We start from the raw sequence: 144179 nt of genomic DNA, 5'->3' as shown, positions 1-144179 counted from the left end.
TTGTCGTAATACCATATGCTAACACGTATATATGGAATTTAAGAAAAAAAAATGTCATGAAGAACCTAGGGGTAAGACAGGAATAAAGCCACAGACTTACTAGAGAATGGGCTTGAGGATATGGGGAGGGGGAAGGGTAAGCTGGGACGCAGTGAGAGAGTGGCATGGGCATATATACACTACCAAATGTAAAATAGATAGCTAGTGGGAAGCAGCCGCATAGCACAGGGAGATCAGCTCGGTGGTTTGTGACCACCTAGAGGGGTGGGATAGGGAAGGTGGGAGGGAGAAGCAAGAGGGAGGAGATATGGGAACATATGTATATGTATAACTGATTCACTTTGTTATAAAGCAGAAACTAACACACCATTGTAAAGCAATTATACTCCAATAAAGATGTAAAAAAAAAAAAAAAAGAAACAGCTCGTCTTGCTTTTTTGTGGGAAAAAAACCAATACCTATTTTGTTAAGATAGTATAGTTTAGTACTTCATTACTTGCAGCTAAATACATTCCTAACAGGTAAAGATTATAACTACAATCTTAATTGTTACCATTTAAATTAGCTAGTGATTAAAAATATCACATTAAAGATATTTGTGGTAATCTAAATTATCTGCTCAACGTTCCCCAACCATAATCTAAATTGGTTTAATATGGGTCACATAGTAATACAAATGTGGTACATAAATGCAAGTAAACACATGCCAAATTAGGTGAGTGAAAGTTACTTACAAGCCTTGGGGAATTTATTTCAAATTTATTCTATTTTTGAAATAAAATATGCTCTGAGTTGACACTGTTCCTTCTCCCATCCCATATATATGAAAAATTATTTCACACTCATTATCTGCCTATAGGAAAGGCACATCATCACAGCGAAACCAATCCTTTATCCAGTGTCTCCGTGATCCTAGCCTAAATTTAAATGTAGCCTAAATGACACCTGACAGAAACATGCAGACGTCATGGAGTCCTTGCTTATGAGAGACATTAATCAAACAAATGTCATTTGTCTAATTCAGTAGTTTTATATCAGAAGATTTACTTTAAACCTTGTGAAAAAGGAAGACTAAGTTAAAATAGATGCAATTAGCATAAAAAGGCAAAACTCTAATGATCGGAGTTCCTAATTATCATTTCAAACATCTTGCTCTAAGCTGGACAGGTCATTTTAAGTCTCCTTCTTTTCTTGCACTGACATGTTTAGGAGAACTGTCTCCTCAGTTTTCTCTCCTTCCGTCTTTGAATATCATTACTAATAGGTTAGTAGTTCCAGTTTTTCCTGTGAATTGTTTGATGCTTCTGAGAGCACAGAATCACTTTGATAATTCTGAGAATACAAACCTTTTTGCAGCTTTCAAGGGAAAATATGTTCAACTTGTGTTTGTTTTTCACTCAGAGAAAGAAGTTAGTGGATGTGAAAGGCCGCTTTCCACAACTATTACTGCTTAGGGAATGATTTGTTATGTCCCCTCTTCAGTAATTTTTATTTCTGTTTGTTTGTTTCTCTTTCCCTTTACATACCTAGATAAAGAAAATAAATGATGTTTTAAGAGTAAAGGAAAATGAATTTTACAGAATCCAAAAACCCATCCAGGTGGCTAGATCAGGTGCCTGAATATCTAATACCATTTGCACTTAGAGCATCAAGGAAATCATCCACTTCTCTAAAGAAAAGATTTCACCTGGGATGAATTTTGCTGCTCAGGTTGTGAATAACCTTTTCTAAAGCCACATTTTCATTTTGCTAGTCCCTTGCTCATGCTGTCTTGTGTTGTTCTTTATTCAAAAAGGAGAGATAAGCAGATATTTCCCCTAATTTTTTTCTTAGAATATTTATTTTTTCAAGAATCAGGCTGGGGTTTGATACATTAAGGAACAGAAAAATATCTCCCAAGTTACCTGTTTGTCTATACCGTCAGGTGGGTGGGTTCAAGCAAATATCAGTGTGCACGGAAATGGAGTCAAGAGAGCTCCCTTACTTGGCTAAGGAAATTATCCCTAGGTTCGTGTATTAAAACGACACTGAAAAGCACTCTTTTTTTGTTTGATAGCTTCAAAAGAGTAAAACATAGTTTTCCTTATAAAATACATTTGACACTCCCACAAAGTCTTCAAGTCCCCGTGGTAAAGTCCTCACAGGTGGTTCACAGAGAATGGGGTTAGGCTTTGGGGAGCAGGGGTCGTTTGAAACCCAGATACGATGAGCAAATAGAGGCTGGGGTTTGATCAAGGGGGACATTCTGATTCTTCTCATTTAGCTCCTTATTAAACCACAAAGGACTTTCTTTCCTTCTTCCTCCCCCTCCCTCCTCCCTCCGTCCCTCCCTCCCCCCCCTCCCTCCCTTCCTTCCTTCCTTCCTTCCTCCCTTTTTATTGGAGTAGAAGTGCTTTACAATGTTGTGTCAGTTTCTGCTCTACAATGAAGTGAATCAGCTCTATGTATACATATAACCCCTCTCTCTTGGGCGTCCTTCCCCCATCCCACCCATCTAGGGGGTCGTCACAGAGCACTGAGCTGAGCTTCCTGTGCTTTATAGCAGCTTCCCACCAGCTATCTATTTTACACATGGTCGTGTAGATATGTCCATCCTCATCTCCCAATTCGTCCCCCCTCCCCTTCCCCCACCCCCCGTGTCCACATGTCTGTTCTCTGCATCTGTGTCTCTATTCCTGCCCTGCAAATAGGTTCATCTGTACTATTTTTCTAGATTCCACATATATGTGTTAATATACGATATTTGTTTTCCTCTTTCTGACTTACTTCACTCTGTATGACAGACTCTAGGTCCATCCACATCTCTACAAATGACCCTGTTTCATTCCTTTTTATGGCTGAGTAATATTCCATTGTATATATGTGCCACATCTTCCTTATCCATTCATCTGTCATTGGACATTTAGGTTGTTTCCATGTCCTGGCTATTGTAAACAGTGCTGCAGTGAGCATTGGGGTACATGTGTCCTTTTGAATTACTGCTTTCTCAGGGTATATGCCCAGTAGTGGGATTGCTGGGTCATATGGTAGTTCTATTTTTAGTTTTTTAAGGAACGTTCATACTGTTGTGAAACCACAAAAGACTATAATTCTCACTTGGTTATATCCTGTAGCCCGTGGCATAAAAAATAGAGTTTGTAGCACTCCGCAGAGAGATAACTGTGTGTGTACGTGCATGTATGTTTATGCATTGTAGGGAGGGCTGCTAGCATTATCCACCTGCCCCAGACTGAAAGATCCATCTGGAAGTCCTGGAGATTAAGTGCATTGTTTAATAACACAGAAGGCATTTCTATATTAGATCTTCCTTGATTTGCTCCTGACACTTAAATTTGAAAGTTATTAAATAGGTAAATAGACGAAAGGTCTTTTTAATATATTTAAGAATGTCCTAATTACGCACAGAGCCATTTGAAACAACAACAAAAAAAGAGTCTTGAATATGGTACTAAACCGAAAGTGTTTGACAACTCATTTTAACTACCTTTCAGATAAAGAATAAATTCAGTCACTTGTGCTTACAGAAGAGCATATGGTACATTCTGTTGGAGGACAGAGTAACCCTCTGCACACCAGCCGCATTTTAGTCAGAGTTCTGACAGCCTCTTTCTCTAAGGCTTCACGGAGTCTTCCCTTCCCAAGCGATGGGGCCGGATGAAGAGATGTTTGTGCGCCACGTGGTTTCTGATCTTCCTGAGGGAAAGACTTGATAAAACGTGGGCTCTTGTCAGGATACAGCAGCTGTGCAGGCTCCAGCGAAAGCCTGCCTGCCTGAGCGCAGACAGCCATGAATCAGGCGTTGTCACACTGCAGCAGGGCAGCTCGGCCAGCAGGGCTGGGCAGTCAGGAGAAAGGCAGTGGCAGGAGGGGCCCACAGTCTCCTGGGCCTTTTATATCAGGCATGGAGGTTGGGGCTGCGAGAAACCTGGAGCTGGAGCTGTAGTCATCCAGGTATCTCTACTTTTTAAGACTCACCCAAAATTAAAATAATAGGGTCAAAAGGCAAAAGCTTGACCCTGGTTTTGACTTCGGAAGCAGCATCCCACTCCCTGGTTGGGTTCCAGACACGCAGATGGCTCGCCATGGCTGAGATTCATCCTGAGGAGCAAAGGAATCCCAGTCAGGAAAGAAAGACCAGCACAGGGCAGTGTATAACTGGGGGCTGTACTGAGAAACACAGGCGGAGCCCTCCAGGCAGTTCATTAAGACCTTCCTTCCCTTTCAATGAGCTGCTCGCAGGGCTCAGCCTGTGTTTCTCAGTACAGCCCCCAGTTATAGTCTACCCTGTGCTGGTCCAAATGGGTCCTCAGCATCAGGGCTTATTTGGCTTTTCTTCCCCTCCAGGCGGTAGGGGAGTGGGCTCTTCTCAGTTATGTGTCTTCCTTTAGGGACACAGAGCTACCTGCCAGATTCAGGAAGTGATTGGCCTTTAGGAGGCTTCTTCAAGGTTATTCATTCCATTTATCCAGCTAGCAAGTGATCACAGAGTTCTTACCATGTTCCGTGCCCTGTGAGAGATGATACCTGAATTATTACACACAGACTTGCCCTCATGGAGCTCGCCGTCCAGGCAGAGTGAGCCCAGAGCCACGGAAAGCAAGACCGTTTCAAGCAACGTGGGGATGCAGGAACAAAAGATGTACTTGAAGAGCGTGCCAAGGAGAGCATCTCATCAACCCCAGCAGCTCTGTGTAAACATTACGCCGCTTCCTTACAGAATCTCAGGCTTGGTGTCAGCAGTTTTGAGAGCCAGCCGGAGCTGGGCAGTAGCCCACGCATCTGCTGCATTGCAGGAATAGCTGGAGATTTTTAAAGCCGTTTCTGTAAGAAGATCACAGTCCTTGACTTCTGATTTCCATGTAGGTTTGCAGTAGTTGGGAGGAAAACCCTCCTCGGGTATCAGTGAGCAGATGGGAAGTGAGACACCCCACTCCTCTCCCAGCATCTGAGGAACAACGCATTGCGAGTTTCCTTTACAAAAAAAATAAAAGGAAGAAATCAAGATGACGCTGTAGATAATGCAATGTTCCACCATTTGAAGGAGATTTGCAATATTCTCCAGGCCTAACTGCAGAATAACGAGAGTCCCTGGAAGCACGGATTCACGCGACCCACGATAGGAACAAAGAATCATGAAATTCCAATGTTGTCTTTTAAGCTAATGAAATTTTATTAACATTTGTCAGAGTCTTTAGTTTTATTTATGTTTGGAATTGAATTCTGGAGAAAGTTCTCATACTGGAGGTTGCTGTTATGGTTTTTATCAGCTAATTGTGTGTGTGTGTGGGGGGGGGCGCGTACGTGTGTTTTAATATATGTGGTAGCAATAATGAAAAAGAGGAATGGAATGTTAATACAAACCAGCTCCCAGGAGAGCAAGGAAGCACTGCAAGTATACGCAGTGGCATCAAAGCAACATTTCTTTTGAACTAAGTAATGCAAATTAGGTTTACCTCTATCCATCTCCCTTTTCGTTGAAATAATTTTCAGAAGAAGTGAAATATGGGTTGTCCTCATTTCCTTACTAAAAACTAGGCCTCACTAAACAAAACCAAGTTTTTGAGGCTGTAAACACTTTGTACAAATGACGATACGTTTTAAGCATATTAAACTAGCATAGAGAAGATGGCTCACCTGAGTCGCTTGAGCTCCTGAATGCTTGCATCGCCCCCTTTCTTTGCCAGGGAAGCAAATTCCTATCGACTCTCACACAGTCAGTTTTTATCGTCACATCAGCTGTGGGCCTCACACATGCCCTCACTTTCTCTTTGTTGTGTTGTTTTCTGCACGTCTGGCTTATTTTCCTTCCTCTTGTCTTCCTGGACGTATTCTCCACGAGCTTGTTTTCCATTTGGAATCTATTTTATCCCCTCTACAGGAGTATTGATCTTCTGTCATATAGACCACCTGCTTCCTGATGTCCCCTCTTCACTGTCACACATGCTATTATTGCATATGGGTCACTTTTGATTATTCCAATGTTGGCTGCAGATTTCCCAGCTGATGCCATAGAGCCTTCTCGTATATTATCCAGGGGGCCCCCAGATAATTCACTCGGAGGCTTGGTTCGAAAAACAAAAAGCAGCCACATTTTTTTATTAATGGAAACAGGACTTTTTGGGTAAGGGTAAGGGGATGGAGACTAGATTAACAAATAAACATGGCCTTTGCACATGACCGAAGAGGGAGAAAAAGCCTATATATTTTCAGGCTTTGATGTACAGCGATTCTTGCGGACAGGCCCACAGCGAAGACTTTAAAGAATGGCTCTCCATTCCCCCACTCCCATCCAGACTTGCACCACTTCAAGGAACTGGGCTGCTATTACTTTTCTATCAGGTCAAAAGGCCGGGCAACCACAATTGTCGTTAAAAATGTAGAGTTATTTCAGGAAGGTGTAAAGTATGCTGAATCCTATAAAATATATTTTTAGGCAGATCTAATCCAGTGGATGTTGCCTTTGATTAAGGGAACTTGGTAAAAATCAGAAGATCTTGCTGCTCAGACGAATCATTTTAGGTAAACTAAATCAAGAGCCAAAGTACTTAATGGATTAATTAGTCACTTTGAAGTCTCGGAAGCAGCTACACAAATGTACCTTCCCAAGTATAAGGGGGTGTGACATTTTCTCCTTTGTGTCCACTTTCTTTCTTGCTAGTAGCCATACTTCAATGCCAGGAGGCTCCTGACAAGATAAGGGAGGGTGAGTTAGAGATGTTACCTGGTGATTCCTCCTCGGGCTTCTTGGACCACGTTGCCTCTTTTAATGGCAAAGTGAATGTACCTACGATCACAAAATGCCCCTCCCGCTGCCGCTCACTAACTCTTCATACGTTACAAGCAGCAGCAAGCCAGTCATTATGGAGGCAGCCTGAGCCTCCTTCCACGCTCTAATCCTCCGTCCTCCATGAGAGGTGTGGAGGACAGAGAATTGTGCATGCTTTCCTTTTATCTGCCTCTTGCACTCTCAACAGAACCCTCAAATGGTGTTGAGCCGCCAAGCCATAAACCCTTGAAGTTTCTCAGGCCAGGGAAGTGCCTCATATGAGAGATGAAAAGAGCTGGTGGGAGGAAGGGTAGGAAAGCAACAAACATGTTTTCTACAGATATCCTGGAAGGAGCATCACATGCTGACTTGAAGTTGAACACACCTATTTCTTAGCTGATGGCTACATATTCTGGGGAGAATGAGGCAGCTTAGGTAGCTGTAGCATTACCAACTTCATTTCAGCCTTTCTGGAAGTGGGAATATAAGAATTATATAATTTGTGTTTTTTTTACATCTTTTTTTTTACATCTTAATTGGAGTATAATTGCTTTACAATGGTGTGTTAGTTTCTGCTTTATAACGAAGTGAATCAGTTATACATATGTTCTCATATCTCTTCCCTCTTGTGTCTCCCTCCCTATCCCACCCCTCTAGGTGGTCACAAAGCACCCAGCTGATCTCCCTGTGCTATGCGGCTGCTTCCCACTAGCTATCAATTTTACGTTTTGTAGTGTATATATGTCCATGCCACTCTCTCACTTCGTCCCGGCTTACCCCTCCCCCTCCCCATATCCTCAAGTCCATTCTCTAGTAGGTCTGTGTCTTTATTCCTGTCTTACCCCTAGGTTCTTCATGACATTTTTTTTTTCTGAAATTCCATATATATGTGTTAGCATACGGTATTTGTCTTTCTCTTTCTGACTTACTTCACGCTGTATGACAGACTCTACGTCCATCTACCTCATTACAAATAGCTCAATTTCATTTCTTTTTATGGCTGAATAATATCCCATTGTATATATGTGCCACGTCTTCTTTATCCATTCATCCAATGATGGACACTTAGGTTGCTTCCATGTCCTGGCTATTGTGAATAGAGCTGCAATGAACATTTTGGTACATGACTCTTTTTGAATTATGGTTTGCTCAGGGTATATGCCCAGTAGTGGGATTGCTGGGTCGTATGGTAGTTCTATTTGTAGTTTTTTAAGGAACCTCCATACTGTTCTCCATAGTGGCTGTATCAATTCACATTCCCACCAGCAGTGCAAGAGTGTTCCCTTTTCTCCACACACTCCCCAGCATTTATTGCTTGTAGATTTTTTGATGATGGCCATTCTGACTGGTGTGAGATGATATCTCATTGTAGTTTTGATTTGCATTTCTCTAATGATTAATGTTGTTGAGCATCCTTTCATGTGTTTGTTGGCAGTCTGTGTATCTTCTTTGGAGAAATGTCTATTTAGGTCTTCTGCCCATTTTTGGATTGGGTTGTTTGTTTTTTTGTTATTGAGCTGCATGAGCTGCTTTAATTTGTTTTTTAATGGGTAGGATATTTGGGGACAATGGAAGTAAAATAAAACCGCCCTGAAAAAAATGAATAGCAACAGAATTTTGGAGGGGAAGAGATCTGAAACTGTGCCTTTAAGAGTCTCACACATGTCTGCATTTAAAATAAAAGCCTTTAAAACCACAGGTTTTATTCCAGTTTATGGAAAGTGTTGATCCAGACCGGTATCTTCTTGATAATTCTCAGACATGAAAAATCGTTTTAAAGCTCAAGTTAAATGGTTTGTATATAATACACTGTCCCTTGAATAACTCTGCTTGAATTAATTTCAACCAAGAGCATTGCCTATTATAAACAGAACTGATGTTTTCAATACTAAAATTCTCTGGAAATATAGGTCTTTTGATAAAGCAAGAAATGACATGTCATTTCCCCTTTTAAAGGCTTACATAAATCCTCCTTTGTTATTCTGTGGATTTTCTCTTTGTCTAACATACTTGTGGAAGCTTAGACAATAACTGCAGCCTTGGAGCATAATGATTGCAGTCAAGTGTCTAATAGTTTTCCTTTGTTCTGGTTGCAAAGTAAGTCTTTGCCATGGTCCTTGTCCTTGTATTTAAATCATTGAGTTAGTAGTTATGGGACCAAAATACATGTCATTGCAAAAGGGCAAAAGACAACACCCCGTAAAACTTGAAGCTAAAGAGGTAGCTAAAGTCTTAATGTGGAGTCTTTGAAATGTTTTAACAAGAAGTAATGTGAACCGATTCGATTTTTAGAAAGATAAGGTTAGTTTCAGGGTGGATATTTCAACGGCAGGGGCAGGGCCAAGTATGGAGGGATGGATGAGAAAGGCCTTTGAAGGCCTTTGAAGGAGAGCCTGACTAGTATAAAGAGGCCGTGGAAATGATGGAGGTGAGGGGATGGCTTGGTTGCAAGAATAAGGGGTAGATTAGGAGGACTCGATAGCTGATTCGGTGTGGAAGGGGAAGGACAGGTCCAGGTTCTTGCATATGAAACTGATGGTCATTTACTGAACTGGAAAACCCAACAGGAGATAATGCTCTGAGTTTGAGACATAAGGGGTTCAAAATACTGATGGGACAATCAAAATTCTTAAGAGGACCAGGTTGGAGATGAAGATGATAGTCAATACTTGGGAGTCAATACATGGGAATTGAAAGTAATTACAGGCCTGAAAAAGGATGAGGTTGTACACAGAGGGGCCACATTAAAGTCAGAAGAGAAGGATAAAATGAGAGGACCACCAACACTGAGAAGCAGCAAGATTCCAAGACATGAGAACGCTTGACAAAGGAGGAAGTCTTTGACAGTAAATACTGCGGAGAAGATAAGAGCTGAAAATAATTGATTGGATTTTGTTGTAAGGGAAAATAGGTCAGTGGAATAGAGGGGACGGAAGTCATCTTGCCATGGGTGGGGATGAGGACGTAGAGACAAATTTCTCTATAATTTTGACAGTCGATTTGAAAGCAGTGGGTTCTTCATGCAGATTTTTCAACCTTGCCACATATGAAAATTTCATTTAGATATAGAGGTTATAACAAGTTTAATTTTTAACTTTTGCTTGACTTATGACTATGGTAGGTAGACTGGGTTGAAGAAGTAGAACCTGTTATAAGGATACTATCAGAAGAGAATGGCCAAGTCAGGTGAAAGCACTGCTATCATATGACTGTGAGCCTTTGCCTTTGTCTCTGTGTGTGCTTTGGTTTGCAGCCATTTATAGCTTGGATTCTATGAAGAGGTGGCAAAGCAGAGCGTGTCAGAGCAGCAGGCCAAAATTAAATTATAGAAACCTCGCACTTTGCATTAAAACCTTCACTCAGAGAAGGAGGCTGGTAATCACGTCCAGATTTTCCTTAAAGACAATGGCCCTCCATGCAACTGGCCACACTCAGTTAATTCATGCTGTCAGCTGCCTTTATTGGCTGTGGGGAATGCAGTATTGATTCTTGAACTCAGCATTAGCACAAAGAGCCACCAGTGCATGGTCAAAATGCTGCAATAAAGGGCTGGCAGCTTGAGAAAAGCAGCCGTTCCATTGCACAAACAAGGTCAATTAGAGGACAGTGCAGTGTAATATAAATAGCATTAGCATCCCTCTTCAACTCCGATGATATCACGCTGGCAGAATGACAGTAAAGAAAATAAGGTTTAATGCCGAATAAATATAAAGGCATTTAGTGTAATTTAATTTCAAGCTCTCTATCATTCTAAAAGTGTTAAGAGTAGCAAAATATTTAGTTTCATCATGGGTAGGAATTTATGTCTAGAAAAATGATTTTTTGATAAAACTTTGTGTGAACAAGCCAATTGGTCATGTACAGGAAAGCTAATATTATTAGTTTTATTGAGAAGTAAACAATTTCTTGTTCACAGATTCAATGCAGTGTGCATACCTGTCATTTATTATCCTTTTTAGTATTAGAATTTCAAAATCTCTGGAGTGTCGTGAAGAAGGAACAAAATATCTTGGTATTTTTAATTTAAAAGATAGAGAAGATTGAGTTTTTTCCTCTTTTTTAGTTGCTTGAAGTTACTAGGATCTTCTGTTTAAACACTTGCATTCATTACTTTTATTTATGGGAGAATTTTTCCTACCTTCTTTGTCAGTTCAAAATTAATTACGAATGTAAAACTCATCATGCTGTTAACACGTACTCTATGCGGGAAACAAATTATACTCTCAAAATAGATAATGGACAGCTTGGAGAGGTAATTGATAAACCTACACTGCCTGCAATAACTGAATAGATTTCAGAAAAATATATAATTGTTAGGAATGAAAAGAATGTGTTTGAATTCTTCTTCGTAATGTGTGTGCCCAAGGTTGACTAGGAGCAACTCATTTAAGTGTATAAACGAGTTTAAAGAAAGTTTGAATCATGGTGCCTTTGAAATGTCCATTAACCTCTGAAAGTATATATAGTCTCTCAGGCTGATGGTGTCCAATAATTGGTCAAAACCATTTTGTAAAAGAGGAATATTCCAGGTAACCTAATGTTACCGTTAGGTAATGAACCACAAACCAGTTGTGTTCATTATGAATTGGACATGAGTCCCAAGTTACTTTATGAAACTCTTGGAGTAAATGAGTTAATATATCCCGTTTTTACCTGCCCCATACCTCTTCCTCCATCAGCTAAAAGATAACATTTATTAACTCTTAACAGAGACATCGTAAAACTAAGTAAACCAATTTCTACAGATGTTAGAGTGGCAGGATCACTCAACCTTCAAGACAATAAACTAATAGAATTTTAGGTCTGGGAAGGATATCAAGAGGTGATCAAATCTCACTTCTTCCTGTTATCTGGGGAAAGGTGGGCCCAGATACACTAAGCCACATGCCCGAGATCATATAATGGCAATGCAAAACTGGATATTTCCTAAATTTTCTAATTCTTAATTGTCCACTATATTTTCCATTACAACATTTGAAAAGAAACATATCAATTGTACTAAATTAATAATGTTCAAGGGGAAAAATTTGAAAAACTGAGAGAGTCAAAGTCCTCCACTTTCCTATCTCTCAAAAACGGATTACATGTTTTTTCCAGATTCCTTCTTTGTATGTGTGTGAATGTTTTAACTGTAAATATCTATTTCTATCTCTCTATCTGCATCTGTATACAGCAACTTGCTTTTACTTCTTTTAACAATATACCATAGACAGCTTTCTTTCCAGTAGTTTTAAGTCTAGGACACATCCTTTCTAATAGATGTATAACATTCCACTTTATAGTTACAGCTCAGTTATTTAATCTTCTTTTCTACATTTCTTTTTCCAGTTACAATTACTGTGTACTGAATATCCTTATATACTTATTTTTTTATGCTGGTTGCAGTATTTTTTTTTCTTAAATGTTCTTCAGGACATTTACGGCAAAGATTTCTTTTTTAATAAGTTTATTTATTTATTTATTTTTGGCTGTGTTGGGTCTTCGTTACTGTGCACGGGCTTCCTCTAGTTGCGGTGAGCAGGGGCTACACTTCTTTGTGGTGCACGGGTTTCTCATTGTGGTGGCTTGTCTTTGTTGTGGAGCACGGGCTCTAGGCACGTGGGCTTCAGTAGTTGTGTTGCGTGGGCTTAGTAGTCGGGGCTCGCGGGCTCTAGAGCGCAGGCTCAGTAGTTGTGGTGCACGGGCTTAAGCATGTGGAATCTTCCTGCACCAGGGCTCGAACCCGTGTCCCCTGCATTGGCAGGTGGATTTTTTTTTTTTTTTTTTTTTTTTTTTTTGCGGTAAGCGGGCCTCTCACTGTTGTGGCCTCTCCCGATTCGGAGCACAGGCTCCGGACGCGCAGGCTCAGCAGCCATGGCTCACGGGCCCAGCCGCTCCGCGGCATGTGGGATCCTCCCGGACCGGGGCACGAACCCATGTCCCCTGCATCGGCAGGCGGACTCTCAACCACTGCGCCACCAGGGAAGCCCGGCAGGTGGATTCTTAACCACTGAGCCACCAGGGAAGTCCTGCTGCAGTATTTCTATAGGATACATTTCTTAGAAATGAAATTGCTGGTTAATCAAATTTTTAAATAAACTTTTAATTTTGGAGTTATTTTAGATTTACAGAAAAGTTGCAAGATAATATATACCCCTCACTCAGTTTACTCTAAAATTAACATCTTATATTAGCATGGTAATACAATAAACCATATTAGTTGTCAAAAGTAAGAAACCAGTATTTGTACATTACTATTCACTAAATTCCAGATTTCAGTGGGATGTTTCCCATTGAATTTTGTTGTCCCAGAATTTAATTTAGGATACCAATTGCATTTAGTCATTGTGTTTCCTCTTTCTTCTGGTCTGTGACTATTTCTCACTTGCTTCCCATCACCTTGATAGTTCTAAAGAGTACTGGCCAGGTCTTTTGTAGGGTGGTTGGATTGATGTTTGCACTTAAAATTTAATAGTTATTGCTAAATGACGACCAAGATGTTTTAATAATCTATACTCCAAATACTAGTAAAAATTAGTGACTATTTTTTCTAACAGCATCGACATTAGAAGATATTTACCTTATCAACCTTTGCCTACATGGACGGTGATAAATAGAATTACTTTATAGATTTAATTCACATTTACATTGAGAATATTTTCAATGATTTTTATTCATTTATTTTTCATTTCTTGTGAGTTACACATGTTCTTTGCCAGTTTTTCTCCTGGGGTTGTGGTCTTTTCTTATAAATTTGTTCCATTTTTGACATAGTTTTTCAAATATTAGAGTCTTGGCCATATTATTGCTCAAATAAGTCAACAAATATTCGTATCGTCGTGTTTTTAAAATTTTTCTTTATGGTATTTTTTTCTATAGAAAAGTTGTAAATCATTTCTTTATAGTGTCTAAACATTTCATCATGTTTAAAGGCAATACTTTTTCACCCCTAGATTACAAAATGTTTATGGATTTATTTTTATATTTTTTGACTTCGTATTTTACATATCAATCTCTGATGCACCTGAGATTTCTTTTAATATGAGGGGTGGTATAGGGATCCAGTTTAGTTGTCTTCTATTTTTCCTAAATAGTTAGCCAGTTGTCCCAAATCGCATTTGCTCTTATGCCTTGTATTGGCTTGGTGAAATGGAACTGACAACATCTAAGAGAGAAGTAGTCGTTGTTTTTGCTTTCAAAACACAGTAGAGCTTCATCTGAAGAAGAGGATGAGAAGTTATATTTCACTGTGTACCTATCTGCTGCCTTTAAAGTCCTCTGTTACATTAACTTTGCTTGATCTCTCAACAGCATCTGAAACTCGCTCCCTCTTGCTCCTTGAAACTCTACTTCTTTGGACTTTCTTATGCTACGCTTCTGCCTTTGATCTACTTCATGGTCGTATTCACTGCAGTTTGGGTTTTGTTCCGCTTATCTTCTCACCTTGAGTGTTTTTCATACATATATATATAGTTTACTGCTTGCTGTGTCAGAAACTACTCTAAGCATATTGCATATATTTCCTTATGGAATCCTCATAACAATCTTACAATATAGGTACTACCATTATCATCACCTTTCCATAGATGAGGAAATTACATGGAAGAATGGAGGCGCTCTTCCAAGTTAACCTAGATTCTAAACGATGGCGATGGAATTTGAACCCAGCCACTCTGGCTCAAAAGCTCACGCTCTCCCTCTATACGCTGTAGTGCCCCTTGAATTATGCAGCAGCTTATTGGTTCAGAGAATTCTTGTATCCCTCTCATGTTTGTTGGTATCAGTATTTGCTCAAGTGAAGAACCCTGGACTCATTCTCGACCTTACCTTCCATATATAATGAATGACCGGTATCATGATTTCTAGTTCCTATATGTTTTCAACCTATTTTCTCTCCTTCAAACCTACAGCCCCTATCCTAAATTTGGCCATTATTATCCTTTGTTTGGGCCTCCTAACTTCAGCCCCAAGCCTGTTCAGATGGATTATCAGATTCAACTATTTAAAAGGCAACTTTAGGGCTTCCGTGGTGGCGCAGTGGTTGAGAGTCCGCCTGCTGATGCGGGGGACACGGGTTCGTGCCCCGGTCCGGGATGATCCCACAGGCCGCGGAGCAGCTGGGCCCGTGAGCCATGGCCGCTGAGCCTGCGCGTCCGGAGCCTGTGCTCCACAATGGGAGAGGCCACAACAGTGAGAGGCCCGCGTATCGCAAAAAATAATAATAATAATAAAAAATAAAAGGCAACTTTAACCATGACATTCCTCTGAATAAGCTTCTCTGAAGCTCCCTGTCCATTCTAGTTTGAGCTTTAAGCTCTTTTACGTAATAGTAGCTTCCTCTGACCCCAGTCAATTTCCACTCTCTGCCCCACTCCCTCCTGGGACGCTCTACTCTGCTCCAAACTGTTTTGCTTGGCCTGTGTCACTCACTGTCTAAGACTCTTCTCATACATCACCTCTTATAAGCAGTCGCCTCTCCAGCCTCTCGCTCCCAGGATAGCTGGATCTGGTGCCCCTTCTCTATCATAACCCTTCATTTCACACGGTACTGAAGTCACCTGCTTGTTTGTCTCTGAGCTCCTTGAAGGTAAACTCTACCCTGTCTTGTTTGTTTTTATCCTCCCAGCACCCAGTGGTACCTGACTCTGCAGAGGGTGCTTGTTAAATGCTTGCAAACCTGAATACCAGAGGCAGTTTTATAATATCCTAAATACTGTTCCTGCCTTATAGTCACATCAGAGGGAATTTTCTGAGCTCTTGAACTGCTTTAAACAGACATTCAGTCACTGAAGGAATACATGTACACAAGTCAGCTATGGAAATCATTGCTTTCAAACAGCAAGTAAAGGAACATTTTCCTGGATGGATAGATGCTATTTCATTGTAAAATAAAATAAAATAAAATTATCATGTAATTAATGAGCTGCTCTGGTAGACATTCTTTGACTTGCTGTTAAATCTGTGCTCTGAATCTCCATTTCTATTCAAATGTAATCCCAGCTGATCTGTATCCCACCCGCACAACATTAAGAGCAGTGTAGAGAGTACTGTCCCTAATAATCCAGTGATGGGTCTTTCTGACATTGGTTTGTGATGCCATCAGGAATTTGGGGCCATTAAGGAAGAATGTGCAAAAAGGAGAAGTCCAGGGTGATGGGGAATAGAAATTTATAGAAAATGAAATCCATTTATTTAGCATTTCCTATATGCCAGGCACTGTATTATCTCATTTAAAATTTAGAAGAACATTTTTCAGTTTCTCATCACCACCCTCATTTATGAGGATTCGAACTCCAAATGTTACGTATTCCAGAAAGAGCTGTACATTTGGGCAGCTGGTTTGTCCGAGAATCCAGTTACCAGATTAATGGTGACTAATTAATATTCTGCATTGTGTTTTGTACTGAGGTGAATTTGTTTATACTAGAAACTTAAACACACATTTCATGGCATTTTGGAGGGATGTTATTCATTGTAAGTTTGTTCATTTATGTATCTCCTGGGCCTTTAAAGGATTCAAGTTGTGCATTTTCATTATTTGTGGTGGAGATGATTTCTCCCTGCAAACTTCCCCTCCGGGATTTGCATGGAGACTATTAAAGTGCCTTACTGCCTCAAACAGTGTTCCTCTCTCCTTGGGTTAGGCCCCAAGAGATGGAGCAATGATAAATGATAACTCCAAAATCATCTTCTTAATTTATAGACATGACTTTTGTCTTGAAATTTTGCCCCTAGATAAGCAGGAGCAGCAGAAAAAGGAACTCAGACAACTCCTCTCCCTTTACCAGAGTCAATCCTGAACAGTTAGCCCCAGCTTCTGTTCTGGGATATACTGTGTTCCTTGGAGCTCACTGCCATAGAAAGGCCTCTACCTCCTTTTCACCCAAATGTCTCAGGAGACCCAGAGACCTCAGGTCATTGAAATCCTGTCCATAAGCCCTTGAAGTTCAAACCTCTCAAGAACCCAAACATCTCCAGGGCCCCTCCAGGCTGCTTTGAAATTTCTTCACATCTACAAATATTTTATTTTGCAGGAAGTTAAAGTGGAGAAAGAGAATTTTCTATGAGGCACAGGGATATCTGTGACCATCTCTGCCAGTATTTCTGCCTCCTTGGGACTTTATCCTCTCTGTTGTGTTTGGCATTTGTTTTCCCCTCCCCCGTCTTCCTACTGAGCTCCAATGTGTTAATTTTTCTGTTCCTTAGAATTCTCCCCTGAAGAAGCTGGATGAATAAAGTAGGGGACCAGCCCTTCCTACTTCCTAGAGGAACGTCTGATTCCTGCTGTTGAGTGAAGTGTCACAGTCTTTATGTCTGACCTTCCCAGCCCTTCAAGGTTGGCTCACACTGGCATTCCAGAAATTTCAGCTGAGTTGTAGGAAATGGGTTGAACTGCCCCCTGTTGCTGTGCAACCTCCTCGGGAGCTTCCTGGTGTAATCTGAAACCAGTCTCTGAACCAAAGGGCAAGAGAGACCCAAGAAAGAGGCAGACCACTCTAGCTTGGCTGGTGGCAGGTTTAAAAAGCAAGGGAACTTACCTAGAGGCTTGTCTTGGGTGGCTGCAAGATAAGTAGATTCCAACAGCCCATTATAGAGCACAGAGCAAAAGTTCAATGACATTTTAGATGTCTGGGGGCAGGAAGAAAGGAATAATCTGAAGCAGTAGGTCCTTGAGAGCAGGGAAAGCCCAGGCAAACAGAAGGCAACGTTTCTGAGCTGACAAGCTGGAGGTGGTGGATTCCGGAGGCCCCGGGAAGAATGATCGCTGGCTGCCTTGGATCATGAGTATTAGGCTGTGTTTCTCAATCTTCTCCTCTTAGTGGTCTCACCACTCATCCTATGAGACCACAGTCCAAGACTATCTACACATGGATTGAGTGAAAATTAGTGTTAGCAAAGGGAACTTTGTGGGGAGCCCTATTTTCAGATTTCCTTGCTTCTTCTCATAGTGAAAATTTTATTTTGTTAAATGTGTGCTATGCAGTATTAAAGTTACCCTTTAAAATAGATTTCCCCTGAAAGTGTGTGTGTATTTATAAATTCATTTTATATTCGTTTGATCTTAGTTTTCTATTTTCTTTTTGTTCCTCTTGGTTATTTTAAATGTTGTCGCTAGCTCTATATTTCATCGTCTTTCTACCTTAAGGCCCTTAAATAAAAGTATCTTTTATTAACCTATAAATGTTGTTTTAAGTATGCACACTTTTCTTAATTATGTCTATATAGGTAGACACATGTTTATATCTTAAAAAACAAAACCTTTACTTTCTCAGGAGCAATCAAGCCTAACAAATGAATGAGAATTCATGGTGGTATTTTCTAAAGAAGTTTTTGGAATTTGTAATTTGCTTGACAATAGAAATGAATTGCCATGTTTCTATAAGTATTTATTCTCAGTGTATTTTGCTTAAATATCAGTGCAATGTGTCTGTGAAAATATAATCATCACCAGCTCCATCATACAGTAGCTGTCAGAATTTTCTCAGTGTCCACTAAATAGATTTCTCTATCTTTCCTGTCTTTATTTAAACACCACCTCATTTTATTTCCTTAGCAGGAAATACTGACAATCAAAATAAAGGAAGGAAGGAAGGAAGAAAGGAAGGAAGGAAGGAAACAAGAAAGAAGAAAGGACTTAGTTTCTATCAAATGACCAAGAGAAAGTGTACTAAAAGCTATATTTTTATATGAAAAAATAAGATACTCTCTGTTTCTTCGGCTTATTCTCTAAAATTAGACAACACCAATAAATTAAAATAGAGACAACTTAGTTGTAGTTGAATTGTTTTTCATTATAGAAATGCTGGCCAAAAGGGAATCTGGAAGACAGAAAACTAAACACATTGTTCAACATGGATTGAGAGCCTACCGCATATCAGTCATTGCCAAACACTAGGAATACAAAGGAGAGAGGATCTTTGTCCTTGAGGAATTTATATTTTCTAGGGAAAACAGAGGAAAAATACCTCTAAAAAAGTAATTTCTGTAACTGAAACTTCCAAAAAGTTGCATCAGAAACCAATGATTGATATATTTTGGTGGAGGCTTGTACCATGAATAATGAGTAGAATTTTTCAGGTGAGGAAGAAAAGTGTATTTCATGTAGAGACATGGAAACATGCTTGGGGAACAAATGTGACTGTTACAGAACATTGTATAAATGGTATCATAAACTATGTGGTCCTTTGTGTCTGCGTTCTTCATTTATCATAATGCTTTTGGCATTCATCCATATTACTACATATATCACTAATACAGTTTTTTAATCTACAGGGACGATTGCATTGTATGGATATACCACAATTGTATATTCATTCACTAGTTGATGGACATTTGGCAAGCCTTTTTGTGAATGTATGTTTTCATTTTTTTGTCTTTTGATTTCTAGCAGTGGAGTTCCTGGGTTGAATGCTAAGTAAAGGTTTAACTATAAAAAATTGCCAAACGTATTTCTAAAGTGGTTGTAGCATTTTTCATTCCCACCAGCAATGTCAAAGAGCATGATTGCTAGATTATATAAAAATGTGTTTAGTTTTGTAAGACACTGCCAAGCTGTCTTCCAAAGTGGCTATAACATTTTGCTTTTGCAGCAGGAGGAAATGAGAGTTTCAGTCATTCCACATCATCACCAGCAATTGGAGTTGTCAGTGTTCCAGATTTTGACCATTCTAATAGGTATATAGAAGTCTCCCATTGCTATTTTAATTTGCATTTCCTGATGACATATGATGTGGAGCATCTTTTCATATACTTATTTGCCATCTGTATATTTTCTTTTGTGAGATGTCTGTTAGGGTCTTTGGTCCATTTTTTAAAAATTGGGTTGTTTGGGTTTCTGTTGCTAAATTTTAAGAGTTCTTTGTATATTTTGGCTAACACTTCTTTATCAGTCATGTATATTGCAAATATTTTCTCCCTGTATGAGGTTTGTCCTCTCATTCTCTTGACACTGTCTTTTGAAGAGCAGAAGTTTTATTTTACCTTATTTTATTTTTTTTAACATCTTTATTAGAGTATAACTGCTTTACAATGGTGTGTTAGTTTCTGCTTAATAACAAAGTGAATCAGTTAACCATATACATATGTTCCCATGTTCTCTTGCGTCTCCCTCCCTCCCACCCTCCCTATCCCACCCCTCTAGGTGGTCACAAAGCACCGAGCTGATCTCCCTGTGCTATGGGGCTGCTTCCCACTAGCTATCTATTTTACATTTGGTAGTGTATATATGTCCATGCCACTCTCTCACTTAGTCCCAGCTTACCCTTCCCCCTCCCTGTATCCTCAAGTCCATTCTATAGTAGGTCTGCATCTGTTCCCATCTACCCCTAGGTTCCTCTGACCATTTTTTTTTTTAGATTCCATATATATGTGTTAGCATATGGTATTTGTTTTTCTCTTTCTGACTTACTTCACTCTGTATGACAGTCTCTAGGTCCAACCACCTCACTACAAATAACTCAGTTTCGTTCCTTTTCATAGCTGAGTAATATTTCATTATATATATGTGCCACCTCTTCTTTATCCATTCATCTGTTGATGGACACTTAGGTTGCTTCCATCTCCAGGCTATTGTAAATAGAGCTGCAATGAACATTTTGGTACATGACTCTTTTTGAATTATGGTTTTCTCAGGGTATATGCCCAGTAGTGGGATTGCTGGGTCAAATGGTAGTTCTATTTTTAGTATTTTAAGGAACCTCCATACTATTCTCCATAGTGGCTGTATCAATTTACATTCCCACCAACACTGCAAGAGGGTTCCCTTTTCTTCACACCCTCTCCAGCATTTATTGTTTGTAGATTTTTTGATGATGGCCATTCTGACTGATGTGAGACGATATCTCACTGAAATTTTGATTTGCATTTCTCTAATGATTAATGATGTTGAGCGTTCTTTCATGTGTTTGTTGACAATCTGTATATCTTCTTTGGAGAAATGTCTAGTTAGGTCTTCTGCCCATTTTTGGATTGGGTTGTTTGTTTCTTTGATATTGAGCTGCATGTGTTGCTTGTATGTTTTGGAGATTAATCCTTCGTCAGTTGCTTCATTTGCAAAAATTTTCTCCCATTCTGAGGGTTGTCTTTTTGTCTTGTTTATGGTTTCCTTTGCTGTGCAAAAGCTTTTAAGTTTCATTAGGTCCCATTTGTTTATTTTTGTTTTTATTTCCATTTCTCTAGGAGGTGGGTCAAAACGATCTTGCTGTGATTTATATCAAAGAGTGTTCTGCCTATCTTTTCCTCTAAGATTTTGATGGTGTCTGGCCTTACATTTAGGTCTTCAATCCATTTTGAGTTTATTTTTGTGTATGGTGTTATGGAGTGTTCTAATTTCATTCTTTTACATGTAGCTGTCCAGTTTTCCCAGCACCACTTATTGAAGAGGGTGTCTTTTCTCCACTGTATATTCTTGCCTCCTTTATCAAAGATAAGGTGACCATATGTGCGTGGGTTTATCTCTGGGCTTTCTATCCTGTTCCATTGATCTATCTTTCTGTTTTTGTGCCTGTACCATACTGTCTTGATTACTGTAGCTTTGTAGGATAGTCTGAAGTCAGGGAGCCTGATTCCTCCAGCTCCAATTGTGAAATTTTTTGTTCTAGTTCTGTGAAAAATGCCAGTGGTAGTTTGATAGTGATTGCATTAAATCTGTAGATTGCTTTGGGTAGTAGAGTCATTTTCACAATGTTGATTCTTCCAATCCAAGAACATGGTATATCTCTCCATGTATTGGTATCATCTTTAATTTCTTTCATCAGTGTCTTATAATTTTCTGCATACAGGTCTTTTGTCTCCTTAGGTAGGTTTATTCCTAGATATTTTATTCTTTTTGTTGCAATGGTAAATGGGAGTGTTTTCTTATTTTCACTTTCAGATTTTTCATCATTAGTGTATAGGAATGCAGAGATTTCTGTGCATTTTTTTTTTTTTTTTGCGGTACGCGGGCCTCTCGCATTGCGGAGCACAGGCTCTGGACGCGCAGGCTCAGCGGCCATGGCTCACGGGCCCAGCTGCTCCGCGGCATGTGGGACCTTCCTGGAACGGGGCATGAACCTGTGTCCCCTGCATTGGCAGGCGGACTCTCAACCACTGCGCTACCAGGGAAGCCCTGTGCATTAATTTTGTATCCTGCTACTTTACCAAATTCATTGATTAGCTCTAGTAGTTTTCTGGTAGCATCTTTAGTATTCTCTATGTATAGTATCATGTCATCTGCAGTGACAGCTTTATTTCTTCTTTTCCAATTTGGATTCCTTTTATTTCTTTTTCTTCTCTAATTGCTGTGGCTAAAACTTCCAAAACTATGTTGAATAATAGTGGTGAGAGTGGACAACCTTGTCTTGTTCTTGATCTTAGTGGAAATGGTTTCAGTTTTTCACCATTGAGGACGATGTTGGCTGTGAGTTTGTCATATATGGCCTTTATTATGTTGAGGAAAGTTCCCTCTATGCCTACTTTCTGGAGGGTTTTTATCATAAATTCGTGTTGAATTTTGTCAAAAGCTTTTTCTGCATCTATTGAGATGATCGTATGGTTTTTATTCTTCAATTTGTTAATATGGTTTATCACGTTGATTGATTTGTGTATATTGAAGAATCCTTGCATTCCTGGGATAAACCCCACTTGATCGTAGTGTATGATCCTTTTAATGTGCTGTTGGCTTCTGTTTGCTAGTATTTTGTTGAGAATTTTTGCATCTATGTTCATCAGTGATATTGGCCTGAAGTTTTCTTTCTTTGTGACATCTTTGTCTGGTTTTGGTATCAGAGTGATGGTGGCCTCATAGAATGAGTTTGGTGGTGTTCCTCCGTCTGCTATATTTTGGAAGAGTTTGAGAAGGATAGGTGTTAGCTCTTCTCTAAATGTTTGATAGAATTTGCCTGTGAAGCCATCTGGTCCTGGACTTTTGTTTGTTGGAAGATTTTTAATCACAGTTTCAATTTCAGTCCTTGTGATTGGTCTGTTTATATTTTCTATTTCTTCCTGGTTCAGTCTCAGAAGGTTGTGCATTTGTAAGAATTTGTCCATTTCTTCTGGGTTGTCCATTTTATTGGCATAGAGTTGCTTGTAGTAATCTCTCATGATCCTTTGTATTTCTGCAGTGTCAGTTGTTACTTCTCCCTTTTTATTTCTAATTCTATTGATTTGAGTCTTCTCCCTTTTTTTCTTGATAAGTCTGGCTAATGGTTTATCAATTTTGTTTATCTTCTCAAAGAAGCAGCTTTTAGTTTTATTGATCTTTGCTATTTTTTCCTTCATTTCTTTTTCATTTATTTCTGATCTGATCTTTATGATTTCTTTCCTTCTGCTAACTTTGAGAAGTTTTATATTTTAATGAAGTCCAGCTAATCTGTAATTTCTCTCATGGATCATGCTTTTGGTATTGTATCTAAAAAGTCATTGCCTTCTTTCATTTCTGATATTAGTAATTTGTGTGCACTCTCTTTTTGTCTTAGTTTTCCTGGCTAGAGGCTTATAGATAACTGATCTTTTCAATCAACTTTTGGTTGTGTTGATTTTCTCTACTGATTTCCTGTTTTCAATGTTATTGATTTCTGCTATACTTATTATTTTTTTCTGCTTACTTTGGGTTAAATTTGCTTTGTTTTCTTTTTCCTAGTTTCCTAAGGTTGAAACTTAGGTGGCTGATATTAGATTTTTCTTCTTTTCTTCTTTCCCCCCAGTTTTATTGAGATATACTTTCCATACAGCATTGTGTAAGTTTAAGGCATATGGAATAATGGTATTAGTTATATATATTGTGAAATGATTGCCACAGTAAGTGTAGTTAATATCCATCATTTCATGTAGATACAAAAGAAAAAGAAAAAAAAATTTCTTATGGTGAGAACTCTTAGGATCTACTGTCTTAACAGCTTTCAAGTATACCATACAACATTGTTAACTATAGTTATCATTTTGTATATTACATTGCTAGACTTTATTTATCTTATAACTAGAAGTTTGTACTGTTTGACCACCTTCATCCAATTCCTCCTCTCCTCACTCCTATCCTCTTCTTTTCTAAGTATGCATTCAATGCTATAAATTTCCCTTTTAGCACTGCTTTTACTGCATCCCACTAATTTTGGTAAGTTATGTTTTCATTTTAACTTAGTTCAAAATATTTTTAAATTTTTCTTGAGATTTCTTCTTTGACCCATGTTATTTAGAAGTGTGGTTTTTAATCTCCACATATTTGGGGATTTTCTAGTTACCCTTGTGTTATTGATTTCTAGCTTAATTCCATTGTTGTCTGAGAGCAGACATTGTATGATTTTTATTCTTTTAAATTTGTTAATGTGTGTTTTATGACTCAATGTGGTCTTTCTTGGTGATTGTTTCATGTGAGCTTGAGAAGAATGTGTATTCTGCCGTTGTTGGATGAAGCAGTCAATAGAGGTTAATTATATCCAGTTGATTGATGGTGCTGTTGAGTTCAACTAAGTCTTTATTGATTTTTTTTTGGCTGCTGAATCTTTCCATCTGTGATAGAAGGGTGTTGAAGTCTCCAACTATGTTGGTGGATTCAGTTATTCTCCTTGCAATTCTATCAATTTTTGCCTCACATATTTAGATGCCCTGCTATTAGGTGCATACACATTGTTATGTCTTCTTGGAGAATTGACCCTTTATCGTTATGTAATGCCCTTCTTTTTCCCTCATAACTTTCCTTGCTTTGAAATTTGCTCTGTCAGAAATTGATACACTACTCCTGCTTCCTTTGATTAGTGTTAGCATGGTAGATATTTCTCCATCCATTTAATTTTAAGCTATATGTATGCAATATATACAACGTGGGTTTCTTGTAGATGACATATATTTGGGTCCTGTTTTTTGATCCACTTTGACAATCTCTGTCTTTTATTTTATTTATTATTTATTTTTTGGTTGTGCCATGTGGCTTGCGGGATCTTAGTTCCCTGACCAGGGATCAAATGTGGGCCCCCTCAGTGAAAGCCCCGAGTCCTAACCACTGGACCGCCGGAGAATTCCTGACAATCTCTGTCTTTTAATTGGTGCTTTTATACCATCTGTGTTCAAAGTGATTATTGAAATACTTGCACTAATAACTACCATATTTGTTACTTTTTTCTAGTTGTTGCTCTTGTTCTTTGTTCCTCTTTTTGTCTTTCATTATTTTTCTGCCTTTGGTTTTAATCAAGCATTTTATATGACCCCATTTTCTCTCCTTTTTTAACATATCTGTTATGCTTCATTTTTTCCCCCTATTTTAGTTCTTGCCCTAGAGTTTGCAATATATAGTTACAAATAATCCAAGTTCACTTTTAAATAAACTATGCCACTTCACTGGTAGTGAGTACCTTATAATAAGAAAATTACCCTAATTCCTTCTTCCTCATCCCTTGTATCATTGTCATTCATTTCACTTACACATAAGCATTTACAAATATATATATAATTGAATACATTGTTGCTATTATTATTTTGAAAAAATGTTATCTATTAAGAACCAAGAATAAGAAAAATAAAAGTTCTTATTTTACTTTCACTTATTCCTTTTTCAATGCTCTTCCTTTCTTTATGTAGATCTGAATTTCTTACCTATATTATTTTCCTTTCTTCTAAAGAACTTCTTTTAACATTTCTTGCAAGGCAGGTCTACTGGCAATAGAGTCCCTCATTTTTTGTTTGTCTGAGGAAGTCTTTCACTTTTGAAGGATAATTTTGTAGGGTACAGAATTCCAGGTTGGTGTTTTTTTCTCTCAACCCTTTAAATATTTCACTGTACTCTATTCTTGCTTGCATGTTTTCTGAGGAGAAGTTGAACATAATTCTTTTCTTACATTTTTTCTCCTCTGGCTGCTTTTAAAATTTTTCTTTATCTTTGATTTCCTGTAATTTGAAAATGACATTCCTAGGTGCAGATATATTTTCTTTTCATTTATCCTGCTTGGTGTTCCCTGAGCTTCCTGGATCTGTGGTTTGGTGTCTGACCAGTTTGAAAATTTGGGAAAATTCACTCATTATTGTTCCAGATATTTCTTCTGTTTCCTTATGTAGTTGTCCCACAGTCCTTGGATAGTCTGTTCTGTTTTATTTTAAAGTTTTTACTATCTTTTATTTACAATTTTGGAGGTTTTTGTTGAGACATCCTTAGAGATTCTTTCCTCAGCTGTGTCCAGTTTACTAATAAGCCCATCTAATGTATTTCTCATTTTGTTTCTTTTTAGTTCTTTCTTAGGATTTCCATCTCTCTGTTTCCCTTGTTTATCTGTTCTTGTATGCTGTCTACATTAGAGCCCTTAACATATTAACTATAGTTATTTTAAATTCCTTTTCTGTTAATTCTAACATCCTTGTCATGTCTGGTTCTGCCACTTGCACTTTCTCTTCAAATTTTGTTTTTTGCTTTTTAGTATGCCTTGTAATTTTTTCTTGATAGCCAGACATGATGTACTGGGTAAAAGCACTGCTGTAAAGAGTTCTCTAGTAATGTGGTGATAATGTGGGTTAGCAGGGGAATAATTGTATAGTCCTATGATTAAGTCTCAGTCTTACCTGAGCCTATGCCTCTAGACTGTGAACCTCACAAGTATTTCTCAGTTTTTTCTCTCCCCTTAAGTCAGACAGGATGGCTAGAATGAACTGGAGTTCAGTGTTTCCCTTCTCCCATGTGTAAGTGTAGAACTGACTGGAGTTGATTAGTTTCCTCCCCTAGGTCCATTATGGTCTGGTAATACCTCAGCAGATTAAGTGCTGGTTAAGTACTTTCTCCTAAGGACAGGCCTTGTTAAGCACAGTTCATTGCAGCACCATTTACAATCGCCAAGACATGGAAACAACTTAAGTGTCCATTGACAGATGAATGGATAAAGAAGATGTGGCAGATATATACAAAGAAATACTACTCAGCCATAAAAAAGAATGAAATAATGCCATTTACAGCAATGTGGATGGACCTAGAGATTATCATACTAAATGAAGTAAGTCAGAAAGAGAAAGACAAATACTATATGATATCAATTATATGTGGAATCTAAAATACGACACAAATGAACTTATTTACAAAACAGAAACAGGGCTTCCCTGGTGGCGCAGTGGTTGAGAGTCTGCCTGCTGATGCAGGGGGACACGGGTTCGTGCCCTGGTCCGGGAGGATCCCACATGCCGCGGAGCGGCTGGGCCCGTGAGCCATGGCCATTGAGCCTGTGCGTCTGGAGCCTGTGCTCCACAACGGGAGAGGCCACAACAGTGAGAGGCCCACATACCACAAAAAAAACAAAAAAAAACAGAAACACTCACAGACATAGAGAACAGACTTGTGGTTGCCAAGGCAGAGAGGGGTGGGGAGGGATGGATTGCGAGTTGGGAATTAGTAGTTGCAAGTTTTTATACATAGAATGGATAAACAACAAGTTCCTACTGTATAGCACAGGGAACTATATTTAATATCCTGTGATAAACCATAATGGAAAAGAATGTGAAAAAGAATGTATACATATATATACACACACACATATATATATATAATGTGCATATGTATATACATGCATAATGTATCTATATATACAACGGAATCACTCTGCTGTGTGGCAGAAATTAACAAAATGCTGTAAATGAACTATAGATAAATCAACTATACAATAATTTTTTTTTTTTTTTTTTTTTTGGTGGTACGTGGGCCTCTCACTGTTGTGGCCTCTCCCATTGTGGAGCACAGGCTCCGGATGCGCAGGCTCAGCGGCCATGGCTCACGGGCCCAGCCGCTCCGCGGCATGTGGGATCTTCCTGGACCGGGGCATGAACGCGTGTCCCCTGCATCGGCAGGCGGACTCTGAACCACTGCGCCACCAGGGAAGCCCTACAATAAATTTAAAAAAAATAAATAAAATAAAGTTTGTTTTATCCATTAAAAAAAAACAACCCAGAGTACTGTGGTTCATTTCCAGTTTCTTTCTTTTCTCCTCCCCCTGCTGGAAGCAAGAGGGGATTTTTCTCCAGTATTTACAGTGAAAATCTGGTTGAGCTCCTGGGGGTAAAACTTACAAAACGCGTGGGGATCTCAATGTGATAGGGTCTGCCCAAAGTTTTTAACTCTCGGACTTGTCCACACTGAGCTTCCAGCAACTTTTAAATTATAGTTGAGGTTTTCCCACCCTGGCACTGGTCCCTGTGGCAGTTTATGCTCTTGACTATATGTGACTCCCTATACTCAGCCATCTGTCTCTCCAGTGTTGGGGATTTGTCCTGTGCCCTCAATCTCTCTTATGAATCCATGAGGAATTGTTGATTTTTCAGTCTGTTCAGCTTTTTGCTTGTTGCTATGATGGAGTGACTTCCAGGCTCCTTGCATATGGAACTGGAAACCAGAAGTCGAATTATTTTTAAAATTCTATCTTCTCTTTCACTTTCATTAGCTAGATTTCTTTGTTGTAATGGTTATTTGCAATAATCTTCAGGATTTGAGTTTATTTTGGCTTTCTCTTTATTAAGTACTACTATAAATTCTTCTTTTCTCTTCTTTTCCTTTTTTAACTCATAGCTTTTCTGTTCCATAGATTTAATAATTTGTAGACTTTGCGCTCTTTGGCATTCACGTGTCCCTTCTTCCTTCATGTGATTCCTGTGTCATCGGGTTGTAACCCCATTAGTCTGTGATAGTGTCCTTGAGTTCTGGAACAAGATGTCTCAGGCAAGTCTAATGTTATGCTTCAGACTTGTAATCAGCCACTTATCCAAAGAACCCTGGTATTTACGGAGCACAGTCTACATATAGGAGCACTCATTGCTCCTGGGGGTGTCATTGCCTTCAGGCATTTTAAGTGGACAGAACTAGGGAATACATACTTTTTAAAGAAAAAGTTCATGATTTAATGGTATTTCCAATTCAGATTTAACATTACAAGTTTTTGCTGTGTCATTTTATTTTGATCCCTTATTTTCGTACACAGAAATTCTTAATTCCTAACGCAGCAACATAATTACGTATTTGCTGTATTCTACCATATAAAAATGGGCCACATTATTAATAATATAATTCAAGCAAGCATTCTTACTGTTTGATGCTTGTCACCTTGACTTTTATATGTCAGATAATAATATTGTTATCCTTGCTTGCTTTATTTATAGACTACATATTTATTTTTTAAACTCTTGATGCCATGGTTTAGGTGTGTCTTGTTCAAATAGCTTATTGTTATAATTTGTGACTGTCTGTGCATGTATACGTGCATATGTGTTTGTATTCACAGAAGCATCACTGCATCTTCCCCCTCATTCTAACACTCTTAGTCTTTTAAATAAAGCCTCAGATATGTTATAAATCTATACTTTATCAATTAACTACGAAATAACTATATTAAAACATGTATTAAATATATTTATTATATCAAATTATATATTATATAATATATATAATTTTGGTTATTAGGTATTTAGGGTGGACGGAGAGGTGAACAAATGTTCTTATAAAATAATAAATATGTTTATTCAATAAAATTTAGAAAATGCAGAAGAAGAGAAAAAAGAATCACCAACTCTCTTACTCCCAACAAATAGACAACCACTGTTAACCATTCATTCATAAATGCATATTAGGGGGTTACTATGTGCCTTTTGATATGTTTCTTTCCAGTCAAGATTATACAATTAAATAATAATTAATAATAATGGATTCCATTTTTTAGTGCTTATATTTTACCAGGAAATATTTACAGATTATCTCAGTTAATCTTCATAACAAACCTAGGGAATAGGTGATACGTTAATACCACTTTAGAGGTGGAGAAAGTGAGTTTCAGAAGTGTTAAGTGACTTGTCCAAGATGTCAGTATTAATATGGCCTTGGAAAATGGGGAGAGGGGAGGGTCGGCCCTCTGCCCGCGTTGGAGCAGGGTGCGCGCGGCGCGCGGAGAGTTCATGGCAAATCGTTTAATTAAAGCATATGGAACACGGGAAACAAAAGACTTCAACTAGTGCTTTAGTCTCACCTGAACTTCTACAGGCATGTATCTTGTAAGCAGCATATGGCAGAGTTTTAGGCCAATCTGAGAGTCTTGTTTTTCAGTAGAAATTTCAAGCATTAGTTTTGACTGCCACTTGCTATGGAATGTTCAGTTGATGAAACTGAAGGTCTTTCACTCAGAAGAAGGAAATCAAGAACCCGAGGCTCGCGTGCTCCTGAGCTTCTGTGAATGGCCCCGGCGCTCCGAACCACCCTTCCGGGTGGATGTCACTGAGATCCCTGGAGCCTCCTGCTGCCGTCGCTCCTGAGTTTCCCGGTGATGTGGTACCTCAGACTTCCCCACTACAATGTGCTAGAACGCGTGAACTGTATGTACTTCTATGACTATGAGCCCATTTACAGACAAGTCTTCCGCTTCACACTTCGAGAGCATTGGAGCTGCTCTCATCAAAATGCATGTCTTGTCATCCCGGTGACCTCACACCCCTCAGATGTGAAAGCCAGACGGGCCATTGGAGTTACTCGGGGTGAAAAGAAGTCTTGGTGGAGATATGAGGTTCTTACGTTTTTCTTATTAGGCCAGTAGGCTGAAAGGGAAGACAAAGTATTAGCATTATCCTTAGAGGATGAACACCTCCTTTATGGCAACATAATACAAGATTTTTTAGACACATACAATAATGTGACCTTGAAAACAATTATGGCATTTAGGTGGGTAACTGAGTTTTGCCCCAACGCATGGTACATCACGAAGACAGACACTGGTGTTTTCATCAATACTGGCAACTTAGTGAAGTATCTTTTAAATTTAAACCACTCAGAGGAGTTTTTCACAAGTTATCCTCTAATTGATAATTATTCCTATAGAGGATTTTACCAAAACCCCCATATTTCATACCAGGGGTATCCCTTCAAGGTGTTTCCTCCCTACTGCGGTGGGTTGGGTTATATAATATCCAGAAATTTGGTGCCAAGAATCTATGAAATGATGAGTCACGTAAAACCCATCAAGTTTGAAGATGTTTATGTTGGGATCTGTTTGAATTTATTAAAAGTGGACATTCATATTCCAGAAGACACCAACCTTTTCTTTTTATATAGGATCCATCTGAATGTCTGTCAACTCAGATGCATGATTGCAGCCCATGGCTTTTCTTCCAAGGAAATTATCACATTTTGGCAAGCTATGCTAAGGAACACCACCTGCCATTTTTTCCCCTTATATCAGTGTTTATTTATTTTGTTGTTTATTTTTTTAGCATCTTTATTGGAGTATAATTGCTTTACAATGGTGTGTTAGTTTCTGCTGTATAACAAAGTGAATCAGCTATACGTATACACATATCCCCGTATCTCCTCCCTCTTGCGTCTCCCTCCCACTCTACCTATCCCACCCCTCTAGGTGGACACAAAGCACTGAGCTGATCTCCCTGTGCTATGAGGCTGCTTCCCACTAGCTATCTGTTTTACATATGGTAGTGTATATATGTCCATGCCACTCTCTCACTTCGTCCCAGCTTAAAAATATGGAACGCTTCATGAATTTGTGTGTCATCCCTGCACAGGGGCCATGCTAATCTTCTCTGTATCGTTCCAATTTAGTATATGTGCTGAAGCAAGCACCCACGTGCCATTATTAATTTGACATTCTACCCAAAGCCTAGAGAAGGGAGGGATACTTTGTGGAGACCGTTAAAATTAGACTGTGAAATCTCCAATGGAAAAACTCATGGGAAGGTCATTGTGTGGCTTACACGGAACCAAAACTCATGAAGAGCCCATAGGCTGGATACTGGAGGGTTGCACTTGACCTGTGGTTTATTTTGACAACAATCAAATCAGGCCTTTTAAAGATGATATTTAGAGGAATTAAACGTCTGACAAAGGAATAGGAGGTTTTTGTTAATTAAACAAACAATTTGAACATGTCATTCTATAGATTAGAATTTCTTAAATGGGTTTCATTGAATTATAAGCTCATTTGTCCATAACAACAAAGCAGTGTGAAGTATTATTCATTGAACAATCTAGTCAGTTCAGGGTTTTGTGTATATCTCACATGGATTACAGTTTTTAAAATACATAGTTCTGTGTAAAAAAACTGAAGTTATACTGAATAAAATTTCATCTGTTTTTGGTCATTTGGAAGATACGTCAGGATGCTGCAGTATTTCAGAGTTATCAATTATTGTTTAATGTTACTTAGATTTTTGCACTTTTATGGGTGTTTGAAGTTATGGTTGTTTCAATACTGTATAAACAGAATAGTGAAAATCACTCTTTATATTTAAACTTCTTTTCCAGTTACTTCACTAATGAGTTTATTATGAATAGCTCCATTAATGTGTAGTCATTGGCCATTATTGCATATCAGTAATCTCTTGAACTTTGATAAATATTTTGTCATGGTAACACAGAGAAGAATTAAAGCAAGAAGATCTGAATTACTGTCTTGTTTTTAAAAATATCATCCCCGGTGTTTTTAGATGTCACTTCATCTGTCTCATTTTTCCACCTGGAAATTAGGAGTAGTATAGAATGCCAGGCAGCATGTTTCCTTTTGGAAAGGACTCTGAAGCCAAAAAGAAAAGAGAGAATGTGGTGGCCAGAATATTATGAAAGGAGTGTCATATTTCAGTGCTTGAGTTGGAAAGAGAAGACTAAATATTCGAGCTGCATTGTTAACTGCTCTGCGTTTTTTCTCGTTAACAATCAGTTTGAGAATAAAAAGAAAACAAAAAAACACAGCTGCTATTGTTATTAGTTTCACATCAAGAGGAAAGCCCTACTATGTGGTCTAAAATCAAGTCTGATTTCCATGTCATGGTGAAGCACATTTTTTCATAGGAGAGATGATGTAGGTCACCTTTGACCTGCTACTTGGTCAAAGAGGGGCACCCCTTGCCCCCATATTCTCGGGATTGTGCGATTTCCCATTATGCCTGATATGGGACAAGGGATTCCTTTTATCTGGATTACATGATGGTGAAAGATCAAATCTGTTGGCAGAAAATATGAACGTGAAAGTGTATAGTCAGCTCTTGTAATGCTCATATATTTATAATTCTCCTATAAGAAAAGCTTAATTTCAGTTAGAACCATTATAATGTTTGATTCTTTATAACAAGGCTATTTCCATCTCCCTCATCTCAGACCTGATCCAGTTACAATAAAATCAATCAAATGAAAAAAAGAAAATGGGGAGAAATTATACTGGCTGAACTTCCAGTGGAATGAATTATTTTGGGCTAATTTTCTGCCATGGTTGTGAGAAATCAATAGATTTTGCAGAATTTTGAAAAGCAGGCTTTACTGATGAAGAACATGTTTGGCTGCCTGCAACAGAAGGAAAGTCAATTATAGCGGCTTCATACAACATACGTTATGGTTTTCATCTAACAACTAAGCCTAGACCCAGGATGGTACAGCACATTCTGTCATTGTTCCAGGCTCTTTCCTCCTTTGTACTTTCCTTGACACACGGTTTTACCCTCGTGTGTGTCACCACATGGTCACAGAATGGCTACTTCAGCTCAACCTTCATGTCTGTGTGTCAGGAAGTCACTGAAGTGGGAAGGAAATCCACAGAAGCTTTCTGCTTATATCTCGATGGTCAGAAATATGTCCCAAGGTCACCCTTATCTGTGATCAAGGTTGGAATATGGAGGGTTTATTTTTCTGGGCACACTTCCACCTTAAACAAAATCTGGATTCTCTCTAGCAAAATCCACTACCTCATGTATATTTAACAAGTAGTTACATGAAAATAAATTTCATAATAAACTCAACGTAATCTCTTGAGGCAGAGCAAGAGATCTGCTTTTGGGGAAAAAGGAGTATGGGAAAATATAGTGCAGCGCTATAGCACGTGAAACAAAACCCCTTGCTGTTGAAATTTGGAGAGAAACAAAGTTCATCCATTAACAAGGAATTTCCCAGTTGTGTGGTTTGCCTAGAGGATCAGGTACTTTGCGAGCTCAGCATTGATCATCCTGCACTTTACAGCTCTCTGCAGTGTCATTATTATGGTTCATTATACTGTTGGCAACTATCTTGGCCAACCTTGAAGATGAATTCAAAAAGGCCTTGTCCTGCAAACACTCCTCCAGCTCTGCCTACGCTAAGTCAGCTAGGTTTATCTCCCATCAGCAAGTCATTAGGTGAGAAAAGCACTAAAGGAACTCAGGAGCTAAGGATCTTTGGTGCATCTGCTGTCAGTGCATCGGAAGCCTCTGAGCTGGGTACTTCTATCCCATCGCCAGTGAGCGTTGCTGGATTCCACCAGCTGTTAATCCCTGCTAAAGTGCTGGTGGATAAGTTAAAGCAGTGTGTCTCAGATTCTTTTCCACCAGCATACCCTTAAGATATGGAACTAAACCTGGGAAGGTGTTGTGTGTGTGTATGAGGTGAGGTAGGGTGACAGCAATGTGTGTGTGTGTGTGTGTGTGTGTGTGTGTGTGTAAAACATGCCACCTGGCATGATTCACTTTTATTCTGGGAAACATCCCACAATTTACCTAGTGGGGAGAGGATTCTTCCACTCTCAATTTACAGACTTCTGTTGAAGTTCCAGGGTGGGTGTGACATTTGGCTAATTCTATAGCTGGCCACCATGATTCATTCAGTGACCCAACCGGAGTCAGTGAGATTCAAGGTTTCTTTTCTCCTGAGATTTCTAGGAAAGAGACTCTTGCTTTTTTCCCCCTGAGATTAAAGACAGAGAAGATATAAAATATGAAGCTTTGGCACTCATCTTTTGGTTATAAGAATACAGTCAGTACGGAGGAGGGAAGATTCTGAGAGAGGATGAAGAAAAACAAAGTCTAGGAGACATCTTTTGAGTCTCTGGACAAGCTGTATCTAAAGCCAGTCCCGTTCCTGGACTTTTCATTTATCTAAGCAAATATTTTGTGTGTGTGTGTTTAAGCCACCTGGGTACTTTGTGCCATTTGAAACAAACAAATGAAAATCACTAGCACGAACTCCATATCCTTGAAATTATTTGAAGTTTTGGGTTTCAGCCTAACAATTTACACACACTTAGCATTCTCCTCAACAATATAAATATATATATATATATATATTTAAAAAGAAAATGTGTTTAAATTTTCATTTAAATCACTTCACTTTCTGCATCAAAATTTTCAAGTGAAATTTATTTTCCAGGAGGAGATGTCATATTTATTATATAGTTTCTCATTCCCTTGACACAATTCTGCATGTGCCAGGTGGTAGATCTACTGCAATTTTAGAAACATAAGCTTGAAGAGCTGTGCATACAAGTATAATAGGGAACTTCTGAATACAAAAAGTTTTCAGGACTCAAAAACATGGAATTATAATGGTAGGATAATAGGCTTTGGCACAAGAAGACCCATTTGGGACTTTACAAATAGGCAGTACTCACTCCATCCACAAATAAAGCTTTTTTTGTAGAGGAATACATAAATATAAAAACTCCATAAGCTAGTAACCAGTGGGGTTCACAATCTGAATTTTAACAACTTTATTGAAATAGATCTGTGTAAACAGAGGTATCCACGTTATAAAGTGTGACACCTGACGTGGATGGAAACCAAACATAATGCTAATGCTTCTGGGAAGTGTGTTTCCTTTAAAAAAAAATCCTCAGGATATTATTTCCCTGTAGTACAATGTGTTTTAGGTTATGGACTACCAAGACCAGTTTTTTCACAAAGTTAGATTAAACCCCTGTAGTACAATGTGTTTTAGGTTATGGACTACTGAGACCAGTTTTTTCACAAAGTTAGTTTACACCCCTATTTTTCAAAGGGTTCAGATTTGAGGTGGGTGTGAAAAACGGTATAGATGCTCGATTCATGCTCTGTGAAAGTCCTTCTTTCCTATCCAGAGCCCAGTGTGCATAAACTGAGGAAAACTGCAGATGACCAAGACATCAAGCCTTTCATCAAATTTCTTTCAAGTGAACTTCTGAAGCAGAAGTTCATTTACCATAGAGTAGAATACATTTTATTCAAAGGGGTTATTTCAACATCTGTATGATTCCAGAAATCCTGAAGAAATGAGGGAAATTCAGCCAAGTATCCTGATGTCTTTGTTCACTTATTAGCTAATACTTCAGTGATGGAAGGCATAAGGATTTTTGTCTTTACGTCTTTATTCATTGAACCTTAAGGCAGCACTGAACTCTAGGTACTGTGGGATCTCTTCTGTGGTCACTGGTCTAAAGAACCTCAATGAAGGGCTTCAACATTTCCGCCTCTTTCTCTGTATTTTATTTTCATGAGCTTTCTTCACATAGGAGGCTCTAGAATACTATGCAGTGGTCACAAAGTAGAGCAAATAATTTAATATCCCACCTCCAAATCTTCTGCAATAGCAAAATCTTAGCAAGAAAGGAGAGTATCACTCTTCATCTGCAGCTCTTATTCATCTGACCTGAAGAGTACTGGCTCCAACATTTGCTGTTTCGTTTTGAACCGCAGTATTATATTTGAACATACAATGATTTTTTTCCCTTGACTGAGCCCTACTTTGGTGATTTTCTTTTCCAGTCAAACTAAGGAACTTAATATCACTTTGCTACTACAAGGATAAATGGGCAAGAGAAGTGTCTTTCTGACATCAGGAAATATTTGCAGGGATCGTTTGTGTCCCAGGACCCTTTTGGATTTAACTTATCCCCTGCAAAAGAGAAAGTGTTGTTAGCTGTCATTGCTAAGAATAAGACGTCTATGTAGCTAAGAAAATAGCTACAAAAACTTCATATTTTCAGCAATATACGTACTGAAGACATTGAGAGCTATCTAGAATGTTTTATTAATGTTTGAATCACAAGAGGATTTGTTTTTCACTGCATGCAATGAGGGCAAACAAACAAAATTATTCAAGAACTCTGTTTTCCCATCCCTTATTTTCTCAAGTTGTCCTAATATGATGATGTAACTTTGATCCTTGGTAGACGGTAACTATTTGGGTACTCCTCAATCTTTGTATCCACTTAAATGCTCCACAAAAACTATTGAATGTGCTTTCGAGAATCTTATCTTAAAATAATGCCAACTTACTAGTTCTTTAAGGATATACAAATGGAAAGGAGTGCTTATGTATTCATGAAAGTGCTGGAATAACAAATAGCAGTTATGTGCTCTAGTAATAAGAGGACATCAGTTTTAAGAAAATGGCAGTGCTTAATTGAAGTCTACAAAATACGATTTGATCCTCTCTCCCCCCTTAAATCTTCCAATGAGAAGTAATGAGTGGGTCCAGAAACCCAAGCAGAGAAAAGAAAATTTATATTTATTAGATGTCTACCATGTTTTAGGTACTTTACACATATCAGTTCATTTATATTTATATTTTTTATTATAGAAGCAAATGAGGAAACGTGCATTAATCCAAATAATTCTAGTGATTCAAGAACCACAAAACAAAACAGGGAAAGGAGGTAACTTAATTTATGGCAAAGCCTTGATACCTATTTTGAAAAAAAGCGATACGTCTGAACAATGACAAACATGATGCTGTGACTATACAAGCCCTGGTTCCATGGCAACACTGTCCCAGCCAATCGTGAAGAAGGCAGCCTGGTAATGGAAGAAGAAAATAAGATCTAAACTTTCAGACACTCGTTAACCTGTTCCTGTTCCTGGAAATATGTTATATTCCAATTGCTATCTTTACTTCTTATCCATATATCCTCTTCTTCTGTTTCTGATAAAACACACATTTTAATTTATCATTTGATTATAGGTCAAACAGTTCAAAAGTGCTTCTGAAGAAGTTCTCCCACCCACCAACTCTGTTCTTACTCCCCAGAGGTGATAATTTTTTGTGTCTGTTGTTAGCTTCATCGGTTATATGCCCATAATTTTAAATAGTATTGTTATACTTTTACTTGTTGATTTTTAAATAGCATACTGTCCTATGATGCCACATGATGCAAGATAAAGATTTAACTCACATAAACTATCAGGATGGTGAGTGCATCTGGCAGGTAATTTGCATTTCTCATACTGATATTAAGGTTACACTTAACCTCATTAATGGACTGGAAGGCATCCCCCCTTTTTTATCTTCTGGGAGAGCAAGCATAACATAAGAGATATTCACCTTTAAACTTTGGTGGAATTAACCTGTGAAAACATCTATTTCAACTTCTTTAATAGCTATAGGACTTTTCAACCTTTCTCATTCTTCCTAAATCAGTTATACATTATATCTCACTAGGATTTTGTTCATTTCATAAAAAGCTTCAAATTTACTGGCAAAAAAACTCAGAATTTTCTCTTACGTATTAGTATCTTTGTAATTCCTGTTGTATCTATACCCTTTTATCCCTAATTTGGTTTATTAGTATTTTTTCTTTTTTTTCCCTTAGACAGCATAGTAAAGATTTTTTACTTTATTAGCCTTTAAAAAAATTGTTTTGGTTGACCTTCTGTATTGAATCTTTTTATTTTTATATTCACTGATTAATACTTTTATTACTTGTTTATTAAACATTGGTTGTCGGTGTTAACAATTAGCCTATTGATTCTTTTTTTTATAATTTACTTATTTTGTTTATTTTTATTTTTGGCTGCGTTGGGTCTTCATTGCTGCATGCAGGCTTTCTCTAGTTGTGGTGAGCGGGGGCTATTCTTTGTTGCGGTGCGTGGGCTTCTTATTGCGGTGGCTTCTCTTGCTGTGGAGCATGGTCTCTAGGTGCGCGGGCTTCAGTTGTTGCGGCACACAGGCTCAGTAGTTGTGGCTCGCGGGTTCTAGAGTGCAGGCTCAGTAGTTGTGAAACACGGGCTTAGTTGCTCTGCAGCATGTGCAATCTTCCTAGACCAGGGCTTGAACCCGTGTCTCCTGCCTTGGCAGGCGGATTCTTAACCACTGCGCCACCAGGGAAACCCAATATTTTTAACTTTATCTTTTTTTCTTTTTAATTTATCTTTCATTATACTTAAAAATTTTTTAATTGGAAACATTCGTTTTTAGCTTTTTTCTAATGTAAAAATTTTAAAACTAAATTTTCCTGTAGATACTGTTTTTACTATATGGCACAACTTTTGATAAACTTATTATATCCAAAGTTATCTTTCAGTTATAAAATTATAGTTTAATTATTATAATTTCATTTATATTTCCATTTTTATTTCTTCTTTGATCATGGGTTATTTAATAGTGTTTTATAAAAATTTCCAAATGTATGGTGCTTTAAAATTTCGTTTTATTGATTTTTTAGAATTGTGATCAGAATATGTGATTGGAGTATTAACCTTTGAAATTTTTGAATATTGCTTTATAATCTTAGTGATAATCAAGTTTTGTAAATGTGTCAGGTTTTCTTGAGAAAATACGAATTCTCTACTTGTTGAGTATAGTTAGATCAAGCTGGTCAATGGTGTTGACACTCCTCATTACTCCAGAAAAACCATGGTGATTTGACACCCTATAGGTGAAGGAAAAACAGAGGTTGAAGGAGGAGGAAGGCGGTTCACAGGGAAAGACCAGAGTCAAGTGTTTATTTTAAAGAATAAAACAGAGTTTCTAGTATTTTATTTTAGAAGTAAAATAGGCTTTGGAGTGAGTCCTCTGCTTTCAGATAAGGCCAAAAATATTTATAGTACAAATGTAAGTTATAATATAAGACATAGACTATGATCCAGCTTCCTATTATACCCCATATTCCACAGCATTTAGGAATTTCTATAGATTATTTTATCTAATCCTCTTAACAAATAAATGAGGTGGAAATTATTACCGCTTTTACAAATGCTACTTACTTAGTAAGAACTTAGCAATTTGTACAACATAATCTGGTTGGTCAGTGACAAAGGACTAGAATGACCTCTGGTCCAACCCCAGAGCCTTTCTCTAAACCATTAACCTCTTCTGTCAAGTACTTGTTAGACTTTGTGGATGACACAAGAAAGGTGAGATTTGTTCCTGCTCTCAAGGAAGGACGCTGTCATCTGATTAGGGACACATGTCTCATGTCCTAAAAATAATTAGAAAATGGAACTAGTTAGTGAACCAACAAAGTTCTAACACAAAATTCATGTGCCAAAGTAAGTATCTAGTACAATGCCTGTGGTATTACAAGACTCACAGTGAGGAGAGGCCATCATTACCTGCAGTTTTTAGGACAAGTTTCAAGGAAGAGGTGGGATTTAAATGGATTCAGGTAGGACTCAGATAAATAGAGGAAATATGTTCAACTGGACTGTCCCACTGAAGGAAGCATTGCTTGATATATTCTGCATAATTTGAGCTGACAGATTGAAAGCATGGCAGGATTTGCCTAAGTAGAGTAAAGGGGAGAGGGCTGTCTTGACCAAAGGTGCAATGAATAGGGATAGCTATGATGTCTGGGGGCGGTGGAGTAGGGAGCAAGAGTGGAGGGGGCACGAGGAAGTGGAGGGGGCACGAGGAAGTGGAGGGGGCACGAGGAACTGCAGGAGGCAGGGGTGAATTGGTTACGGTGTGTCAAGGTTTGGACTTGGCCTGAGGGAAAACGCAGAACCACTGTGATTTTCTTTTCTTCATAGGGTGTGATACAGGAAATAATCTCCCTCATGTCGAAATTCTGGTGGACTGGAAACTGTATCACAGGAAAGAACGTCTCCTATTATCTCACCCTCTCTAATACATTTCATCATTTCCTAACCCCCAAAGACTGGAAGATTTTGTTTTGGTTCGACTTAAATCTCTTTTTTCTATATTTTAACTTTATTAGAGTATAGTTGATTTACAGTGTTGTGTTAGTTTCAATCACAGCAAAGTGATTCAGTTACACATACACATATATTCATTCTTTTTTAGATTCTTTTCTCATATAGGTTATCACGGGATATTGAGTAGAGTTCCCTGTGCTATACATAGGTCCTTGTTGGTCATCTATCTTATATATAGTAATGTGTGTTAAATCTTTTTTATTGGAATTTTAGTCCATTTCCTCTCTTGTCTTCCCTCCCTGAAGGTGGAAAATCAATTGCGATGTTTTTCAACATAGTTTGATTTTTAATACGTTCTTAATTTCTGAATGGCATTTTTGGAAACTGTAGTTTTATTTATCACGTTAACAGAAATCTGACCACCCTTGTTGCCTGACCTTGTTTTCCCTTTTTGAGGAGGTTGAGTAACACACATAACACTATCAATTTAATGAAAAAAAATCTGTCAAAATGATTTGGCTTCCTGAGGATTGATTCAGTTGACTGAATTTTCTACATTTCAGAAAAACCAGTTATTTTTATGACATGCAAATGCAGCCTAAATTTTGGTCTCAGAATTGCTGAGTTCAGGAAAGACTGCTGAAAGCTGGGAAGCCTAGTCAAGCATTTGCCTTCAGCTGTTGAACTTACGAGGATCTGTTCTAGATAAAACTAAGTGACACTGTGCTGAGAGTAATCCTGACACACATTAAGATGAAAAAGTAAGAGTCTATCTGCTGACTCCTAGTGTTAACCAGAGTTAATTAGGGGCTTGTGAGAGGCCGGCATGAAACAAGCTATTCCAAAGTGAACTGAGATATACTGCACTTCCGCAACACCTGACTTCTTAACAGCAAGGTGAACCTCAAGAACACAGTTCGTATAAAGATTGGTTTGCATTCCGTAAACATATTTACATGTTAGGAATTAAGTGCATGAGTGTGTCAGTTATTTCTCACCCAACGAAGGTCTTGGAGAATTTCTGTTTCCGGAAAAGAAAATTAATAACAATGTCCCTTGGAGACCTGATACAGCACTTTTGTATATGCTGCTTTCCAATTTGAGAATTTACATTTTTGTTGCAGTTTTCTTCCAAATGACAATGAGGCAAGCTGTCCAGGTTCTGCCACTGATGTCATCTGAGGGGCTGGGCTGAAAGAAAACAAACTTGGAAAGCCTTCCCACAGAACTGTAATAGCAGGGGTGGTCACTAATATTTTTTTTGTCTTTAAATGTCGATATTGAACTTTCCTTGACACTGAACCTTGTATTGCTGGGTATTTTAAGTTGTTTATCCAGAATCCGACACACTTTAACCTACATAGTTCTGGTGATAATTGCTGAATTTCCAAATTAATAGGAAAACTGGCACAATACTAGATATCAGAGTTTGCTATTTGTGAAATGCCAATTTTCTGTAATTAGGGAAAATTGCTAATTATCACTGGATCTATTCATTAATATTTGAAGGAAGAAAGATAAAAATTAATAGAAATGCTTTTTTTAGTGGCTAAAATTTTTAAAGGCTACTTGCTGGGCAGTTGTGAGGAAAATTGAGGCAGCTTTACCTAAATTTTGTGATGGAATGTTTAAAATGAGAGACTTATACCTCACTTAACTAGTACTTCCAGTGTTCAAGTGCAAATTGGAAAAGTCCCTACTTAATCACGTAATACCAGTACCTTTTCATGTAAGGTCAAAGTGGCCCTGGTTTGTTAAATAAAGAGGGCAGAGTCTTCTACATTTATTTAGTGTTATGAAAAGAGGCATTTATTTGCAAGCTTTGCTTAGAGCAATGCTAATTCACACTGTTATATTACATAATTTTAGGAATATGATAAGCTATGAACGATAGCGTTGAAAATGAGCCATCATTTTCAAAGTTTATAGAACGTTTACCACAGATAGCCTTTTAAGTCTTATTTCTAGGTATGTTCTTTGACCCCAAATAAAAATAAGTACAAATGTAAGTGATGTTTGAAAGATCTTAAATCAGTTTTTTTTTTTCTTTTCAAGAAGAGTTTAAAATATGTGCTCATTAACATCAGGAAATATCAGAAAATGATAAACTTTTTTTTAAGCCAATGTGTGTTAAAAAAAAGTCATTACGAGATAGTGAATTATTCTTTTATTCAACAAATATTTTCTGAGCCTCTACTCTGAGAATGGAACTTGGGCAGAGGGAGACTAGTGGGTTTTTGGACTAGATGGACAAAAAGGAAGAAAAAAAAGTTGGTAAAGAAAGCTGGTGATCAGGGTCAGGCTGAAGCTGAGATGCGCTTGTCTGTAGGGGAGAGACCAAGAAGACACAGTGATTACAGCAGTGCCTATGAATTTAGGGTCAGGGAGAAGGTGAGCACAGAGTCAGGGAACCAGTAAGGATGATAAGCTGAAAAATTGGAAAAAGTGTTCTGGATGGATGGACACAGGGACATAATTCAGTCCAATTCAGAGCAGTATTGTTTGAGTTCCTACTAGGTGTTGAATGTAGTCCATTTTGAAACCTTAGGTAAGAAAAATTGGTGAATACACATGATATTTTACCTGTGATGTCAAATATTCTCTCTCCTTCACATTAGATGGTGGTACTGAAGATGAAAAGTTATTGCTAGTGGACGTCAGACAATATTTTTTCACCTTAGGTCACCCAAGCTTGAATAGCATCTTGTATTGGGAAGGGATCTCAGATGTAACCTAATCTCACCTGCTACCCCATGCTGAAGGCCCTGAGGACAGTTACTCTAGGAAAGGTAGCCCTTTCGTAAGGATCCTGTTGGATTACTGAAGGAAAGGGAGCTTGCCGTTGGTCTATGTTATTCCAGCCTGGAAGCAGAGATCTGGAGGAATAGCCTCAGAACCTTCCTTAACGGATAGGTTTTCCCACACTGTTATCCTAGCTTTGCGCTGGGATCAAGTTCCAGTCTGACGATGTCTTTCCCGATACCTGGCACTCAGAAAGTAGTGCAGTTTCCAGTGTGCCCTGATCAAGAAGAGTCCAGGGAAAGCTGCTGAGGTTATTTCACTTCAGTTCATACTTATCAATATTTACGAGACTGTTTGGCTCAGAAAAACCCCACTGGCCAGTTTATCAGTCCACCAGAGTTCCTAGCTGTAAGCAACAGAAACTTACAGTGGCTGATGTATAGTGGAAAGAAATTTACAAATCTTACAAAATCTCTACCAGGGCCAGAGGACTAGGCTCAGAGCTTAAGCAGCCAGGAATGGAGCCCAAGGTGACATTTCGATTGGCTTCCGGTGGAGAGGCCACTGCCCCTGGGGACTGTACCCCCGAGCTTTACTTCCTGCCCCACAGAACTTGGAGCCTGGAGCTGCCCCTGGAATGACAGCAGCCACTGCCCGGATAGCAGAGCCGCTATTCAGGCTCTTGGTAATGCCTAGGACTCATGTCAGGACAATGGCTGCGAAAATGGTACAACTGCACCAGATGAGGGGAGACTTCTCGAAACACAGGCAGAGAGTTCAGAAGCTGGGCAGCCCCAAGACTGGCAAAATTACCGTTGGTGCCCTCTTACCTCCTTACTTTATACCCTCTCATCTTAGACTTATGTAAAGACCAAAATTCTCTGTACCATGTTTACCTTTTTAAGATGGCCTCTGGTAGGTAGGGGATTAAATGCTTCCATTTCTGAATAATACTTTTTCTTGCTATTTTAACTACAGACTGCACGCAGGAGTAAGAATATCAAGGACGTTATTTTTAAAAGTAAATAAGTGATAATGACACAGTATCTAAGATTTACTGTGTTTAGCCTCTGTGGGTAACCAGGGATCATCTTTTTTTCAAGTGCTCAGAAATCATGGGCATTAACAGAAGAGAAAGTGGAATTGTAATGCTTTGTACAGCATTCCATTGGGGAACTTTATTTATTTAGGAGATAAGAGTTTAGAACCTCTTTCCCTTCATACCTGACCACGCATTATAAGATCCACAGGACAAAATATAATCCTATGAAATATGGAACATGCTTAGTCATGCAGCTCCTTTACAAGACCATCACAGATTTGTGACGACAGACTTAGATAATAATAATGCAAAATTCATCAAGTGCTCACGGCACTGTAAGACATCATCGCGGGTGCTTTATGTCAATTAACTTACGTAATTCACAACTGCCCTAAGAAGAAAGGTTGTTCTTATCCTATTCTCCTCTATATGAGGACATTGAAGCAGAGAGAGCAAGTTACCCACCCAGGCTTCTACATCTCGTTAGTGGCCAGCGCCAGATTGGAAAGCAGGCAGTCTGACCCCAGAGCCCAGAGCCTGACCCACTCAGTCCAGCTGCCTGTTAGAAAAGCACACACAGTGATGCTATCAGGTTTCTCTTTGGCGGGTCAGAAGCAGCATTCCTGCAGTAAAGGTACTTTTGCTCTGGTGGTTAGCACTTCTCAGCTGAAATGAGAAGCCGTTTTACTGCCACCGGTACAGAAAAATTTGTCGACCTTATTTTTCCTCTCAGTGCGATCTCAAATGCAGGGAGCAGTGTGGCTACCCAGTGTGAAAAATATTCCAAGCATCTCAACTGATAAATTCTAATGGAGCTCCGATGCCTTTTGCGACTTTGTTCAGATTCGTTTAGTGCACCAAGCATAAACTGCTTAAATCTTTCACATACAACCATTCTATTGCCTATTAATTAGAACCGTCTTTTAATTGCATTGGCGCTTCAGAATTAAGTCAATGTAGTTACAGGGATAGAATCCCCTGAAGGAAAAATTTCTCTTTATAGGAAGCAAGTGATGTTAAAAACGACAGAAGCAGCAAACAATAAAAATCCCCATAACATCTCCAAAACATCCCCACAAAAATCTCCCTAAATCATTTGAGGATAAAACTCCATTTTCCTAGCTGCAGATTAAAATACACTCGATACTAAGCCTCCGTCCACACCCCTGCTGTGTTGGCTGTCGTTGAAATGTTCTTTCTGTGTCTTCAGCTCTCTCTCTTTTAAAACTGATTTCTTCTCCCCAGTACGTGAGGTAACCAGTATCCTCCTACTGTTTACAGACTCCTCCGTCAAAACAGGAAAAGATCACAAGTCAGGCTTTGCCTTTTGATGGATTGGTTCTATTTTTTATTTCACTGATTAAACATTACCTCATCCAAGCATTTGCATTTTAGGTCATTTCAGCTCTCAGTGTCTAAAGGAACGTCAGTTATTGACAGAGGTTGGGGAAATTGGAGGCAAGGCAGGAGGGATTGAAATCATTCAAATGTCCTGAAGGTAGACTTGCTTTAACATTTTGGGGGAGATGTTGAAGTTGGGCATGGAAACGTTTATAACTTTTCTCCCTGACCTTCCAGAGGGACAAAGAGATAGCAGAGATTGACAGAGACTTGGCCCTGGGTTGCTGGTGGGTCTGGGGCCCTGGCTTCTCCTGCCCTCTCTGGCCGCCCCCAGGCGCACTTGCATCACAGGCTCATCGCCTCACAACCTCCACCTCGGCTATACCCCGATTCTCCCTCCCTCTCACCAAGAACGCCCTGAAATATATAGGCTGATTACCATCACAAGTTATTGTAGTTAATGTTATAAAGTTCCTGACACCTATTCATCACTGGACCTATGGCTATATTCAATGCTGCCTGGATCGTGTTGCCTTGAAAGATAATCCTACAAACACCCTCATACCGCAATCTATGGCCTATATTTCAAGTAGGATCACCTCCTTGCTCTCTGGGGTTCTGAGTCAGGCTTTTTATAGTTCACATAACCTAGATTTGTGAGTCACTATGTACAATAAATAGCATTCCCCTGCTACCACGAGTCTTGGAATCAATGCCAGGTGTCACTGCCGTTGACACCCCTGCTTGCTGACGACAAATGTGCCATTGAATTCATGGTCATCCGAAGTCTCAGTTTCCTCGTCTCTAAGGTGAGATGGTTGGTAGCTTTCTAACACTTTTCTTGGTATCAGTGGCATGTCTCTTGTTTAGCTTTTATTCTGAATGAAAACTTTTAAAGAACTTGCATTTCATCTTACACCCCAAGGTGCATATTCTGTTTTGCTATGTTTCAGGATGAAGCTCACACTGAACTGGAAAAGAGGAAAGAGCAAAGGATGGCAAGCTGGGGAAATTAGGGGCCACATGCTCCATCTCATGGTTCTGAATAATGAGAAAATGGGCAGAGCAAAGGGGCAAATAAAGAAAGATCTACTTGTTCACAACTGTACTCCTATCCTCTGAAGCATGTTGTTGAAGCCTTGGAGACATCATTAATTTCTCTCGCTACCTTCCTCAAGCCTGAGTGGCCAGCCTTGGAAAGGTGCAGCCGGTGTTCTGCTGTTACAGACGACTCTAGAGCCCATACTGGCCTGGAAGAAGTTGGAAGTGAAGTTAATACCCAAGGAATAAGTGAACGCTGGCTGCTATAGCAGAACATTCCAGCAGAGCAAGGGTGACCACTGGGGTAGTATGTGGTCCAGGGTTAGACAGGATGACATTGAAGGGACCTCATTTCTCTGATAGTCAACAAAACACCACACATACGCTAGAGCTACGTTTCCTTGGTTTGCTTGGTTTAATCTGGTCTCCCTTGCTGCTTCTTTCCTCATACCTTGTCTCCGTGTTTTAAGGACCTATTTGGTGTTTGCACCTTCTTTTCCATCTCTTCAACTCCCATTCAGCCTCATTTGTTTTTCTATTTCCCTTTCTTCCTTTTTTCTTTCTAGCTATTAAGGCACCTGTCATGTATCAACCCCCAGGGGCCCGAGTGGCAGCTTCCTTAATTCATGGAATGCCTAATTTTACCCACTACTTTGGAGATGGGGCTAGGTTTCCTTTAAAAAGGAAAAAAAAATTCCCTGGTAGTGTCTGTTTATATCTCTAAGGCTCAAATAATTGAAAACAGTATTGTTTGAGGGAAGATCATTTCTAATGAGCAATACACAAGGAAGAAAATCTGATTTTCCCAAGTGAAATTCCTGACAGACCACGAACTCTGCAAGAAAGAAGCAGAGCACTTCTCTCTATGGTGACCAAGGTACCGTGTCTCTAAGCTGACATCACAGAAAGGTCTTTGTGCATAAATAGACCATGTATTAATAAAATAATATTTATGATTCAGCCTTTTTCTTTCCTTTTAAGTATCAAGCTGTAACCTAGAGGAACAAAAATAAAAGAAGTTGATGTCTACAATATAACTGTTAAGGGGGAATTTGCTCCACTGTTATTTGGATGTAATTGGTACTGAGCGGTTGTAATTGGGTCTGTACTTGTTCACTTCAAGGGTTCCATGCTATTTCTACTTGAACCCATTTTTTTTGATACCATTCAGCTCAGCAGTGCCAGCTAACTCTTGTTATGTAGTTGAAAAACTGTGGCCATTAAAAATAGGATACGGTGTGATTTTGTTTTGCAGCACTGCATGGAAAATCAGTTGCTGTTCATAACAGCTCTGTGGTTGGTTGATTTAAAGCAGGGGGGTGACTTGGAATTGACAAGCAGACAGTTTGTGAAAAGGGATATTGTATCTTTAAGGCTTTCTGACTGATTGTGTTTAACTGCGCCACGCAGCAGGCAGTAATTAGGCTGTAGCTTCACGGAGAGGCTTAAAGCACCGGCTCTGGTTCTCAGTTCTCCAGATTTTTTTTTTTAAAGCACAAACATTTTTTGGATTTGGAGCCATGATAATGTTTTAAAACCGTGGGTGTGTAAGTGAGCAAATGAAAAGCTGACCCTAAAGGCTTCCCGTGCAGACTGTCTCTGGGAATCACCCTGTACCGATGGACCCTCGGGAGACCAGACAGCCGCCCTGGGAAGCAGTGAGAACGATGATAGGAGCACAGGGTGCTGGAGAAGGTCAAGGTGCTCTTGAAATGAAAGGAAGGCTGCTCTTATGACATGACACGGTTTCTTCTGGCCCAGTTCACAATGTTAATGAGACTAGTTGAAGCCTGCTTCTAAGATTGATAGACAAAGTGCCTAATAAGTTTTATTTAGGGGAAAGAGAAATTTTCCTTTACCTATGAAGTAGAAAAGAGATTTGTTATAGAAACAAATCAAAGAAGCCATTAGTTTAAGGAATACTTTCCATCCACGGCTCTACCTCTCTTGCTACTCCCCGGCCCCCTGCCCCAGCACCTCTTAAAATACCCCATTGCTGTTCTGAAAAGCGGCAAACATTGTCAATTATTATTTTGGTAAAGCCCACGTTTCAAGTTTTTCAGGCGTTTGTTATCACAGAGGAGCAGTTGACAGACTACACTGACCTTATAAAGACTGAACGTTGAATTACTGGTTGACCATGGTAGCTATCTTCATTTTCAATCAGGCCACACTGGCTGAGTCCCAACTATGTGCCAGATGCTATACTAGGTGCCGCGAGAGATAAAAATTGTTCTGGAACTGTGATTGTGATCTCGCCTGGCACTATGTACAAACTTTCCTTCCTTTTCCTAATTACCTGGGTGAGTTATTCCGTATAGATTTGGGTACCATTTAATTTTTAAATTGCTATGCATGTTGTTCTTTTCTTTGTGTTAAGTCAATTCCTTTTTTATTTTTAAATCTTTCTTACTTTCTTACTGATACCCGTATCAGTATCCATTCCAACACTTCTGTAGATTACAGACATGTACGGGTTACAGACATTTTTGGTTTTAAGTAATAACTCCTCACATCTGTGGATCACTTCAGAGTTTTGGATGTGTTTTACTTCTCAGTACATCATTTGGGTCTCCCTACCCCATCCTGTGGGTGGTAGGGTAGGTGAGAGCACCACTTTGAGATGCTCGGGGGCTGGACTTTGAAAGGGGCTGGGATTAGGAATCAGGCTGGCTGCATTTCTTCTCTTCTCACTAATAACACAATCTTGTATTCAATCCCAGAACGAAGCATCTTCTAATTTAAGAGTAATAGAAACATTTTGGTATAACTTTTCTCATTAAACATGGATTCAAAGTCAAAGATAGGCCACCAGAAGGAGATTCTGATTTTTAAAAGTTTCTTCTACCAGTTTTAAGCCAATGTTTGTACTTTCTCTAAAGAGTTTCAAACATTCAGAAGTGTTCTTTTCTCTCGGTTTTGATTTTTTTTGAGGGGCGGGGCTGCCTTGAAGATAAATTACTTTAATCTGCAGGCTAAGTTGCATTGATGTATTTATCTCTCTCAAAATGCTTTGTCCTAAGGTCAGTTCTTCTCTGAAAGATTTGATCTAAATAAATTATCAATGTGTATCAAAATCTATTTGCTATTAGTGTAAACACATTCAAAATAGATCCCACTATTGCTTTGAAAGAAACAAAGATGGATTCCATTCTCTAGTTCAAATTTCAAATGTGTATGTGCACTTTTATATACATCTGTGTCTAGACGTCGAGGTCAATATTTCCATAAATTCCTAAGGTTGGTTCATTTTGTACTGCTGATAAATGCTCCTTGGAATTAGGATGTACAGAAGATCAAAGATTAAACTGCAATTTTTTTTCCAGAGTGACAATGAGCCTAATTCACTGTCAGTTAATGCCAGGTGTTTCTCCCCCTCGTATTAAGTTCTTCAAAACAGTGGCTGCATAGGACACCATTCACAGAGGCTTAGCGCTGGGGAGAAAATGATTACATTAAATCGAATGATATGAATAATTCATGACATCACATTTTGTAATCCTGGTGTTAAGCATAAAACCAGTGGTTTATTTTTCAGCAAAATGTTTTTGTATCATTTTAGATAGTGCATAATGCAAAACAATAACTGCATACATAATGCAAGAAGGATGGTGGTGAATAGGGTCCTTAATAGTGCTTGCAGCATCATCTGGGGTGTGATCACAATAAACACATTTTGAGCCAATGCCCATGGGTACCCAATGCTTGCTGGAATCTTCTGAGTCCAATAGAATGGCTGCCTTTTAATTTGTTTTTGAATATTACACCTGACCTTTACCACGGATCTGAAAGTCAGTCCTTGTATATTGCTAAAACTACAAATCCTTTTGTCCCCTTTCTTTTCAGTGTGCTAGGAGGGCAACTCTATTGGAGGTAAATAGCTGATTTTTTAAATGATGATTGATTTTCCAATATGGATTTGGAAATATTAGGAACATCCAGAGAGTCTGAACTTAACATTCTTCAATAAAGAACTTAAATATTCTGGAATAAAATGCCAGTTATGTAGCAATTCAGCCAGGTACCTATTAGGAATGTCATTTAAATCTGAGACTAAATAAATGATTCCTTGTCTTACGTGAATCTTCTCCCTATTTCTTAGGAAAAAAAATCTTTTCTTTATAATTATCAAAGGAGATTGAAGGTGGCCCTGAAAACCTTCATGAAGCCGTTTCCAGGTCATGTAATTGTAGAAATACCCTAACATGAGTCTGATTATTCTGCTGCATTTCAGGCTGAAATAATTGTGTACCTGGACCATCTGCGGCTGCCTTTTCCAGCACCTTCCTGTGGACAGCTCCAGGGCACTCTCTGGAAGCCAGAATGGACTCCTGCTGATTCGTCCACATATTTGTCTTGAATGAAAGAATGGTGTGTGCCAGTGGATTTCAAAGCTTTTCACAAACCATCTCCACATCTGAAGTCTCAAGAGTTTATGTCGAGCATTTGTATTACTTACAACTAATTAAATATACTACCCGTGTTTTACAACATGATCACATCTGCTGATAATGTTGTAAATAATCTGTATTATTATTTATTTGAAACAATACACTAATAATTAATGGTTGGTCAGTAACCTTGAAATCCTGACCTATTTATAATAGATATTAATTATCACATGTATAGCAAATCTTTTGTTTTTAAGCATTTCTTCACAAAAGGATACTTTAGAAGCATGTTAAGGCGTTTTGTTTCAAAATCTTTATTTACTGTGATCCCAAAAATATTGTTTAAATTCCTAGTTTTAAGATTTTAAGTAGACTGCCCAAATGGGTAAACTATGATAATGTTATTAGGGAAAAAATGAAGAGACGTAGCATATGACATGACATTATAACGTCTTGTTGAGAATGTTTGATGGAAAAACAAAATCTTGCTGACCCAATTAAAGGGTGTAGAAATGAGAACTCTGCACTGGATTGGAATACAGAAATGCTGAGATGCCTGATGCTTGCATGGTAGCTTGGGATCTGTTCTTCTATGAAGGAGATATAAATTACCTAGATCTAACTGAAAGCGGAAATCAAACTCTGTAATGGAAATGATATTCTTCCGAGGAGTGCAAATTCTATGTTAAAGATCCCAAAGAGAATCCTGTTATTTAAGACTATGCCGCAGTTGAATATTGACAGTAATTGGTTTCCTCCCCTGCACCGCCCCTCCCCCCACGACCTATCTTATTTCTACCGTCTTCTCTAAGGTTATGAATTTTTGGATGACTGATTGGTGGTGATGATGCAATCACTTGATCCCTGAACACCTGCTCGTTCTGGTCCAGACTATCCCAGTGCTGTAGCACAGCTGCTCTACGAGGGGACAAAAATCCCCGGGTCCGCCTTCTCCCCCATTTCTTCTGATCTGGTTTATGGAAACAGTAACTTCTTTTTGGTATAGTCTATCAAAATCAAGAGGAGAATTGTGCATAATGTAATTTCAATTCTGAATACAGAGAATGATGAAAACATTGCTAAAATAAAATCCTATTGATCCCAGTAGCAAATATTTCCGTTTTTTCCCTTTAATATACATAGCTATGCTACACTACACAAAACGGAACACAAGTCCCGGTGCCAGTTTGGCCACTTATCAACTGTGTGAATTTGGGAAAAATCAGTGAGTAGCTCAGAACCTCATCTGCCTCCTCTGTAAAATGGGAATAGAGAAGCTAGCCTGGGTTTCCTCTGGAAAAAAATGAAATACTGCACAGGAGAATATACTATAATAAGTCTCTATGGAAATAATTATTTTTTTAGCTATTTAAAGGATTGACATATATACACTAATATGTATAAAGTGGATAACTAATAAGAGCCTTCTGTAGAAAAAAATAAAATAAAATTCAAAAAAAAAGAAGAAAAAGCTACTGAAAACAGAACTTGTACATTTCAGTTTAAGTGGTTATAAACATATTGGCTTTCATTATTTAGAAATATCTAAGGTCTATAAGATAAACTAGATTGAATATTCAATAACTAAATAAATGTTTTTAATAAGCCATTAAAATTAGAATATTTTCATCAAGAACAGGGCTTCTGTTGTAATTCATAATTATTATTATGAACGTTACTCAGTGGAAAATATTTTGTCTTCTGTAATAAAAAATTTTAGCTTTGCAAAAAAAAAATTTCTTTTTTGTCAGTTAATAGATTATTAAAGAGTTACTTTAAAAATAAGTTTGTTCAAAAAGCAAAACACACAAACCCATTAGGAATTTCATCTATATATTTAAACTTCTAAGCTAGCCAAGCCAGTGATGTAGCTTTCATGGGTGTCTTGCTTTCTCACACTTTAATACATAACCTTGAAAGGAATAAAAGTTGCTGAGCTGGCTATTTCTCTGCCTCTCCCCAGAACAGATGTCAGTGGAGCGACGGAGAATTAGCTGTAGCAAAAAGGATGGTCGAGTGGAAACTTGTTCAATAATTAATGCGCTGAGTAACTGTATGAATATTTGCTAAATATTTAGTCAACTCTGTGTATCAGGCAGCACTGGCTGCATACCAAAGAATTTGCAAAGGTAAAAACTGTCAGCCATAGGCATCAAAGATCTGAAGACTTCAAGCTCACACGTCAGAGCTGTGCAAATTATTCCACATAATATAAACCCCAAAATATAAATCCATAACTATCCACACAATACTTTGGGGAGAGTGATAGGAGGTCATTACCTTGTTTTCCACAGTTCTTTTAAAGTGTATTTGGCATCACATTTTAATTTAATAGCTGCTTGCCTGCTTACGTGTGTGAGGGTACAATATTCTGATGCATACGTGAAATGGAATTGTAAAAGAGCTACCAGATGTCCTCTTGAAATTTCATTCTGTGGTTCTAGGAGAGCACTGGTGGGTGGTCAACTCACTGCTCTATACTGAATGGAAACAGAATTTCCTTCAGCATCTAGAGAACAGGCATTTGAATTCAACTTAATAAACATTTGTTAATTCCTTAGGATGTCTAACCACTCTGCACAAAGAGAAGCCTACCTGTGGGAGTCTTTTGAATGAAGGGTACATAAAAATTAAATCTGTGTAGCAGAAAGAAGTAAAAATAAGAATATGACCTCTGATTTCTGGAAAGGTCATATTTTGTAGTGAAATTTTTTTAAGTTTCAATTTTCCTATCTATTTAATCACTCACACATTATGTTCTGATATGAATTCCTAGTGAAATCCTTACAAATCTTTAAAAACCTCTCCAGAGAGTTCAAGATCTCCTTTTGTAGTAGTACACACATCACCCCTCAGTTCGTTCCAGGTCCTCTGCTTTCCTGGGTGTGGGTGTGAACACTTACAAACAGAAGGTGCAAGTGGCTGCTCTTCTTGGCACCCCCTGCTGGCCAGAGTAGCACTAATGATGGCTCCGCAGAGGCCTCATCTTCTCTATTCCAGCCCATGTGAACCGTTGCCATGGCAGCCACAGCAATAAAAAAGAAAGAAAAAAAAAGGGAGCCCAGGGCTGCAGCATATGAAAGAAAGAGATGACCCCAAATGAGGCGCTGGAATGGAATGCCTCTAGGATTTCCCTTCAAACACAAAAGATTGATCTTACAAGAAACTGTTCTACCTGGATTTATTCACAGGAACCATGTTCTATTCCTTAATTATGGTTCCTTGTCCATATACCACTATACTTCGATTCTCTGTTTCCTTATTACACTCTGCTTACACATGACCAATAAAGTGAAAAGGGACTGAACAATGGCAAACACAGAGACAGTAAGAAATGTCCTTGACAAGGTAAGAACCAGTTTATGGATCAGGAGACTTACTATTGATGAGATGGCAATGCTCCCCAAACTGATCTTACGGATAAGATGCAATCCCTGTCAGAATTCCGGCTAGCTTCATTGTAGCAACTGGCGGATTCTAAAATTCATCTAGAATTGTACAAGATTCAAAATAGCCAAAACAGTCCTGAAAAAGAACAAAATTAGAGGACTCACACTTCCTAATTTCAAGTTAACAACAAAGCAACAGTAATCAAGACAGTGTGGTACTAGTATAAGGACAGACATATAGATCAATGGAATAGAACTGAGAGTCCAGAAATAAACCTATGTGTCCATAGTCAACTGGTTTTCAACAAGGATGCCAAAACCATTGAATAGACAAAAAAAATAGTCTTTTGAATAAATGGGTTAGCCAAATGAAAAAGAATGAAGTTGGACCCTTACCTCACACCATACGCAAAGATCAATTGATTATAGATCAAAAACTCAAATGTAAGAGCTAAATCTATAAAACTCTAGAATAAAACATAGCAGTAAATATTCAGGACCTTGGACTGGGCAGTGAATTCTTAGATATGACACTAAAAGCATGAACAACAACAAGATCAATTGGACAACATCTCAATTAAAAACATTTGTGCTTCAAAAACCACTATTAAGAAAGTAAAAACACCAAAAAAATGGAGCAAGTATCCACTAATCATCTATCTAATATTAGGCTTGTATCTAGAGTATATTAAAAACTCTTACAACTCAATAATAAAAAAGACAAATAACCCAGTTAACACTGGGCAAAGGACCTGCATAGACATTTCTCCAGAGACGAAATAAAAACGGCCAATAAGCACATGAAAAGATGCTCGACAGCATTTGTAATCAGGAAAATGCAAATCAAAACTGCAATGAGATATTACTTCACACCAACTAGAAGAGCTAGAATAAAAAAAGAGAACAGTGTTGGCAAGGATGTATAGAAATCAGAACGCTTATCACTACTCATGAAAATGCAAGATGATGCAGCCACTTTAGAAAACATTCTGGCAATTTCTTAAATGGTTAATATAGATCCGGAAATTCTGCTCCCAGGTATATTCCCAAGAGAAATGAAAATATACATCCACATAAAAACTCGAACAGTAATGTTTGTGGCAACGTTATTCAGAGTAGCCTAAAGGTGGAAACAACCTAAACATCATCAACTAAAGAATGGACAAACATAAATAATAGGATGGAATATTATTCAGCTATAAAAAGGAATAGGGTACTGATGCATTTACAGCACGAATGAACCTTGAAAACCTAGTGCTAAGTGAAAGAAGCCAGTCCCAAAAGGCTACGTATTATACGATTCCGTTTAAATGAAACATCCAGAAGAAGCAGCTCTATGGAGATACAAAGTAGATTAGTGGCTGCTTAAGACAGGGGTGGGGGATGAAGGATAGACAGGTGATAGTACAGGCTTCCTTGAGCGGATAAAAATGTTCTAAACTTGGCTGTGGTGATGTTTGCACATATCTGTGAATACGCTAAAAACCATTGAAATGTACATTTTAAATGTGTGAATTATATGGTATTTAAATTATATCCCAATAAAGCAGTTAAAACTGAAATGACTTTTGCAATATTAGAATCAGTTTACATGGAGAGAGGACCAACTCTCATCCAAACTGTGTCCATGTTTCCACGACCTTTCCACAGACCCCTTCTTTGGATCTCCCGTGTTTATGAGCAGCTGCCTCCCCAACAACCCCTCAGAGGTGCTGAAATCCTTAGTCCCTTTTGGTGTTTCCAGATGTATAGGGCTATCATTGGCATTCGACCTCTTCTTGTCTAAAAACTCCGGGATTCCTTGGTTTGGAGCTCTGAGCTTTCCAAGAAAACATTCAGCGTATTTGATTAAGTAATGTGAATGAACAGATGAGAAAAGGCTAGACTTCCTGATGGTCCACATATCCTTGCAAATGCAGTACCTTTTAAATATGGCTTCTAAATAATGTGTGACTAGAGCCTAGACGTTGTCTCTCAAGTCCTCACTAAAGAGACGAGAAAAGACACACTTTCCCAGTCTCCCTTGCAGCTAGATACGATCATGTAACAAGGTTTATAGAGATATGAGCTGGAGTGAGCTGGGGATTCAGGGTATGTTTTGCTTTCTTGATGGAAGGGACAGACAGCTGACACAGAAAGCCCCTTTTTCTTTTATCCTGCCTTTAGTGTAGATGGGAATGACGGCACTGCACATCCATCTTGTCACCATCTTGTCACTCTGCTCATGAGAATTACAGAGATACTGGCTTTGCCATCTGTGAGCCACTGAACCAATGTTAATAGCCACCTGTCTTCAGACTTCTTGGAAGTAAAGAACTGATTGGCTTAAGCTCTTCTTAATCAGGACTTCTGTAAGTAGCAGGTGATAGTAACCCTTACTGAAATATCATCATTTTTATATTTGATGTATATTTCTAAAGAGTGGTGGGAATTTCAGACTTTATAGTAAAAGAAGAATTAGAGTAGATAGCATAGTGAGGAAAATGTTTTGGAGCAGACGGAATCATATACAGAATATATTGTAATAAACGTAATGTTTGCATAGCCAACCCTTGGATTATATTAGCTTCCCCCTTAATAATTTTATAATAGCTACATAAATGTACTCTATATGAGTATAAGGAAGTAGAAAGAGGACTAAACCTATAATTAAAAGGCTGAATTCAAATTCTGACTCTTTATTAGCCTGTGTTTTCTTTTCCTTACCATACCCCTAGTCCCTAGAATAGTGCTTGAAAAATAGTGAATACTTGATAAATAATTTTCTAAGAATAATGTGTATTATGTGTATAACAGATATAAATATAACTCATTAAAATGTAAAAGATGTTACACCTATTAATTATAGAATCATAAAGTCTCAGCTAGAAGGGACAATTGCAGATGAGAAAACCAGGAATTTGAAAATATAAGGTCACGAAGACATGGTATTTGCTCTTATTGTCCAGTGTAAGCACTAATAAAAAAGTAGGCTGACTCTGAGGAAGTCAGAGAAAGACAGAGGGATGAAAGATGACTGAATGATGGCAGCTTGATGTAGAAGCGTGGTTCCCAGTGGTGACCGCACGTGAGAGTCACCCGGAAGATCATTCAGCACCCAGAGGCCGGTTCCACACCCACAGACATTCTGACTTCATTGGTCTGTGATGAGACTTAGGCACTGGTATGTTTTGAAACTTCTCCACCTTATTCTGATATGCAACCAAGATTGAGCATCACTAGGCTAGGCGGAAAATTTACAGACTTCGGAAAACGATGCAGCTATGCTTCAGCTGGAGCTTGTCCACTTACTGATTTAGTCACCTTGGGCAGTTACTTATTGTCTCTCAGCTTTAATTTCCTCACCTGTAAAATGGGGATGATAATACCTGCTTCATAAAGATATAAAGATTTATTGAGATGACATGGATAGTGTTCCCGAAACAGTAGTCATTCAATATTTAACATCTGTTAAATCTTTGTACATCATTTCATCGTGCTTTTCATGCTTTGTTGTAGGTCATGAGAAAACCTACAGCCGTTGGGATGGATGAGACGGAAATTAGTGAGTAATAACTAAGACTATTTCTTTCTGGCTTTGGTAGCACAACAGCATTATTATTGGTGGTATCCTAGTTTACCTAATCCTCACTTAAATTTTTTTGGCTAGATATGCAGAGTTCTCCCAACAAGCTGATATGGAAAAGAATGGAGGGGTCATCTGAGGCCAGTTTCATGTCATCTTGAGTCATCCTGGTTAGAGGAAGCTCATTTTTAGAGTTTTAAGAAACTAGCACAAATTTTATGTTCACTTTTTGCAAGTTTCCAGGTCCTAGAATTCCATTAAAATTTTCCTGCTCTTATCTAATATAGTGCCTGGCATGTAATCAATGCTCAAGATATATTTTTAATTGAATTGAGTTTTAAGATAGTTCCTTTTTTTTTTTTGCTGACAGTTTTGTTTGCCTCACTGTTACACCTGGTAGTCTTCCAAGATTTGCAGATGGAAGTTTTACTTAGCAGTAAAAATCCTCGTGACTATTGTTCACAGTAGCAATACTAGGGCCTTGCCCCTTCAACTCTTCAATATTAATTTTACTTTTTGGCTTCATTCAGTTGGTTCCTTAAAGCCTGGTTTACCCAGCCATTTTGTTCCTAGTTTGAGACCATCTGGATGTATTCCGTCTTCTTTCCTACTTATATCTTTGTGCACATATCTCTTCAAACCTCAAAATATCTCTGGATCATCACTTATTTTCTCTTCTTTCCTTTTCAATAGAATAAACCTCCCCCCACCCCTACCACTGCCAGGTCTAAAGTCCTCCTGGAACTCTCCCAAATTTTCTCCCCTCTGCCTTCGCCCCTGAGAGTATCAACCGGTCCTTATAAGAATGAAACATTTAACCTGAACTTTTTCATTGGTGTCTCCTCCTGTGCCTTCATATGTGTCTAGTTTTCTCTTATTTTACACACACACACACACACACACACACACAAATTCAACGTCACTAAAGCTTCTTTCAGTCTTGATACCTCCCTTAGGCTACTGTTCTATTTTTCTCTCTTCTTGACATCCTCTCGTCTTTGCCTTACCTTCACTTTTTTAAAAAATTGAAGTATAGTTACTGTACAATATTATATAAGTTACAGGTGTACAATAGAGTGATTCACAATTTTTAAAGGTTATACTCCATTTATAGTTACTGTAAACTATTGCCTATATTCCCCACGATGTACAGTATGTCCTTGTAGCTTATTTTATACATAGTAGTTTGTATCTCTTAATCCCCTACCCCTATCTTGCCCCTCTCCACTTCCCTCTCCCCACTGGTAACCACTAGTTTGTTTTCTATATTTGTGAGTCTGCATCTTTTTTTTGGTATATTCACTACTTTGTTGTATTTTTTTAAGATTCTACACCTAAGTGATAACAACAGTATTTGTCTTTCTCTGTCTGACTTATTTAACTTAGCATAATGCCCTCCAAGTCCTTCCATGTTGCTGCAGATTTTCCCTTCATTTCTGCGACTCCTTCTCTTTCCTTTCTTTCTTTCTTTTACTTCTTCCTTTGTCCATAGTTGGATGAAAATTAAAAGATTCGGTTCTTATTTATTTAATTTTCCCCCTCCATATCTTCTTGTAGAGTTTATTCTTTCTTACAACATCAACTATCAGATCACATGTACTGTTCATTTTTTACTTATTCATATTCATTTACCTACTGGCTCATTTAAAACACAAAACAAAACATGTGCATGACTATGAGAATGAAAATTAGTGACCTCGCTTTAAAGATCATTTTCCGATCTTTAGTCCTGCTGCCTGCTGGACTTCAGCACGGTTTCCAGCAATATGTCAACAGTCAAGCGAATTCTCTTGCCCCCAAAACTGATTTCTGCCAGTACGTCCTCATCCCTTTGTGACTTGCCTTGGTGGCTTGGACTAACCCCTTATTTCTTCCTCTCTGCCCATAATGTGTTCATCCTACTTCTCTTTCATCACGCTTGTTTCTTTTTCCTCTCCCCAGGAACACTCTAGTATAAAACTCGTGTCTATAGAAGTATTGTATAAGAGTCTCTAACAGGCTTTTTAGGCAAAATCTTTCCTCATTTTAGTCTTCTGGCACATGATTTCCAACTTTTCTCCTGCTACACAAGCTACATCTTCTATTCAAAAGTATCGTTAATGACTTTCTATTACAATACAATAATCCCCAAACTCGTGTACCAATCAGTCAGCACCCTCTAGTTTCTCTGCTTCTTCTCCATCTAAACAAACGGTCCACTTTATTTAGGTGATTATAATTTCCGTATTTGTCAAATACATTTCTGCATCTCCCTTCCATGAGCTAAACCTACCATTCCTTGTAGCTCATGTTCAAGTCCCCGGTAGTCCCAACCCTCCCTAGCCCCCCCATCCTTACCTGAGTCACAGAGCACGTACTGGCTGACACACTGGTTTGCAGCACACCCCTTGTATATGTAATTGTTTAGTATTGTGTCCTGCCTCTGGGAGAGAATGTAAGCTACTTGCTGGTAGGGAACACGTGTGTGCCATGTATGAACATCCAAGGAACGGTGTCTATCAGCCAGACAGTGAGACTCAAACAAACACGTGTTAATACTGGTGATTTTTCATTTTCCAACTTCCAAGTAGCATTAAAAACTAAACGTAAACCGCGAGCATTGCTGATTAGCCTCTTAAAACGACTGTCTTCCAGAGTGAATAATAATGAGTGTTTTGTTGATGCCCTGATAAAGTAGAAGAGTGAAAGAGAGAGAGCTAGAGAGCGGGAGAAAGAGAGGGAGAGAGGAAACATGGGAGACACAGAGAAAGAGAAAGTGAGAGCTATATTCTTCATTTGCTTAAAGAGGAGAAACTAAAATATTTGACTTTTTGTGTTCCTCAAGCATAAGCAATATAATATTTTCTGAAATAATACATCGGGCCTGAGAAAAATAGACACATTAAGACACTTTGATGGTATTGTAATACTCTTGTGTAGTGATTACATTTTGTCTCCCGTGGGAGTGGCTCCTTTATTGCTTTCTTTTTGGTACCCAGTGCCCCTGCCCAGATCCTTAGTGCTCATAGCGATGTGGCAATCCACAGCTGAAAGGCACGTGTGTCTATGTTAAATTGACATGGAAGACAAACGGCCAGGAAGGGTATTGGAAGGAACAGTGTAGGTGAGCATTTTTGCTTGTGGTGACTGCTTAGCTGAGCCTCTCCTTGGCTTCTTTCTCTTCCTACATTTTCTCCCCAGAACATCTTCCTTCAGCTGGATCAGAATTTGTTTTACCTGGTCTCACTCTGTTACACTTACTGGCTAGCTCCTAACTGGGGAGCAAGCCATCTACTTCCTTCTCTGATTTCTTGTAATTAAACTGGAAAAAGAACTACTGCCCAAGGGCCTCTGATTAAGCCCCACAGAAATAACATTATCTTCCTGCTTCATCCTGAACACTTCAAGGAGGGGAACCTGTCTGGGTGCCTCTGCCCGGGGCCTGGCTGATGCTGGTCCCCCTGAGACTGACCCTGGGGGCTAGAAACAGTGCCAGAGGCATCTATCAGCCGCCCTCACCATGGACCGGCCTTCTCCAAAGGAATCCCCTCCACTGAAGTAAATCACAACTCCCTAATGTCTTTTCACTTTTCTTTTAAGCATCAGAAAACTAGAATTTATACATTGTCTAGTTGACTAGACATTTTCTTCAGTGACAAAGTGGTGAAAATAAATATGAATCCTAAAACATTTCAGTTTGATTGATAGTGATGGTACAGCTCCTGGATTTTTGTCACTAGGAGCTGCTTTTATTGGCTTTCTCCTCTGGGATTTTAACATCCAACTGTGAATGATAAGCCATCTTTCCCCCTATCCCCCCAAAAGAAAATCTGAGCACTTTATGCTCACTGGGAGGGGCAGAATATAATTAATTCATGGTTTTACCGTGCAAGGACTTTACCCACCTCTATCGCTAGGAAATAAATGACATCCCAGGTGGTAATATGTTTGCTGCTTGAACGACTTACTGTCTCTGCTTTTGTTGCCTGATCACCCTCCTGACCTCGGTGTCTGACCCCCGTCTTACCCCAGTACTCACTAACTTCACAGTGACCTTAAGGTATTCTCAAAAACACACAACGGTTGTTGCTTTTGCTTTCAGAAGCTTTTATTGTCGCTTTTAAGGCTTATTAATCGAGTGTGTGAAATCTTGGCTCTAGTATCATTGTTCTTCTCATCTAGTTCTTTGACTCATCTAGACACATTCATATATTTTCTGCACACATATATTTTGTTACATTTTATCAATGAGTGTATGCATTTGCTTGGTTTAAAATGTATGAAAAAGCTCTTTAGATTTTTGGAGGGGGCTATTGAATTAGGTGGAGTAACTAATAATCATGGGAATGACAGTATAAACACGATGAAAAATAAGATGTTGATTATCGAAGGTTAGTTTGATTTCTATGGTTAAGTAAAAAAAAATACGCAGACCTACTTTAATTATTCTGGATAACCAATAACTGGTTATAGCGAGGAGACGAATTTTAATGTGAATTAAATATAATCAATTTCAGGCCACATACATGTAAGTAGTAATATATGCACATACTGATGAATGGAGTTTTTAAACTCTCTGATTTAATTTACTCTTAATTGACTTTAAATTTTCTATTTAGTGGTAAATCTACTTTTCTCAGAGGCTCATGGCGTTATAAGAGTTGGGAACAAAAGGCTGTGATCGCTTCTCTGGTTTTTAAGAGTTTGAATGTCAACACGCAAATGTCCATACCTTTTGTTCTTTATACAGTCTGATTTATTCCTAATTGGCGGGGAGCTGCTATGGACATGGGTGGCTTGGGCGTGGAATAAGAAGACAATTGTTCCCTCACATGTGCTGTTGTTTTTCATGTGGGCATCCGTTTAAAATTCTTATGGCTTCCCATCTCCTCCCCCTACCTCCAAAAGCAAAATGCATTTAGCTTTGAGCTGAAGCAAGCAACTCCTAGATCACACAAACATTAACATACCCGGTCATTGTCTCTGTGCTTCCCATGGCAGCCTTATATAATAAAACAAGCCGCGTCAAAGAGGCAAGGCTGTAATATTAGGTAAAATCTAATTTCAGTTTGGTTACCATATAGTGTTCATTTCCCTAAGGGAGGAAAAAAAATTAAATTTGTAAGCTTAAGATTCCAGCTGAAGAAGTAGTAGTAGAAGGTATGAAAGGCTTTCCTTTGCCTTTTATTATTCACTTTATGAATTAGCCTTAGTTTACTTGCTTCGATCTGTGTCGACATATTTCTGAATACTATTAGCATAGCAATCAGGGCTGTTCTCAGGTTATTGAATGGTGTGTTGACTTCCGAAATAAATAGATATGCAGTGTGAAGGGCGAGCTGTCACTTTAGGAGAGCTTTCCTGATCTAAATTAAAAGGCACTTCTAATTGAAAACTATAATAGCAGGAGGGTTAGAGAGACAATGAAACTGCTCAGTCCCTTTCAATTTTCACAGGGTTCTGTTAGTGAATATAGGAGAAAAAGTAAAATGAAAATATTAAATTACAAATTGCAATTTAAGTAGCAATATTAAATTATACCTAAATAGCCATATTAGTCTGAAGCCATTTTAGATGTTTGACTTAAAGGCTCTCAGTACATCTGAGTTTTTGCTGTAATATCCTGAGCTATCTGTTTTATCACTTAGCATGTGAATTCTAAGTTTACAGCAGCAAAAGCATCCTTACTATGAAATAAGAAATAGGTCCTGAAAGACTCCAGATTTGGGCGTATGCTAATTCCAGGTTGCATTAATGCTCGTGTGTCTTTTATCAGACCTGAAGGGGTTTGATAGGATAGGGAACCTCAAAGTCAGGACAGTTTTATAAAATCTGAGATAATCATTCGTGAGTTATCCATGCGAAATGTTTTCAGAAATTTATATAAAATCAATTATGAATTTAAGTAACAGATGAAATTATTAGCTGTATCAGTTATGTGAATAGCTACCAGCTGTCTGAGTCTATATATTTTGGTCCTTTAAGGGTTAACAATTGAGGCCTGTCTATAGCTCATTTCTATAGTAACAGCAAGACGGAGACTTTTTATGGGCACCTAATAATTAGAAAGTGCTAGAAGGTATAACAATATAATGAATCAAAACTGTTAGACTTGTGGGTTTCCATAGAAACATGTATAATTATGATAATCGGTCCCTGGCGTACCCTCAGAATTGTATACATTCAGTTAAATGCAATAAACATTAGGCACTATTTAGTGAGCTGTGATGCAGATTAACAGTGTGAGATATGGGGAAGCTATGAATAAAATTGCTGTACAGTTTATCTCAAACTAATTTCCCAGATTGCTTTAATAGATGTAGTGTGTGGATGTGAAAAATTGGAAGTGTATTTTTGTTAGCGGTAAAGCTAACAAAGATAATATTTCATAAAGCAGCTGATGGTTAATTTCAGTGCAGATCAAAATGGGCAGCGGCACATCAGTCAGTGTGGGATCCCAGGGCCCTCAGAGTGCGTGGCAGATTGGGCCTCCCTTTGCTGATTTATTTCAAAAGTAAATAATAAGTCTTTTTATGACTGTCCCTTTTTCTTTCACCTTTTCTTTCCCCTCTTCTGTCTCCCTATTTCAGGGAGACTTTTCATAGCCCTGTGATGGGGAGAGGAAATCACAGAAGGGAATATTCTCCAGCTCTGATCCAGGACAAGACAACAATTCCTTCTGGCTCCTTTGCACACCTAGCTTTTATTTTTCCTTCAGCTTCTAGATTTCAGATGTATTGGGCCTTAGCACCAGCCAAGGCCCATGAAACAGCCAGTGTTCCATTGTAAAGTGGAGCAAGGAATCGTGTGTGCCTCTGTGTGTGGGTCTGGGGCGGGGAGTACGGGAGGTGGTGCCGCAGGATTTTCAATATTATTTTATTGAGTTTTTTCCCTGTTACCTTACTGAGAAAGTCACAGGCCAGTTTGGAAGATCCCAGACTGTTCCTGAGGGGAATAAAGGGGTCTGGATAAAAATGGTGATGTGGGCTGGGAGTTATAGGAGAATATTCTTTTTTTTTTTTTTAAGGATTGACCATGTGTAAAATAGATAGGTAGTGGGAACCTGCTGTACAGCACAGGGAACTCAGCTCGGCGCTCTGTGATGACCTAGATGGGTGGGGTGGGGGTGGGTGGGAGGGAGGTCTAAGAGGGAGGGGATATATGTAGACATATAGATGATTCGCTTTGTTGTACAGTGGAAACTGACACAGCGTTGTAAAGCAACTATACTCCAATTAAAAATAAATAAATCAATAAAGGAGAATATTCTAACTGACAGAGCGAATGGAGAAAGATGCTTTCAAGCATCTCTGTGTGTGTGTGTGTGTGTGTGTGTGTCTGGATTCTCCATCAATAGTGCCATCCTCTGCCAATGTTCAATAACTTGTCAAGCACATTTCACGAGAGATCCCTGAGTTTCCCCTGATGTGGGAGGAGCCTGAGAATCGAGATAGGTAGGCAAGAGATGGGAGAGGCCTTGGTCCAGAGCCAAGATTAGGGATGGAATTACACAAATGTGCTTCATTATCTCTAACTTTGAACTAACTTAAAAAAAAATAAAATAAATGAAAGCCCTTGGGGGTGGAAATGTTTTTCCTAGCCAGCTTCAGAACTTCTCTTAGACATGACACTTCGGTGGGGAGGTCTTTTCTTCCGACTCACGCTGCCCCAGCCTTCCTCGCAGGGGAGCATTTTAGAGTCCTATCCGGCGGTAGATAGAGCCTTTCTTCTCTCCTTTGTGGTTGTCTTACTTCCTAATACTATAATGGTGCTCTACAGAAGATTCTAGTTCCTGCCTGGCAGGAGTTGAAGTACTGAGGGTGTGCGGGCCGGAGGTTGGCTACAATCTCTCCATGACCAGAACTTTCCACCCCTGTTTCTAATGTTCCTTGTCGTCCAAAAGGCCCTTGGAAGGCTTTTCCATTTCTCTCTCTCATCCGTGGCAATATATATATATATATATTAAAAGGATGGTAAATAAAAACATGGTATACAACCTGGCTTCTTTTAAGCTCATCTCACATAATTTGCCTTTTTTTTAATCAAACTTTAGCATTCTTCTTCTTTCACAACTCAGTTCAGTGACATTTGGCATATACCATTTATCCCAACATTTATGGTACCATGCCACTGTGTCAATGCATTTTTATAGCTTGTTTTTTATACACATATGTGAATATATTAATGAATTATTCAACAAACAGACAGCCAGGATCCACTTAACAAGCACGTACACATATGCACACATAACACACCTAAACATTTATGATGTTATATTTATTTGTACATGTGTGAATGACAACTCAATCCCAGAATATTGCTTTTTACAAGACTCCTCCAGTACTTATTATGGTAAATTATGAATATATGTTACTAGGCGATACATGACTATGGTATTTTATCTCCACACAAAGCAGTCATTTGTCTGCACAAAAATAAGAAACAATACCCTTCTGCCAGCCGAAGATATACTCATGCATATATATTGGTTGAATGAGGAGCTCGTATTAACACGTTTGACAAATATTGATTAAATGTTGATTGTATTCAGGGAACTATTTATCTTATGGGGAGCTGTAAGAGTATATATTATGATACTATCTATTCGTGTACATATTTATTTACAAATAGCTGGTGTGTTGTTGCCAACGATTTCAGCATGAAATGCTGGAAACAGCTTTAAATAAAACACATTTATAAGGCATTTATTCTTTATTTCAACAAATATTTATTGAAGTCCCACTGGTGGAGATTGCTCAAAGTTCCTGCTCCCTTATAGCTGGTATTCTAACGGCAAAAGGTAGAAAACGGACAAGCAAATAGGTGTCAAGTGATGATAAAAGCTATGAAGTAAAATAAAACAGGGAAAACAATGAGGAAAACATAGATAAACTAAGGGAACACTTAGAACTTGTGATAAAACTGAAAATTAAGAAATGCCAAAATCCTAAAGTGTCTTTTATACAGACACCCAAGTGTTAGTATTTAGAGCCAAGTATTTTTAAGAGGAAGAAACAAAACTAACATTTGTTGGGTATCCAGCAGGTGCTTGGGACTATGTTAAGCTGTTTTTGCCCCTCACAGTAGGTAATTTACTGCTTATATCCTGCCCTGAAAAGTGGGCAGGTATTATTACCTCTATTTTACAAGGAAGGAGGGTGAAATTCAGTTGCTCGCCCAAGGTCGCACACTGATAGGTTGGGATTTAAACCCAGTTAATCTCCTTCCAAAGCCCATGCTCTGTTAGCAGCACCCTGCCTCTATATATTAAGAACAAAGAATAATTCACATTTTCAGCACCACACAGAAATTTATCTAGCTTTCTTTATTCTTTTCATAGCTCAAGATTTCTGTTTCTCTGAGAGAGGAAGAGCATAACTTGACTGGACACATCCTAACACGAGCACACAGTTTTCCTGAAGGGCTGTTTTCTTCCACTGTACCACACACAGCTATTAGTCTAAGCTTTCTTATTCAAAATCCTTAGGGATTTGTAAGGTAGAAACTCTTCCACATGGCTGAATCTCTACTGCTTATTTTTAGTTGAGCACTGTTGTTGTGAGGGTATTTTTACATTTTCTCTTACACAGCCCTGTATGCTTTGAAAATGAAATTGTTTCTGTCCTGTAAACCTTTGAAGAGTCTTCGAGTGTTGCCTATTTGAGAATCCTAGTTCAATTATTCTGACTGAGTTTACCGATAACTTTGATCAAACAAAAAGGGTTTTTGTTTTTTTTTTTCTAAACTTATTTACTAGTTGTTTGGTTTAGTGGAATGCTCAGGATTAGCAATATTGTTTAGTGGGATTTCTATGGAGAAGAACCTGGGGTTTGTCTGTTCATCAGGTTTTTGGAAAGGACAGATGATAGTCTGCAGCAACATTAGAGATAGATCAGCATTTTTCTTTCAGACATGAAGATATATGTGCACTTAAAATGGAAAAAGCAATTCTACTGTACACGTATAGCAGATATCTATATTTGCTCGGAGCTGTCTTCACCACTGGGACTTTACCTAATCAACACTTATGACCATTTGATAACACTGTTAGATATTAGATATAACTAATATTTTTGGTTTACTTGATTCAAAAATACTGAATGGCTTAATCAAAAACGCAATAAAAGATAAAAATTGTATACTATACACTTACATAAACACACATACATCTTCTTTCTTTGGGGTTTTATTTAATCATCACTAATGACCAGTTTGATGATACAGTTCAAACTAACTCATGTATGGATAGACTCGACTAAATAAATTGTTCAGTTTGAAGCCCTGACCATCTAGATGCTTTTGAAAAGCATAAACTTCTCTATAAGGGTGGGTAGCTTCAGATCTATATGAGGAATGAACAGGTTTATTCAAGTAAAGATTCTTAACATAGGTTTCCTGATCTAATTTTAATTCTTTTCTAAATGCGGAAGCAAGGGAAAAAGTAAGGATTTGTGCTTTGTTTTCCTCGTGATTTCCTCTGTCGTTTTATGAAAGTCACATTTTCTTATATCTCTTTATTGTTTTCCATTTACAGAACTTGGAAACAGAAAGCTATTTCATATAGCTGCTGTAAAGAGTGATTAATTCCAACAATTAGTATGAGTTTGCATATGGACATTGTGAAATGATGTTATAAAATGCCAAGGATCCCTCGTATTATCTTTGGTAACTTGGTAAATAAAAATGCTGGGGCTAATACAGACCTTTCTGTTTGGGCCACATTTGGCTACTCAGGATCAAAACTGTGCCATCTTTTTGGGCTGCTTTTGGTAAGTTCTCCTGTGAATAATTCAGTCAGTGGCAGCTTTAGTATTGTTGACACGAAGATGCAAGCACCATAGTGCATCTCCTGGGTCTCTAATTGCAGAGTAGTTAGGTATTCCGATCACACTCTACTCCTAAGTACACATACAGCCCTCAATTTACAAAACAAAACCAAAAACCTATTAATGAAAAAGTGTTAGAAAATGGCCATTTATATAACTCAAGTATCCTAAAATATGTTGCCTAAGCAATGGTACAGTCATTCAGTGGAATGTTATTCAGCCATTAAAAAGCATGTTATAGAGACTTGATAAGATGTACATGATGATGTATTGTTGACTAAAATGAGTAGCTAAAATATTAACCTATATGTATAAAGAAAAAGGCAATCTGGATCCACGTACCCCAGGATACGGATAGTAGAATTATGACTGATTTGTCTTTTTTGAAATTTCCTCCACATTTTCTGAATTTCCTACAATAAGCATCTATTACTTCTGTATATTAAAATATAGTTTTACTACTACATATAAAATAGATAAACAGCAAGGTCCTACTGTATAGCATAGGGAACTATATTCAATATCCTGTAACAAACCGTAATGGAAAAGAATATGAAAAAGAATATAACTGAATCACTTTGCTGTACACCAGAAACTAATACAACATTGTAAATCAATTATACTTTAAATATTTTTTTAAGAAATATATAGTTTTAAAAGCAATCAAATTGTTTTTCTACATTATCGTATTTATCATATACATGCAGACATACAAGTGCAAGACAAAAATGTGAAATATCAACAAAGGTGATCTCTGGATAGTGAGATTATATTTGGTTTCTTATTCTTTTCTGTAAGCTCTAGATTTTCTTCAAATGCCTGACTTCTATTATCAGGATTAAAAGATTGTTCAAAAATGCAAAAGGAAAATGGCATGTATTTTCTAACAGTCAGTGTAAGCGATTTATCCCAATATATGTCCCAGAATATGGTGACCTGCCTAACGAGCTCCCGGTAGAAGACCCTGTGATATTCATGTATTAAATCAAGTGTTACCATTATGTCATAAAGCAATCTTGTACAGTCCCCAACCCGGCTGGCTGTTGCATTTGTACAGTATAAATATAATAAATATTATTCCCCATATTTTAAAGTCATGGTATCGTAAGTTCGTTTTCTCCAGCACCATCAGGACCCTCCCGTCTTCCCGCAGGAGGCTTTGGCTTTCATGGCGTGTGCTTCTGCATCTCTTTCTCTTTTGTTGGTGCCATTGGCAGGAGTTTGTTTCTAATCATAGCTGCTGCTGTTAGATGCAGTTGCTAATTTGAAGCGTTAGCTTCCCCAAACTGCAAACTCCAGTTTTTCCTTTGTGTCACTGAAAGGTTATTTGAAAACTACTGCACCCACCCCGACCCCCAAAGAAAGCAAGAAGTTAAAATTAGCAGACGGAGCCAATTGAAAATAAGAAAGAAAAATGGGCCCGATTTTAGGGCGTCTGAGCCACACAGAGAAGAAAGATTCATTAACGAATCCCTGTATTCTGAATGTGGGAAGATCATTAGTCACCTTTTGGTTTCTCTTGAATTGGGATGTACTAACTCTTTGTTTTTGATATGTTATCACACACACAAAAGTCAGGTAATGAATCCGTTTTTTTGAACCAGCAATTGTTTTGACACTTGGACCTTTTTTCTCATATACCAAAATAAAAAAAGGAATAAATAAAGCACTTGAGAGAAAAATCCCTGCCAATTTTGTAGTTTGATAACAGTTACAAAAAACAACTAAATTAGCACCCATATAGACTGTCAGTGTAGACACAATTTAAAAATATTCTTCCTCCTAAAAAACATGTGTTTCCCTATCTTCTAGAGAAAGTCAATTTTCTTTGTTTTCCCTTTATGTCCAAAATAGTATTTTTGCATCCCCCCTTCTTTCACTGTAACTTTTGATTGAATTCATTGTATAGAGGAGAATGAGTCCAAAGGAGAAGGTAACAGCAAAAGCCACAGACAAATCAGCATTCTTTGTAGCTTTTCAACTTATTTCTGCGGCTGGAGTTCTTGCTTGAGCTCAGACCAGAGGCCATGCCTACTTAATACAATCAAGAGAGCACACTGTACTATTTTTAATTTCTTTGAAGTGTGGTAATTATTACTAATTATCATCTCGCTCAGCAGTTAACAACTGGTGGCATTAAGATAACTTCCTGCACCTCCCCGGCCCTGTGGCTGCGGAAGGGTGGGGAGCGTGTTACTTGGTGAACACCTAGAAAGGCATTGTTACCTTGGGAGGGGAGCCCTATGGAGACCCAAAGAATCCTAGACGTCCGCTTTACAAAGTTATTTCTCGATGTATTGATCCAAGAATTTATTTGGTATAGTGACTAAACGCGTAAAACTCCTTGAAAAATGGTCTCCTTCCAATTGCCCCAAATAAGTATCCTGGGTGCTTTCAATTGTTTGTCTCCTTTTGATTTTTTTCCCCCTTTCCTTTCATCATCCTCTCAGTCTACAATTCCTTTTATGTGTGAGGGGAGGGTCTAATGTTACTTCCTTACTCAAGTCAAGTAACATAGTACTATTGCCATTACTATTAGTAATAATAACCATGACGATAATAATGATAACAACTCTTCATTATTAGGATGTGCCGGACACTGTTTTAAGAGCTTTATATTAAATAGTCATTCAATTCCCACATCAAATCTGTAAGATGGGGACTGTTATTACCCCCGACTTCCTATATAGGACACTGAGGGCCAGAGAAGTTAAGGCACAAAGCTAGCAAGATGCAGTCCTGTAACAAGAACCAAGGAACTGGACTCTTGGATCAACACTTTTCATAATTCTTTACCCCATCTCAAGGGTAAAGTCTCAGACGTAGAGCCTTGTGTAGAATTAGTGCTTCACAACTGCAGATTGGATCCAATAAACCACATTGTTTTATAGAGTCCTCCCTACCTGTAGTGATACACTTTATAGGTCCTTATATGCATAGCTCTGAATTCTCATTTACACTTTGGAGTTTGGAGTGGTTTCTTCAGCGTCTTTTTTACTGACCACACTAAATAAGACTTCTGCTATCTATGGAAGCATACATTAGCTTCTTCTGTTTTCTATATTATAGAGCAAGAAACAAGGAGGGGAGTAGATGACATGGCAAATGGAAACTTCTCCAACGTCTTGCTTCACCAGTTCAGTTTATAAATATCTGGGGTTTTTTTTTTTCCCAATTACTCTCTAGAGCAAGGAAATCATCGCATAAACAATGAAATCCTACATGTTCCTCTTGAGGTCCCCACATACCAAGGGTTCAAGAACCCTCGTGGGCTCACTCCTGACGCAGAACCAGTGCTGCCTTGAACACCTAGTTCTAGGGGGATCTGGAATTGCAGCTCTGCCGTTGCCTGTTGCCGCGACGTGAGAACAGTGTGTGAGAGACACAGGTCTGCTCTGCCTGGTTGCCTGTGATGCTCAGATCCCTGCCCACTGCATGAGTGCCCACATTCCAGCTCTCCACTTCACACCCACAGGCTTGGCCGTTGTTCCCCAAGCTCCGGCCACTGTGCCAGCATGGCTGGGTCAGTAGAAGCTTCCAGAAACTGTCATGTACAGTGGAAAACGGACAAACACACACAAACTCTGTCTAATGAGCACTTAATCCCTTGTAGAGTGAACAGATGCTAATCCAGATTATTGTTCTTCCCCCCTTTTGGACCTGACATGGAGCAACCACATTCACCCCAATGGGTCTCCTTAGATCTGAAGACTCCTGAATATCTTTTGTAAATTGGTCATAGATCCCCCCTTTCTAGGGGGAGAGATTTTTGATATGGAATTCTAAAAACAAACAAAAGAATTCCTGAACATTCCTATTCAGTTGTCCTTTGAATACCAAGGGTGGTTATTTACCCCTTACATTTACATAATTAAGAAAAAATATTGAAAGAATATTGAAAATATTGAAAGAAATACCCTAATAGGCTTGTTGCAGCATTTCAATGCAAAACCTTTTTGCGTTATGGTTTTTTTAAAGAAGCCAACAAATCCAGGCAGATTTTGATAAAGGGAAGTTGTCAAGGCTTTGGATACATGAGCAGGCAGGTAGGTGCCTGAGCCAACCGTGACCTTCCCCTCGGAGGCCATGTTCCTGCCCAAAAGGGGACGGTGCAAAACAGGGAGGAATTTGGGTGCCAGCCTCCTACCATGTTCTGGGCTCACTTCTGGAGGCTGGCGGTTACCCTGCCACCTTAAGTAGCAGTGCCCAAAATGTCCTCTTGAATGATAACAGGTTAGTGCCAGAGAGTTGAACATAGGCCTTTCTGATCTTAAAACTCATGTGTCAGTAGTGCCTTAAAAACGAGATGGGAAGTAGGTGTTTTTTTTGCGGTATGCAGGCCTCTCACTGTTGCGGCCTCTCCCGTTACGGAGCACAGGCTCTGGACGTGCAGGCTCAGTGGCCATGGCTCACAGGCCCAGCCGCTCCGCGGCATGTGGGATCTTCCCGGACCGGAGCACGAACCCGCATCCCTTGCATCGGCAGGCGGACTCTCAATGCGCCACCAGGGAAGCCCGGGAAGTAAGTTTTAACTCAAGATTTATTCTGAGCAGTTACAGCAACTGCACTTAACACGATGTTAAGGATTCCGGGGTCACTCTCAGGGGCCACTACAGGAGGACCCTGGATGTTTGCCATCAGTGGGGGAGGAGAGAACTGAAGTTCTTGGGTTGGACAGCTCCTCAGCAATGCTGTTCGAGCCTCTCCAACCGAACCAGCGAATCAGGAACAGCCAAGTGCTCCCATGCTGCCTGTCCTCCAAACAAACGAACCAGATTATCTCATGTTAGCAGCGTATAAAAAACAAAACCCAAATTTCATTTAGAGCAAAACTTGCTTTTGACAATTTCTATAAAAAAATCTGTTTCTTTCTAAGCAATTAAAAAAATAATAAGTCCAGTCTGACGCACATACATATACAAATACTTACATCGCCCTTGAGGACTTGCTGCGTTTCCTTCTCTCGAGTTTTTAGAGAGAGGGAAATTTGCTAAAGGCAGAAAGACCCTGACAGATATTTGTGTGTTCTGGATGATACCTTGTAACAGGCTGTAAGAGGTATGGTGAGATGAATTCCATTTAAGAAAATGAAGGCAATGGGAAGAGAATAAGGTGATCCGTTTCAATTTGGAGAATCTTCTGAAACAATTCATATAAAATATGGCATTTACTGTGGGGCTGGGAAGCTGGATTTGCGATTCTCTTGCAAGGAGTGAGAAAGATCTTCTAGATATGCACAGCAGAGGTGTGTACAAGAAGCTGGGTTGAAGGAGTCAATACAATGCAAGTTCTGAAAACAAACAAGAGGCAGGAAATTACAGAAAAAACCCGTAAACATGATGAAACACAATGCTTTTTCTGTCTTAGAAATTATAGAGCTCAAAATCAAAATCACCAGTGTTTTTCTACCTTACTTTAAGTAATGTTAAGTAACAGGAAATTCAGTTACAATACATCCTTAAGCTATTTAGACAGTTTATACGTAAACCTTTTATTGCTTGAGTCTCTGTGCTAGATTTGTACAGATATTCAGCAGAGGTTCTTAGGAGGTTACCGTCAAAACATTACACATCTGCATTTACAATATTATTCCAAATATAATTCAAAACAGAAGCAAAGAGGTGGTACTGAGAGTTGAAAGAAAGGAAAGGCTAGGAAATAGGGGTATGGGAGCGTGATAGCCCTCCACCTACTTAGCTCCATTAGCAAGGAAGAAACAAAAAGAAGGAAAGAAGGGAGAGAGGGAGGGAAGAAAGAGAAAGAAAACATAGTATAGTTAAAGTTGTTTTCTCTCACAGCTTCTACAAAGAGTGTTAAAGCAAAATTCAGAGAGGCCACTGGAACTTGGGGTTCCAATGTCAGTGAAGGTTAAGTGCTGTACAAACAACCTCAAGTTCTCAATGGCTGAATACAGTAAAGATGAATTGCTTGCACACATGGCAGCCACGAGGGTAGGGAATCTCTCCCGCAAGCATGAGACACAGGGACCTGGGTCCCTTTCATCTTGTGGTGCTGCCGTCTTTACCTACCATAGGAGCGGGAAGTATGATGAGGTTCTCATGAGGGTGAGCCCGGAGGTGGCAGACGTTCTCTGGGACAGAACAGAGTCATATTGCCCACACCTAATTAAAAACAGGCTGGGAAATGTAGTTTAACTCTATGTCCAGGAATTGGAAACAGATTTGGTGAGCATCTAGCCAGCCTCTGTCATAGTACCGTCACTTCAGTGTATGAACAGGTAGAAGCAAATGACAGAAGGAGAAAACATTTTCTATAGAAGCTGAAGTTTCTTTATCAAATATTTTTAGACCTGAATTCTCACAGGAAATGTCAATATCTAATGAGTAAGATTACTCTTGGCCAAGAAACCGTTTTCACTTCTTCCTAGGCTCACGCCTGTTCAACTGTCTATTGCATCCTCTGACGAGTGTCAGTGAGTCCCTTTACATCATTTTCCCTTAGAAATTCCTGATGAGTCCTTACCTTTGTCTGAGAGCTTGTACAACAGGCAGAGTCCAAGTGCATTGGTCCATGTCACCAGGCAAGGAAAAGATGGAGAGATTCCCTTGGAGAAGACATAGAATATGTTCAAGAGCTTCTTTTCAGTTCGGTTCAGTTATGTCAGGTTATTCTGTATTCCACATATTAAGAAAAATTTGATGCTTAAATTTTGATAAAAGCTTACTTTTTGATTTTGACATTTTACTAGTCTTACACAGGTAGATATATTTGTTCTGAAAAAGTTTTGTGTTTTTCTCCTTTAATCTTCCCCAACTGCAAATCATTTAATAAAAAAAAAAATTTGAAACTTTCATATTTCAAATCAAACGTTACTCTTTTACGGTCTTATGTGAAGTGAAGTGAAAAGAGAATGCAATTACTAGAGTAAATTTAGCTTTTGTATAAAAGAAATCTATGGTAGAACTAAAATTATTATAATAATGTAGTAAATATACAGATCGTAACTTGCTGCTATATTTCAGTATGATCATTATAGTGTTGCTATTACTAGGACCAATTTACTATAGTTTTACTAGGCAAAATATTATTTACTCTATTTTTCATGTAATAACTATGGTTTGTTAAGGTTTTATGACAAAACTAGAATGCTATTATAATGAATTTTATTACATTGTACTTATAAGTGGTAGAGAGGGACTGTTAGCTTATTTTCTTACTTGGTTTTGCACTTATATTATGACCTAGAGCATGTTACTTGAGTTTCCTTCATTTTTTTTTCCACTGTGGAAAAAAAGGTATTCATTAAAAAAAATCCCATTAGAAAATATAATCTAAAATCCAGTCCTCATTAACTGCACTTAGATTCACATCATGGACTAACTGAAGTGAAATATCAACCCTCCATTATAGAGTATATGTTGGGATACTTTCCTTTACTACAGTGAATTAAGTTACTCATAATAAAGAATGTATTTGCTCTCAAAAATTAAATAATAAAAACGGGACCAAGTTCCAGGAGGTTTTTGTCCTCATTCCTCTTTTTCCACAAACTTTTTGCCTAGTCTGACCTCTTCAAGCTTCAGTTTCTTCCCCTCTTTCCCTCTTGGAAAGGGGTATCTTTCATTAGTCACTGGGTCACCCTAAGATGTCAAACTTCTATGCATTCTAAGCAAAGACAAAACTATTCTTGGGGTCATTTATGTTACTAACCACCCATTTCAAGGTACTGCTCCATTACTGGTTATAACCGATGTTAAACAGCATGATTAAAAATGAAATCGTCAAGTATTATGCAACATACAAACGTTGCTATTGTTTTAATTGTCTTGGAATTTCTAATGGCTACACATTCTTCTGGAAGGGACTTAGTCGCCTTTGATGTACATTGACTTTTAAATTTTGCATGCTAAGTTATTGTTCTAAAAATTAAATGAAATAGTAGATTGACTTAAGACCAGCTATATGCCGTTTTTCCCCTCTGAAGTTTGGAACCATTAGGGAGAAAGGATTGAGATGGAGCGAGATCAAGACATCAGCTATATTAGTGAGAAGTTTTATTGGGAAAGTGGTTTGGCTCCATGGCCAAGTCCTTCTAATATTCACACTCTAAATAACCTCCTTTCCACTCCCCAGGGCAGAGCTATAACATATCCCTGACTAGGCAGGTACTTCCCATATAGCAGAAAGATGAACAGGAACATGTTGAAGGCAGGTTGCTCTAAATAGATGAAGGGACTGAGTCAAATTTATCAATCAAATAAATTACTACAAAGAGTAATGAAGTGGAAGTAGGGCAACTACTGCCTCCCTGTTATTTTGGAAAAGTTTAAGAAAAAAGCAATCAGCCAGAAAAAAAGTCTGTAGAAAGATAAATGGTTTTCAAGTCAGATTACTTAGATTTGAATTCGCTCTCTCCCTCTTAGCTCCATGATCTTGGGCAAGCTACTTAATACCTCCTATCTTCATTTATAAAGTGAGGATAAAAATATCCACTTCCTTGCACAGAAGAAATGTAGCTTTATATGCAGAAACCCTTTCTTTTTCCTCCTTGGTTTCCAAGAAGACTGTCTTTCCCAGACCATGTGACTGCCTTCTGACCGATGAAATATTTGGAGAAGTGAGGTTCACTGTTTCTAGACCCATCCCATCACACTTTCTGCACGATCCACCGTACTTCATTTCCTTGGGCTCCAGCCCGATCCAGTGGAGGAACTCAAAGCGTCTTAACAATAATCCAGTGTTGTAGTATGATTCATATGGATTTTATAGAGTGAAATGTATCCCTTAAAAGATGTCTTAATTCTTATAACTGCAAAGTAATTTTTTGGGTAGATTTCCATCGGAATGAAAATAGGGAAGAAACAATACAATGAATTGGGATTAGAGCTAGGCAGAAATGAGGGAATTGAAATAAATAAACAAGGTAAAAGATTAATACTATTATAATTCATTAGTGAAATATAATCAGAAAATAGTATATAACATTCTCACTAAACTTAGAGCCATTTCTCTTCTCTCTAAAAGTTTACATAGAGTATCAACTTTATACAGCGATAAACTAGAGTGACATTTAACTCCTAAGGGGGAAAAAAAAACTTGACTAGCCTTCCAATGATTCCAATGAGACTAACTTTTGAAAGTCTTACACCACTAAAGATGATGTTTTTGGCTTGGTGGTCATGTTTACTTGCTCAGGGCAAACTGGATGTGTAGTATGGGGTCATAGTTTTAAAAACTTTTCTTGGGCTTCCCTGGTGGCGCAGTGGTTGAGAGTCCGCCTGCCGATGCAGGGCACACGGGTTCGTGACCCGGTCCGGGAGGATCTCCCACATGCCGTGGAGCAGCTGGGCCCGTGAGCCATGGCCGCTGAGCCTGCGCCTCCGGAGCCTGTGCTCCGCAACGGGAGAGGCCACAGCGGTGAGAAGCCCGCGTACCACAAAAAAACAAAACAAAAACTTTTCTTTTTGTCCTAGTGGGCATCTCATAGGCACTGCACTTTAAGCTCCCTGAGAACAGGAAGACAATTTGTCTAGTTTGCTGCTGTATTTCTTACAATTAGTACATGAAGAAATGCAACGTGTTTTTTAAAATAGAAATATAGCCAAAGGAATCTGTATAACATCTTGATTTACATGAGTAATGTAACTTAATTTTAATTTTTTTTAAAGTCGGGAGTTCCCTGGAAGTCCTGTGGTTAAGACTTCGCTCTTTCACTGCCAAGGGCGCGGGTTCAATCCCTGGTTGAGGAACTAAGATCCCACAAGCCTCGACGCGCGACCAAAAAAAAAAAAGTTAATTCATAGCCCACATGCTCAAGAGATCATGGGGTGGCTTGAAGTAAGAGAATGGTAGAGATGAATGGTAGAGAGATGAATTAAGAAGTCCTTAATAATCCAGGTACGTGATGTTTACAGTTTTGAATGAAGTTGAGACGGCGGGGAAACAAAAAATAGTGCAAACTTGGGATGTTTTAAATCTTATTCCATTGAAGAGGAATGAGGGAGAGGGAAAAGTAGAGAATATCCTTCGGATTTTTAATTTGAACAATTAAGGGTGTGGATAGCAATGCTACTGACCAAGGTAAGGGACAAAAGTAGTGAAGCTGTGAGATTAGAGGAAGAAGCCAAAAATATTACAGTCAGTCACAGTCCATTATATGTAGTTGGAAATGGATAATAGCAATTGGAAATATGAGTCAGGAGTTTAGGAGAGACACTGGGAAGGGTTAGACTTGAGAATCAGAAATACTTTTCACAGAACCACACCTCATGCGGCTACCGAGCATTTGAAATGGAGCTCCTGCAAAGAGGGATGCCCTGTAAGGGTAATATACAAGTGGATTTGAAGACAATAAAAACATGTACACTATCTCATTAATAACTTTTATACTGACAACATGTTGAAATGAAAATATTTTGGCTATCTTGAGTTAAATAAAATATATTACAGTATGTTTCACCTTTATATTTAGTTTACATTTAGATTAGTTTTAGTTTTTTGTAGATTTAGTTTTATTTTATTGTAACCACTAGCAAATATAAAATTATGTATGTTGGTTGCATGATATTTCTATTGGAAAGTGCTAGGCTAGTATATTGACAGGAAAAATAATTGATGGTTTTCTATTTCATTTTTTTTCATTACTTATTTTAAGTAGTCTAGGTATTGTAAAAAAGAAAATCCTAAAATACATTTCAGTTAACTGAGTAACAGGAATATCACAATATAAAATTCATTTTACAGAGTAACACTTGTGTGTTTCATGCCTCTGTGAGGGAGGTAGGAGTTCTATGCTGCCCTTCAAGTTCCTACAATGAAAAGATCAGTGCTCTGTGACATATTTGCATCATGCAAATGCTGTGTGCATGTGCATGTGCACATGTGCACGCATATGTGTGTGTGTGTATACAATGTACATAGACATGGAATCTGCTATCTTCTTTTTATACTTTATATGTAAAACATTGCTTTTTTGGTTTCCCAAATTTGCATGTGTTCTTTCTAAGAAAAATGAACCCAAGTTACTGCAACAAAATTTTCTTCTGGCTTTTGACCAATGGAACGAGGAAGCAATTTTCCCAAGTATATTGTTGAGGGAAAATTGTTCATTTAAAAATCTGGGAGTTAGATTACACAACATCTATAGCTAATGGCAGAAGTTTGATTGTTACTTAATCTATTGACCTTACTCTCTCCTTTAAATTAAATTTATGTAATAAAATAATCCAATACTTTTACTCTTTCTCATCAAAACATCCAGAGAAGATTCAGAATGAACGTCACAGCATGGGTAGAATTCATTTCATCTCATGTAGCTGCTTTACCCTCTCATTCCATGTGTCCTTGGCAAAAGCCATTATTTCATTCTATTGCCAATATTGCCTTATGTCACATAATCTCTTGTACTAATATGTTCTCACTAACAGATAGAATCTCATATAAGAAAAAAATTGAAAGCTACCTACAAACTTCCTGTAACATGCTCTTTGGGACAGGAACAATTACGATCTTTATAATTTCTTTATTTAAAAAGAAAGAAACTGTTAATATTTCTTCCCTCATTTTAATTCAACATGTAAATTTCTGTATTGCTGAAAAGAAAAGGCACAATTGTACAATATACAACCAGTAGAGGATATTCAACAGTGACTTAACATTTTCAAATATAGATATGATTGTAATAGATTTCAATAAAACATAACCCAAACCACATTCATTAAAATCCTTGCCTTATAGGATTTTAGTATTGAGTTGGTCATATTAGCTAAGGATTTCCACACCTAATTGCTAAAGCAGATATTCTTTTAAATACTAGTTATGCAGCTATAACTAAGATTATAGATTGTTAAATAAAAAGTACAAATCCTTGATTATCTGCTTCCTGCTCCAGGGAATTTGTTCCCCAGGGAGTTATCTATTGTTTTTGTTTATTTCTTAATTCAAACAAATTGATTACAAAAAATTTTTCATCTTCACACCACCCTTTGTTGGCCTCTTCCCTAAACTAGAGAGGTTGGTAAAGCAAAAGAAGGGCTCAGTTTGTTTTTGAAAAAGAAAGCAAATATTTGTGGTTATTTTATGACACAGATAAATGCCTCCTGATGCTGTATTAAGAATCCTAACTCCGGTCACCCACAAGCAATCTAATATCAATGATTTTTAGGTTTTCCCAAGCTTGATCAAATTTGAACTGTGCCTTAGTTAATATTTTTGTTGGTTCCTAAGCCCCTGAAAACCCAATTGCTCCATGATTCTATTTAGCTGCATTTAATACAGTCATCCAATAAATATATAACTTCAAACTTTTTGGAGCCCAATAACAACAACCACCAACAATAAACAAACAAGACAGCAAAGTAGAAAACACATTATTTGATCTTGCGTAATAAATTCTGAGGTCAGTTCTGCTCTCCCGAAAAGTGAACAGGGAAGGGGCAATGCTAGAAAGTTCAATTCTGTGGGTTTGTCCTGTGTTGTCCCAAAAAGCATGATATTCTAATTTATAACATTTTAATCTAATGTAATTACAAACGTTCCATTAAAATGTGGAAAAATGTAACATATAAGATGTAGCATGACACTGCGTTTTAAAAGGGCCATTTTATCAATATAACTTGAATGAATTGTCAAGCAAGTTTACTCATAAAGTCAGTCAAGATTGTGATATTTTTCTGTTATTCCTTTTAAGTCTCCATTTTACCATAATCCCCTATAGCTATCAGCTACCCTCTTAATCTACTCCACACTTTTTGGAAAAGGGAACACAATAATAATGAAGAGATTTAGTACTATTTTTCTAGAGTCTTTCAAGCCCTTTATTTTCTTAAAGATGTCTATATAAATTAACATGCTAAAGAATATCTTTACTCTAAATGTCAAATGGGTACCTAAAATAGGTCTTCAGCAGGACTTTTTCCTTGGCAATATTGTTATTGTCCCAAATGCCTTGGAAAATTAAACTGTGTATTTTGAACCCTCTGTTGTCTGAACTAATTGCAGGTAAGAAATGTATCTCAAGATGTAATATATACACTTGTACTGCTAATTTAACTTGGACAAAGTGTTCCTCTCAGCCCCTAAATGCAGGTAAAACTCTATTCAGATAATTCTCCACAATGGGATAATATAACCTTTTTAAAGGTTACTGTGAGAGGAAATGTTATACAAGACCCTGTGGATTAGTGTTTGTAAAAATAAAAACACACAAATGACTTCACAGTTCTGTCAATTCAAATTTGCAGCCATTCATCCCCCTTTGATGCTCCTTGAGATGGGACCTCTAGGTAGATGCATTTTCCAGGGCTTAATGAATCCATGGCAGATGGTGTTCAGATCTCCAGCTTGGCACGTCTTTATCCTCTATTGCGTATTTTGAGCACCTGTAGGCTAAAGTCTATGTCACAGTCTTTCTCTTTTGTATTCCCAGTCTTGATGTCTTTTCTCCCTTCTACAGTATCCATAGTGTAACAACGAATACAGCAGAAGTTACTTTGAGTGAACAGTTCTCTCAGAGGGGAGTACATGCCTCAGGTCATGCCAATGGTGCCATGATATGACCCTTAGTGATTATTAGAGTGAGAAGGACCCTTTGAAGTCCAAGATAAAGATGCTTCTGTCATGACTGGATTGTGAACAGATATGCTCTGTAGTAGATATGATGGGAAAGTCATGTTATTGCCCCAGTATACCTGCCTGGTAAATAACAGATGTATGATAAACATCTCATACTTAACATGTTCAAAATAAAAATCTTTTTTGTTTTTTTCACATCAGAGAGGAGTCTGAATGGAGGGATGGAGAAGGTCAAGAAGATAGAAGAAAGTTGGAGAGGGGAAGGCCTTCAAAGCCACATTAAAGACTGTTTTTGTTTTCTCTTGTTTTATTTTTTTTACATCCATCCACAAATATTCTCTTAGTACCACCCCTCTGCTCATCAAGAGGCCAGATGAGAGAGAGGCCACTGAGGCCTGGGGTTCTGCCGTGCAACAGAAACACATTTGTTTAGGTTCACATCACCAGTATCTTCAGACAAACAGAGAAATATGAAGGAAGTAATTTAGGAAAGACTCCCTTAAATTTTTCTGAATGAAAAGTAAACTGTTTACTATATTCATTCCTTATCATCTTTTTAGGCTCTTTATCTTGTATTTTCCTTGGTTTACAGAATATTACATCTAGTTTAATAAACCGGAAAGGGGCATGAGCTTTGGAGCCCCACAGAGCTGGCTGAAAAATCTACCTCCCCTCACTGTGTGACTTCAATTTACTTCACTTCTCTGTGCCTTACCGGTTTATCCGTCCCCTAAAATGGGATAATTGTATATCATTCTGACCATAATACGTGGCAAATAATAGTGAAATATGGCAAACTTCTTAGAGTTGTGACACAGAACTGAAAATAATAAATAGGAAGCAAATTAAAATTCTTAAACAGACCAATTCCTTAATCAAAAATAAGGATTCAGTAGTTAGGAATAACATAGAAAGGACACAGCTGAAGAGGGAATTGGTAAGTTAGAAGATAGGACAATTGTGTTCTAATAACCAATATGAGTGTATTTCTGTAAGTATAGTTATGTTGAAATAAAGTTTTAAAAAGCAAAAAAAAAAAGAAAGCATAAAAAACATAAACATATAATAAAAATGACTTACATATATGTAACTGACGTATCAAAATAGAGGACATATATAAAGGATGAAGACTAAGAATTTTCTAAAGCTGAGTAAAGAAACAAGCTGCAAATTCAAGAAGTACTGTGAACCCTACTGATTCAAAATGGATCAATGTAAAGAAGATCACAACCAGATAATAGAACAATTGTTGAAAACCAAATACAAAGACAAATATCTTAAAAACATCCAGAGATGAAAGATACATTACTTTGTAAGAAGCCACAATCAGACAGTCAATTTCTCAACATAAAAATTAAAAACCAAAAGACAAAGTAATGCTGCCCTTAATGACAAAAATTGCCAACATCACATTCTTCACACAATGCGTAACTTCCTAAAGAAATAAAGGTGATATAAAAACATTTTCAGGTAAAGAAAACCTAGAAGAATTTTCACTAGGATATGCAATCTAAAGAATATTTTTCAGGTAAAAGGAAAATAATCTAAAATTAATATTTGGAGATGCAAGATGGAATAAAGAACAAAATTAACAATCATTTGGGTGACATAAGTTAATATTGTTCATTAGATAATAACTACTTATAAACTTTTATAGTAACAAAAGATTTGATTCATTGGAAATATATAATAATTCTAAATTAACATGTAACTAATAATGTGCTACAAAAAATAGATACATTTATAGTCATGGGGAGATTTTAATATACATCTTTATATAACTGATATAAAAATCAAAAAGAATGTTAAAATATATATAGATTTAAATAGCATGATGAACAAAGTTGACATAAGTGACAGATACAGAATATTTAACTGCCAGACTGAAGGATTCATTTTTCTCCAAATGCACACAACAAAGCTTTTATGAAAATTAACCATATGTTACACCATAAAATAGATCTTAAAATATTTCAAAGAATTGAAATACTACTTAATATGCTCTCTGATCACAGGAAAATTAAAAAATAAATAACAGGAAAATTAAATAACAGGAAAACAAAAAAAACCCCTGTATTTTAAAAATTTCAAATACTTCTATTACTAATGGGTTAAAAGAAAAAAATAGAATGGAAATTTTAAAAATATTTGAATTAGTTCATATTAAAACTTATAGGATACAGTTAAAACCTTAAATTTATTTATTAAAAAGAAGAAAGTTTAAAAATCAATAATCAGCATAATTTATGGTGAAGTATTGTTAAGTTTTCCCTGTGAGAACAGAACCAAGGGAAAAATGAAAAAATATTGTCATTTTTCTTTTCAACACAGTATGGAAGCTTTGGTTTGAAAAAGCAAGAAAAGGTATATTAGGATAAGGGTTAGAAACAAAGAAGTAAAACTCTTTTTCTATAACAACAGGATTTTTTATGTAGAAAAATTTTAAATCTATAGATAATTTATTATATGTGACCTTAACAAGGTTTTAATTAACAAATAATTAGAAAATAAAATTTAAATAATTATACAATTTACAGGAGCATATATCAAACTCCTAAGAATAAATCTAACAAAAGCTGCGAGAGAGCTCTACCCAGAAAACTATAAAACTTCACTGAAAGGAAGTAAAGGACACCTAAATAGATGGAGATATATATTATGTTTATAAATTGGAAAACTCTATATTAAAGAGAGGTGAATTCTCAAACTGATCTATAAATTCCCAGAAATCCTCATTAAAATGACAGATTTTATTTGTGTGCACATGCATGCGCATGCATGTGTAAGTTGACAACCCAGGTTTAAAATTTATACGGAAGTGCAATGGCCAAGAAGAGCTGTAAGATATTTGAAGAAAAAAAGCCGCGTGGAAGACTGTAGTCTACTAGATATCAAGACTTACTCTACAGCTATAGGATTTTAGGGCACTAACATAAAGGAAAAAATTGATCAATTTGTGTGAAATCAAAATCTTCTGGTCATCAAAAAACATCAGTAAGAGGGTGAAAATGACTGTTTAAGAGTGTAGAGTTGGAGAGACTTCCCTGGTGGGGTAGTGGTTAAGAATCCGCCTGCCAATGCAGGGGACATGGGTTCGAGCCCTAGTCCGGGAAGATCCCACATGCCGCTGAGCAACTAAGCCCGTGAGCCACAACTACTGAGCCTGCGTGCCACAGCTACTGAAGTCCAGGCACCTAGAGCCCGTGCTCAGCAACAAGAGAAGCCAGTGCAGTGAGAAGCCCACGCACCACAACAAAGAGTAGCTGCTCACCGCGACTAGAGAAAAGCTCCTGTGAAGCAACGAAGACCCAACACAGCCAAATAAATAAATAAATTTATGAGTGTAGAGTTGGAGAAAATATTTATCACATATATAAATGTAAAAGAGGCTCTTGTACAGACTATACGAGGAATTCTCCTTTAATTCAACAAGAAACAATTTGGATACCTCAATAGAAAAAACGTGGGCAGATGAGCAGACACTTCAAAAAAGGAGGGTATCTAAATGGTCAACTCATTAATCATCATGGAAATGTGAATGAATTAAAGTCATAATGAGATACCACTACAAAACATCAACGAGCCAAAATTAAAAACACAGTACTCAGTGTTAAAAGAACATGGAGCAATAGGAAGTCATATGTCGATGGAGAGAATGTGAATGTAAATATGAATGGTACAACTATGAAAAATGGAATAGCATTGATTAATTTAAGCATACATTTACCTTGTGATGCAGCAATTCCACTCACAGGTAAATAATCAACACGCATATGTGCGTAAAAATATACCCAAAATGTTTACATACAAAATATCCGTAACAGCGTTATTCACAATTGCCAAAACTAGACACCTGTCCTAAATACATTGTAATCTAGCCATACTGTAGAGCAACGAAAATAAGTGACACTACATATATGCAATAACATGGATGAATTTTATTAAAATTATTTTTGAGTGAACAAGTGAACACTTTAGATTACATACTCTGTGATCTCATTTACACAAAGTTCACAAAAGGCAATACTACTCTGCGGTGTTTAGAGGTCAGGATAGCAGTCACCTTTGGTGATGAAAAAGAGAGACATGATTGAAAGGGCATGAGGGAGGATTCTGGGGTGCTGATAATATTCTAATGTTCTGTTTCTATACCGTGGTGGTGGTCAAAGGGGTGTTTACTCTGGGAGAATTCACTGCACTCTACACTTAGGATTTGTGAACGTTTCTGTGTGTGTTCTTTTTTTTTTTTAAGATTCAAAATTTTTATTTTTCTGTGCAAACATGCAAGTGACATGATTCCTTCAAAGCCAATAGGCCTAGAAAATGAGATTTGATTTAAAAAATGAGACAAAATAAACAACAAAAAAGCAATAAAAAACCTGCCATCTATAAGCCCAAAAGAAGGAGAGAGCTACAGACATGCAAACACAGGAAAAGTGTGTACTAATTTTTTGTTTTGTTTTTTTAAATAAATGGAAATAATCTATCCATTATCCATTCTTCCTCCGATTTTCTTCTTCTCTTCCCACTATCAAAATCTATGGCTCTGGCTTTTCTGTTTTCCTACTTAGTTTTATTTTATTTTATTTTTAAAATTTTTATTGGAGGATAGTCGCTTTACAGTGCTGTGTTAATTTCTGCTGTACAGCAAAGTGAATCATCTATACGTATACATACCTTCCCTTTTTTTAAGGTTTCCTTCCCATTTAGGTCACCACAGAGCATCGAGTAAAGTTCTGTTTCAATAAAGCTATTAGGAGAGCAGCTTTCTTTGTACTGTCTTACTCTCATTGTACTGTATTAGCTCACTCCTCAACTTCACTGCCAAGGGTCTGGAAAATAATTTCTACTTGATTCTGTCTCTCTTAATCTCACTCGTTCTCCGCCCATTATGTTCTGGCTTCTGCCCCAGCGCTCGGAAAGTGCACTCACCAAAGTCACCGATGACTTTCTAATTGCCAATTGTGTACTTTCAGTCTGGTCCAGCTTGACCTCTCCGCACCATGCGATGCTGCTGAGCAGCCCTCACTTGTAGCCCTTTCTTCCCTTGACCTCTTCCTCATTCTTCTCTTTCCTTGTGGACTATTTGAATTGTGTCCCTCCTTCCTTGCTGGGCCTTCAAATACTGGTTTTCTAGTTTCTTGGCCCTCAATTATGTGTTTTCTAGTTATAATTGTCCAGGTTGCTCTAAAATCAGAATTATTAACTGGTGTAGACATGTTTTCTGTAGTTCAAACAATTTTTAACAAATTAAGAACTATTTTCCATTGTATAAAAATCAGCAGATTTCACATAAAATACCAGGCTTCTGGAATCAGAAAACTGAAAAAGTTTGGTAACCCTAGAATTCAGCTTCTTGAGGGGGCAGAGATCTCCTGGAAGTAAGTAGTACAAGATTTTAGCCCAACTCAGAACCTACGCTTACCTCTACTTTTTAAAATAATTTAATTTATTGAACTATAGTTGATGTACAATGTTGTGTTAATTTCTGCATCTCTACATTTTATAGCCTGTTTAGAGTATGTAGGACACTTGAAATTCTCACCACTATAACACAGGTCTCCTTAGAGTAGAGCTTTTGAAATGGTGAAAAAAAATCACCCGGGAAACTTGTTCAAATGCTTCTACCCTACCCCCCAGGAGAGCAATGACTGGTATTGGGTGGAGTCCGGGAAAGAATATATTTAAAAAGTCCCAGGTGACTCTGTTGCAAGTAATCCTATGTAGGGGATTTCTTTAACTTTGATGTCTTGAACTCTTTCAGTTCTTGGTCATAAGTGCTTCATTGTCTTCTAGACAATACAGCTGTACAAATAAGTAATCATAATAAATATGTCCAATCGTTCCTCCCAGGCAAGCTGAGGCCTGAAGTGCCCATCCCTGTGAAAGTCTACAGACTGAGTCAGGTGTGGGATTATCGACCTTTTGGATGTTGGGTCAAGGAACTGTCTTGCTGAACAGGAAAGCCGTTGAAGAGTTAATCAGTAGAATTAGGCAGAGACAGAGAGGTGAAAGCCAAAGGGACACTGATGGGGAAACCAGAGGACAGTGGGAAAGTTTGGAAGAGGCATGAGGAGCTGGGCTTGTAGCAGGTGGTTGAGGTACACGAAGGTAGCTGCCTTTGAAATAAATCCTCTAGTATGAGCACAGAGAGCGTAGCTAAGTAGGATCATAATGTGACAAATGTTATACCAGAGTACTGTACTGTATCTGTAAAATGAGGTTCCATCAGCTCTAGAGTCTGAAAATAGTCCTGGCTCATTTAATGAAACACTTAGTTCAGTATCACTTGTTTGCGGCATCAGTCTGGGTAGCTGTGTTGTCCAGCAGCTGAATAGGTACAGTGCTGTTTACCTGTAGCTACAGAGCTGAATCACTGTTTTGATCCAACACTGAATCATTAAGGTAGGAAAAAAAAGAGAGCGGAAGGATTGAGGGTAATGGTGAGTGATTTCAGAGCTAGACCATGGGTTCATTGCTTAACAGTGAAGCAAGAAGAAGCTAACTGACAAGGAATGAAAGGGTCAAGGAACTAGTGGCCTTGGTGACATTAGAAAACAGATGGGTGGGGATGAGCGGAAATGAGGGAAATTATACTAAAAGAGAGAGCTTTTAATGATTAAAATCTCAGAAGCCAGTTCATTTAGGACAAGGGATAAGTATGTTACTGAAATGGGGTAGACTTGAAGGTCTTTAGAATTGAGAGGATTAAGGGACTTATAAAGCAAGGAACACAGTGTGTGTGTGACATAAACATATTTCCATATATAAATATCAGAGAAAAGAGGTTGTCTCCTCTTCTTTTTTTAATGGCTTATTCCTGTTATTGCGTTAATTCACCTGTACCCCAACTCGTGGTCAGTATCACTTTAAAGAAAATACTTTACATTTGTAAACTTTTTTTTGCAGTACACGGTCCTCTCACCGTTGCAGCCTCTCCCGTTGCGGAGCACAGGCTCCGGACGCGCAGGCTCAGGGGTCATGGCTCACGGGCCCAGCTGCTCCGCGGCATGTGGGATCTTCCCGGACCGGGGCACGAACCCGTGTCCCCTGCATTGGCGGGCGGACTCTCAACAGCTGCGCCACCAGGGAAGCCCTGTTAACTCTTTTTTTAAAACAAATTTTTATTCCCTGAAAAGATGACAATGAGCAGAGCAGTTCAGTCTAAAATAAAGGAGAGCTGAGATAGCGACCTCATACCATGGAATGCCATAGTTTCCAAGAAACTTTTTACATAAGTCATACCACTTATTAAAACAAGTCATGATGTAGACTGGGAAGAAATTATCGTCTACTTTTAATATATAAGGAGCATGAGAAAACAAACCGAAGGTAACAACTTCATATGACAGAATCTGCACTAGAATCCCTGCACCTCTATTTTATTTTTAATATTTTAGATACTTTATAAATTAATGAAGTTATTAGGGATGCATTTAGTGTTGCTACACTTTTTTACAATTATCATTTTGACTTATCATGCATTTTCCCATTAATACTCACTAGAAAATTGAGTTATTTGAAGTCATCAAACAGATAATCCAGTTTAATTTCTCCTTAGGGAAAAAAACAGGAAGACTGGTAAGACTTTTGCTTTTAGTGTTACACAACTTAGGTTTACAGGATAAAGTATTTAACTAATAGAATTGATAGGAGTCTTGGTTCTTTCACCTTTTTGGATTTTTGGTACTTGGGGTGTGTGTGTGTGTGTGTGTGTGTGTGTGTGAATTCTCACATGGAGTTCTAATTGTTTATATAAAACAGAAATATCAAGAGCCACTTCTAAACTTCTTTATTTTACTTATATAAATAGAATAATTTATTTATAATTTATTTTATAAATTTTCTATTTATATTTGATGTTTCAACCCTCATTTTCCTGTAGAGTTTAATACAAGAGGGCTCTTCATTGACTACCTCTGGAAGGAAAATTTTACATATGGGTGCCGGTCTCAAGAATGAATTACACACACCTACTAGAGAATGGACTTGAGGATATGGGGAGGGGGAAGGGTGAGCTGTGACAAAGTGAGAGAGACGCATGGGCATATATACACTACCAAACGTAAGGTAGATAGCTAGTGGGAAGCAGCTGCATAGCTGGGAAATCAGCTCGGTGCTTTGTGACCACCTAGAGGGGTGGGCTAGGGAGGGTGGGAGGGAGGGAGATGCAAGAGGGAGGGGATATGGGGATATATGTATATGTATAACTGATTCACTTTGTTATAAAGCAGAAACTAACACACCATTGTAAAGCAATTATACCCCAATAAAGATGTTAAAAAAAATAATAAATGCAACAGACTGTAAAAAAAAAAAAAAAAAGAATGAGTTACAAAGGGAGAAAGGTCAAAATGCCTGAGTTCTCTGTTCTTCCCTTTCTCTCAATACACTCGCATGTAATTTCCCAGCTTTCTTCTCTATACAATAAATCCTAGAGGAGCAAGATGTAAGGCAAAGGAGGTAAAATCTCTATTAAGAAAATGGAGTTTCAGTGTAGTACCTAGCGCTTCTTAGCCTTATACCTATAAGCTTCATAGTTACTGTACTCAGTTTTCACATCTATAAAATGGATCAAATAAGAAAATGCATATGGGAGCATTTTGTAAAATACGAAGCACTCTGCAAATAATGTGTTTGTTGCGGAAGAAAATACAGATCATAGAGTCAGATCTTCTACTGTGTTACCCTTAGCAAATCACTTAATCTCTCTGAATCTTAATTGCTCATCTGCGAAATATAGATAACACATTGTCAAACATTGCCTTGATAAACTTGAGTTCAAAAATCAGACCATGTGTAGAATCTTTATTTCCATTTATAAATGATGCATTTTAACCTAGAGAACAAGGAACAAGATACCTTGCACAGTGTCTGGGCTTTCTTACAGACTAAAACATATTCTCTTTCACATGAAATTGGACTGGAATGTTGTGGTCACTAGATATTTTAAAAATGTGCAATAATATGCAAATAGATGGGCAATATCGAGCTGGTTGAATATGCACAAAGTATATAATGACCTTCCCATCAGATTTTTCTCTTTATATAAATTGGTAGTTTTTGTCTCTAGTTACAAGTAATTTTTTTAAAAGGAAACATATAGTTCTTCTTGGTAAACATATATCAATAAATACTATTAGAACTGGATAGGGAGTTTCAGAAGCCAGAGTACATCCTAACTTAGAACGAGCCTTTGACCTGGAAGAAAGATGTGACATGAAATGTAGTCAGATATGATGAAAACACAAAACTCAGTTAGCACGACCTGTTTGCATGGTTCTAAAAAGGGCAGGACAATCACTTTTTTTTCCAGGTTACAAATAATTTTCACTTGCTGTGGTGGAGACAGCAAGTTTCTAATTCCACAGCAGTTGTGTCAGTTACTCCCTAACATGTGCGATCTCCCTTCTTCCCACCCATGCCCCATTTTGCTGTCAGTGATCTTTATCAAAAGAATCCCCCTTTTAAATCCTTCAATGGCTCTCCACTGCCCTCAGGATAAAATTCATACTTCATATCAGGGTCCCTGTCTTGGTCTCTGCTTTCATCTTCTCTTGAGATTCTATTCATGTTCCTCCAGTTATAATAACATACCAACAGCTAACCACAGCTTTGTTCCTTTACACATGCTTCTCTCTCCACCAACCCTCCTTCCTCACCCTTCACACCTTCTGAATATCCTTCCCTGACCTTTTTCTATTTAAGTTTTATTCCTCTACATTCCCATACTATCATGTGCTTACCTTGATCATGCAGTTGATCTTATCCTATCATATTTATGACTTATTTCATCTACTAAAGAATAAATGTCTTAAGTACTGAAACCTTATCCCTTTTATAGACACTTGATGTCAAACGCAGTGTAGGAAACACAGTAGGTGCTGGTAAACATTTGCTGAATGAATGAAGAAAAGGCAATGGGCATTAAACAAACACAAACACTGGGATAGGTTCTTGGGCGGTACTGATACTGACCAGGTTGAGTTTACCAAATCCCTAGCTAATTATTTGGACGTTTAGAATGTGAATACAACATTCCCCTTTTAAAGAGTATTTAGAAAAATGTGAGGAGAAAAATCAGCGGGAGTTCTCATTCTACACCTCTGTTCAAGGTTAGAGGGGTATTTTGAGATTAATCAAGGTTATAGACTTGTAGTGGAAAGAGATGACTGGAATGAAGTCCTTACCTGTCTTTGCTTTCAGCCCGACACAGATTTAGTTTTCCTATTTCTTCCGCTTCCCCGAGGCATTGGCTAGCCTACCCCTGAGATTAGACCAAATTTCAGGTGGTCTTGATGAAGCCCATGAGGAGATAAGAACAGCTTTTCAGGACAGATGATTCATTTTCTCAAACTTCACCCATTTGTGCACTGAGGATGATAGTATAGGCTGCCTCCTAGAGATGTTGCAAGGATTAAGAGATAGAAAACATAAAAGAGCGTTGAACGGCTGCGTGGGGATTCGGTCTGAGAAGCAGATGCTCCTTCTTATTTTCCCATCCTTCATCTCCAGACCACGTCCTGAATGTGCAGAGTCTAAAGGGCAAGTGGAAGGAGTGGGGTGCAAGCCCTGGGACTTTATTTTCAGGCCTGTTCTACAATATCATGGCCAATTTTTGTAGGTTATTTAAGCCAATGACATTTTCTGAGCCCCAAGTGCACTAGACCTCACAGACATATAAGCCAGATCGGAAGCTCCAGATGCTGCTTTAAAGGAAAGTTTGCTGGACCGAGGAAGCCATGATAACCCCATAGCAAAGGACATGAGAGCTGCCCCACTTTTGAAGATCTGGGTTAGGATTATCCATTTGGTGGACTTTGAGGGCCATATTTTAGAAATCAGATTGCCTTGCACAATATAAACACTGGAAAAATAACCACTGAATCCATTTAAACACATTGAACTGAAGCCTTGTGCTTTTCCTCAAATAACTAGACATTTTCAGGGCTCTCTTCTCAAACTGTATGCAGACACGTGTTTGGGGGCTGCTTGCTGGTGTCCACACTGTTGTACCGTGGTAACCAATGATAGCAAACAATGGACATGGATCCAAAGGACAGCAACAACAACAAAGAAAATCTGCATTAGTTGTAGAAAGTGGGGGAAATTGAAGTTTAATAGTGAGCTAAGTAGTTAACAAGGTTTCAGAGATATAATATATGTGAAGTATTTTTATCTAGGTGTAAAGGAAATGGATAGAACTAGAATTCTGAAGAAATCTCAAGAAATTACGAAAATGATTTAGAAAATATTTTTTCTATAAAAATAGAATTATTTTTCTATGCAAAAATTTCCTAATTTATTGATAATTTTTTAAATGTTAGAACACATTAATTCAGTCATTCATTTTTTTTCTGAAATTAAAAAATATTGTCACTATTTAGACACAAAAATGGAATTCTTATGACTTACACTTTTTCTAGGGAAGCTTTCCCTTTTGTGTGAGTCAAAAAGCAATTTTCCTCAATACGTCTGATCATACAGTAGGACATCCAGGATACTCTGAGACGCAAGTCTTATAGAAGTCTTATATTTTAATTATTTGGATGCAAATTTAGTAAAACGTGCACTATTTTAGGCTCTATACTTGAGGCAGTGCACTTGTACTCTGGCTAAGGATTTTCTTAATAAATCTTTATTCACACAATTGCTGGTCTTGGGGTTAGCAAGACAGCTCACTTCATGTATGGTAATACATAAAATAATTGTAAAATAATATCAGTGTAATCTCTCATGATCCTTGTATTTCTACAGTGTCAGTTGTTACTTCTCCTTTTTCATTTCTAATTCTATTGATTTGAGTCTTCTCCCTTTTTTTCTTTATGAGTCTGGCTAGTGGTTTATCAATTTTGTTTATCTTCTCAAAGAACCAGCTTTTAGTTTTATTGATCCTTGACACTGTTTTCTTTGTTTCTATTTCATTTAGTTCTGCTCTGATCTTCATGATTTCTTTCCTTCTGCTAACTTTGGGGTTTTTTTGTTCTTCTTTCTCTAACTGCTTTAGGTGTTAGGTTAGAGTGTTTATTTGAGATGTTTCTTTTTTCTTGAGGTAGGATTGTATTGCTGTAAACTCCCCTCTTAGAACTGCTTTTGCTGCATCCCACAGGTCTTGGGTCATAGTGTTTTCATTCTCATTTGTTTCTAGGTATTTTTCGATTTCCTCTTTGATTTCTTCAGTGATCTGTTGGTTATTTAGTAGTGTATTGTTTAGCCTCCATGTGTTTGTATTTTTACAGATTTTTTCCTGTAATTGATATCTAGTCTCATAGTGTTGTGGTCGGAAAAGATAGTTGATGTGATTTCAGTTTTCTTAAATTTACCAAGGCTTGATTTGTGACCCAAGATATGATCTATCCTGGAGAATGTTCCATGAGCACTTGAGAAGAAAGTGTATCCTTTTTTTTTTGATGGAATGTCCTATAAATATCAATTAAGTCCACCTTGTTTAATGTGTCATTGAAAACTTGTGTCTCCTTATTTATTTTCAGTTTGGATGATCTGTCCATTGGTGAAAGTGGGGTGTTAAAGTCCCCTACTGTGAATGTGTTACTGTCGATTTCCCCTTTTATGGCTGTTAGCATTTGCCTTATGTATTGAGGTGCTCCTATGTTGGGTGTAAAATATTTACAATTGTCATATCTCCTTCTTGGATTGATCCCTTGATCATTATGTAGTGTCCTTCTTTGTCTCTTGTAATAGTCTTTATTTTAAAGGCTATTTTGTCTGATATGAGAATTGGTACTCCAGCTTTCTTTTGATTTCCATTTTCATGGAATATCTTTTTCCTTCCCCTCACTTTCAGTCTGTATGTGTCCCTAGGTATGAAGTGGGTCTCTTGTAGACAGCATATATATATGGGTGTTGTTTCTGTAGCCATTCAGCCAGTCTATGTCTTTTGGCTAGAGCATTTAATCCATTTACAATTAAGGCAATTATCAATATGTATGTTCCTATTACCATTTTCTTAATTGTTTTGGGTTTTTTATTGTAAGTCTTTTCCTTCTCTTGTATTTCCGGCCTAGAGAAGTTCCTTTAGCATTTGTTGTAAAGCTGGTTTTGTGGTGCTGAATTCTCTTAGCTTTTGCTTGTTGGTAAAGTTTTTAGTTTCTCCCTCGAATCTGAATGAGATCCTCGCTGGGTAGAATAATCTTGGTTGTAGGTTTTTCCCTTTCATCACTTTAAATATGTCCTGCCACTCCCTTCTGGCTTGCAGAGTTTCCACTGAAAGATGAGCTGTTAACCTTATGAGGATTCTCTTGTATTTTATTTGTTATTTTTCCCTTGATGCTTTTAATATTTTTTCTTTGTATTTAATTTTTGATAGTTTGATTAATATGTGTCTTGGCATGTTTCTCCTTGGATTTATCCTGTATGGACTCTCTGTGCTTCTTGGACTTGATTGACTATTTCCTTTCCCATATAAGGGAAGTTTTCAACTATAATCTCTTCAAATATTTTCTCAGTCCCTTTCTTTTTCTCTTCTTCCTCTGGGACCCCTATAATTCGAATGTTGGTGCGTTTAATGTTGTCCCAGAGGTCTCTGAGATTATCCTCAGTTCTTTTCATTCTTCTTTATTCTGCTCTGTGGCAGTTATTTCCACTATTTTATCTTCCAGGTCACTTATCCGTTCTTCTGCCTCAGTTATTCTGCTATTGATTCCTTCCAGAGAATTTCTAATTTCATTTATTGTGCTGTTCATCATTGTTTGTTTGCTCTTTAGTTCTTCTAGGTCCTTGTTAAACATTTCTTGTATTTTCTCCATTCTATTTCCAAGATTTTGGATCACCTTTACTATCATCACTCTGAATCCTTTTTCAGGTAGACTGCCTATTTCCTCTTCATTTGTTAGGTCTGGTGGGATTTTATCTTGCTCCTTCATCTGTGTGTGTTTCTCAGTCTTCTCATTTTGCTTAACTTACTGTGTTTGGGGTCTCCTTTTCGCAGGCTGCCAGTTTGTAGTTCCCGTTGTTTTTGGTGTCTGCCCCCAGTGGGTAAGGTTGGTTCAGTGGGTTGTGTAGGCTTCCTGGTGGAGGGGACTAGTGCCTGTGTTCTGGTGCATGAGGCTGGATCTTGTCTGTCTGGTGAGCTGGACCACTTCTGGTGGTGTGTTTTGGGGTGTCTGTGACCTTATTAAGATTTTAGGCAGCCTCTCTGCTAATGGGTGGGGTTGTGTTCCTGTCTTGCTAGTTGTTTGGCATAGGGTGTCCAGCACTGTAGCTTGCAGATCATTGAGTGTAGCTGGGTCTTAGCGTTGAGATGGAGATCTCTGGGCGAGCATTCGCTGTTTGATACTATGTGGAGCTGGGAGGTCTCTGGTGGACCAATGTCCTGAACTCGGCTCTCCCACCTAAGAGGCTTGGCCTGACAGCCAATCCGAGCACCAAGAGCCTGTAGCCATACGGCTCCCAAGTCTACAGTTGCTCCCAAAGTCCACCTCCTCATTTGGGATGATTTGTTGTCTATTCAGGTATTCCACAGACGCAGGGTACATCAAGTTGTTTGTGGAGATTTAATCCGCTGTTCCTGAGGCTGCTGGGAGAGATTTCCCTTTCTCTTTGTTCTCACAGCTCCCAGGTGCTCAGTTTTGGATTTGGCCCCGCCTCTGCGTGTAGGTCGCCGGAGGGCGTCTGTTCTTCGCTCAGACAGGACGGGGTTAAAGGAGCCGCTGATTCGGGGGCTCTGGCTCACTCAGGCCGGGGAGAGGGAGGGGCACGGAGTGCAGGGCGAGCCCTGCCGGCGTGACGTTGCACGAGCCTGAGGCTCTCCGTGCGTTCTTCCAGGGAAGTTGTCCCTGGATCCCGGGACCCTGGCAGTGGCGGGCTGCACAGGCTCTCCGGAAGGGAGGTGTGGAGGGTGACCTGTGCCCACACACAGGCTTCTTGGTGGCGGCAGCAGCAGTCTTAGCATCTCATGCCCGTCTCTGGAGCTCGTTTAGGCGGCGCTCTGAATCCCCTCTCCTTGCGCCCCCCGCAACAATGGTCTCTTGCCTCTTTGGCAGCTCCAGACCTTTTCCCGGGCTCCCTCCCGGCTAGCCGTGGCGCACTAACCCCCTGCAGGCTGTGTTCACGCCGCCAACCCCAGTCCTCTCCCGGCGCTCCGACCGAAGCCCGAGCCTCAGCTCCCAGCCCCGCTCAACCCGTCGGGTGAGCAGACAAGCCTCTCTGGCTGGTGAGTGCTGGTCTGCACTGATCCTCTGTGCAGGAATCTCCCCGCTTTGCCCTCCGCACCCCTGTTGCTGCGCTCAGAGCCTCCGCGGCTCCGAAGCTTCCTCCCTCCGCCACCCGCATTCTCCGCCCGCGAAGAGTATTCTAGTGTGAGGAAACCTTTTCTCCTTCACGGCTCCCTCCCACTGGTGCAGGTCCCGTCCCTATCCTTTTGTCTCTGTTTTTTCTTTTTTCTCTTGCCCTACCCAGGTACGTGGGGAGTTTCTTACCTTTGGGGACGTCTGAGGTCTTCTGCCAGCGTTCAGTAGGTGTTCTGTAGGAGCAGTTCCACGTGTAGATGTATTTCTGATGTATCTGTGGGTAGGAAGGTGATCTGCACGTCTTATTCCTCTGCCATCTTGAAGGTCTCTGATACTTACTTTTTATTACAGTGATTCTACCTTTGGTTTACAACACATTTTTCCAGCAATTTAACTCAGTATCTCTCTGCAATCCCGTGTTGGGCTAAAGGCTAAACGGATACAATTTTGCAGCAACTTCTCAAATGTGTTTCTAATCAGCATGCTGCAGCACCTTTCCATTAAGCAGATATTTCCCATTTTATATTCTTTACTCGAAAGATCATTGCTTTGCATTTACCTATAGTGAACCATATTTGCTGTATATTAGCCCAGACACTTAAATGTTCTCAAGCTTGATGTATCCCTCACAATCTTACTCTTCCTTGCTTTTCTAGTCATTTAAAAAGAATCTGCACACAAGCAGTGTAAAAGGGTGGTGAATCCTATCTAGTCTACTTTATATCTTATTTTCTTTTTTGCAAATACGGATGAATTCTGAAGAAATTTAATAGAAAGAAAGGAAATAATGATGAGACTGACTTGGTATCTTGGCCCTTTGGCTCTGACATGAGCACCATTGTTTTACTACATATCATGATAATAATAGCAGTAAAACAAAATGTGTGACAGTAGCTAAAAGGAGTTGTCCACAGTGACCTTCCCAGTAAATTTGTGATTATTATTTCCCTGCCGCAAAAATACAAGGGGAACTGTGAGTATACATATCAGTGAATGGATTCAAAGACTTCTATATGACCTTAGGCTGTGTCGATAGGGGCAGCCTGTAAGAAATTATTGACTCAAAAAGGAATGACTGAGATTCTAAAAAATAATACTGAAGGAAAAGGATTCAGTAGTTCTTGAGCTGTAAGGTCTACTTTATTCAGATTATTTTGTAAATGCAATAATCTATGTAAGGAGTATTACAATTGTGGAGATTCATTGCTGTTATGTGCTATTGAGCCAGAGAATCCAGAATGCCTACATCCTTCATATTAACAATCCTTCCTAAAGGAATTACCCCCATGATAACCAGCAGCAGACTAAGTATGAAGGTAACTTTTCATGGCTTTGTATGTGTCTAATAATCTAACAAAGAATTTTTATTAACATTGGATTGGAGGGTGTTTCTTGAGCCTAAAGATTTAAGTGGGGACTCAGTAAAAAGATCTCATTCCCATATTCTGAATCCTGGAGCCAATCTATGGAAGCAGAGAAGGAGTGAAGGGGAAGAAACAAAAGAAAAAAGAAGAGACTTTGTGTCTAAGAACGCATCCCACTCTGTGGAGTGGAAGAGAGAGAGGTTTCCCGAATGGGCCCCAGGATGTAGGTCCTTCCAAGCTTCCGTCTACCACACAGAGGTAAGAAAGGAGACATTTGTAAGAAAGGGAAAATAGAGTGTGTTACATCTGTCTTTATGTGTTTTAAGGCATGGTGATCCCACATCATCTAATGAATGTCCTGGCAATCACAGAATAATTAAACAAAAACTCCTTTTATTATCCCAATAGAACCCTCAGAAGGGGAAGCTCCTTGGTGTGAGATTTTGGTGGAACATTTCCCTAGTTGAGTTCATCGATGTATAAAGAGGGACACTTATTTCAATTCTGGGAAGGGACAGGTAAGACAGTGAAAATGAAAGAATGCCTGAGTTGTTTTGAAAGGAAGGTAGGAGCTAACCAGATGATAAAAATGGGCAGGGGACATTCTAGAGCAAAGGGACAGATGTAGAAAATCACTGTGTTTTTTTGGTTTTTTGTTTGTTTTTTTACTGTGGAATTATAAGCAGTTTGATTTGGCTGGACCATACAGTAGAGCAATCATGTATCAGCTGTGCCCTGGATGGTCTAGAGAGCATCTTCTCAGACTGATTTTAGAACTCTCATCATGAGTGAATGTAGCCATCTCAGAATTCTTTGGCTATTCTCAACAATCTCACTATATACTACTTTTGTGAGGCAGGCATTTTCATCCTGGGTGTAATTTTGGAAAAGTTATTGAAACTCTTGTGTCTTAGTCCAAGCATATATAAACAGGGAATATACAATACTTACTTCATAGGTTTGTTGGAGCACATATGGAATCACGTCTTTGAAAAGTGCTTTGCAACCTGCAAAGTACAATACAAAAGTTACGATTATTAAGCTGATGAGATTTCTTTCATGTCATATTTTGAACCATATAGCCAAAAATTAAAAATATATATCCAAATATATATATATATATCCATTTAAAAATGCAATATTCAATAAACACAAATCATTTAATCTTACTATGTGCAACTATTTTTTTTCATAAAGTTCAACTCAATAAAAGTGGTTATATTTAAGAAAAACTTTAAAGCACAGATGTTAAATATATGGCACATGGGACCTAATTCCTCAATTGTGTTCCCAAGGCAGACATCACTAATTGATAACACTTTTTCCACTGTGTCAGAATGGAGCTTCAAAATTCTTCTCAACATTCCAAGTAACTAAAACTGACACGTAAAAGCTGACCCTCGATATCTATTATTTTTTTTATTGGATTAAAGCCAGAAGAGGGGGCAGAAGACTTTTTTCTTGCCTGCAAGCTATCCTTGTAAACAACTAATTCAGAGGGGAAAAGCTCTGTCTTTAAACATTTTTAGGAATGAGAATGTGAGAATTGTGAAGTAAGTTTTCTTAATGCAACAAGAAGGATACTTTTAAAAACTGTTTTTTTTTTTTTAGTATCTCAGATTATTGATTCCTTAATTTCCTTCAAATTCAACATAGTTTCAAAACTATTGTGTTAGTTTTAAAGTGATGGTTATAAAATGACTAAGTTTGTGCCAAATAATAAATATATATTCAAGTAAAAACATCTTTGAATAGCTCAGAACAATTTTGTGAATGGAGTCTAGAATATGGGCAGATGCATTAAAATGCCATAACCATGTATACACATAGTTACCAAGTCATTGTTGGATACTATCTTCATGCATCATTTTGATGCTGCTTAATGTAGGATATGCTGAAAAGCTATTATTTGGTCTTTTCAAAAATACCTAGTAAATAACCTTCTGCCCAATTACAATTTTCCTTTAGATTCAAAAACTGAGGCCTTAAAGATGTATAATGGTTTCCTTTTGAATGTGTAACAAAATATCAAAAAAAATTGCTGCTTTTAAATTGGTAAGTACTTGATAACAGACACACTTAGAATGGATAAGTGTGGGCCAGGGGAAATGAGACACGCTGTGAAAAGAAACATTCTTAGCTTTATGCAGAAGTTCTGCAATGGAGGGGATAAAGACGAGGATGCGAGTAAAGTGTACTCGCTCTGACCTGGGGCCCACCTTCCTGTAAGACCAACACAAATGTGCTCAGTAAGCAAACTGCCATGTTAACAGGTTTGAGTGATGGGAAGCAATAGCTGTAGGCCACTCCCTCAGCCCCTCAGTCCCACTAAGACCCGGCCTCAGGGGTTTTCTCTCCCTTCGTAATGGAGGTTCCTTCCACTCTGCTGTACCTCCCGAGGGATGGTTATTTTTGCTGAGCCAGGGGACAGAATTACGGCACTAAGATGTGAAGAAAGTGGATTGTTTTAAGGCTAACGGAGAAACAGAATCCTACTTACCGCCATCTTGCATGCGAACGCAGTTTTGCCAAGAAGCGATATTTGAATAGCTATGTGGGTGAAAAGGGCTGCTCTGTCTGTGATTTTAACTAATATGTGACATAACACTGGATTCAGATACGTTCCATAATTAAGGGCGCATTTTAGACACCCGTTCATCTGTGGCTCAATAGATGGATACACTTCCTCCAATGACCCAGTCCTTTCAGTTTTATTCATTTAATATATGCAGTGCAGAGAGCTAGAGACCCAGTCCAGCAAAATGCCAGTTTTTCTTGGCTAGACAATAGGAAATAGACAGAGAACCGATAACTCTGCACACTCAGATGTCCTGGGGGGAGATGTCAGTTCAGATCAGATCTAAAAGGCAACCTCATGGAAATAGAAGAGAAAAATACTCGTATCCCAAACTCTGTCAAGCATTCATCAGCTCTTTCAATTTTGTAGCAAGAATACTGATACATTATATCTCACATATAGTCATTTATTTCTTGTAAGTATGTAAGTAAACAAAGAATGAGCAGACATGGACTCTGAAAGATTACAGGGAAACTATCCCATGACTTTTGGGATATAATTTTAACCTAGTTAGTCGTCTCCCCATGATAACAAAAGGGGAAGCAGTAGAACATCCTAGTTAAATATTTGAGCATCAGAGTTGGAGAGACAGACTTGATCCAGTGCCAGTTCTCGCACTTACTAGTTACATAATATCGAATTCTTCATCTAGCTAAAGAGGATAATAACAGAGCCTATAGCACTGGCTCTACTGGGAGACACATTGACATAGCGCTTTCAGTGTATGCATTATACTTCTGTATATGTGCATTTTCTGAAAATACCTATGGATAATGTAAGGTGTGGCAACTAACATTTATGTTTTAGTCATTCAGTCAAACACACACACATTGAGTGCGTTACACACTGATGGATATAAAATAAGGGAAAATTTGAAAACATCTGAACGCAGATGTCTTTGCTTACTTATCAAGACATTTACAACACCAGCAGCTTGACTTCCATGGATAAAGAGTAATGTATATAAACAGTGGCACAAGGCATTGATGCCATGACAGTTAGGCAACCTCCAGCGTCTCAACACACAACAAGTAAAATGTCTATGTTCAAGGAGAAATGTTTTCTAGGTATCAGCTTCTTGAGGCTGTGGCTCCAAAGGAGGTTAGTGCCCCGAGTAATGAGAACAGTTGGGAATCTCTCCCCTTCTCTATCGCCTGAAGGTCAGCAGCCATCTGGTCTAACTCATGCTGGCTTTCCAATTGAGAATGAAAACAGATTTTCTATCATGTCCAAGAACAAAGGGCATGGCTGAATTGTGGAAAATGTAGATGACACAGTTGCCTTCATTCATGCAGAGTGTGTATCTCAATTTTCTGTAAATGCATTCTTGGGCAAAGTGTCCTGTGATTAAGAGGCAGAGGTATAAGGGGCAGTGGAAAGAGAGGGAAAATGAGCCATGCACCAGCATCCCCTTGGAATGATAAAGCAATTACAAAAATAAGAAAGCTCTCTTTGGTTAATCCAAGTGCTATCTTCAAATAGAGAATAAATCCACCAGTCAATGAGGTGCCTACTCTTTGCAAATCACAGAACTTCAGCATTCTGTGTTATGAACCTTTTCCTCTGCATTTGCGTAAAAAAAAAAATTGACACCCTGAATAGGGCGCTGACCAACAGATTAAAATCACTTACCGTGAGTCTCCTTTTATTTTCTTGGCAGGCCACGTGATAACCCAGAAGCCATGCATCTTTTCCCCTTTCCCAGACACTGGTTAACATATATTATCTGGTGATAAAAACTGTCCAATTTTCTTATACCAAAAATTACAAACATTGGGAAAAAATGCTGAGCTTGTGTAAGATATCTTATCTGTATTAAATACTTCAGATACATTACAGAGCTCCACGTACTTGGTGAAATGTTTAAAATAAATATCCAAGTGCCAAATACCTTGTTCTTTCCAATTTATTTGAGGGTTATTAAATATGTTACAATTAATTTTATATGATGTCTTAAGACATTCCATTTATATGCTCAAAACTACAGGGTCTCCATAACGGCCCTAAGTAATTCTATTTTGCAGTGCAAGGGACATTGTCAATGTTCAAAGATTAGAAAACACACCCTCTTTGATCTTTGCTCCCTATTGAAAGACAGCATTCAGACACCAGGAATGCATTTTTCTTCAAATAGTTGATTTCTCCTAGAGGAAGATATGATTAAATAGAATACTGCAGGCTTAATAAGGCAACAAAAGAACCGGCAATTTCCTTTTCGCTCTCTTCGTTCTAGCATCTCAGAGCTGTTTGCCTCGGGATTTAGGAATTGAGACAGAACAAATTGCTGACCCCAGAGCTGAACAGCCACTTTAGTTATTTTGGTTGCGCCAGTTTTGAAACAGAACGTGGACCAGAGGCAGGCGCGCTTTGCAGAGTGGGCATTTTGTACAGTCTATTTTAATTGATGGTACGGCATATAGAATGGGCAACTGTACAAATGCTTTTAAAAAATGAAAAAAAAATTATCGGGTTCCTGCAAGTAACGAAACTAGGGGTTTAGAAAGGAAACTGGCTTTCACTGCTACTGCCCACGTTTCTTGGAGTCTCTCCTTGTTTGTAACCCTTTTCTGTAACCCTTGATTCACGTAGTCATTCATTCGCGGTGCTGTTGCCAGTTGTAAGGGTAGGCACTAGAGTTTTGCTTATGTTCACAACCTCTTTTAATGGGGATTACAGTCCAGGGATAAGACCTCATTGCTAGATATTTAGGGCCCCAACCCAAAGTCTCAACAAGTCTAATGCATTATTCCCCTGAAAATAAGCTTTGGCTAATTTCAAAACATATTTCTATTTATGCCTGTGAAAAAGAAAAAATAGCAGATATCTGTGGCCAGGGTCTCTCCCACAAGCCTTGTCAAGGATCACTAGATGGTCACAGTGGCCTCGTCTAACTCTGCCTTCCAGTCTCTCTTCCACATGATAGCTAGAGTGATTATACAAGCACTTTTAATGCAGCCTTCTAAGCCAGGCATGATCTGGCCCTGGGGAACACTAGAGCCTTATCTCAGGCTCAATGCCCTCCAGCTACATAGCTTTCTCTCCGTTACTCCTATGTAACTGGGCTTTTGCAAATGCTCTTTCCTCTACAAAGTTCTCCATCAGAATCAGACCTTCCAAGCTTGGGTACAAAGCCTCCTGAAGTTCACGAAACAGCATTTTCATAATTTGTCTCTATTCATTCCCAAGTAGAGATCCGAATCTAAGCATGATCTCCACATCTGTGGAAACACTCTGCTTCCAAACTTTTTTATTCTAGATTTGGTCTCATAAGCTGAAGCTGATGCTAGGAGAGGCATGACAAAACTGCCAAAATTGGTTAATAATGTGAATCACTTGTTATTGGAATTTTACTCAATAGAGAAAAACTGCGAAAACCTTAATAATATATTAATTGAGAAATTTGAGTTCATTACAGAAATATAATTTTTCAGAATGTTTTCTTTAAAGTAATTTTTCAATTTAACAAATATTTATTGAAAACCTTCCTCAAGTAAAAAGTTCAGAAATTCTTTGGTAATGATCAGACTTTTAAAAAATGTTTTATTTCAGTAGTATTTAATTTCATTTGTGATTTCTCTCACTGATACCTATATCAATGATATCTCTCTATTACTAGATAGGGAGAATACACAATGAATAATATTTGGTCACTTCCCTAATTCTCCCTAATTGTATACTAACCTGCGTTGGGGTCATGGGGTCATTGTCCTGGATTCTAAGAATATAATATACCGAGCTAAATAGACACGTTAATTTCATGGAGTTAGAATCGTGCACAAGAAACATACACTACAATTTGTAATCACATATTCTGGAAAATGGTGTCAAGGAAAGCATAAGGTAGTATGAGATTACATAAGACTTCCTTGGGGTCGGGTGGGAGGGGCATGGACTGGTTGCCCATCCTCCTGCCTCCCATTCAGCGGAGGAGATGTTCACACTGAAGAAGGAATAAGGCTGAGCTAGATGAAGTGGGGTGAGGATGTGGGGGTTTGCTCAGAATGAGGGAATAACGTGTAAAAGTGATGTTTAGCATCACATAGGCTCCAAAGAGCAGTTTTTCTTATATTTTTATTTACTTTTACTAAAGTCACTCTCCCACTACTTTTACTAGTCTCTCTGTAATACTCCCTCATCACCTCTGAACAATTTCCTTCAGCCTAAAGCCTTAGGCTAGAGTCAACAGTTCCTCTGGGTGGATTCGTGGTCACCTGTACCTAATGAAATTTGAGATGCAGCAAGGAGACCTTCAAAGATCTCCCCCTCTTATTTCCCTTATTGGCTTCACATATTTATTCTTCTGTTTCAGGCCACGTTCCCTGAAGAAATGTGTACTCCTCAAAGAGTAGTAAACCTATTAGACCGTAATGAATCATATGTTAGATGCTACTCAGGAAACCACTTTAAAACTCAAGGATATTAAGCCAGAGGAAGTCATCCTATTGAGAGATGTATTATGGATCTTGAAAGAGGTCCCCTGTAGACAGGCACTTGTTTATGTGCATTTAACTCTAGACTTTGTTCATTTATTCATTCAAGAACTATTTATGGATCCCTTGCAATGTGCCAGGTATTATTCATGCCACTTGGGATACATCGATGGACAAAACAGTTGTATCAGTTTTTCACTGCCACAATAACATGTGAACAACCACAAAATCAGAGCATGAGGCAACAATAAACATGCGTTGCAGGGTTCAACTGGTGTGGCATGGGTTTGGCCAGTCACACCTGCGGTACTCATGCGTCTGCAGGCTTTCTCATCAAGCTGGGGGTCAGTTGGCTGTGACTGACCTCAGATGGCCTTGGCTGGTACAACTGGGGCAGCATAGTTCTGTTCTACGTGTCTCATTCATTATTCAGCAGGCTAGTCTAGTGTGTCCTGGTGGTCATGGAAGAGCAAGGATGAACAAGTCCAATCATGTATGTGCTTTTCAAGCCTTTGTCATATTTCTTAACATCCCACTGGCCAAAGTAAATCTGATGGTCAAACTTAGAGGCAGAGTGGGAGACCACTGCAAGGTTATGTGACAAATGTATAGCTATAGAAGGTGCTATGTACTGAATTGTGTCACCCCAATATTCATTGAAGCCCTAACACCACTACCTCTATTTGGAGTAGAACCTTTAAAGAGGTGATGAAGTTAAAACGAGGCCTTTAGGGTAGGCCTTAGTCCAATCTGACTGGTGTTCTTATAAGAAAAGGAAATTTGGACATACAAGGAGACACCAGCGTTGCATGCGCACAGAGAAAAGACTATATATGCAAGGACATGGCAAGAAGGCGGCCAGCTACAAACCAAGGAAAGAAGCCTCAAGAGAAACCAAACCTGTCAACACCTCGATCTTGGACTTTTCGACTCCAGAACTGTGAGAAAATAAATTTCTAATGTTTAAGCCACCCAGTATGTGGCATTTTGTTATGGCAGCCCTAGTAAATTAATACAGGGAGGGATGGAAAGTAGAAGCCATTTTTTTCACAATATATTACAACAGACAAAACTCCATGCACTCTTAGACCCTAGATTCCAGAGTGGAGAAAGAACCAACACACTGAATAAAACCAGTAAATTACATAATATATAAGAAGGTGACAAATGCTATGGAAAAATTAAAGTTAAGTAGGATTAGGGCACCAGTAGTGCTGAAGGTAGAGGGAAACAGTTAGGGTAGGCATCACTGAGAAGGAAAGAATGAGTGAGCGCTTGAAAGATGACCTCTTTCAAGGGAGTTAATCCTGAGGCTATCTGGGGAGAGCATTCCTGCAGAGACTGGAAGAGTACAAAGGCTCTGAGCTGGAGCATGCCTGGAAACTTGGAGGCACAGCAAAAAACCAGGGTGGGTGAGAAGAGTAGGAGGTGAATCAGAGGCACGACAGAGGCCAGCCTACGTGGAGCCTCCCAGACCAAGCAAAGACCTCAGGCATCGCAAGGGCCTGAAGGACTTCCTCCACGCCTGGCTTTTTCTCATTTCTCAGTATCTCTGCCTACCATTTGTCCTGCAAATTCCCAGTTTCTGAGAACTGGCTACTAACCTGGTCCAAGGTTTGCCTTTTCCCATAAGGTTGAGCTATTTGAACCCTATTCCTCATACTACTCAGACTGTATTTCTGATCATGAAGGGTTTTTTCCCCCTCAACTACCTAATGTTTGGCTTTCTTAAGTTGGTGAAATTAGTATGTTAAAATGTTCTTCATTAGATACATTGTAAAAATGCTTGTTAATGCTCGGGTCATTGAAAAAAGGATTTGAGACACATGACCATTGCTTATAAGGTGCTTAGAACTGAGTGCCTGGCATGTAGCATTTGCTCAATAAGCGCAAACTAGTATACCTTTAGTTGTTTTGCTTTTTATAGCACTGGCAAGTTGGTTGATGATCACCTTGCTAGCATCCAGGATTTCTGGATTCTTATCTACTGCTTATTCTACCTGAATGAGCTTCTGCTGACTGATATGTTCATGTACAAATTTCGTACACATGTTCAAACTGAGTTTTTCTCAACTACGTGTTTATAGATTTATGAGTAGTTCTTATTTGATCCTCTGCACACTACTGTTCAGGTATGGATTGTGAGATCATTGCCAGTTAACTCATGTCTCTCAGATTATAAATCATGATTTAGAAATGTTTCTTACTGATTTTTTTCTGTCACCTTTAATGTTTTTCAAGGATGTCTATTAGTAAGTAATAAGGAAGGCTACCAAGGGAAATGTCTATTTCTCTTGCCACTCACTTTACTTTGTATCAAGTTGCAACCTCACATAATAATTTCTTATAAAAGATTAAAATACTGATGGTTTCTAGTGAAATAAATAAAATGTTCACTAGCAACATTTTCCTGTGATGAATCAATACTCATTCGTTCATTAGTTTCAGTAGCTAAATGATTTTTATTTGAATCAGTAAAGTTCTATACTGTCATTATGAGCTAAGATTTTATGCATTTTGTTAATATGCAGGAAACATAGCTAAACTAGTTTAAATAAGGGACATTTAAAAATTAAAGAAAAGGAGAATTTTCCTCATGTTACATCATTATCAGATATTTATCGAATGTCATGCTTCAGGCACAAGAGATGTGGTGGTGAAATAGACATCATAGATTTCTGTTTTCATAGAACTTTTATTTTAGCAGGAGAAACAGATAATAAATGAGTAAAGAAGTAGGTAAATCATTAAGCAAGACAACTTTAGGTGGCAAATACAAGAAAAAAGAAATACTACAAAGCAATGAGATAGAGAGTGACTTTCAAAAATGGTAAGTAGGGTGGTTGGAAGTGACCTTTGAGGAAGGACGTTTGATCTGAGACCTGAATAATAAAGAGTTTATGTTTGGTCTGAGACCTGAATAATAAAGAGTTTGTCAGGACAAGATCTGAAAATAGAAAGCTCTGGATAGCATGGAGGGTCAATGAAAAGGCCCTGGAGGTACAGCAAGTTTTGGTGGGAGTGGACAATAGGAGGGAGGGACCAGGGAAGGCAGGGTGAGTAAGTGGAGATAAAGATAGAGCTGCTAGCTGTACCCAGATTATATGGGACTGAATAGGCCCTGCAAATTCTTTGCACATTATTTTGTTTCACTAGAATAGAAAGCATCAAAAGGTTTTGAACAAGGAAAACATGTAAATTGATTTAGAGGGCTACAGAGAGACCTGTCTGGAGGCTATTGAAGTAGCCCACTTAAGGAATGATTGATGATGGATTGGACTAAGATGGTGGCAGTGGACATAAGAAGAAGTGGGTTGATTTGGGATATATTTTGGGGCAGTGCTAATAGGACTTCCTGCTGAATTGGGTGTGAGTGGTGAAGGAATTCAGGAGGATTCCTATGTTTTTGACTTTGCATGTAAGTTGGTGATGGTGCTATTTACTGAAAGAGGGAATATAGGGAATCCCTATTTACTGGTGTAGGGAGAAGTCTTAGAAAAGAAGGTATATCGAGCATCCTCGTTTGGGCCTGTTAAATTTTAGATAGCTTTGACGTACCTATGGGCGTTGGATTTATCACCTTGTGGCTCAGGGGAGAGGCCAGAACTGGGCATGCATGCTTGTGAGTCGCTGAGGGGCAGTGGATGAGAATACAGAAATATACGCTCTCACAGGACAGTCACTATGCTGCCCCATGCAGTTTGACAGAACCCCAACTTTAAGACTCTGAAAGGCCAGGACACCAGAAAATTCTAGAGTTCCTCAAGAACTGAATCAAATATCCCTTTACTGTCCTATTGCCTTTGCCTTCCAAACTCACGGTAATCCTTCACAGGAACAGTCTCCTCCCTGCAGTGGTCCATCACTCCCTTCTGGTAGTGTTCTACATATTTCCTTAGCCATCTGAAAGCTTATGGTCCTATTTTACAAAAATAACTGTGTAAATCCATGGAAACTTATTGGGCTCCAAACTCTACCCACTGCTGTCTTTGTATCACCAGACTCCATATTTGAACTCTTATGGCCCCTCAAATCTTTCCACTGTGTGCTAGGTGTCCCAGATTCTTTTCTTGCACAAATGTTGGTGGAGTAATGATGAACACCATCTGGAAGGGTTTGGTTTTCTTCTTCCTGTATAATAAGAAAAAGGAAACGGGGAGTGGTCAGAATTGTATAAAACTAGCTCAGTTGATTCCCACAATTACCTGAACTCCTTTCCTTGGCAAGTGAAAGTCAGGGTGCAAGGCCAAGTTCCCAGGTCCGGGCTTGGGTGTGAGGTGTGTGATGAGGTGCAGGATGGAGTCAACAACAGAACTGAGATCACGAGCTGAACAGAGAACCAGGAGAAAGGTTTTGAAATAACCAATTCAACAGACTTTTGGTGCCAGGGGTATTTTCTGCTTCTAAAAAGATGTTCATGGAAACAAAAAATGATCCAGCAATCCTTGCTCCATCCCGGATCCTTACTTCCTTCCTCTCTCACTCCCACAGCAACAAAATATCCATAGCTTCAACATGGCCTCTCAAAATATTATGTAACAGATCTAAGAAATAATTTCTAGGGCGAAGTTGACATGAAAACTTGACAATTTAAGGAAAGCATTAATATGAGGGGATGTATTAGGCCAAGATGAGGCATGTGGTATCACGTTGGAAATTGGGGACACCGGAACAGAAGCAAGAGTTCTAAATTAGATGTGTTAGTGCAGTATGGGCCTGGGAAGCACTGTGTGGTCCTCTGGGACGGAGCCATGAGGTCTTTTGTTTGCCACCTGTGGCCTTGGTACCTGGCTGACAAGTTGTCAGTGAGTCAGGGCCCAGAATCACTCTCTGGCTTTCTTACCTCGACCCGCTTTTTCTTCTCCTCTTGTCACTTCAGCCCATCTGAGCTGCTGCCCAACTGGAGCAGAGTTCCTACGGCAGAAAGAAGAGGAAGTCAAGCAACTGACATCCTGATGTGTTGGAAGCATGAAATTTCTTCCTGAAAGTGACATCCTCAGGGACAGAGGATTTATCCAGAGTCATCAAGTCCATTAGCCCCTTCCCATTTCTACAGATTCACAAAAAGAAGTGTTACAGATATATAAACAAAAACAAACAAAACAAAAAACAAACACTTTTTAAAGGACTTGAAGTTGTAGGTGATGTTATCAGTTCATTGCTATTGAATGTTGTGACTTTAAAGAAGACCAAAGAGAAATTGTTAAATAATACAGTTTGGCTTTCTGGATTATAGGTTGAGACCCTGAAACCAAGGTTCTTTGATAAGGGACTGGCAGTATAAGGGTCAGGAAGAATGTTAGCAGGAAGCTTCTAAATTGAAGGAGAAAAATACTCAGATAAAACTATTAAAACAATTCTTATGAAGGAATATTATTGTATCACGGAAAGATGGCAGTAAGAAGAAATGCCCAGTAAAGGAGTAAACAGAAGGAAAGACAATTGGAAGCAACACAAGGGATCCCAGTCACATCAGACTACTCACATCCCCTTTCTTTTGATTTACACATAAAATGGTCAAGGAGAAACAGAAGTCTTCTTAATTTCCAGAAGTATTCACAAAACTCTTTCCTAGTTTCCCTTAATGGATAAAGTTTAGAAATGTGGCCCGATAGCCCAGTGAGGTATACTCACAGCTGATTAACTTTCAGAGAATATATATTCTTGTTACTCCAAGAGAAGTCTCTAGTAGCAGCCCAGACAGCCTTTCTTCATCTGCACCTGCATCAAGTTGGAATGAGGACTTAGATCGAGTCATGAATCTTGATTGAGTCATGAATTAGATTGAGTCATGAGTCCAACTTTGTGACTGACTCAAAATCCAAGAGTAACAGCTAATACTAAAATAATCGAATGAGGGTTGAGAACGATATGAACAGGCTAAAAGGGAGACTTAGCCTGTGAGATAAATTTTAACAGTGATCAATGTAATGATCTGCCATCAGCTTCAGAAAGTCAGCTGAATGGGTGCAGACAAAGTGCAGAATGGGTAGGACAGACTTCAGGCGGTAGAAAGATCTAGGAGCGTTAAGGCAACTCTAAGTTCAATATGAGTCAGCAGCACAACCAGGCTGTGAAAATAAGGCCACGTCTGATTCCCCCACTCTATGAACAAGTGATTAGATGGGGCGTTCTCAAACCTTCTTTCCATCTCTAAGGGTCCACCGTTCTCTCCTTGGCCCCATGGTAGAACTGCCACTACAGTTAAAATGTAGCTGTGTATCTACAAGGAAAAATGTGTGTGCACGTGTGTGTGTGTGTCCACGTCCAAGTGAAGGTGTCTGTACATGTGCAGATGTTCACACAAGCATGCACACGTGTGAAGGAGCAGTGCCTCACCATGGGCAAGGATCACAGATGCGGAGAATGTGTTCCCATCCCCTTCCCTTCTCTGCGTTAGGGCACCTCCCACCACAGTTCTGCGTGTAAAGCCATTGCCCTGGGTGCAGGTGAAACCGTTCTTGTCTGACTATGTGCAGGAGAAAACTGAGCTTAATGACGGGGTGACACATAAACATAACAGGAGAAAAACAAATGGAGTCTGAGACTAGCAAACCTGAACTTAAACCTGAATTGAACCCTCACAAAATCAAATTCTTCCATGTTATTATTTTTTTTTGCCAATATTATTTTCGTAAGGAGCAAAAAAAGGCATTCATTCAAAATACAAAACTACTGGAAATAGGCAGGTTCCAAGATGGAGATTCCTGACTGTTGCTGCATTTTCAGCCAAGCAATGCCTTTGTGTCTTCTGGGGGGAAAAGCTCTTTTTCCCCCTGTAAAGCTACAAAATAGTTTCAAGGAAAGCAGCTCTGAAAGACTATTTCCTCCATTTCCCATTCCTGTAGAATTTCCATGAGGTTTTTATCTTTCTGATTTTGTAAGAGGTAAGGACTTTTTTTTATATAGCTGCAATTTCAACCTTCTGAACATTAAGCTGATATAAATGATCTACAAGGCTAAAAAGTCTTTGATTAACAAGCTAAGGAATTGCAGGTATTAAAGTTGCCCCCCAGAGGGAGTACATATCGTTTCATGAATGCATTAGTTACCTACTTCAAATTACAAAGAAAAATTAATTAAAAAGTATATGTTTGTAAGTAATGTGTGTTCCCCTGAGTTCATTCTAAAAGCCACATATATGCAGAATCTAATAAAATTAAATGACATTTGCTGCATATTTTACTGCAGCAACATAGAGAAAAAGATAAAAGCAGAGGCTACCTAACGTTTCATTCTAGAGAACTTCCGAAGCGCCTGAACTGGTCAGGATGTATTTTAGTGCCTGACACCCACTAAATTCTCTGTGTGGCTGAGACAGGTCTGCAGCTGCTTTGGGGAGGGTGATTCAGGGCTCCTGTGAACAGCTCTGCTTCCATCTCACTCTTGGCTGCACTCTGAATTGGTCCAGCCATGCCCATGTGGGTTCTGCAGAGTTGGTGGTGATAGAAAGATTCAGCAGGCTTCATTTACTGGGAGACATCTACACTGGGAACTAGCAGGCAGCCCTGCTGGTGGTTGGCCATTTTAACAATCCAATCCTAGGCACAGTCTTTTCCTTCTCATCTGATCTGTCAGATGATATGGCCTTAGCATCTCTGGACGTATTTGTATCTAGAAGTCCTAAGAGTGTTCTGACATCCAACACTTGCCCATATTTTGTTTATTCCATAGATACCTCATTTCATTAAGCTTTTTGTACCTCTTTTTTTTTTTCCTTCCCTGTGCTTTTCCCCTTTCAGTTACCATGGAAACCATTTCCCTGGTAGGGGAGGAGCCTAATGGCATCCAGGAGTGTGAAGTAAAGTCAATTTATATCATGGTTTGTGAAATATTGGGAGTTTGTAATCGTTGTTATCACCACATATGGTAAATCAATCTCTCTCTAGAGCAAATTTCTAAATATTGATATGAGTATGGGGGTGATAAAATTATAGAGAATCAGACATCCCAGCAACTTGCATGGCAACCTTTAAGATATACATTTCTATTTTGTGTTTGTACAAATAGAAAATGAAATACAAAAGAGGCAAGATGTACTATTTATGGTTTTTTATCTAGTTTAAATTCTCCAAAGGCATGAAATGGTCTCTAGTATAAAGCATATGGTTGTTTTAATGATACAAATTAAGAAGTCCTGTCTGATCACTTATAAAGTTTATATATATATCATGTATGTGTGTGTAAATGTGTAATTTTTTACATATAGCTTATATATAGCAGAGCAGTTATGCCATCTTCATTCTCACTGCTATCATTATCACTTGAAATCAGCCGATATTTGGACAACCATGTTAATTCAGAAAAATGCAGGCTTTAAAACTTTGTCAAAATATGTGCACTTCACACAAGCAAGTAAGGTGATTATATTTTAAGGTTTTAAAATAGCTTGGTCTGTCCCCCCTGCCTGAACCAAAATTTGTTTATTTAGTTTCACTAGTAGCTTGTTCTGCTTTCTGTTTTCTCTCAAAGGGCCGTGAATGACAAGATGACAAAATACTGGATTATTTGTGCTCTTGAAATAGATGCCACCTGAGTTGTGACAGGTATTTTAAGTATAATCTTCTGCATTCACTTAACACTCTGATTTGAACATTGTCAAACCTTGGGCATCTTCTTGTCTGCTTCCCACCAAAATGAGTCACCTCTTGGGTGTGACGGCAGAGCTGGAATAAAATGGGAATGCACAATGTAGGTGCCAAGGGACCAGTAAGAGAGGGGTGTTAGAACTGTGGCTAAAACTTTGGCTGGCTCTAAACACAGATGTAGAACAACCAGGGAGACTGTGAGTATTTTGACTTTTTTTTTTTTCTGAAAGAGCACCCTATGTTAATTTTAATGAACAGAGAAATTGTGGCTTAGCTGACATTTTTGAAGAGCAACCGTTCTTCTTAAACGATTTCTGCGTGTTGCTCTCCTAGCATCTTGTCCTCTCGTGAAGACGGCCAGCGTTGACCAGGTCATTGAAATACTGCGTCATCTCATTCCCTTTTTAGATTAGGGAAAACGTTGAATATTTTATGATCTTTCGAGACAAAGAGTCTTCAGCTTAAAAAGGGAAGACATTTTAAAGTAAAAAAAAAAAACCTCAAACCATCTTATTTGAGATTTTTATAAAATGTACACAAAAAAATTAGAAAGTGGAATTCTGTGCAGTTAAAGACAATAGGAAAAGCCTAGAGGGAGGGGATGGAAGAAAGGCCAGGACGATCATTGAACTTACTCATTAAAAAGTGCCTATGATTTCAGCAGAAACAGAAACAAGCCAGGACACTGCCGGTTGGCGTGTCTGTTCGTTTTCCATCCTTTGTCTTCCTCTGCCCAGAGACGTGCTGTTGAAAGAAGCACCACCATTTCCCCCAGGCTTTGTCTGAACCACATGAGTTGGTTTTACAGTTGCTTCTTACCGAAGAGTAAATTCAGTGATAAGTTTGCTGTTATTCTAGGAAATAGAACATGCGCAGAGAGCGGAGTCAGAACCAGTTGGGGAAGGGAAGGTGGCCTCAGAGGTGACGAGGTGGAGCCGGCTGAGTGGAGGAAACCACTTCTTCCTCTGAGATCAGCCACCGTGCGGTCAGAGGGCTCGGTGCTCCGCTTCTTTCCGAGGAGCTGTTTGCAGTGCAGCCGCGATGTGTAGTGTGTGCAGCAATTCTCTTTGAGGAAACACAGGCCGTCACAGAAACTTCCAGAAGCTAAGGACATTATTCGTTTAGATCTCTCTAGTGGGAACCCTTGTTGGTATGGGCTGACACCAGAGCACAGGTGCTACTGTCTTCAGTGAGGCCAATAGAATCAGGCTGGTTATGCCTCCCCTCAGAATCCTAGTGGATTCCATGTGCATCAGGGTGTCAGTATAGAAAATATCTGGGTCCATCACTCAAGGTTAATGAGAGAGAGAATATAGGGTTTTTCTTTTTTTTTCCACTCAAGGTTAATGAAGAAGAGAATATAGGGTTTTTTTTTTCTTTTTTAATAAGAAGAAACCTTCACTTTTAATAGTATGACCCTTAGGTAAAATTGGAAAAGTTCCAAAGTTCTCTCCCTATGTTTATTATTTGTTTGTTTGGCTTTGGTTTTGGATAGATAAAGGTTATGGATGATTTGAGGAAAGGGAAACATTCAAGAGCCTGGGTCTGGTGCTGAACAAAGTCCACTGTCTTTTTTTTTTCGGTACGCGGGCCTCTCACTGTTGTGGACTCTCCCGTTGCGGAGCACAGGCTCCGGACGCGCAGGCTCAGCGACCATGGCTCACGGGCTCAGCCGCTCCGCGGCATGTGGGATCTTCCCGGACCGGGGCACGAACCCGTGTCCCCTGCATCGGCAGGCGGACACTCAACCACTGCGCCGCCAGGGAAGCCCGAAAAGGCTATTTTTCAACCAATGAATTGCTTTTGCCCCTTTTTCTAAACTCAGTTGAGCCTATTTGCATGGGTCTATTTCTGAGTTCTGTATCTCTATCCCTTTGCCAATACCATACAGTTCTGATTACTGTAGTTAAATAACAAGTCTTGAAATCAAGTAGACTGATTGTTTCTACTTTTTTCTTCTTTAAAATTTTTTTTTGCTCTTCTAGTTACTTGACCTTTCCATGTGAATTTTAGGAAAACTTTGCATCTACCAAAATCTTTCTGGGATTTTAATAAGAATTGAGTTACATCTATCAGTTTAGGTAGTACTGACATATTTACTATGTTGGGTCTTCCATTCCATGATCATCATCATCCTTTCCATTTATTTAGATCTTTAAAAAATTCCTTTCATCAGTGTTGTATAGTTTTCAGCATACAAATCCTATGCATATGTTGTTACATTTACACCTATTTCCTTTATTTATTTATTTAGTGATTGTAAATATTTTAAATTTTGGTATCCACACATTCATTGCTATATAGAAATACAATTGGATTGTGTGTTTTAGGGCGTGTTCTTTGAACTTGCTAAACCTACTTATCAGTTCTAGGAGGTTTTAAAGATTTCTTTGCATTTTTTACAGAGACAATCATGTCATCCGCAAATAGGGGCAGTTTTCTTTCATCCTTTTAAATCTGTACGTCTTTACTTCCTTTTCTTGCCTGATTGTTCGGGCTGAAACTTATAGCACTATGTTAGAAAAGAGTGATAAGGGCAGACATCCTTGCCTCGTTTCTGACCTTAGTGGAAAGCATTGAATATTTCACCATTAAGTGTAATGTTAGCTGTAGAGTTTTTTTTTTTTTTTTAAAGATGTCCTTTTCAAGTTGAGGAAGTTTCCCTTTATTCCTATTTTTAAGAGTTTTTATCATGAATGGGTATTGTGTTTTGTGAATCACCTTTTCTTCATCAATTTCTCTGATCATATTATTTTTCTTCTTTAGCCTGTTAAAATGGTAGACTACATTGATTGATATTCAAATATTAAATCAAACTTGTATCCTTGGAATAAACCCCATTTGGTCATGGTGTATGATTCTTTTTGTCTATCGATGATTTATATTTGCTAATATTTTGTTAAAGATTTTGATGTCAGTATTCAATGAGGCGTATTGGTCTATGATTTTCTTTTTTTGTACATTCTTTGGTTTTGTAACTAACTTCATAAAATGAGTTGGAAAGGGTTCCCTTCTCTGGAAAACATTGTGTCGAATCGATGTTGATTTTTTCCCTCTGGAAAGTGTTGGGAAGTGTTCCATGTGCAATTGCATCACATTATTTCTGTGAATATATTTTGTGAACTATAAGCCAAATTTTCCCTACTTTCTTTTACCCTCCCTCATTATGACAACTAGATATAAGGTCTCCAATAGTTCAAGAGGGATTAGAGCAAGTATAAAACTAAAAGATTTGAAAGAATGTGGATCTAGTTTTGTTCACCCTTACCCACAGAAAAAGAGAAGGAAAAAATAAACCTTCTGGGCTGGGGAAAGCAAAAAGAATTCAAAGAGAAGCTTAAGTAATGCTGATAAATGTTTAATAATCAGCTTTTGCCGGGGGAGGGGGGGGGAGTTGTAATTTGTAACGTTTTTCTTTAAGGTCTGTGCTATAAATATTCTTACCATGGCTAATTTCAAGCTACCAATGTGCCATTACTCAGTGTGGAGCTGGGAGGGGCTGCTAAAAACTGGCCTCACAAGTTGACGTATGCCAGCTCCTGCAGCACTGTGAGTGATGGTGGCCTGTGAAGTTCTTTGAGAAAGGACCTCACTGACTCACTCCACTATTTAGCTTCAGGAGGAAACTGTCAGTAGAGCTCCCACTAACTGTGACTATCTAGGAGTCAAATAGGCCAAGTCTGTTCTACTCCTGAACAATCAAATTTATTTCAAGAACTTCTGGGGATTCTCTCCTACAATGATAATGACATGGAAGAGGTAAAAATGGGTGTGCGGTGCTGTGTCAGGCAGGCCTGAGGAACTTTCACTGAGTCTCTTCGGTGACAGAAATAGAGGAGAGAAGCTACACTTTCCTTCTGTTCCTGAGAAGGGCAGAGCATTTGGCTCCGTGTGAGAGACTGGATATCAAAGCAATCTCACTGTCATGAGAGGAAACATGAGAGCAAAACTCAGCATGATTTGTATATAACAATCAAGTGTGGCCATGCATATCTCAATGAATGTCTGTGTAGATGTCAGAACCAAGAACAAGGCATGGCAGTTAAACGTCTCACTGAAAACCAGCTCAGGGTTGATCATAACCAAGGAACAAATTCTAACTGTGCCTTCACTTGCTGTGTGACTTTGGGCAAGTCATTGACCTCAATTGCCTTGGTTTCCCCATCAGTAAAACGTAGATAATAATGTTGCCTACACTGGTGTGTAATGATGATTAAATAATATATAATTCCCCCAATATGGTAGACACCTGAAAATACATAGGTTGAACATATTAAAAAAAATACTTATGTGTATCCTACAGTTCATCTCATTTGCTTCTAGATACATTCTTCTGCCTTTGAAAAGCAAGAAATGTGAGAATTTTCAAGGGCATTTGTATCCGTTCTTCTCTGGAACCCTAGGGATTCAGACTAGGATGAGGGCATCTGGGGAGGCAGGAGGAGAGAAAATGTGACAACATTAGATGACATCCAGAAGAGTCAAATACCCAATCATTCATAACTCAAGCTGGATATAGGGTAATGTTTTTCATTCTTTATTTTTATGTTTATTAAATTTCAGTATCCTTGAGTACATCCATGAACCTGTTTGAATTAGAAACTATTGTGCTTTTATTGACATTAATGACAATTTATAGAATGAATACATTAGATGTGAGACACGTATCTACGGAAGTGTCACTACACTTACATTCATAGAGTCAAAGCAAGATGGTGGAGCAGACACTGCGTATTGGGAATTCTGGGTGAGGGAGGCTAGTTGTGAGGGAGATAGAGTATCTATTCCAAGCCCTGTAACCATGGCAGTGGTGTTTGGTGAGAATTTAAGACTAAATTACATTTTTGTAAAAGGAGAGAAATAGATGCCTTGATCCTCTCAGTACTTTCATTGGTGGATTGGTGTCAGAAAAATCTTTCTGTATGGTACTTTGCATATTCTCTACAGTATAATAATGTCTTCTAAGCCAATCATTTCTTTAAACTGTGAGAGAAAATTATTTATTTAAAGAAAAAGATATTATTGCTTTAGGGCCTCCAATGATGTGTACAAAATACAAATTCAACAATTAAATTACATCAAATTAAATTAACTCTGGCAGCTGTAATTTCCCATAAAAAGCACTGCAGAGTATCGGGCATGAGAGAATGTCATGTAAAGCCTCTTATTTTTTTCTTATGGTTTTCGTTATTTAATCTTTTCATTCCCGAAAGAATTAGAATGCTCAAATATACTTTTTATATAATTTAAATCTTTCATATTAAATGTATCTATTTGATTTATCTACAAAATGTTCTATTTGGCAGTATCTCATTAATAACTTGTCTGTTTCAAATGAAACATTCAAGAAACTAACAACGCATTCGGAGTACATGACAATAATCTAGTAACTATCAATAGGAACTGATAATCACCACAAAACAAATTGTCATCATATGATATCGATTATAGCTTGTTGAAAATATGTATATTTTATATTCATACTTCCATTTGTATCTAATATGAATTTAATGCTATGAGCTCCTTGCAGCCTGGAACTGTTTCACTTTGGGTATCTAGCAGTGGTTGACAGATCATACTTGTAATCTGAGTTCAATTGAATGACTGCTTTGTACTTGGGCGGTGATTCCTCAGTTTTAGTTCTTACAGTCTAGTTTGAGTATAATATCCAGACACAACACCCTTAGGATGACTCATCTCCTCCCCACGACCCCGTCTTCTTCTTCTTCCTCTTTTTCCTCATATGTGTATTGTATTTGTCTGAATTTTTGAATTTGATTTTTGGACTACCGATACAGGATGTAATTGACTTCAAGAATTAAGGATTATCTGGAACTATCAAAGTTACAAGCAGCAATAATTCTGGGTGGTATGTACAGCAGTATATATACCAAAATTCTTCATTTAATTTGCCAGTGTGTTTGGATAATGACGTTGAAAATGGGAGCCAGGCAATTTGGGTTATATTCCTGGTTGTGGAATTAGCTTCTTTTCCAAACTCAGAAACTTCACCTGATGCTTTTTGCTTTAGTTTACTCATATGCAAAGTGCTGATAATATGACCACATGATAATATGATAATATGACTATCCAAAATAACTTGTGAGGTTCAAAATGAAATATGTATAAATATATATATTATACATACAAATATTTTTAAAAGTAGAGACATATAAATGTTAGCTGTTTTATTTTATTTTTTATTTTTATTTATTTATTTTTTTTGCGGTATGCGGGCCTCTCACTGTTGTGGCCTCTCCCGTTGCGGAGCACAGGCTCTGGACGCGCAGGCTCAGCGGCCATGGCTCACGGGCCCAGCCGCTCCGCGGCATGTGGGATCTTCCCGGACCGGGGCACGAACCCGTGTCCCCTGCATCGGCAGGCGGACTCTCAACCACTGCGCCACCAGGGAAGTCCTGTTAGCTGTTTTAATTGTCAAGGTTGTATATAAATTGGTTAATAAAACACAGTTATAATTTGCAGTATGAAGCATTATAGTTATTTTATTATGTAAAGATTGTCACTTCTTCTAGAAACCTGATAACAATGTAAAATGTGATTTTATGCATTCAGTATCTGTGATAGAAAGTCTTGAAAGATATCAATATTCTATTGCAATAAAAAACAAGTTTTGCCAGATATCCAGACCAACACGGTGTTCTCTGCTGCCATAGGCTTGCAAAATTGAGAATGCATTAGCCCTAAAAGCAATGGCGTCAATCACCAGGAATTCTGCAAGCTTTCACAGATCTCTGAGGAAGGTTTTTCCACCCCTTTCCATTTGCTCAAGACTGCTTGGAATTGAATTTAGACTTGTGAGGAGAAAGTAATAGGTAATTTTTCCTTTTAGTAATGTCTCTCTGTGTGTGTTTGAATGTGAGAGAGAGAGAGAGAAAGAGAGAGAGAAAGAGAGAAAATCATTGATCAAGAGTCTTATAGCTTCTTTCCATGTGTACTTTGCCTGTTGTGCACTAGAAGTTTTGGTGGTTTGGTTAAAACAGATTTTTGGTCATCACAGCCATGGGGAGCAAAGAATACTTTAAAGGTAGTTCAGGATAATAGTTGTAATGCTGTCTAATGATGTTGGCCTATCTCTGTGCTGGAATTCCCAAGGAATTTCTGCAGAATTCTCCATTGTGTCTGTGCTTATTATGCAATACTGCCACTGCAAAGGGAGAACAATAGCATTTCATTTCTCTGACATATATTGCTGGGTTTTGGTACTCAGCCATGGGCAGGTCTTTTCCTAATTGGGAGGAAAAAGGCGATGTGCGCAGGGTAATTTCTAGAAAACTAAGAGATTTTTCTAAAGACAGCCCCAATCGTGCAGGCTCTCAAAAACAAACAAACAAAAAAAACAAAACAAGCAAAAAACCCCAAAAAGCCCCCAAAACCCACCAGATGTAGTCTGGTTCACAAAATGTACTGATTTTATGAGATGTTTTTAGAAAAAAAAAAGAAAAAAAAGAGGAAGAATTCAACTTTGGAAGCTATTGTCAAGAATCTTTTCTAAGTAGCATGAAAAGGAGTTGGAGTCAGAGCCTTGGTTCGGCTCCAGTTAGCAGTAACGGCTCCAGTTAGCAGTTACTTTGTCTCTCTGAGACCTCCGATTAAATCTCACACATACGAAGATGAATCTTTGTTACCAATGAGTGAGTAAACTGTGATTGTCAGGTCCCCTGAAAGTAGTTTCGTTTAATAACATTTACCTTGGTGATGGAATTTGGGAAGTTCCGGTCTCCTTTACCCTCTGTCACAGGACATGAGGGCTGGGAAGAATGTCGTGAGGTCTATTTCACAGGCCTGCTTTGGGTCTCAGACCTTTATCCTGGTTGAGAAGAAGGCAGTACTTCCATAGCCCACAAATCCTGGAGTCAGGTAAGCCAGTTGGGCTGGGATCCTGTAGAACAGGGGTTCCTGGCCTTGGACGTACACGAAGAACCTGCTAGAACACATTTTCCTAAGCCCCATCTCTGGAAATTCTGATTCAAGGGTCAGGATAGGGGTCCCGAAATCCTATTTCCGACAAGTTCACGGTGATGCCAACACTGCCGGTGAGTCGCTCCCTGTTTCAGGGGCAGTGAGCACACGGCTTCCATAGGCCCAGAGCGTCAGGGAATCATCTTCTCACACGGAGAAAAACCTTTGCCCCCCCAAAAGGAAAGAATGAACAAAATAAAGAGAAGTACCAAATGTCCTCTCCCAGGCCCTGCATGAGACACCTTCGTGCCCTCCAGGCAAGGTGGTCTCTGCAGTGCCCTGTGAGGAAGAAAGCCCAGAATAGGGAACAGGGCCCCTGAGAAGGGGAATGAACACCATGCCAGGAACGTGGCTCTGCTACAGGCCTGAGTCCCTAAGGAAGCTCTGACTCTATTTCCAGTGCTTTCCACCATGGACAGCAGGCTTACAGACGCCTCTCCTAGCCTTCCTGTATTACATTTATAACAAATCAGACAAAGCGTATTGTTGGAATTCATCCCAATTCATTATAGGAGCCTGTATCCAATGTACTTGGACCGGAGCAGATTCATAGAAGTTTAGTAATAGCTGCAGGATGAGGGTGACCAGTCCTCACTGGTCATCTTCAGTGAAGAACTGGTTTCCATTCTGCTACCACCTGTTCTGTCCTTCTTTCTCAGGGGTCAGCCCCTCCCTTACTTGACTTCTCCAACAAGTTTCACTCTGATGATGGCTCTTAGCGATTCTGACCCGAGGGAGGAGACGTACTATTCACAGACCAGCAGCCTCCTCGTGTCACGTGACAGTTTGTCAGAAATGCAGACCCTCAGGCTCCATCCCAGACTTATGATGGCATCAGAAGCTTCATCTTTACAGAGTCCCCAGGTGATTCAGATGTACACGCACATCCGAGAAAAACTTGTGTAAAGGATAACAAAGCGTTGAGAAGAAACCCTGCACTACCCCTTGGTGGTCTTACCCACTTTTCTGGCTCTGCTATCAGCTACACTTCATGACTGTAATGTGACTGTAATGTGTACCATGTAAGTTCCTTGAGGGCAGGGATTAGGTCCGTCTCATTCAGCAGCATTTCCAGCCCTTAGTCTAACAGAGTAAATGACAACTGACTACTTATTGAAGAACCAAAATCACATCAGGCTCAGATTTCTCCCGAGTCCTAGAACCATGACTTCTATCTGGGTATTTCCAGAACTCCTTTTTCTTTTCATTCTTTCTTTCTTTTTTTCTTTTTTTACAGACACCTCTAATTTGACATGTGAAAATTGATTTCTTGCTTAAATATGCTACACCAGTGGTATTCCTTCTCTCTGAGAAAAGCACCTGTTTCTAGAGTCATAAACTATCCTTAACCGCACATTCAATCAATTATCATATCTTGACTTCCTAATAATTATGGGATCCACACCATCTTTTCTAAGATCATGGATGCCCACTCTCTTCCTTTATTTTTTTGTTTAGTCATTGTTTGCCTGATTTATTTTTTATTTAAAAATATGATTTATTTGCTATTCATGTTTCCTATCAGTACATGACTACTACATGTAATTTATTTACTTATTTATTTCTCAGCTATGAGGTATAATTGACAAAATTGTAAGATCTTTAAAGTGTCTATCATAATTTGCTAAATGTACACATGGTGAAAGGATTCCTCCCATGTAGCTAATTAACACATCCATCACCTCACATATTTAACTTTTTAAATTTTTTGGTGAGAATATTTAAGTTCTACTTTCTTAGCAAATTTCACTTACACAATTCAGTGTTATCAACTCTAGTCACCATATTATACATTAGATCCTGAGAACTTATTCATCTTTAGGTGAAAGTTTGTACCCTTTTCCAACCTCTCCCTATTTCCACCACCCCAGCTGGTAACCACTTTTTTACTCTGTTCCTATGAGTTTGACTTTTTTTTTTTTTTTTTTCGGTACGCGGGCCTAACACTGCTGTGGCCTCTCCCGTTGCGGAGCACAGGCTCCGGACGCGCAGGCTCAGCGGCCATGGCTCACGGGCCCAGCCGCTCCGCGGCATGTGGGATCTTCCCGGACCGGGGCACGAACCCGTGTCCCCTGCATCGGCAGGCGGACTCTCAACCACTGCACCACCAGGGAAGCCACATATAAGTGGTACCATGTGGTATTTGTCTTTCTCTGCCTGGCTTATTTCACTTACTTTAATGCCCTCAAGGTCCATCCATATTGTTGCCAATGGCAAGATTTCCTTCTTTCTCATGACTGACTAATATTCCATTGTCTATATATCACATCTTCTTTATCCCTTCATCCATTGATATCCGTTGATAGACACGTAGGTTGTTCCCACATCTTGGCCATTGTGAATAATGAGGCAATGAACATGGGAGTACAGGTATCTCTATGATAATCCTATTTTCATTTCCTTTGGGTACATACCCAGAAGGCTCGCCTGATTTACTTTAATGCAATCCTTTATTGCCACCTTGTCTATTGTCTTACATCGCTCAAATCTATTTTTTACACTGCCTCCAAAATGATTGTTCAAAAATCTAAACCTGATTGAGTCACCTTTTTCGCTTAAATAGCTTCTTGTGGCCTTGAAAATAGAATTTAAACTCTTAGAATATTTTCCAAGGTGTTTCATTATCTGGTTCCCACCTGCTTCTGTACTCTGATATTTTACCTCTTCTCTCCTGGAACTCTGTAACTAGCCTCCCTCTGTGACTTGCGTTTCTATAATGAATGAGCTTGGGTGCCTCTTGCATCCAGAATTTCCATCCTTTCTACACCTACTTATCTTGAAAACCTTCAACTTTTCCTTCATGACTCAGGCCAGTGTCTTTGCTGTTAAGAAAACGTCAGTGCTTCTGCTCTAAGTCAGGTGCCTCTTCCATCTGTTCTTACAGATCTTGTGTACATTTCCAGTGTACCACTTATCATGTCATATCACAATTGTGTTTATTTATCAGGTCCACTTATGAGCTCCTTTAGAGCAAGTGCAGAGACTTTCACCTGTATATCACCATAAGGTAGCATCTGCAGGGGTCATTGTAGATCTTTATCATACACGTGAGCACGCATGCACACACGCACAACACACACACCGTTTAATTGATGAATAAGTATATTGGAGGAAGCAATTCTCAAACAGGGGCTTAGAGGGAAGCTGAAGATTATAAATACCTCTTGAGAGCAGGGGTCATCTCTTGTTTACCTTTGAGCTCTCAGAGCTTAGCACGATGCTTGGAATATAGTAGGCACTCCCTAAATATTTACTGAGGAAATAAAGGGATATATAGAACAACGGAAGAATAGATACTTTCAACAGAAGTATTGCTATAAAACTTTGATTACCTGCTTGATAGGGGCGTCATTGCCATCTATTTCATTTCTTCTGCCCTTTGTCTTCTACTCCTTGGAACTCGGCGTGTTGGCAGATATGCCCACAGACCCAGGCCTAGGCCAGTTCTGAGCTAGGTATGACAGGGATTATATCAGTACCCTCAGTCCTATACTCCTGGGATTCAGTTTTCTTGATTACCAAGGCCTGGTGCATCATGAATAAGTTCTGGGACTGTGTCAGCAACTTCTTAATAACAGCCTTGGGTGAGCAGGGCACATTTGGCAGGGTTATTTCATCATCCCTCCTATCAGTTTCAATTTCCTCTGCTGTATGCCAGTACATTTCACTTCCCTGACTGGACTTCCTCCATAGACAGCTTGTAGGCAATTTTGTGTTTCTTTCCATTATCACACCCTGCTACCTGCTCTGTTCTTGAATTATTAGATTTACCAACTGCTCGATCATTTCTGATACTGAATCTATGCACCTCTGTTTACCTCTCTCCAAGCCTATATTTCATGAGGTGAGATGCAGGAGTGATGATGCTCTTTTATTTTAAATCCAATGAGGCAAATCTGGTGGTCATTGGGCCATTCCATGTAAACAATTTTATCCATCAGACAAGTCTATTCATGCTGAATACCTGTGTAACCATATTTTTTTCCTAGACTTATTTTCTCTATGTAGACATTACCAATGTTTTCACACATAGTTAGCAATATATTTTTATACTGGTAAATTTTTTTTTTTTGTGGTACGCGGGCCTCTCACTGTTGTGGCCTCTCCCGCTGTGGAGCACAGGCTCCGGACGCGCAAGCTCAGCGGCCATGGCTCACGGGCCCAGTCGCTCCGCGGCATGCGGGATCTTTGCAGTCCGGGGCACGAACCCACGTCCCCTGCATCGGCAGGCGGACTCTCAACCACTGTGCCACCAGGGAAGCCCCTATACTGGTAAATTTTTGAAGGCCCTCTTATACATCATCCTTAAAATGAAATAAATATCCATGGGTTCATACTGATATAGCTATATAATGAAATAAACAAATAAATAGGGGGAAAAGGAAAGCTCTTTCTTACAGAAGAATTCCAATTAATAAATGTGGAAGAAATGAGGGAAGTTGAAAATCACCAATGGACAGCCAGTAGAGTAATAATTGTCACCGTTAAGCTACACTGATGGATGCTAAAATTCCTGGGCAGAAGTTTGAGGAGAAATATGGTGTTCATGTAGTCTCAAAGTATCTCCCACCAAATATTTATTAATTACAAAAAGAATTAACATTACCATGGAGACATCTGATAGACACCATCTTATCAAATAGTCAAGCTGAACATTGTACCCTGATATGATTCACTGAGAAGGTCACCTTTCTGTGGTAAAATTGCCCAAAATAAGTAATCTTAAAGTAATCACAAGAAAATTTCAGGAAAATAAATCCACCTGGAGGGCATTCTGCAAAATACCTGACCGGTACCCTTCCAAATTGTCAATTCATGACAGACAAGAAAAGCTGTCACAGACCAGACAAGGAGAGACAAGGAATTGTCACAGATTGAAGAAGATTAAAGAGACACAACAATTTAGTGCAAAAAGGATGATGGAGGAAAAACTTGTAAAAATTTTACTAGTCTGTAGTTTCATTAGTAGTACTACACCATGTCAATTTCTAAGTCTTGTTGATCAACCTATGATTATGTAAGATGCTAACACTAAGGCAAAGCTGGGTCAAAGCTACACAGGAATTCTCTGTACCATTTTAACAACTTTTCTGACAGTTCATACCTATGTCAAAATAACGAACTCAGGTTAAAAGAATGTAAAGCGCTTAGAACAGGGCCTGGCATATAGTAAATGCTTGACAGACTCACCTTGGGGATTACCAATGTCATTGTAGCTTTAGCCTGCCTGGGCTGCCTTGCCAGGCCACACCCAGAATGTGTGTGAAATCCAGTGCACATATCTGCCCTCTGCCCCAAACCTGAGCCCTATGTGACAGCCCCTGTTACCAACACATAGCGCTTTCCAGAAGAGGCATGGAAAAACTGGGCTCTGGAGCTCTGTCCTGAAATATGTAGGAAAATAAAACAAGAAATTCTTATTGCTTTTGCTTTACCTGTTCATCTACTTTAATAGATTGCTTGAATTTCTCTGAATGTAAATAGAGAACCTTAGCCAGATCGCTTTGAGATAGTCAAGGTGGACTCATGCACGGGTGGCCATATTTCTCTCATATTCTCTCTGGGACAGCACTGCCTCAATAGGTAAGAAAAAAAATTGTTTGCAAAAAAGCATTTGACAAGGTTTGACGTTGAAGATTTATATCTAAAGCAGACCCAGGGAACAGGAGGTACAATAGGATGTCGTAGCTGAAAACTAATTTAAGAGTAGTAGACAAAAGACGGCCATAGATGGCAAACTCGGCTTCGAAGGGGGTTAGAAATAGCATGTTTTCCAGAGCTCTGGGAATCAGACCTACACATCTGGGGACATGTGCAGAGGAGAAAAGATCATCGAATTTGCTGGTGATACTAACGTTGAAGTCTTAGTGAATAATAAGGTGCAATATTATCAGATTGAGAAGGATTTGAATTGAGGGTGATTAAGGCAGAGGATGCCGAACGCTGTTCAGGTATAAAGATACAAACTAATAAGTACGGGATCAAGGAGCCAATTATGCAGAACATACACCCAGAAAAGGATTTGGAGGATATTGTGGGGAAATCTGCCAAAACATCAGCATAGGGCACAACTGCATTAGAAAAAGCAATCCAGATTTACTAGGTTATCTCATCCAAGGGGAAGGAGAGGAGACGAGAGAGTGAAATTGCACATTTGTTAGGCATTTACTTGATGTCTAGTTTGAACATAGTGTCCACTGCTGGACTGAACAGAAAATGAAAGAGACTAGGCTTGAGGATGGGGGATGCAGTAAAGGGAAACCCTTAAGTGGGAACCTATTTCCATTTTAGTCGCACTGGGAAATGAGAGGTTTACTGGCGGAGGTTTTAAAAATGGGGCATTCTCAAGAAAATTTTTGAAGTACAGAAAATGGTGGACACATTATTGTTTAGTGGCATACAGATCTCCTTTAAAGGACTCAACTAGAGAAGCTGACTGTGCTGCCGATGTGCTGGTACATGTGCACACAGAGGCAAAACTCAGCCCCAGGGTTAATACAGGGGAAGCAGAGCAGAACTGTTTAATGCTACATCCAAGAAAAAGCTGTCAGGAAAAGCTGGGAAAGTAAAAGTGCAAATGAACTGAAGAGACACTTCAACTTATTTTTGGTGAAGGAGGTGATTAAAAATCATTGCTAAAAAAAAAAAGAAATCACAGGGAAAAGGAAGTGTGAACAAATTTGAAGTGACCAGTTTTGACAAGCAAAGTTTTCCTAATTGCAACATCTTCCTATATATACGAGAATGTAGTTACATAAACAAGCCCTGAAGTTTTCCACCTACTTATATTTGTGTGCGTTGCCTCTCTGATTCTGCCACAGGGAATGTGGATCCATTTTAATATAAGTACAGTGTATGCCAGTTCCACGCAGCTCAGTCTAGCATTCTGCTTCACACGGTCCACTAGACTTAGTATATATGAGCGAAGCATGGAGTTCTGCACTGGCACACAGAGTAAAGTTAAAGCAGAAGCAATTTTACTGGTGATTTAGGATTAAAAAATAATTTTCCTCTGAAATATGCAGACAAGTAAAGCAAAGTACTAAGTCTTGTTTACCCTTTGATGCAGCTATGTGGTTATCTCAGTTTTCCACTTTACTTTGTATGATAAAGAATCGCAGAATTTTCTAGCTGGAAGGGACCTTAAGAATCATCTAGTACAATCCTCTTAAGTTCCCGATAAGGCAAATGAGAAACAGAGGGATTAAGAAATTTACCCAAACTTGCAAAGGTACTTAGAAGCAAGCCCAAAACTAGATTCTTGATTCCTAATCCAGCATTCTAACGTTCAAAGTTGTGGTCTCCTAAATGTATAAAGCAAATGTAACAATGTAATCCTGAATTTCTGCAATTTTGTTTAACATACGTCTTGTTTTTTTATATTCGTCTGAAGTAGGGCATCTAGAGTTTCTTGCAGCATTACAGTGTAGGAGCCAATTGGAGAGCAGCATGTAGGTCAAGAGGGGCATGCCATCTCTAGGACAGCAAGAGTGACCCTTGACTCTTAAGCTGGGAAGGGACACACCAGTCCTTGAGAAGGACCCTTCATGAAGAACCACATGCCGTAGAGCAAACGGTGACCTGGGGGTCAAAACTACTTTGTATCTAGTGAAGGCTTTACTAAAACAAATGCAGCTTGGGCAAATCAAGAGTTTTTCATCCCCCTTGATCCTCCTTAGGTGACAGAATAGGATTAGATGATCTAAAATTTCCTAAAAATGTAAGATTCTAATATATGATTACAGTAAGGCTGCTTCTTATATAGAGGATAAGGAGGTAGAGAAGATGAAGCGAAGAGAAAAAGTGTAGCAGTATAGAAAGTGAAATGTAGAACGTAGAGTGGGTAGTAAAGATGACACTGGTGTGTGAGAGGATTTACACTTGGACGTTCTTTAGGAGATCACCATACTGGGAATCAACAAGCGGTTTCTCCATAAATCCAACACTGCAAGTTTGTTCTTCTGAAGCAGACTACACTTTGGCGGGCACGGGGAGTGGGCATCACATAGAAGATTTAAAGTACAATCACCTTCAGTATAGCAAGTTGCTCACATTATGAGAAAAGTCCATGCTCCTGAGACTAACTGAAGGAATATAGCTCATCTCATGGTCTCCAGGACCTAGGAAGGGGAGTATAGAATCCAGTGCAACAAGGACAGATGGTGAAATATTTGTACAACTCTCAGTTAGGAAAGGTTTTATTTATTATATTTATCCTTCAAGAGTACTGGCTTACCTGAGCTTTGCTCACTTATTAATTTGTCATTGTCTCCTGCTAAAAAGTCTCTATCTTATTAAAATCTCTGAAGATAAAATATTAATATCAACATTACATAATATCACATGTGGATTTACATAATTACTCTTACAGCAGAAGGACTCTACCTATTGGAAACTTTTCATGTATGTATATTCTTTAAATGTTCTGTCAGGAGAATTTTGCTTTTACTAATGCAGATATGTTAAATTATTCAAATAACACACCAGGTAACATGTTCAAAGCAGGGTGAGAGGAGTGGAATCTTGCAAGTGGCATTTCATTATTTGGTACTGAAATGGGAGCAGCCACAACTATACCTGACTTTGAACTTCACATGTTATGGTAAGGCCTCCATAGTAGTTGAAATTGCCGGCAATACCTGTTTTCTGAGTGTATGGAGCTATAATGTTGCATTATTTTGTACCAGCAATTCATCCACATTTCGGAATATATGTACCACCAGGCATGGGACTGTGGGATCCATAATTTATTCTGCAACATTTTGAGCTCTGCTAAAGGATAGTTATAAAATGTTTGGTTCTTTGTGCTTTTTAAACGATGTAATAAAAAATTAAATAAATGATGTAGCAAGGCTCCAAAGACATAGCTTGAATTGTCTTATTCATTAGTTTGAGTTTAGATGGCAAAACTTTTAGAACTAGCTGCTATTAATCACCATCATAGTTCATATATAGACCCCTCTATGTATATTTTCTTGCTATTTTTTTCTTGTAATTTATTCATAAAAGGCAATGTTTTGATATTGCTTAAAGGATATTGTTATTCATTTATATGTGGCCATATTTGTATTACAAAGCTTACACTATACAGTAATTTGGGTGATTAATTAGATATTGAGTATTTAATAATAAGCAAAAATCAGAAAATATTTTGGTGATTACATAATTATGAGAAATCCTTATTGTGTCTAAACATAATATTTAATATTTTAGCTATGTTTTTGTACTCAAGAAGTAGGTTCACTGATATCTTATGATTAAGTAGATATTTGTAAGATGCTTAAATTTTAACTAAATATAATGAATAGACACCACTGATATTTGAATAATTATACATGGATGCTTCCTTAGTATATTATCACCTGGGACATTAATATGAAAGAGTAAATTTGACTAAATTCAATAATATTTGGCTATTTAATATTAACCAGAACACTTCTACCACCTTTAAATGTTAGAAAAAATACAGACATTTGTGAAATTATCATTAAATTAAAGGTAATGCAGTCTATGTATTTTTCATCACTTTATACATTGAGGTAATAAATTTCCAAGACTACTGGTTGTGGGATTCCACTCAGCCCCAGATTATCTGGTCAGTGTTGAAATTAACTAGATAATGGGTTTTAAATGAAAAGTATAAGTTAAATCTCAGAAATTGTTTTAAAATATGCATTTGGGATATAAAATAGGCATTGAATAATTAATGATGTTCAGACTGAAAAGGAAGAGAAGAAACAATGAAAATTCCTGCAGAAGCTTTTCACTTACCTAGGCACCTTCACCCATTTTACTCAATATTATTTTTTACTAGAAAGGACCATACCAAATATAACCCACACACAAAAAAAATAGTTTTGCTTCACTTGCCTCGCCTACAGTGCCAGGGGGATGGATTTAATGATCTTATAGGCCTTTTCAATCTCTCTAATATTTGTGAAGTGGCAACTGTCAATGTTAAACAAGAAATTGCTGAAATAGCACAACTTTTTGAAATGGATAATACCTCATAGGACAAGAGCCCGGAAATGGAAAGAACAACCATAAACCTCACTGAAACTCATCTCAACAGGATGCCAACTTTACTCTTGAGCTAATAAAAACAGCCAACTTTAAAAATGCTATCTCTGCTATACAGTAAGACCTTGTTGTTGATCCATTCTAAATGTAATAGTTTGGATCTACCAACCCCAAATTCCCAGCCCATCCCTCTCCCTTCCCCCCTACCCCTTGGCAACCACAAGTCTGATCTCTATGTCTGTGAGTCTGTGTAGCACAGGGAACTGTATCCAGTCTCCTGGGATGTATCATAATGGAAAGGAATATTAAAAAAGAATGTCTCTATGGGTATAACTGAGTCACTTTGCTGTACAGCAGAGACTGGCACAGCACTGTAAATCAAACATACTTCAATAAAAACAAAAACTAAAACTAAAAGGAAGCAAAAAAAATGCTATCTGTCAGTGAGTCTAAATCAGCCACTTTGAAAATCTCAGAACCAGCTGTGTATGCCAAGGTACAGTGACTTTCTTTTTTTTTTTAATTGAATTATAATTGACGTACAATATTATATGTTACAAGTGTACAATATGGTGGTTCACAATTTTTAAAGGTTATATTCCATTTATAGTTATTATCAGTGACTCTTTCTTAGTGTACATATTTTTCTTTCTTTCTTTCTTGCTTGCTTTCTTTCTTTCTTTCTTTCTTTCTTTCTTTCTGAGCTGAGCAGCATGTAGGATCTTAGTTTCCCGACCAGGGATTGAACAGGGAACCACTGGACTGCCAGGAAAGTCCCCAGTGTTCGTATTTTTCGTTTTGAGCTTTGCGGTTGCTTGACCATTTGGTTTCTATTTATGTCTGATTAGGGAATATGATCGATTATGTATATCCTAGATGTAATTAAGTTTAGTACTATATAGTAAACTCTGTCTATTTGTTGATAAATGCAAATATGTATTCTTGTGACAACATTTAAAGATTTCTATAGAAAGAAAACATTTAAGCAAAAGCACTTTCAAGTTCTTCTGGTATGTTAGGCAATTAAAAGCTCTCTTTCTATTTTCCAACATAGAGTCTGAATTTCTAAATATTATCAATATTTGACAATTTTCTCTTTTTTTTAGTGGCAGTTCTGGAGCAGTGATCCTTGAGAGAAAGAATGCACAGAGAAAGGAGTCCAAGATACTTTTATTTTCCTGCTAGAGGCATTTGACAAATTCTAATGTTGTGCAAAGTGATAGACAAGGAAACCAAGCAGAAGTCACTGCACAGGAGCTGAGTTTTCAGTAGTCTTCTAGTGTTGAGGGTGTGTGAACTAGCTTTCAGGACTTGCCAAAAAGGAGCCTAAACAATCAGTTAAGATGCACAATAGTTAAGCCTGGGAACAGGGGAGAACTAGAGGTAGAAAGTGACTTAAAAAACTTCAGTTCGGTTCATTCTTTCATTAGATGAAGGTGATCTGCTCCAACTCAGGCTGCCTACCAGAAGATGAAGTATATATCCTCCAAAGCCTTCTCAGTTTTTCTTGTACGATATCTGTCATTCAGTCAAAAAAAAATTATAGGCACCCGAAAGGGTCAAGAGAAAGAAAACTGATACAAAATTTCCAGATGACCCAATCATTGAAGTTATCAAACACAAACTGTAAAACAACTGTACATGTTCAAGAAAATAAATGACAAAATGAAATATTTCACTGGAAGCCTGATGTCCAGAAAAAGAGTGAAATGGAAATTATAGAATCACAAAATGCAGTAATGAAAATTAAAAACTAGTAAGTGGGTTTGAACTGGACACAGAAGAAGAGTGGTTTTGTAAACTTGAAGACAGGATAGTAGAAGATATCCAGACTCAAACATGAAGATCAAAATGGTTGGAGAATTTGTAAAAGGGCATAAGAAATATAATAGAAATGTGAAAAGGTCTAATGTATGTTCAACTGCCTTAGAAAGGCAGGAAAGAGAAAGTATGACAGAAGCAATATTTGAAAAGGTAATGCAAAACCATATTTCCAAACCTGAGAAGAGAAATCAACTCATAAATTCACAAAGAAATATGAACCCCAAGTAGAATAAAGACAAACAAACCATCCCTGGACACGTCATAATAAAATTTCTGAAAGGGAAAGGCAAAGTAAGAAGTTAAAAGAAGCCAGAGGAGAATAAAATGCATTACCTTCAAGGAGGAAACAATATGAGAAATAGTTTTTGATAAGAAACAGTAGATGCCAGTTGCAATAGAATGACAATTTTAAAGAGCAGAAAAATAGATGACAACCTAAAAATTGTATACCCTAGAAAATTATCTTTCAACAGTGCCAGTAAAATACAGAAATTTCCAGACAAGAAAACATGAACATAATTTAAATCATTGCCAGTGCATCTGAATTAAAGGATAAAAATGAAAGGACTTTTCAGGCAGAAGAAAAATTATTCTAGACAGAAACACAAGGCAACTATGTGGGTAAAAATAAATGAATATTGACTAAACAAAATGTAAGGGTAGTGTTCTGGGGCCTCAAATGAATATAGAATTCAAAGACATGGTAGCAATAAAAACAAATGTGGTAGTTTGGGGAGAGGAAAATGTGTATTTAAACTATTTATCAAAACTGACCACATATTGGCCATAAAACCAATCCCCAAATCTTTCAGAGAATGAAAATCATTCAGAGTATGTTTTCCAATCATAGAATTAATCTTGAAAGCAACAGCAAAAAGTTAACTTAAAAGTCCCCCCAGTATTGGAGATTAGGGAAATTAGAGGCAGCAATTAACAAAAATATTAAGAATTCTCAGTGGGTAACAGAAAACATTTTTATTGTATAATAATAAATATATCAATAAATATGTCAAGACTTGTAAGAGGCCGCTAAACAGGTAATTAGAATGAAATTTGTAGTTTTAAATGCATTATATTTGAAGAGTAAAAAGGGTGAAAATTCAGTCATCTAAATATTGCCTCAAAAAGTTATTAAAAGGGCAGCCAAAAAAAAAAACCCAAATAAAATAGAAGGAAGGAAATAAAGGCAGTACAGAAAGCAATGAAATAGAAAGCAAACAAATGGAGAGAATTAATCATACCGCAAATCAGTCACTTGAAAGAATAGCATAATTGATGAATATCTGGCAAGATTTATCAAGAAATAAAAGACAGTACAAATTCCTGATCTCAGGAATAAAAATAAAAGAACCACTATAGATTCTTCAGATCATAAGTATAGACTGATATTATTAAACTTTTTAATTTGAAAATTTAAATAAAAGAAAAATTTGCTAGAAAAATAGCATTTACCAAAGTTGATAGAAGACAAAATAAAACAAACTGAAAGCCCTTTATCTAATAAATTGAATCCCTAGTTAAAAGCCTCTATAGGAAGAGCATTCCAGGCCTAGATGATTTATTTCACCATTAACTTCTTTCAAATATTTGTGGAAGAAATAAAATCATTCTTATACAAATTCTTCCAGGGGATAAAAATAGAGGGTACATTCCAAAATTGAATTAATTATGAGATCAATGTGATCATAATACCATAACCTGACAGGTATATTGAAAGAAATGAAAATTACATTCCAACCTCAATTATGAACATAGACATAAAAGTCTCAAACAACATATTAGCAAATTGAATCCAGCAATAAATAAATAGAATAATATTTCATGACCTAGTTGAGCTGATTTCAGGAATGCAAGATTGATTAACTTTTGAAAATCAATCAATGTAATTCAGTACATTAACAGAATGCTTCAGAGAAAACATACGATCATTTCATTAAAAGTGAAATAATTTTATAAAATTCAATACTTGTTAGTAATTTTAACAAATAAAGTCGAAGCAAAATTTTCATAATCTGATACATGATATCTGCAAAAACAAATAAAACCTCTAGCACACCTCAGACAGAGTTGAAATGTTAAGTGCTTATGAAGAATCAGACAAGGATATTCACTACATCTTTGCTAATTGAAGTAAGGTTTGTAGATTGACATCATGTGTATCACTAGGGAGCTTGTTAAAAATGTAGAATCCTAAGCCCCACTCCAGACTTACTCCCTTAGAATTTGCATTTTAAGAAGATCTCCAGGAGTTTTATATGCATATTGAATTATGAGGATTTCTTTAAACCACTTCAATTCCTTATGGTCCTATGGTCTATGTTAAGACAGGAGGTCTTAACAATTGCAATAAGAGAACACAAATAAATAACATGTTATAAGGGCTAAAAAGAGGAAATGAGGTGTCATGATTCAGGACAACAGGATAGTGTATGTAGAAAATCTGAAGACTCTGCAGAGACGTTATTAGAATCAATAAGTGAAGTTAGCAAAGCTGCTAGATGCACATTTAATATGCAAAAATTAAAAGTATTTCTATGTATAGTAAGAAGTGTTAATAAACTTGGAATTTTAAAATGGTACTTAGGGAAAAAATTAAGAAAAATATTTTATGTGCTGAAACCTACAGAACATTATTGAAAGAAATTACAAAAACCTAAACAAATACAAAGATATACCATATTTTTGTGTTGGAATATTTGATACTGTAAAAATGCTAATTTTCTACAAATTGACCTAAACAATGCATTGCAACTCCAATAAAAATTCTAAAAGTTTTTTTGTGGTGGGAAATAATAAGCTTCAAAAAATAAGATTCCGAATTAGTATGAAAACGAAAAGTTTCAAGAATATTCAAAAAACATTTGAATAAAAAGAAAGAATTTGGAAGGCTTACTCTACTTGATATTGAGACTTACTAAAAAAACTATTGTAATTAAGACAGTATGGTAAGCACATTGGGTAGGCGGATGGACCAACAGAACAGAATACGGTCCAAAAATATATATAAAGTCATCTGAATTTTGATGAAGTTGCTACTATAATGCAGTGAAGAAAGGATTGTTATTTTAATAAATGATGCTGGGTAAATTGGCTATCCATAAGGGAATTGAACTTTGATGTTACCTTACTCCATTGGAAAAAGAAATTCCAGATGAACTATAGACCTAAATAGAAAATCTACAATAACAAACCTGCTAGAAAATAACTTAGAAGGATATGTTCATGACCTGGGGTGGGTAAAATTTCTTAGACTGGACAAAAAACACACTTGCCCATAAAGAAAAGATTGGAGAATTCTACTTCAATAAAATTAAGAATTTTGTTCATCAAAAGAACACTATTAGGAAACTGCAAGTGCAAACCACAGAGTGAGAAATATGTCTGGAATGCAGATGTCCACCAAAGATCTCCTGTCCAGAAGAAACGCTTACAAATTAAGAAGAAATAAACCACAATCTAATAAATAAAATAGAAAAAGCATTCACTTCACAAAAGTCGACATCAAAATGGCCAAATATGAAAAGGTGCTCAACCACAATTAGTCATCAAGAAAATGCTGATTAATACCAAAATGTGGTACTGGTATAAATCTACCCAAATGGCTGAAGTTATAAAGACCGTCAATAGCAATATCTTATCAGGATATGGGACCAACAAGAATTATCGTACATTGCTAGGGGGAGTAAAAATTAATTTAACAACGTTAAAATCATGGCAGTATCTGCTAAAACTGTAGATATACATACCTCCTTGATGCAGGGATTTCTTTCCTAAGTGTATATTCAACAGCAATATATACTGTGTACAGTAAAAGACAGGCAGACGGATGTCCGTAACATTATTTTCAATAGCCCCAAACAAAAAATAACTCCAATGCTCTTCAATACATGACTTTATAAATTGTAGTATGTTTATAAAATGGACTATTATCCAGTATTGAAAAATAACAAGCTCTTTGTACATGCCACAACATGAGTAAATTCAAGCACTATTTCATTTCATTAATTTCAATTTCACAAGTGGAAAAAACCCATGACAGTGTCATCAGATCTTTTCAAATGCAGGAAAGAGACCATTTTGTCAAGTAAGCTATGTGCAATCATAATCAAATGGGAGGGGCACATAGGGAGCCAGCTAAGAAAGTAATCTGAGAGATCAGACTCAAAGCAGTCCTGTGTTTTTTTTTTGTTTGTTTGTTTTGTTTTTTTGCGGTACGCGGGCCTCTCACTGTTGTGGCCTCTCCCGTTGCGGAGCACAGGCTCCGGACGCGCAGGCTCAGCGGCCATGGCTCACGGGCCCAGCCGCTCCGCGGCATGTGGGATCTTCCCGGACCAGGGCACGAACCCGTGTGCCCTGCATCGGCAGGCGGACTCTCAACCACTGCGCCACCAGCGAAGCCCAGTCCTGTGTTCTTTAACTGCTGGGAGAGAGTGGAAAGGGTCTGAGACAAGAGAAACAGTCAGATCGCCTCCCCTTTGGGAGTAGTTTCATTGCTGTTATCATTCAAGTGCAGTAGAAGTAAGTTAGACCAAAGAGAACTCAGGAATGTGTGTTTCCATTTCCATTTAACTAATTAACTAACTAATGTGTGTGCTTGTATTTTCAGACTGGTAATTGTATTAGTCACCTATTGCTGCGTAACAAGTTACTCCAAGATTTAGCAGTTTGCACAACAAACGTTTATTATCTCAAATCTTCTCAAGGTCAGAAAACTGGGAGGGATTAGCTGGATGGTTCTCATTTAAGGTTTCTTAGGAGCTTACAGTCATGTCGTTGACCCTGGGCTGAGGGTACCTGAAGGGGCTGGGAAATCGACTTCTAAGCTCTCTCCAGTGGCTGTCAAGAGAGGAGGCTTCAGGTGACTCTGTGTGGGCCTCTTAGCCTGCTGACACCTCACAGCATCTGGAGAACTCTACAGTGAGCGATTCCCAGGAGGAAAGAAAAAGAATGCTCAAGACAGGAGCTGCAGGCTTTTATAACCTAATATTAGAAGTGACGTTCCCATTCTTCTGGCATCTTTTAATTGATCAAAGCAAATCACAAAGTCCAGCCCACACTCATGGAGAAGTGAGTTAAGTACCATCTCTTGAGGAGAAGAGTATCAAAGAACCTGTAGATGTATATTTAAGGTCATATTGGCCAGACATTCACATGTTATGAAATTCAAACTATATCGAAATCTCCCCAGGACACCAGTTCTGTTTTCTTGGGGTTATCCGTTTCTTGTGTGTCTTAGAGACAGTCTATGAAATTACAAATACTGTTAACAGTTGAACTCCTTTGAAAGCTCTATTCCCAGTATTATAGACCAATCAGTCTCTCTGGCTTTTATCAGTTCAAATAAGCACTGTTTTCTGTGAGGGTGTGAGGAAAGGGATGGAGAATGACCTTCTCCATGCCTTCTCCTCTAAACTCTTGCCAACTTTGGCCCACTTATAACTGTAGTATATGCCTTTTAAAACATTGGCTTAACAAAAGCTATTTAATTGTAGCTCTTTTTCCCCCTTTGGGACGTTCTTTGTGACTTTCTCTCACCATTAGCCAGGGCCTTAGGCAGTTACTAGAAAGGACTAAATTGAGTTGCTTTTGTTATTAGCTGTGGTTGTGAGTCAGCTTACTGCTTCTAAAATAATTATAGAAGGAAGCCATTATTTTGAATAGAAATTTGAGTATATTTAGAAGAAAACGAACTATGTATTTTCTCCTGGCTGCTTCTGCTTCCCAATCTCGTTTCAAAGAAGAAAAGGCTTAAAAAGATCGCAAAGAGGGAGGGAGAAAGAAAGGGATGGATCAAAAGTAAGAGAAAGTGAGAGCTACAGACTCAGAGATGTGAAGACAAGGACTTGAAAGGAGCATGACAGTGCTCAAAGATTGGGAAAATGACATTTGAAATTTTATAGAACATGCAGTTAAATTATTGTATTGAGATTTCCCCAAATGATAGGATTTCTGCTGACACACCATGCCCATCCGTATTAGCCTAAAGAGGTCAATTCTGAATAGCTTCATTCTTTTAAAGATATGGAATATGTTCTGTGACTCTTCCTGGGGAAATGATGCAGGATAATAAAATCATTGTTTGTATATGTGTGTTCGTCCTAGATATGTCACACATGGTTTTGAATCCCAGTTTTTTAAAAAAATGAAATCTAAGCTGAAACTAAAACATAAAGCATGCTTCCTTTGACCTAATTTATATCTAGCTAATAAGAGATTGATTTTTCCCCTATTGTTCTAGTATTTGAACATTGTGGATGTGTCCTTGTATCACAGATAGTTCAGAAAGTTTTCATGTAAGTAGTACTTATGAAGAAACCATGTCTTACTTGTTGTTTTGCTAAACTCCATTCCAATTTAAGCCATCTTACATCCTTTTTGGAAGTAGGTAGAGTATATTTGAATTGGTAAGTATTTACTTTAGAATTTCACAGATTTCAGCAGACAAGCTATGAAAATTGTCATCTGTGACATGTTTGTGATAGAGTTTCAGAAAGAATTTTATATCTCCCCAAAGTTCTAAAGCAAGGAGTATAGGTGAGATTATTTTTAAGAGAAAATTTGAAAGCAACTCTTTCTGAGTCTTTCAATCCCATTTTTACGCTGGTTCATTCTGGAATAATTTTGAGGGTTAAAATATAACTCTCTACAGTTAAGTATAATTTAAAAACAGTGCACAGTCAAAATGCAAACATTTAAACAATTCTGATAATTTTATCAACGTGAAAGGCCAGTCTATCACTAACATCCATTTTAGATTAATTGTTTTTTTCTATAGCACATCTTTAGTCATGAATACTTTAAGTTCAAAAACTCCCAGTAGCTCACAGTTTCCTTAGCCTGGCATTCTTAGGGCTTCAGATTCTAATCTTGATCTATTTCTCCAGCCTCAGTTCCCATGTATCTCCCCACACTACCCTAGACCTCCCATAGTCCAGGCAAAGTGCGTTTTTCTGGGGTCCCCTGGCACTGGTACCAACAACAGCAAAAGTGTTCTGCTGACCCCTTAAATATCACTGGTCTTTCAGATGGTCTAACCATGGATCCAGGGTAAAAATGGCTTGTTGACGCTTTATTCTTTGGTTTTCTGGACTTCTCTTAGGACCTAAGCCTAACACAGAGGTGAGGATGCCTAGGACATTCCTAAGTGAATATTTGACTTGAATTCAGATGCTGGATATCAGAGAGAGCCAAGTGTGATCTAACTGTGGTGACAGCGTATTCAGTGCTCCCAGATGCAACTAGAGATCTTTCTAGTGTTAGTAGGTGAGTGATAAATGCCGTAGTCACCTAGAGTTCACCAAAAGATGATAAGATTACCTGATGAGAGCTCTTGGGAAACATCTCCAAATTAGAAACTGAAGGTCAAATTTTCAGGTTCACTCTTCCTGTGTCTTATTAAAATTTATTCTTATTATTACAGGATGCATTTCAGCTGAAAAGATATTATAACACATTTAGGATGACAGGCTTAGCCTCCATAAAGTGTTATTATAACTTATTTCTTAGGATGAAATTGGAAAATAACACGATCTACTTCCACATTGCTACTTCCATATTCCATAGATTTTCCTAGGAATCTAAAATCTGGAAATGACTTCGCCCTCATTCCATCAACCCAGTGTTTCCATGAGGCATAACTACAAAAAGGTTTTCCTGGGTGCCCTCGGGGCCTGAAGACCCTTTTATGTTAGGCTTGGACTCCTTGTCTTCCGGTCATCATTCAGCCAAAGCATCGTCTTGGTTCTCCAATTTCATAATCTTTTAGTATTAACAGGAATCGTATTTGGTCTTTTTACCTACCACATTCAGCCCTATGAATTACCTACAAGGTTATCTTCATTAATAAAACATAAAAATAAAAATCAAATGACAACAAATGGACAAGTTAATCTCTCTCATTTAAAAATCTGTTGGTAACCTGTTGCCTCAACAGAAAATATATTACATCCCTTATAATGTACTATTAGCATTTTGGGTTTCTTCTCTCTTTTTCTTTCACATTCCTCCCATGCTCCTAGACTTACATTTTTTTCATCCTGATGCTTTGAGTACACTCTTCTTTCTGTCTGATGTATCCCTGCCCACTTGGGGGTTTTCCCTTGTTGAGGACCATGGTCTTTGGACAGTGCTGACATGCCCCAATCCTCTATTTTTCCTTGCTAGAGTTCCCAGTCCCAGAAACTGAGGCTTGTGGGTTTTTTCTTCTTCTTCTTTAAATCTTTCATCTCACAATCCATGTGATAAAGTCAGTCTTCTTACTCACTCCCTTCCCCTAACTATGGAGTCATCCATTGGCCTTTTGTTTTCACAATACCTCTGAACCCTAAAACACATTTATTTATTTATTTATTTGGCCATGCCGCAGGACTTGTGGAATCTTAGTTCCCTGACCAGGGATTGAACCCAGGCCCACGACAGTGAAAGAGCCATCTTAACCACTGGACCTCCAGGGAATTCCCCCTAAAACACATTTAAAATGCATTACTAGCAACCATAAAGTTTCTACAGTCTCTAACTGTATTTGGTATGATGATAAAGGAAGGGGTTGAGACAAGAATGCCCTCTTGGTTTACAGCATGGATGGCTGGATGGTCATGGAAACCAACTGATAGAATATTGAGAAAAAGCCAACAGTTAGTTTTGGACATGATGAGCTTAAAGTGCTTTGAGGATGCTCGTAGCAGTTGCTCAGTAGGAGCTGCTCAGGAGGGCTACGCTCAGAAGAAAGTGCTGTCCCAGGGACCAGACTGGAAGTTGGCCTTCAATCTGTCTCTCCATGCTGCTAGAGTGATGTGTTTCGAAAACACAAATGCGAATAATGTCTAAAATTTGTCAACAACTACCCATAGTTATCAGGATAAAATCACACTACCGTTCCTTAAATGAACATTATCAAGGAAAACATCATGTCGTTGGGTTTTGTCATCAAAATATATGTAATATATTTTCTGTTGAGGCAACAAGTTTTTGTTTTTGCTAGAGTTCAGCTTTCGGTAATGACAGATTGTCAGCTCTCCAACAGGACATCACAATTAGAAACTCTAGACAAAATATTTAAAAACAACTATTTGAAGGCACTGGAAAATGAGCAAAATAGAGGATACACTATGATTCCACTTACATGAAACTCTTAAACATGCAAACCAATCTATACTAACAGAAAGCAGGTCAGTGGAGGAAGGTAGGCAGGTAGGAGAGGAGGGTAGGGTTACAGAAGGGCACTCGGAAACTTTTGGGTGTGATGGATACGTTCAATAGCTTGATTATAGTGATGGTTTCCTGGATGTGTATGTGTGTGTGTGTGTGTGTGTGTGTGTGTGTATACATCTACGTACAGAACTTGATGAATTCACATAGCAGTGTGTTTTATTAATTACTAGAGTAATTCTTGCTTGTTAATCTAAATACACACTGAAATACTACAGGCTTGGGGGAGACGGCTGGGGGTGTCAAAACTTTCTCCTTAAACCCCAACAGTTACTACCAGTAACCATTGTGATCAGTCGCTGAGGTCAGCTAGAACACACAGAAAGAAATAAAAACAGATTTATGGGGTTCATCCCCGGTCCCTCTTATCAGGGGAGAGGGAAGAGTGGAGGCCGGGAAGGTAACTGATGGTCCCATGACCATCCTAGACTAAAATAGTTCTCAACTACTTTAGGAGATGTAACCCAAGGGGCTGAGTGCAGGTCTGAAGGAGGTGGGGAAGCAGAATTTATGTGGTTCAGTCTCCTCCACTGCCTCAGGGAGTTTACCTTCCTCTTTATTTTCTACCTTGTCCCTTGGGTCTTAGCTGATGCCCCTTGAGTTTTTCTTTGTCCTGAGATTGGTCAAGGGACTTTTCCTAGCACAGGGGAGGGATCTCATTGTCCCCTACACCCAGCCAGCCACACACTCGAGGCTGCATTACTCACAATGCACACACCCACAGGGGCTACCTTCAGTCCCAGCAACTGGGTGTCTGGGACTCAGAGGACTCA

At 38.4% G+C, this 144179-nt stretch overlaps 1 pseudogene across 1 annotated transcript; it reads left to right on the top strand.

Moving 5' to 3' along the window:
* The first annotated feature begins 28391 nt into the window (after positions 1 to 28391).
* On the top strand, positions 28392 to 114788 carry LOC307176392 (UDP-GalNAc:beta-1,3-N-acetylgalactosaminyltransferase 1-like; annotated as a pseudogene). Its single transcript has 3 exons — positions 28392 to 28400; positions 29778 to 30901; positions 114709 to 114788. The product of its transcript is annotated as a UDP-GalNAc:beta-1,3-N-acetylgalactosaminyltransferase 1-like (transcript).
* Positions 114789 to 144179: the final 29391 nt, after the last annotated feature.

Source organism: Stenella coeruleoalba (genome assembly GCF_951394435.1).
Source record: "Stenella coeruleoalba genome assembly, chromosome: 17".
In the NCBI taxonomy this organism is placed as follows: Eukaryota; Metazoa; Chordata; class Mammalia; order Artiodactyla; family Delphinidae; genus Stenella; species Stenella coeruleoalba.
Note: the sequence above shows the minus strand (reverse complement) of the source record. Positions and strands in the feature narration are given on the sequence as shown.